Source organism: Melanostigma gelatinosum (assembly GCF_949748355.1).
Source record: "Melanostigma gelatinosum genome assembly, chromosome: 4".
NCBI classification, from domain to species: Eukaryota; Metazoa; Chordata; class Actinopteri; order Perciformes; family Zoarcidae; genus Melanostigma; species Melanostigma gelatinosum.
In genome coordinates this window covers 20,465,593-20,587,438 of record NC_136637.1, presented here as the reverse complement: position 1 = coordinate 20,587,438, position 121,846 = coordinate 20,465,593, and the positions used below count along the sequence as shown (strand labels likewise).

The 121,846-nt window shown below is 43.1% G+C and overlaps 6 protein-coding genes across 7 annotated transcripts; 4 read left to right on the top strand and 2 right to left on the bottom strand.

The window, feature by feature from the left end:
* Positions 1 to 8,636: 8,636 nt before the first annotated feature.
* On the bottom strand, positions 8,637 to 21,495 carry orc1 (origin recognition complex, subunit 1). The gene is made up of 18 exons (XM_079266805.1): positions 21,322 to 21,495; positions 20,778 to 20,905; positions 20,520 to 20,692; positions 19,479 to 19,905; positions 18,360 to 18,615; positions 17,609 to 17,719; positions 17,273 to 17,332; positions 16,542 to 16,649; positions 16,185 to 16,428; positions 15,986 to 16,092; positions 15,693 to 15,794; positions 14,817 to 14,988; positions 13,370 to 13,477; positions 11,930 to 12,079; positions 10,128 to 10,247; positions 9,874 to 10,043; positions 9,707 to 9,794; positions 8,637 to 9,050 (listed from the first exon to the last, which is right to left on the bottom strand). Exons 1-18 carry the CDS (start codon positions 21,414 to 21,416, stop codon positions 8,856 to 8,858), a joined length of 2,814 nt encoding a protein of 937 aa, XP_079122931.1. The 5' UTR covers positions 21,417 to 21,495; the 3' UTR covers positions 8,637 to 8,855.
* Positions 21,496 to 22,232: 737 nt separating this feature from the next.
* On the top strand, positions 22,233 to 27,816 carry prpf38a (pre-mRNA processing factor 38A). Of its 2 annotated transcripts, none has more exons than XM_079267019.1 (10): positions 22,233 to 22,419; positions 23,183 to 23,342; positions 23,489 to 23,610; positions 23,994 to 24,079; positions 24,161 to 24,268; positions 25,288 to 25,400; positions 25,521 to 25,547; positions 25,634 to 25,725; positions 26,441 to 26,489; positions 26,881 to 27,816. In XM_079267019.1, the coding sequence occupies exons 1-10, from the start codon at positions 22,290 to 22,292 to the stop codon at positions 26,924 to 26,926; spliced, it is 933 nt and encodes a 310-aa protein (XP_079123145.1). In that variant the 5' UTR covers positions 22,233 to 22,289; the 3' UTR covers positions 26,927 to 27,816. The 2 variants fall into 2 exon arrangements, with proteins under 2 accessions (XP_079123145.1, XP_079123144.1); XM_079267018.1 differs by having other exon boundaries at positions 25,634 to 25,749.
* A 957-nt stretch (positions 27,817 to 28,773) lies between these two features.
* trmt1l (tRNA methyltransferase 1-like) lies at positions 28,774 to 37,108 on the top strand. Its single transcript, XM_079267835.1, has 16 exons — positions 28,774 to 28,835; positions 29,860 to 29,970; positions 30,134 to 30,196; positions 30,439 to 30,552; positions 30,857 to 30,921; positions 31,341 to 31,497; positions 31,814 to 31,934; positions 32,056 to 32,135; positions 32,625 to 32,886; positions 33,336 to 33,548; positions 33,632 to 33,822; positions 34,402 to 34,468; positions 34,788 to 34,951; positions 35,045 to 35,110; positions 35,918 to 36,044; positions 36,512 to 37,108. The coding sequence occupies exons 1-16, from the start codon at positions 28,775 to 28,777 to the stop codon at positions 36,690 to 36,692; spliced, it is 2,043 nt and encodes a 680-aa protein (XP_079123961.1). The 5' UTR covers position 28,774; the 3' UTR covers positions 36,693 to 37,108.
* Positions 37,109 to 38,093: 985 nt separating this feature from the next.
* Positions 38,094 to 63,426, top strand: niban1a (niban apoptosis regulator 1a). Its single transcript, XM_079267104.1, has 14 exons — positions 38,094 to 38,222; positions 48,809 to 48,939; positions 49,596 to 49,724; positions 49,824 to 49,938; positions 52,473 to 52,637; positions 53,533 to 53,648; positions 56,931 to 57,035; positions 57,400 to 57,562; positions 57,671 to 57,858; positions 58,532 to 58,678; positions 59,533 to 59,643; positions 60,329 to 60,436; positions 60,643 to 60,754; positions 60,864 to 63,426. The coding sequence occupies exons 1-14, from the start codon at positions 38,168 to 38,170 to the stop codon at positions 62,144 to 62,146; spliced, it is 2,928 nt and encodes a 975-aa protein (XP_079123230.1). The 5' UTR covers positions 38,094 to 38,167; the 3' UTR covers positions 62,147 to 63,426.
* Positions 63,427 to 63,509: 83 nt separating this feature from the next.
* kifap3a (kinesin-associated protein 3a) lies at positions 63,510 to 94,502 on the bottom strand. Its single transcript, XM_079267036.1, has 20 exons — positions 94,368 to 94,502; positions 93,526 to 93,657; positions 93,114 to 93,259; positions 92,941 to 92,999; positions 92,663 to 92,804; positions 90,811 to 90,910; positions 89,693 to 89,817; positions 89,404 to 89,502; positions 88,352 to 88,530; positions 85,987 to 86,149; positions 81,736 to 81,836; positions 79,278 to 79,386; positions 79,058 to 79,170; positions 78,537 to 78,702; positions 77,033 to 77,158; positions 76,435 to 76,533; positions 75,649 to 75,734; positions 71,977 to 72,166; positions 71,826 to 71,883; positions 63,510 to 65,762 (listed from the first exon to the last, which is right to left on the bottom strand). Exons 1-20 carry the CDS (start codon positions 94,406 to 94,408, stop codon positions 65,663 to 65,665), a joined length of 2,334 nt encoding a protein of 777 aa, XP_079123162.1. The 5' UTR covers positions 94,409 to 94,502; the 3' UTR covers positions 63,510 to 65,662.
* Positions 94,503 to 98,076: 3,574 nt separating this feature from the next.
* On the top strand, positions 98,077 to 107,080 carry ntmt2 (N-terminal Xaa-Pro-Lys N-methyltransferase; the record flags this gene model as incomplete). The annotated part of the gene is made up of 4 exons (XM_079268019.1): positions 98,077 to 98,275; positions 101,640 to 101,812; positions 104,766 to 105,018; positions 105,829 to 107,080. The coding sequence occupies 4 exons, from the start codon at positions 98,077 to 98,079 to the stop codon at positions 106,083 to 106,085; spliced, it is 882 nt and encodes a 293-aa protein (XP_079124145.1). The 3' UTR covers positions 106,086 to 107,080.
* Between the last annotated feature and the right edge of the window lie 14,766 nt (positions 107,081 to 121,846).

Below are 121,846 nucleotides of genomic sequence, written 5' to 3'. Positions count from 1 at the left end.
ATTTTAGTTTTTATTATTTTTTATTTTCTCTTTTAATTTTTTTATTTTCTCTGTGTAGATAATGTATTGACCCTAGGGTCACATTGTGTTTTTTATGCTTTTAAATGTCTGCTCTGTTAAGCACTTTGTGATACTACTGTCTGTGAAAAGCGCTATAGAAATTCATTCTTTCATTCAATACATGGCATGTATTTCGCCGGTCTACGGCGGCCATTCGCACCTCCGCCGGCCCCGCCCCGACCGGCGCCCGGCACGAGCGCACGGCGCAGACCGCGGTTATGGAGAAAAGTTTTTAAAAGCACCGTAGTGTCCAGCCGTGCTATGGCGTCCTCGGATCGCGAGGAGCAGTATAATGTCAGTTTATACTGTTGAAACAGTTTTCACTGATTATTGACTTTCGGTATCAGAGTAAATTGAACGTGTTCTGTGAAGCATATAATATAGTCGGGGCCGGCGATGTCAGAGACCGGCCCAAACCCCGTCGGCCTACCGGGGATTCCCCCGGTATCCCCGATGGCCAGTCCGCCCCTGCACCAAGCTGACCTCAAAGAACTGATGCCGCCAAAGAACGACTCTTTTTAACTTTGCAGTCTCCTGAAAAGTTGCGAATTGCGTCCACACAGCTTTGCCAGGTCTAGTAGACATTTCTGTCCACAGAGAAGAACGGTTAAATCTCTTCTTCAAATTCACAATGTAGTTTTCCCAATTCACGTATTTTTCTGTGTCCGTTGTCAGACAACAGAATGAGTACAAAATAATTGATTTAATCATAATTTACAAGTTGCTGTGCTGCAAGTTATCATTTGATAATGAGAATTCAATTTGATAACACTTAGCCGTCACACAGTATCACTAGAATAAATGCTATCAAACGCCAACCCTACACACAACCACGGTTAGCCATAAATGCCAAACCGTGGCCCACTAACAGTCCCCAATAACCAACGGTTGGCTTGGTGTATTAGGGCTTTCAGCTCCAGCGACTGCAACAGTAAAAAACAGGCTTTGAATCCTAAATCCCAAATGTCAGCGGCCTCAGATTACCCCGGCGGTCAGAAGGTCAGAGGTCACTTAAATGGCTAGCACATAGCACATAATCGGTTGGATTAAAAATCCAGTGACCAAAACATGATCCATGGTTGACAGAAAAGGGAATGGAAATGAAAAAAGGAAGATAACTGTCCATCAGGTCATCTGACGGCACAAGCACATGATGTGGACTGTCAGAACTCTTACTGATCGATAGTGATATGGATCTTCCTCTGTGGAAGTTGGGAGATTTATTTATTATCATGAATAATGAATAAAAGAGTCATATATATATATATATCTATATTACCTGATCGACTGTCTGGATTTGACAGAGATGTTCATGGTGTTGTATTAAGACTCTAATGTACGAGCATGAAGTTTGTACACATGGCGGTTGACATGTTTGATCTCAGGGCTCCTGGACTCTCTGGTATGACCAGAAATCAGCCAGATGTTTTATTTTTGAGAAACCTGTCGGATCCAATGCTGTTTATCTGATTTTGTTTATTTCCTCTTTCTACGTCATTTTATATTATTTGAGTTATTGTGGTTTTGTCAGGTAGCTGTTATATATATATAGTCCTCCTTTCTTCCATATTTTTATGTGAGTTTCTGCTACTTACAGCTGCATTCATTTGTTTTTTTTTGTGAAAGCAAACCCTCTTTAAAAAAAATTTACATTTGGGCTACAACTTAAGTTGTTTTTTTTATCATCAATTCATAATTCTGTCTTTCAAAGGGCCAAACGTTGTGAACAATGCACATTATAATTTCCCATAGCCCAAAGTGACGTCTTCATATTTTTATGTGACTAACAGCCCAAAACGGAAGAGTATGCAATTTATTATCAAATATAATAAAGACAATGCATCAAATCCTCAAATTTAAGAAGCTGGAACCAGCAAATGTTTGGTGTATTTTGCTTGATAAATGAGGAATAATCAATTCGTTATTAAAACCAAAACTAGAAGCTAAAAGGGGCTAAACAGCTGCGTGGAGCTGCAACGTTCACTGTGATACAAAGTCTGTTGAATGCAGCTTTAATGACAATGAACTACTGGTCAGGTTATTATGAAATTGGCTGTTATTTTTGAGAATTAAAGAAAGTCTAAATGTGCTGTATCCGTCCTTTAGTTGTGTAAACTATGAATGAATATGTGTTAATTTAGATTACTAAAGTGTCATTTAACCCTAATGTTGGCTGTGTACAAATCAGGCTGTGTACAAATCAGAGTTATTGGCTATGAAATGATGTTGCTCAGAGATGAATTATGTGGCTTTATATGACTGTTTTCTGCTGAATAAATGATTTTAAATGGCCGTCTCAACTGTATTTTTTGACCGACAGCAACTCAGACTTCACTGATGTTAAAATTATACACAAAACACCTTTAGATATTTATGTTGAACTTACTTTAAGCATATAGATACATTTTAATGTCTTCAGAAGAAACAGGACTGGCTACAGACATTCTGTGTTTTTCCTGGGCCGTCAATCACCTCGTTTATTTAGGCTTTAAGACAATATTTTTGCCAATAATATATACCGACGCCTGGAGCGGTATGCCACTCTTCCAACGGGATTCCAACATCATTTCCTGAAGGCACGTGCCTTCATTTTGGAACGACAATAAAGTTATTTTGTATTTGCTGATGTGCCCTGAAACTAATGTTATGATAACATATATATATATACATATATATGTATATATTAGGGGTGTAACGGTTCACAAAATTCACGGTTCGGTACGATACAGTGGAGCCACGGTTCGGTACGTTTCGGTACAGTAGAAAACTATAAATGCCAGAGAAATGGACTTGATTTTAAAATATATTTATTCATTACAACATCATAAAGTTATTCTTTGACTTTGAACAATGATGGAACTATACCTGAGTGACCCATCTTCTGGGGTGTCTTCTTAGCAACACATAAGCATAAAAAACTAAAACTGCTCCTTAATGTTATGTAGTATTGTTACTTACATCTTGTATTGTTACTTACATCTTGCAAAAGAGATTTTTAATATCAATGGGACTACCTGGTTAGATAAAGGTTTTAAAAAAAACGGGCCACTGCTATTGAGGTACCTGCTAAGTACTCAGCCACTTTTCAGCGTCTGCTTTGCTCTCGCGCCAGCTGCTCTTTTCACGTTCAACGTTATTCAGATATATTTGGAGGCAGTTCACACTTTTCACTGAAACTAAAGGCTCAGACAGTACTTGGACAGCTTCCAGAAGCATCACACTGCGTACCCACATCTAGGCGTTATTTTGACAGTATAGTTTAATTTCAGATAACAAGCACATGCATGGCAATAATCACATTCATTTTTAGGAGCCTTCGTGGCCCACTGTTACCAGAAGTTGTATGTCCATTCCTAACAGTATGCAGCCTGGCCAACATGGTGAAATTAGTTATTGTGGTTTTCGTCACCACATTGCTATCGTTTCCCAGAAAAGCAAGTGCTGCATAAATCTGTGTGTCGCTAACAGCGACACACAGATTTAGACTTTCTTGATATGTGACTTTCTTGATATGTGACATTTAGACTTTCTTGATATGTGATACGAGGAAGCATAAACATGTGGTCATCAAAAAAAAGTTTTGTCATCTTCTGTTGGGGAGGTAACCAGGGGAGGAAACCAGGGGAGGTAACAGAAAGCAAGCGCGGACAAACCAGCTGCACGAGAAGCACAGTTCACACCCTAGTTAGTCCTAGCTAGTCAAGCACGTGAAGAAGTTGTGTCTTTTGCCAAAGCGCGTGAATATTTTACCGCTGCTCTTAAGGTAAGTTTTGCTTTTTTTGTTTTCTACCTTTCGTTGACTGTCAACCCTCCTGTCGTGTTCGTTTCTCCCCGCTTACTTCAGTGTTTTGACCGGTCTGTTTTATAATAATGATAATGTAATAAGCTCAAAATCTTCAAAATAATCACAACCACAGTTGACAAATTGATAGCAACATTGAAAGTATATTTACTGCACAAAAGAGAATCACAAGTGTGAGTAAATAAAGAAACAATAGCTATATTTTAACATTTTTACTTTAAATAAATTTGAATCAGATTTGTTGAAATTGAGTTCCACAATATGGGGTCATACTCACTCTAAGAGAGTCAAATCTTAAGAGCAGCAGTAGGGACAACCAATGGGATCGTGTTGGATGATCCAAGTGCTTTGTTTGGACAATAATTGTATTGTTTTTTTCATTATGATAGGGATGACGACCATGAAGACATTTAAAACTTAAAGATGAATCTTAAAATCAATCCACATGCTACAGCATGTACAAAATGCAGCTGCATGAGATTTTGGTCATGCTACACTTTTCAACAGTAAAGCTATTGATTATTATTTTTCATAAATATTCACAAAAATGGATAGAAATCATATTTTTTCAAAATAACACTTGTAGTACAACAGGAAGGAGCCCATTGATATGTGAAGTGATTTTGGTCATCCAGGTTGGGCACATGGCCACAACAGCTTCCTGATGCATCACCACAAACTACACCGTGCAAATACATGACTTTCAGTACAGGCAGACAGTACGCAAATGCGCCACTATAAGCGGACCTCGATTTCAATCAACTTCATTTGTTTTTCTTTATTTCTCTTGCAGATTACTTATTGCCCTTTGCATATCTAGCACTTGAATACAAAAATAATTAAATGGACAGGATCATTTTGTTTTCGACCTCTCTTTTCTCTCCAGATGTCTGTCCTTTGTTTTCGGTCCGTTAAGCCAAACATCAGTATTGTGGATCAGGTGGTGGATGCCAACGATGACGTCGGCTCCATATATTCAGGGATTGGTGTGCCTCCAATCTGCTCCTCCACCGACCTGCCGTCGCCCTCCCGCTGTGTGGTGTGTTTCCTACAGTTCATCTATGCCGTTTGCTCCGACCTGCTGAAGAACGTGACGCTAGTGATGGAGGGAGGTGGTCTAACAATAGACCTCATCAAGAGCGGTAAGAGCTGAAGTGTGAGGTTTAATTACTTTTTAATCAAATCACAACTTCATTGTCATACCCGTGTATCTCGTTCCACTAGTCTTACAAATAGACTTCTGGTAACCGCTACATGAAGAAGAAAAAAAAAAAAAATTCAAATTTTCAAATTTCAAATTCAATTTCAAATTTCAAATTAAAATTAATTGTGTCAGAGTTCAGTCACTCGACAGGTTGATTAATATGTAAACTGTTGTGTTTTATTGCAGAGTGCCCCAGCTTTTCTGGTGAGTGTCTTTTAAATCTCCGATTCATTTACATGATTTACATCCGAGTCGAGTATCTGGTGGGAAGATGACTCTATAACTGACTCTTCTCCTTTCAGCCACAAATGAAAAGGCGGACTTGTCCGGGGATGACACGGGTGAGTCGATCCGACTACCAATCGTGGGGTTAATCATTGTTTATACTACACACTGAGGGACACATTTACTGAGAACATGTTTCAAACGAGTATTACATTTAATCAGATTGCACTATTACAATTTAAGAAATGTCTCAGCCAATTAAGACTTTAGTCATGTGTAAATCGGTTGCGAGGAAACATCTGTAGTCCTGTTAAAATTAAGAGCAATCAACAACGTAAACTGGCACAAAAGAGAACAGCATTTATCAAGTGTCAGGTCAGAGATGTCGACCGTACTCCATATTACCCCGTGGTGGAAGTAGTACTCGGATCCTTTCCTTAAGTAAACTTACTAAAGCCAATCGAACCCCATTCAAAAGTGGCCCCTCCTCTCCGGCTCAACCAGCGAGAGAGAAAGAGCGAAGCAATGGTCGAGCGAGCTAGAGATAGAATGAAGAGAGACTGTGTTGTCTAAAACAGAGCCGGGAATCAGAAGAATAAAGCGTTATTTTATGACTAAATCACTTTTAGCACCAGTACGCTTTGTCAGGGGCCTGACAAAGGATGCTTGACCGCAATGTTTGAGCTGGGAATGAGAGCGGGCTGCACACCCTGCTTATTGGCCGGGGGTTACATCTCTTTGCTGTCGCCCATAAACGTCCCGAACACAGCAAAATAAGAAGAAAAGAGAATATGCAGGCAGAGGGATACAGACACCACCACACACTTCTAGTGAGTCATACGTGATGAGTGAGAGGGGTTACTGTTTCAGAAGTATGTACATTTTGTTGCATATTATACCTTTTAATATTAATAGTTCCCCTGTGACCATTATATCAGATTATTATCACTCACGCATTTACATAAAAGCAGGATGTTCTGTTGAGGTGGAGCTCAGTTTGATCTATTAACTAAGGATTATTTTCATCATTGATTAATCTGCTGATTATTTTCTGTTAATGGAGTGATTGTTTAGTTTCGTAAAAATAGTGAAACTTGCCGTCACAATCACCCAGAATTTTGTCCAAAACCAACAGTCCAAACCTCAATATTACATTTATTACAAGGAAAAGTAGCAAAACCTCACATTTGTGAAGCTGAAAATAAACATGAACATAAAAAAACACTTAAAACATCAAAATAGTAAAGAGATCAATATTTCCCTCGGAGATTTTGTCTAGAAGTAGAAAATAACTAAAGTAAAAGTACCTCAAATGTGTACCGGTACTTAATTACAGTATTGGAGTAGATGTACAGTGTTACATGTCTGCCTCTCTGTTTCTTCTGTGGCTGATAGGTGCATCGAAATGGTGGCTCCTCCTCCTCCTCCTCCTCCTCCTCATTGTACCCGTGATAATATTCCTCTTGGTGGCTGCTTGGAAATATGGGAGAAAAAAAATATATAGCAACTATCTAAGGTAAGAAGGAAAGTAGTGCATGCATAGTGTGAAACAAAGCAGTTGGTATTAAACAGTCCTCCTTACATGATCGTATCCCTGTTTTTGTCTTCATGACCACATGAAACTGAAGGAATTGTTGGTTGACCTCTAACCTCTCCTGTGTTCACAGAGCGCAGCGTGGAGCAGACTCCAGTGAGCCGAATCCTGATGCTGACTCTACAGCGTAGACATTTAACTCTCCACTTTTTCTGAACACTTCAACCAGAATTGTATCTCAATTGAAATTATCTAAAATTTTTAATGAACAAGTATTTATATGTAATTTTTACATTAAGTTAAAATGCGTGATCATTTTAATCTTTTCATCATTGCATTATTAGAACTTTGAAATGTCCATCCAATAATGAAAAATCAGGCAAGTCAATCAAATACACCATGTCTATTTAAATTTGTTACATGAAAATAAAAATCGCATCAGACATTAAAGTTTACATTTTTTTCATTTTCATATGATGTAATTGGTCATCACATTTGACTAACAAAGCAAGCAAAGCCTCACGGGAGCTGTTATGTTACCGTCTGAAACAGGAGTAGATACTCTTGCATCACAGAATTGTTTTGAGTAAACGCACAAGGGACTGAAGGTGGAAAGTTGCATATCATGGTCTCAGTTTCCTCACATTTACTACAACGAAGTTTCCAACCTGCTCTCCGGAACTCTCAAATCCCCCGTAAACACCCACGGACCTCTTTATCGTTAACATGGTCGTAGTCATCTTTTGCTGGTATCAGTTTTTGAGATAAGTTGACTTGGACCCTCGTTAGGAAAGCCATGAAAAGGTGACATTTGTTAATTATTCACAATGGAAACTGACTCACACATGAACCAGGGGCGGACTTTACCACGAAGCAGGGTCAAACGGCCTGCTACCAGCTATTTGTTGTCTAATAAAAAACATACTTTAAATTACCTGCTACAATATCCTTTGGTTTACAAAAACATACAGTCATGGATTATTTGGTGATGGTTAATATGCAATGATTTTACTCACCTCCGCCGTCTCTTCTCTTGCTTCATCTGATTGAGTGGATGCTCATGCGACTACGGCAGGAAACCAAAAGCTGCAGATAACTTCACCACAAATGAATCTGTGGTTGTTTATCGCTCTAGTCTGATAAAAGTCAGATCTATCATCACAGACTCTGATCACACAGTTCTATAAATGACCTCCATGTCTACTGATGTGGTGAGGTTTAGCCAGCTGTGAGGAAGTAGCAGCAGTCCATTTGATCAATGTCGTTTCTTTGCATGTTCAGATTAACAATGAAACAACTAATTATGATGTAATGGCATAGATAAATATTAACCTTAGATAAGGATTAAAGAAATAACTCCACCTTTACCAGGTTCGACATTTAAGGGATGAACACATGAATGCACCACTAATGATAATCAAATTCTGCAATATATAATATGAAAAGGGTCATTCTGCATGAGTACTTGTGCTTTTAGTACTATTAATTATATTTTGATGCAAATACTTTTGTACGTTTACTAAGTAAAGTTAGTGAGTGAATTTAGATCAAACTGAATGCAAAAACCACACTAAATGCCAGAGTCACTGGTTTCTAAATGAAAACTACGAACGCGATGCTTCTTGTTTTGTTCTTTTGATAGAATTACTCAGCATCTGTATTCATATCATCACAGCAAGAAAAATAACTAAAGGGTGGTTTATATTAAAGATCGAGTTTAATTGCATATTCAGGTGCTGAAACATAAAAATATACAATACAACATTAAAAATAATTCCAGTAAGAGCAACATCTCATTTTAAACTGGGGACACCACAAAAAAACAAAGACGATGTATAAAAAAAAAAACTGACTCCAAATACATCCCTCTGCTCAAAGTGTGTTATTGTCTTAATCCGAGTAGATTGAGGAGTTTACACACAAAGTAATTACAGGTTTAAAACCAGGATTATGTTGGATTTCAGTGCGTGTAACTCGGGTAAACATTTCTCACGTGGTTCAGATAAAAGGAGTCTGAAGAGGACCCTCATTCAGTCGGCCTTCAGGGCGTACAGCACGTCGTCCTGGCTGACGTTGAGGCGGACTCGCTGCAGGACTCCCAGGCGGCTCGGCTCCAGCAGCAGTAACCTGCAGGCACCCAGACGCTGACACACCGCCAGGCCCTCCGACACGCTGAGAGGCTGCAGACCCTCCACCCGACACAGAGCCTGGTGCTGCACGAACACCTGGGACACAGACAAACAGAGGGGGGCACATGTATTTAGGTTTCTGTGCTTCAGGAGCGAAATAACAGGGAGGTTGACTTTAGAAGAGTGTTTTATATACAAATTAACACACAAACAACCTCACACTCAACACTGCTCTTCCTTGTGTCCTCAGCAAAACACCTGCCATGACATAGTTGTGTCTCGCGTCACACACCCAAATTTACCGTTTGGCAAGGTAGACCATGTGGGGCCCCCAAACGGCTCTAGATGTATTACGTTAAATCATGAAAAGTATTGAATAATGCTAACTATTCTAACTCATTGTGCCCCAAAATAACGTACAAACTGCCCCCAAAGGCACGTAAAAAATAAGCAACTCAACTGTATACTACTCTGAAGTGTACTTCTACTTCAGAGGAGAGCATCGTCGTGCCACATTTACCCGACAGAGACTGGTTATATTGCAGATTCAGATTTTACTCACAAAATATATAACAATTAAAATTTGATGATGAACGGACCTTCAGTAAACTTAAGCACATCGTGCTGATAATGCTTCTCTTTCACTCGGCACTTGAAGTAAACATTTGAATTCAGGACTTTACTGCGCGGTACTGGGACGTGTACTGTTAGAACTGAAAGCTTGAGACTCTTCCCTGCGTGTTGGTTTCTACCTGTTGGAAGGTGGCCTCCTCCAATCCCAGCCGCCGGTACTCAGCGATGACCGCCCGGAGGAAGAGCTGCTCCTGCAGCGACGCACACCTGAAGACACATATCGGTCACCTCGTCTCATCACACCTTTACAACTCCACCGTGAATGAGACCAGAATGAGAGGCTCACTTGATGGCAGTGATGTAGGCGGAGGAGAACATCTCATTCAGCGCCTCCATCACGTGACTCATTCCGACCAAACCCGTGACGGACGGGTCGGCGGCAGAGTGCTCGCAGATCTCCGTCGCCCTGCGGCAGATGTCCAAACATCGGCGAGCGTCGCCCGACAGAGCGGCCACCTGGGAGAGCGGGAGAGGAAGACTTGTGAGAGAACGGACCCGTGAGGAAGCTCGGGTCCGGTGAGAGACGTCCCGGCCGCTTACCTTCCTGGACACCAGCTGGAGAGCGTCCTCCTCGAAGGCCTTCACCTTGTTCAGCCGGGACATGATGATCTGCTGCAGCTGCTTGAAGCTGTACGGCTGGAACGACATCCTGGTCAAACCCTGGAAACATTTAGGCAAACGTGGTTCGAGCTTTATTGTGCAGATAATTATCTCCACTCAGTCGTCATTTTCCATCACAAACAATGATACATGTTTTAAGGGCTGTGTAGGGGCTATTCGTTTTGTGTTATTTTATTCATAAGTAGTATCGCTTAATCATTCTAGATGTTTGCTTATTTAGGTTAGATCATTCGTTTGATATATTAAGATTGAAGATTATTCTTTTTAATAGTCATTTGTTTAGTTGAATTATTTTTTGTTGTTTAAGTTGTTTGTTTATGAATTGGGTAACACAACCTGTGGTTCTTTATAGGAGTAGGCAGGTATAGGACCAGCATGCACTGGGGTGGGCCTATGGTTTTTAACCAGAGCAGGAGAGGCAGCGAGGAGAGTTTTTGTTCTTTTTGGTTTGAGAAATAAATAATGAGAAAAAAACAGAATCCTGTGTAGACAATGAACTCCTTTGCCTGCGTAAACCACAAACCCACAATGCATCAGTGGCCCTTTGATTTATTGGACAAATCGCCACTACAGGCTGCTTGCTGCTCGAATCCAACTTTTTATTGATTCCACGACTGATTCACAGCGTGCATCGGACCGCCGAAAAGGTGTGGTGGAAAATGTTCTTGGGTCACTTTTAACAGCAACGGAATATGGAGAAGTCTTTGTCTTAACGTTACCTTGCAAGGCAGCAGGATTCTTGCGATGTTGCGGGATCTCACATGACACAAAAGAAATCCATCCCGTCAGGCTTCAAGTAATGTGCTTGTGACCGGTAAGCCAGGACACAAACCAGAGTCCTGTGAGGAGCGACTGGCAGCTACAGCGAGACACAGGGGTGTGTGTGTGTGGGAGACGACGCAGAGAGGGGACACCAACCCAATTTTTTATAGAAAGATTTATAAAAAAATTTGCTAAAATTAACTTTCCTTTGAAATGGTGCCCCCTTTGTTTCCTGTTTTGCAGTCTTATTTTTTGGATTCCTCTTACTCCATCTCGTGGCCAGTCCCATTAGCGCTCATTGTGACCTGAGTGTACCTTTGAACTTGATCTGGGTCAGTGGAGGCTGTGAGACAGATTCAATTTATTCTTCTTTTTTTATCCATTTTCAGCACTCAAACGCATTAAAACGTATTCAAGAAATATTTTTTTGTCAAAAGCTACTAGCGACAAATCTGGCGACTTGTTCTGGTGTTAATGGAGAATCTTCTGGTGTTTGACTCGTTAAAGCACGTACGTTCTGCACTGTCGTGAACGAGCAGCGGGAGCCGCCGTGAGCCCCTCCGCCGCCGCCCACAGAAGCCTCGCGCTGCAGTCAGAGCAGAGGGGAGACGCACTCTCGGCAGATAGTGTATCTATAGGTGTTGGCTTCATTTTTACACGAAACAAATAATAACCGTAGCTGTGTTTCAGCTGCAGGACAGCAGTGAAGGCCCAGGTATAAAATGCACGGCCCGCCACTGCATTACACCAGTTCTAGCTTCCCTTCATCGGCTCCAGATCAATGTCAGAGCAGACTTTAAGGGGCTCCGGACGACTCTCACATACATCACGCTCACTGCCAAATCCTCTTCTTCACTATCTCCTGACCACAATCTGCCTTTGACTTGTGAATTACGTGCACAAGCTACCGTATGAGTTAATCTGAATAAAGAGCTGTGACAAGGCTCAGCTCCCTTTACCAGTCTGCTGGCCACCCGGTTGATCATGATCCTCTCCGGCAGGTCCATGGTGTTCGCGATGGTCAGCACCACCAGGCGGGCGTGGCGCCGCGTCGGCCAGTCGAACAGGTTGTACATGACGTTCTGCTTCCGGGTCCATAACAGGTCCAACTACAGGCCGAAGCACAAAGGGTTAAAGTGGGTTCGTCTGCTGTCACGCGATCGTCTCCCAACTTTACAGCTCCGGAAATATATTGATGTCTAGAATAAAAAGGTATAATATGGAGTCGCATTGTTGTAAACACAGCATTCAAAATTCGCCCGTGCTCTCCGGCTCAGAGAGTGAGAGTGAATGAAGAGAGGGAAAGTCGTAAGTGAGAACGAAGCCTTATTTTCTGATTGTGTCACAGCGGTTACTTCCTTTTCCCTACTTTGACAAATAGAACACATCGTATGATTGACACTTTCAGCTTTAGTCCGTGAGCAGTACAAGTAGACATTACATCAAGCCCTTCAGAGGTTCATGCCATAGGTAGACACATCCTCTGAGGAAGTTGCAACAATGTGCAAGATTCATGCGTGCGTTTGCATGAATGAGCTCAAACTTATATCAAACAAGCTGTGGTTAACCACCGTGTGACGTTAGTTCTTAAAACTGTAAATCACAACTGTAAACTTCTCATACTCTTTTGCAGAACTCCAATTACTCACAACTCGTTAGTTTCAGTGATATTTTACTTTTTCATCCGTACCATGAATGTGAAGCTGGCAGCAGTACTTCTTTATGAAGCAGCAAGAAAGTGGCTTAAAAGTGTCTCTTGCAGAGCATCTCTGGAGCTCCGGTACCTGAGCTAACGGGTGGAGCCGGCACCCCGTGTACAGGGGCCCAATGCCCTTTACTGTGTGTCCTGCACTCTCTCCACCTGTCCTGTCTATCTCTGGTTGTATAATGGAAGCAAATAAAGTCCAAACAATTAATGTTAAAAAAAAAAAAAAAAAAAAAAAAAAAAAAAAGGAGACCAATACGGTCTGACTTCCTTCCTGTCTGTCCGTCTGTGGGTGTGTTCCCACACACGGTCTGACTTCCTTCCTGTCTGTGGGTGTGTTCCCACACAAGACTTAAATCAGCTTTCAGCAGCATATTAATCCACATTTAGTGCTCTAGTGCAGTCACTCCCAAAGACCCACAGGTGAGCAGGAGATTGTATTAGGGTCGCAGCAGGACAGTGTGAGGAATTCTGCCTCGCTGGGGTGCTATTCCGCTCACGGATACAGTTACTGTGCGCTCTTATCACGTGCATGCGCCATAAAGAATGCCTGATGTTAGGAGATGCATTCACTGATGGTTCGAGTCTGATCATGAATAAAGATATAGAACTTCCCCAGATTTATCCTCCACTTGAATTCACATAGTTAAACAATCTTTATATTATTCCCGTCAATAAGCAATCGAGTTCTTACTTCATCCACCAGCAGCACGGTAGTCTCCTTCCTGGGTGCAGGGTTGCTGAATCTCTTCTCCAGCAGAGCTGCTGCGTGGTCGGCCGTGGCCTTCTGACCCGTCAGCTTCTGCAGACACAAGACGGATCATTTAGTGAACGTTGTAATTCAGCTGGAGCACTAAATTGAATTAAGAAACAGATCAACATTTTCCTTTTTAGATTGTGAGGAATGACATTTCTAGTTTAGCCTAGCTTAGCACAAAGACTGAAAGCAGGTGGAAACTGCTAGCAGGAGTTCATGTTGGTGGACTCACAAGAGACAGATAAAACAAATTTAAAAAAAGAAATCTGTGCAACAGGTTTCCAGATAACTTGACTTTTCGTCCCTAGAATCGGTCATTCTCGTCCTACAGCGCCACCAGGTGAGAGCCACTCTGATGAAGATTGACATCTCCAAAGCAGCAGGACCAGACAGGGTATCAGGCCCGACACTGAAGTCATGTGCCGATCAACTAGCAGGGGTGTTTACCAACATCTTTAACCTCTCACTGCAACAGTCTGTGGTCCCCACATGCCTCAAATCCACTACCGTCACCCCCGTGCCCAAAAAACAAGAGGTCTCAATGACTGTACAGCCACCAGTTTGCCTATTGGGGAAACAGCTCTACGGAGGATGCTGTCTCAATGGCACTTCACACATCCCTGTCCCATCTGGAGCATTCAAACACTCGCCACAGGATGCTATTTGTTGATTTCAGCTCTGCTTTCAACACAATAGTCCCCCATACACTGGTACACAAACTCAACAACCTTGGATTATCCACTACACTCTGCTCATGGATTATGGACTTCCTCACAAACAGACCACAAACCGTCAGAATGGGCAACCGCACATCCTCCACCCTCATCCTAAACACAGGAGCTCATCGGGGCTGTGTGCTCAGTCCAGCCCTTTTCACCCATGACTGCACACCCATCCACTCCTCTAACACTCTGGTCGGACTGATATCAAACAACGAGGAGGCGCACTACAGAGAGGAGGTACAACACCTGGTTACTGACAGTAACCTGGTCCTTCACACGACAAAAAACAAAGAGATCATCGTGGATTTCAGGAGAACCAGGAAGACCACACATCGCCCTCTCCACATAAACGGTGAGGAGGTGGAGTGTAAGTGACATCACAAAGGATCTGACATGGGCCCTGAACACCTCCCACCTGGTGAAGAAAGCCCAACAGAGGCTGTTCTTCTTGAGGAAACTGAAAAAAGCCAAACTCCCCTCTCAGCTCCGAGTCAACTTCTACAGGAGCACCGTAGAGACAATTCTCTGCCACTGCGCCGCCGTGTACAGAACTATACAAACACGTACGAACAGACTGAGGAACAGTGCCTTCCCCAGAGCTGTAGCCTCCATTACCCCCCCCCCCCCCTCTCTCTCTCTCGTGTGAAGTTCACCGCTCTCACCTGCAGGATCTGGACGTAGGCCTGATGAGGATCCGTCATCTTCATCCCGTTGATCTCGATGAAGTGGAAAGGGGAGATCTCGTCCACGTCGGCCGCGTGCTGCAGACAGCGCATCACCTCCTGGACTGTGGCTGTCTTCCCTGTGCCCGGCACACCTGAGATGTACATACACCTGAGACACAAACAACAACAACATCACAACAAACACGAGAAAGACGGTCTGAGTTTATGTCATTCAATCAATCTGTGAATTAGTTTAAAACTAGCATCCTGAATGGGATTCCACTGTGACAGAGGGGGGTTATTATGATGAGACATCTGAATGGAGAAGATGTTGACATTACTGAGTTTATAACATTTCTTTTAGGTTTTGGAAATCAGTAAAATATTAGCTTCTAGTTCAAATGGTGAACCTGGAGGTCAGCAATTAATTGATTTGTTTATTGGCAGAAAAAACCTAAAGAAGAAGAGCTGTGACTACCGACTGACTCTTAAAGTGCTTACAGGCAACCATGGCATTAATATAACAATAACTAATAATATAATAACTGCTGCTATTGGAAGAAAAAGCGTTACACACATTACTGTGTGTAATTAGGGGCAGAAATTAAATGATGACAACACCAACAATAATTGAACTTTAACTGGAGGATAAAGTACAAGCCTGTGACACATGGCTAAATACTCGATAGTTTTACCTCTTGAGTACTTTAATAACAGAAAACAATTAGAGAAGGGAACAAACTGTTCACAGATCAGGGTCTCACAAACCGTCTCCCGGGGTCAGACTCTGTATTGTTTGTAGGTTTTCCATGTTGGTGCCAATACGATTCTACTAACACCAAAAGAAAAACAGAATGAGGATCTGGGTCTTACCCCCCCGTGCCGTCTACGATCTTGCTCTCCACGAAGCTGTAGATGTCCTGAAACTCCTGCTCTCTGCAGGGCAGCGACTCTGGCACCGAGGACACGTGCAGCCTACAGCCCAGACGTGCAGAGTTAATACCTACACTACTGTTGAAGGCTTGGAATCAGCCGATGTGTTTATTTTTCTCCTTTCCATCAATGACGGCTGGTTAACAGAGAGAACTTTTGCGGCAGGAGATTACAAATTTTGAACAAGAGTGTTTATAGATGAGGGTCAGAGGTCACCGATTGTTGCGTCTCACCTCGTCCTGGCCTCCTCCAGAACATTAGCAGGCTGTCGGGCCGGCAGCGACCTGCTGGGGATGCTGGGAATGGCGCGATGAGGAGTCCGTGGCGTGCCGGGTGTGCTCTGTCGAAACATGAAACAGTTAAAAGGAGACACGGTGAGAAAAGAACCGAAGACCCGATTCTGTCAGTTTAGAATGTTTTCAGGACTTTTACCTTCTTGTTTGGAGTTTTTCGCGGCGTTGTGGTCGAGGAGCGAGTTCTCTGCTTTGACCGAGGAGTACCAGACCCTGCCGCAGCATATCTGCCCTTTTTAAACACTACCTCTTCATCACTGTCGAGCCCTGACTCCTCCTCCTCCTCATCCTCACTGCTGCTCTGAAGCTCCTTCTTGGATGGAACAAACTCCTCCTCGTCCTCTCCGTCTGAGTTCAGGTCCTGCAGGTCGTCCAGAAGGTTCCTGATCACACAGAAAGTGAAGCGTCAGTACTCTGAAGCCTCCCACAAGAACTTATGAATGCATCGGCCGGTGGACTGAAAGACCGACGACTCCCTCCCTCTCGCTGCACTCACAGCTGTTTTCTGATGCGAGACGACACCAGCTGGGCCGACTTCCTCTTCGAGCTCCTCGGTGTGACGGTGACCGGCAGCACCGGAGAGTTTTCATTATCCACCTCAGCCCTGTCCACATCAACAGCAGAAGAGCCGTCACATTTCGATGGCAGAGGGAGATATAATATTCAAACTGATGCTAAATAAACTACGCTTGCAGAGGGTTTTAGGCAATCAAGACATTCAGATCATGTTGTGGCTTGTTAGTATCTGGTACAGCCTCAATGCTCGGTGGTAACAGGACTCTTCTGATTATGTGGGTCCCCCTCAGACAAAATTGTCAGTATGTCTGCTAGTTTGCTACACCAGACAAATATCTGTGTATGAATCATAAGAGTGTGTCTGTTTTCTAGAGACACAAGAAACATCGTTACAATAACGTGTGTACACTGCACATATTATATGTTAGCTGCTCCTGTTTGCAGTGTAACATGGATGAACAGAAAACCATCACTGGGTTACTTTGTTACTGAAGAAAACTTAAAAACATGAAGACTCTCAGGCAAGTTCTGCAGTTATAAGGAGTGGATTTATGGACATGAAGAAGTAATGAAAGAATGAACAGAACATAAATAATGATCTCCTCAGAAAGTGGAAATATGTTTATCATGTCTCTGTGTTGAGGTCTGACTGACTTATGACTCTGAGAAGAAGTTGTTTTGTTTAGAAACACAAGACACGCGTCTACTCACAGGACTCCCAGGAATGGTTCCTTCAGGGTTTCCGGTTCTTTTTGTCGAGGAGTGGTAGCTCTGTTTGAAGACACATTGGATTTTTGGGGTTACAGCACTGGATTGAATTTGAGAAAAGCAAACCCATTAATGATGAAGTGATGTGTGGATGATCACACTGAAACCACTTCACCCGGCTGTGCAGACTCAAACCTCAAAGAATATAAAGATTAGAAATAAATAAATAAAATCACCACATGCATGTGTGAGCTACAGGTGCGAGGACCCCTTTGTTGTACTCTGGGACTCATGAACATTGTATTATTAGTTATTACAATCCTGCAGCACCTGACTCACTTCTGTTCCCTGGTGGCATACTGTCTCCTCATCGTGCAATTTCTTCTTCTGGGTGTCTTAACCGAGCCAGTCCTTAACCCTGCCTCCATCACATCATCACCCTGCTGAGGACTTTCATCCAACAGAAGAGGCACCAGTGAGTCTGCACATTTAAACAGGTCATCTCTGGTTGAAACCAGTTTAAAACCTGCGGTGAGGTTGCAGATTGCAGCGAACTGAATACCCCTCTGCTCACCCAGCATGATGAACAACTACAGTGACAGCAAGGTAACGAATGTAACAATGAAGGTAACAATGTTCCTGTAAGTTATTAATAATACCAATAATTTGAATGTCAACGTTACGAATGAAGTTCTGAAGCTTCTAACTATTCGGTACAGACCTGATGCGTTTACAGTACATGCATTTACGTAGAACAATGACAGCCTTACAGGCGGTGCAGGTCTTTCATTTATTCTCGCTGAATTGTTTGGATATAAAGTCGCCAGCCATGCTCGCTGCTGTGCTGCTATACTTGAGCTTCACTTAAAAAGACTGCCGTTGTCCTCACTGGAGGCTACAAATATGACCTTTGAATCATGCTGAAATCTTGAAGGAGAAAAAGATAGAGATGTAGTTTTTTGGTGAAACCACCCAGCTGTAGCAAAAACACATAACCACGATATTCCCTGATGGGAGCTTGGCTGTGTGTCTTCCTGCTGACTGTGAAAGGATGCGGACACCGTGGCTGTGTGGGAGAGTGGACTCTCACCTGGCAGACGATGGAGGAGTGTTCCTCTCGGAGAGAGACACCCTGTGGAGGACGAGGGTGGAGGGCTTCAGGGGGAAAGTGCCCAGAGTGTGGGGGGCTGTGTGGGGCTTCTTGAGGGGGGTGAGGCTGTGGGTGAGGGGCGGGTCCTGAGGGGGCGAGGCCGACAGTCTTCCAACAGCCCACATCACCTCCTCGTCCAGCTCCTCGTCCAGCAGCTGGCTCAGGATGTCATTGTTGATCGACTTCTTCTCAGGATCTGACGGGACGAGCAGGGAAAACATGGCCGGAAGTAAAGTATGCAAAAAATATATTTTATTTTTAGTGCTGGGCAACGATTCAAATATTTAATCGCGATAAATTTTTTGCGATTAATTGCATTGTTATGGCAAAGTTCAATAATGAATTCAAAAGTAGTGTATTGCGCACTTTTATTTTAAAAGTAGTGCTATATGAACAAAAGGGCAATAACATTTGGTTCACGAGATGCAGGCAGCATGCTTCATACTTAATGTGAATATAATTCATACTTTGTTGGAATCTTATTCTGAAAACCGTTGGAATCTTATTCTGAAAACCTATTCTGAAAAAGTTCGTCTGAAGAAACCGGATGTTGTCTCATGTTAACCTTTCCGCTAACTTTCAAAGTCCTTCGCTCGCTCCCGATCTGTGCCGTTTAAATGCGTTTACCGTGAATTTCAGCATACCGGTGCACGAACATGCAAGTGTCTGCTGAGTGGACCACGGAGATCTGACTTTACCGCAACTGACTACAGGATGTTTGCTGGCTTTTATCCCACTGTTCTTGTCATCCTCTTGTTATGTATATGTATGTCCCTTGTCTTTCAATTTAAAAAAGAAATAAAGAAAATTGAATAAATTTTAAAAAATGCGTGAAATAATTGTCTGCGTTAATTAATGAATGCGTTAACGCGAAATTAACGCGTTAACTTGCCCAGCACTAATTATTTTGCTTTACAAAGATTGGATAAATATAATATTTTTGTATTGCAATTTCTTGTTGCCAGTTGGCAGATATATCTGCCAGTACAGTATCTGGAATTAACTCAAATCTACCACTGCTACAACCAGAAAAGACTGTACTGCTTTAAAAACACTCACTGCTGAGTTCTAGTTTCTTGCGGACGCCGGGCGTCCTGACCGAGGCGTTCCTCCTCTTGGCGCTCAGACATTTTGAGGCGGACATTTTGGTGGTGGAGTGCAGCGACTCTACTTCCGCGCTCATGGTGTCCCGGTTGTATCTCACTTCCCCCTGTGCGGCCCGGCGCATGACAGTGAGGTCCGGAGTCGGTAAGGCGCGTCGAGCGGGGCCTCGAGACGCTGGAGCCGCTGCAAGCGGGGAGCAGAGGGGTGATGGGGGGAGAGAGGCTTTGGGACAGGGAGGAGTGGAGGAAGCTGGAGCGACTTCAGACTCCACCAGAGCAGAGTCCAGCATTTTGAAGGTCTTGGAGTCCCAGGACAGCTTCACGTACAGGGTGTCCCTATCGCCAGAGTCTGGGAACGGAGCTTCTCCAATCAGGTGCTTCACCTTTGAGTGAAAGGACAAAGACTTAAAGTAATCCCACACAACATCTTCCCTCTCACCTCTAGTTTTACGTCCATGCAGACAGTTTATGCTATCAGATATCTGCATCTGTACTGGTGAATAAAATTTGGAAAAAATGTAATTAAATAGAGCAAATAGTATACGGCTAAACATTTGGCCACATGCAAAGAGCAACGCGTACCCACAGTTCTCCACTGATTCAGCATTGCAACAATGTCAAACTCATGATGGGCAGTTAGAAAAGACGATATTGCCGATTCTACTGCATTCATTTTGACTTTATTGTTATTACCTTTTGCCACAGCTGACGTACACCAGACAAAAACAACTGCATCTTATTGAGAACGCTAAGAATCACTTATCAAAACCCCAAAACAAATCATCCTAAAGACACTATTATATGCAGGACCTCTTCAAGAACCCTTTTCCTTACTTATAAGCAGACTGTAAGAGGTCTCTTATACATTCATATAAGGGGCGAGAGAAAGAAATAGGATAACTGCATTTTTAAGGATAAGTTTGCCCAATGACAAAAACATGACTTAATAAGAGTGACTGGAGTATTTGCATGTTATTCAGGGGTCACTGAATGTCACCTGCACAGGCTCGAGGATGGACCCGGCGTCGACCTCGTCGTCACAGCTGCGGCCCTGGTAGTAGAAGATCTCCTGCGGGTGAGGCTCTCTGCCCAGCAGCTTCAGTTTGCTCACAGGCACTTCAGACACACGAACAAACCACTGAACCACCGCCTTCTTCTGCTTCCCGCTCTCTGAAACACGACGAGAAACAGAAGACATTCGGCAACATGTCCTCGAGGACAAAGTCAAGTGCAGCGTCAAGTGACTGTGACTCACCGTCGCCAAACAGCCGGACGACTTTGGCCACATACGGGCTGTCTTCATCCTCTCCTTCTATGAGGATGTGTTGGCCGGTCTTAATGACAGTTCCCCTCGGGACACCTTCCACGCTGATGGCCAAAGAGCTGAGATTGACAGATTCAGATTATTAATGCAAAGCTAATCAACAAAAAAAAAAAAAACATGATTCATTATTACAGATTAAGCTGCCCAGACATATAGAAAGTAGTTAAAATTAGCTCCACCTTTACCAGCTCCACCAACATTACATCGATGAACACATTAAGCATCAAAAAATATGAACCAATAAGATAATATGCATTCTTCGAAAATGGGCCATTCTGCAATATGAGTACTTATGGTACATAAAGTATCTTTTGATGATAATACTTTGGTGCTTTTATTGAAACTTAATTATGAATGCAGGACTTTTACTTGTAGTGGTGTATTTCAAAACTTTAGGACTACTATTTTGATTTAAGTAGAAGTGCAACTTTATATTTCTACTCTTAATTCCAAAAGACCGAAACTTAGTACTCACCCATATTCATAAGTCTTTAACTTCCTGTTGAAACTTAAAGGCTTTCCACGCCACTCGTAGACTCGGCGGACTCTCAGTCTGGTGAAGTACTTCATCCTGTGTCCTCGCGGTCTGCTGCACGAGCTCAGCTACAACAACACAAACACTAATCAGGACAACACGAGGACTTGTCTTCGTCCGTTTATCTGCTTTAATTCGAACCCTGCATCGAAAGAAAGGAAACGTTTATAGGTCAAGTCTTCAGACGACCCACAGCATCATTCAGAGGTTTCGCGCGAAAATTGCGTAATTTCCGTTTCTTCTTCTTCTTCGTCGTCTCCGTTTCTTCTTCTCTAGTTTTAATGACGAGCTACAAAGAACCGTTAATGGTACATGCTGCCCTCTAGTGGACGGGAGTGTATTACATCATGAGTTTATATTCTATAAAATATATAATAAATAATACGTACAGGTGGAAAGATAAAGTAAGAAATAAATAACTACAAATATATATGAAACTAGAATAAGTCTCACATTGTTATAATGCCATCGTTTTAATTCTATATTGTGGTAGCAGTTCGTTCTACTCGTAGAAATAGCATGTGTTCTAGCTTTAAATTGTGGAGCTCTTTTTCTATTTGGTACAAATGAAATGTTCCCATCGGGCCTATTTAAAAATACTTTATCAAAGTTATTTTTTTATAATCATATATTTTGTGTTATAGCAAGTACATTTGTAACAGTGTTATTTTATTTACCTTTTCCCTGCACATCCGTTTTTATTGTTGTTGGTTCGGTTTTAATGAATAGACCAGTCCGCTCAGCATTCTTTATGCAGAGAAACAGCGACACCTGCAGGTCAATTCTGAGAATGACGCTCCCAGTCTGAAAAAAACAATACAGGAAGTGTCTGTTAAACTGTTTCCGGTGTTGGATCGCAGGCTGTCGTTGTCTGCCTATGCTAGCCGAGCAATTCATTCTTCATTTCGATGGCAAACAGAACTGTGAAAGATGCGAATAGCATACACGGGACCAACCCGCAGTATCTGGTGGAGAAAATCATCCGGACTCGAATCTACGAGTCTAAATACTGGAAGGAGGAGTGCTTCGGTCTGACCGGTGAGTAGCATGTTAGCATGTTAGCCACGAGCTAACGTTAGCTTCCTCTCGGCTAATGACGTTAACCTGGCGGATTTTACCCCTCTGTTCTCCAATGAAAGCAATTTAATATATACGAGAAGTGTAGTGGTGTTTCTCTCTGACGTTTACGAAACCATATGTGTCACGTTCTGTTAAAATAGCAATATGTGTCACGTTCTGTTAAAATAGCATAAAATATAAGTAACCGAAGCTAAGTTTAATGACCACAACCCGAAGTTTACTCTTGTAACTGTTTATTTTGTCGGACCAGAAGCTAAAACCCTAAAGACGTTCACTTTGAACACTGTGAGACAAACTAGAGCTGCTACTAACTATAATGTCATTAATGATTAAGCTGCTGATTTTATACCCTTAATGTATTTATTATTTAAGCAAATAAAAAAAGTAATTGTATTTTAAAAGCTGTAACTAATATATCTTTGGTATTTTTATTTGTTTAGCGAAAAACTATTTTAATTGTCATATCGGTCCATCAGCTGATTTTTTAAAACAGTTTTTGCTACGTACAGCTGGGAGTTATTCTTTTTTTACTAGATAATGTACTTTGATACTGTTTTGTACTATATTTCCTTGTTCCGTGGAAGGGAAATCTTAATGTAACAACATACAAATATATTAACACAAAAGTAGGCCCACATGTTTTTGTGTCCACGGTTAGTTTTGTCCTCTTGTGTCTCACAATGACCGTTAATAAAGTGTGTGCATGTTGTGTGATTCACAGCTGAGCTGGTTGTTGACAAAGCTATGGAGTTGAAGTACGTAGGTGGAGTGTTTGGAGGAAACATAAAGCCCACTCCTTTCCTCTGCCTCACGCTGAAGATGCTGCAGATTCAACCGGAAAAAGACATCATTGTAGAGTTCATCAAAAATGAGGATTTCAAGTGAGTTTCAATCTATTTAGAGAATCAAGTTAATACTGGCTCTGTAGACCCTTCACCAAAAAAAAAAACATAGGAAAGAATGTCGGCAGTTGAAAAAGGGATTTAATCAATCTCTCTCTCTTTGTTTTTTTATTTTTGTTTTTTAGATATGTTCGTTTACTTGGCGCGATGTACATGAGGTTAACTGGCACTGCAGTGGATTGCTACAAATATCTGGAGCCGCTGTACAACGACTACAGAAGAGTCAAGAGTCAGAACCGAAATGGGGGTGAGTTTTTGATTCATTTTGGACTGTGCCACAATGCACACCCTGGAATCAAGTCAGTGCTCTTTGTATTGCAGGTATAAATAAAACAACAAACAAGACAGTGTGGTTTCCACAGTGGAGCTCTAACCTTTATCTAACTACACAAGAGCCAAACTAATATATCCCACCAGACTTATGGAATAAAATCCTTGATTGGCCCCCAAAACTGAAAAGTTTGCTCAAGATTTAATGACGATGAAACATTCTCTTCAGTACAGTGAGAGTTTCAATCTTTTAGGTTCACCAATTGGGCCAAAATAAAATTCTAGGTAGTGTTTAGAGTATGAGACCGAACCCTGATTGTGTTGTGGATGTTTGATAAAATGTTTTCTCTTTTGTTTTAGAGTTTGAGTTGATGCACGTGGACGAGTTCATTGATGAGCTTCTTCATGCAGAGAGGATGTGTGACATCATTCTGCCCCGACTTCAGGTACGTTTACGCCTCGTCTGTTCACACACACACAGAGCTTGATTCAAGTGCCCACACCACTAATGTGTGTGTGTCTTACAGAAAAGACACGTCCTCGAGGAGGCTGAGATGTTGGATCCACGTATCAGCGCTCTGGAGGAAGATCTGGATGAGGTGGAGAGCAGTGAAGAAGATGAGGAGGAAGAGAAGGTAATAATGTTTGTTTAAAAACTGGTTTGCTGTGAAGTGAATAATAGTGATTAGCAATGTAAGATATGGTCATATACAGGTGACATTTTTTATTCTCAATATGGTTTAAAAACACATCTATTTGTTCTCGTAGAAACCCTTAAACACATGTTGTCCCTTTTTAGTAACAATATTACGTTTCAGTCCAGAAACCTCTTCAGGTGAAAGACGTGTTGGTCTTTAATGCTCTCTGAAACACAAGACCTTTGTGGTGTTTGTCACGCTGTGACTTGTAGACCTTTGTGGTGTTTGTTACGCTGTGACTTTAACAGGGCAAAACACCACGACACAACAGTTTGTGACAGATAAACAATTTGTAGCACTAATAATTGTACATTTATAAAATTCCTCCGCCGAACTGCATGCTGGGTAAACACAGCAAATCGGAGGTGAAGGAAACAGGAAGTGACGGAAGACACGCCACACAAACAGCTGTTCACCGCCGGTTGACCGGCTGTTCTTGTGTTAGTTTACGCCGTTAATTAATTTATGCATTAAGCCAGTGGCGGGCCATCCTATAATGACGTCAGCATTACATGCCGCTCAGTGTCCATGTACAGGCTCTGACTATCGTGAAATGAAACGTAACAGCCAGCCAGCAGAGGCTGATGGGTAGTGAATCACGTAAAATCAAGTAAAAACCCGTCTTAATCTCTTTGGGTCGCGGCTTGTCATTAAGGAATGACAGTGGATTCCACAGCCAGACCAGCTGAGAACATTATATTTTCCTGAATTTAGGCTTTTTCATTTCTAAATGCTCGAGCGTTATTCAAACGACTCGTACATAGTTACAGCCTTAAAACGAATAGAAGCTGTGGTGCCATAATGTGGTTATACGGTGGTATTTCAGCTGCAGGACCACTGCATTGAGGCGGACAAAAATACCGTGATATACCGTGAAACCGGTAGAGTCTTAAAAAATACCGTGATATGGATTTTTGGTCATACCGCCCAGCCCTAGTGACTTGTATTGTTTGCAGCCGGAGAGACTCCAGACCCCTGAGCCCCACAGACGGCGGGACGGCTACCGTGACAACGACCGGCCTCGACGCTCTCCGTCGCCTCGTTACAGACGCAGTCGCTCACCCAGACGGTTTGTGTTTTAATTATCCAAAACCTGTTCCACGGCTACACGTGTCCCCTTTGTAAAGTGGTTATAAATCGTGGTTCCGGCTCTAAATCAAACCCTTTGGTGGTTTCTTTATGTTTCCAGGAGGAGCAGATCTCCAAAGAGGCGAAGGTATGTTGGCGCTTACATGAAATCCTTTAAATGCAACACATGTAGCTCACGCTCATTGATGTTTTTGGTTCCGTGTACTTGCGTAGCCCGTCGCCCCGGAGAGACCGCCATCGCAGCAAGAGCCCCCGCCGACACCGCAGCCGGTCCAGGGACAGACGCCACCGCTCCAAATCTCCAGGTGAACACGACAAACATCTCAGAGGTCTGTATAAAGAAAATAAGAATATTTTGAGCTCTACCAGAATGTCTTTGAACGCAAGCCACAGCAAGATGAGTCATGGTTGCACTATAATAAAAGTAAGATTGCAAATAACCTCGTGCAGCTCTTTGACGGTGTACTGCAGAGATCGGCTCTGGGCCTCATCTCTTCCCCCGTGGCCACATAATAAGTAGAATTGATATTTCTATGCAAATATATCTTTCCGTCAACCCGAGTGATACAAGTAGTCTGACTTCCCTAAAGACGTATATTTTTCCAATGTTGATTTGCACCTACATGTAGAAATCTCTGGTTAATGCACTGATCCCCTGTCGTGCATCACATGACACATCTGAAACCTCGCAGGTCGTCTTAGCTTTTGATGCGTCACTGTAACTTAAATAGTGGATGTTTTATTAGCTTGACTTGAGATCCAAACAATGGCTTCAGTTAAATTGATTTTGTTGATTTTTTGTTTTTTCATAGGTTCCTTAATTGTATGTGCACTAACCTGCAGCCTGCTGTGAACACAAACATTTGTTTTCTTTTTATTTCAATTCAATGTAACACAGATGTACTGATCGAGTCTGAGAAAAGCTTTTTTTAAATTATATGTAGAAGAGAAATGAACTTCTTACTGTATGTGATGGTTGAAGATGGTTGTGTTACTTATGCTGTCATTATTGTGAACCAGGTCACCACAGAAGCCACAGACATCGCAGCCACTCAAAGTCCCCAGAGAGGTGAGTGATGCTACTGTTGTGACTAAAATATGCAAATCTATTTGCATACGTTTGGCTGGGTCTCATTTGTTTGTAGGTTTATAAGGTAATAGCAAAGATTCAAGACCAGAGTTTCCAAAAAATTTGCAAAATCCTTATTTTCATTGAACAAAATACCCCAAAGTTACTGAATGTTGTCTGGAAACAAGAAGCCCAACAATGACAGTTTTTTTATATCAGTACTTCTTGGTTCTTGATATGTGGAGCTACTGATACATAGTAGTTTCTGGAGCTTTCTTTTAAATCTCACGTCACATGATCCTCGTCTTTTATGTTCCTGTATATCTCCAGTCTTATTGTGAACAACAACTGTTTGATTAATTCCATTCAACATCGTTTTGTTTCTTCACAGGAGTTCAAAAAAGAGTCACAAGAAGAGTCGAAGAGGAAACGAGTGATCTCCCGTTCCTCTGTTTTTACTTTCCCTCAGAACTGTCAGAGAGCTTTGCCTCTGACTATTGTACGAAATGCGATGACCGTTTTTTATTTTGTTTTACAAGTAATTTCCACTCTAGATGTTGGACCACTGACCTGTCTGTAAGATATGACGATGCAAAGCCCTCAGGTTCCAGCAGTGTGTATGTACAGTATCTAATCGACCCATCTGCAGCCCTTCGGTCTCATTGTGTGGTTCCAACCCTTTGAGAGAGAAACAAATCCAATAGTATTCCCTGTTTTCAGAAAGGTCTGGCCATTATCGATCACGTTTGGATCTGTGTAAATGTAGAAAATGTGATTTTGTCTGTTAAGACTGAGCTCCACACATTTGTCAGAAAATAAAGAATCTGATTCATTAGTTTTGTGTTTTTTGGAAGTTGATTCCTGATGAAGGACCCACAACTTCCCAATTGATGGGATTTTATTTACAAGGAACTTTCAGGTAAAATAACATGGCAAAAACATTACAGCTGTTTCGGTTTACATGCTGCACTGTAGTGTAAGAATGCTAAATTGGTCTTAATGATACCATTAAACATCTCCAATAAGGGTGTCAATAATAAATGACTAAATAATTAATCTTAACGGATTTAATGAATAATTCAGCCTTTCATACAAATTTATCATTTTTTAGATTGTCTTCCATTGACTGTACTATAGTGTAAAATATTGAAGACACAATATAGTGTATATTTCTTTGTCATGAAAAGATCAAAAACCAACAATGAGATGATCATATATTACACGTTCTGGGTCGGGTGTTACTACCTTCTGGACCAACCGACCATCACAAAACATTTTAGAACCAGTGTCGTTAAAACCACTATGGCTCTTGCAAGGAAACATGAGAACACCAGGACACACATGGAGAACTCTGTCAAGCTACATATTCGGCAAAGTGAACATCTTTTCTTCTACATAGCTGTCCTCAGTCTCATCTGCTTAACTTGGTCATGGAGGCATCAACATGTAACAGAGATGTTAAATTAACAGTGAAAACTCATAGCTTAATTTAACACCAGTATTCATAATTACACTTCATGTTTACTTCTCCTGATCTTTACCTCCTATAACGAGGTCCATAGGGGCATCTCAATAAATAAACATGTTATATTATATTATATAAGTGTTATTTACTGATTGTTTTCGTGTTGGAATACATGTTAAATATTTAACTGCAAAGTAATAATGCGTGTTTGATACTTACATTTTTTTGCATCAAATCATACTTGGATGTTTGCTGAAATTGATAGGATGGCCCAACCTATAAAATGTTCCACCAGCCGCCACTGTCTTAAACACATTCACACGTGAACTATGTGTGTGTACTCTCTGAGCAGCGGCCGTGTGCAGAGTGCCCGCACAGAGAGCTGGTACGATGGTTGACTGGAGACGCCTTCATTACGACGCTCTGCTGCCACCTACGGGTGCAACCTCGTTACTGTTTGGTGAACGTCCAACTAAAAAACACTTTTCGGCAGAAAATCTCAAATTACATTTTCACACATTCACCAATTTGTTGAATCCTTTCATTTGAACGTTTATTTTAACTGTAAACTATGTTGTCTTTATATTTATTTAATTGTATTCTAATCTAAGTGTTGTATTTTCTATGTGTGTGTAATGTGCGATACAATTTACATTTCATTGTGGGAACCTGTGGTGTTAAATGACAAATAAATGAACCGTGTAACTTTGTAAATTAGTCACTTTTGTTCAATTCAACAGCAATCTACGTTTACAAACTGCGCAGTTTACGTAAACCACGTACGACGGAACATATCCTGCGTATGTTGCTGTAGTTAGCAATGGCGGAGCTCAAAGAGACAGACGCTGCTCAGCTTCACCAGGAGGACGTCGATATCAAACGTAAGTGAACTGCGCCCGTTTGTTGATTGAACGTTATATTTTGGACCGTAAAGTGGAGAATGAATTATAGCTTAGTCAATGTCGGCGCTGTGCAGTGAATTCACAGAGAATTTGAGTTTGTAACTGCTTAACTAAACGAGGGCCTCACCACGGAGCTCCGCCATGGGACCTAAATAGTCAACAATAACAGCGTCAAAGGCGCTGGAGCCAACGTTAGCTAACCCGTTGTCGTTAACAGTGACTTACAACAGTGCATCTCTTCACAGAGCTTTAATAAGAGTGTGGGTTTGGGTTGCACTCCAGTTTAGGGTGACACGGTCTCATCACGGAGCTGCACTACAGGACCGCTCAGTTTGGACGTCAGCTGTCCCTTTATTATCGGCTTATTGACGGTTCGATGTCTCAAGACGTTGGTTTTAGTTTCAGAACAAAGAAAACAACAGTCCACTAGCGATAGCTCAAACTTCAGACGAGAATATGCTGTTTGTGCGCAATTTATGTTGTGTCAACAAACAGTGGGAGCAGATGTGTAGCATATTAGACTTCTAATATAGCGAGACCTATTATACGTGTATTATAAATACTGAGGCCATGAGACCAATCCTCCTAAGAAGTTGACAGGCATAAATAGCTGTAGTTTTGGCCTCATACTGGTCTTAGATGTCAGGTTGGTCAGGTTGCATACATATAAGACTGACTGATCGCTAATGTTAGCCAGGTAATGATTAGCCACCTCAAGGTGAGCGCTCTGTTACTGAGGTGTACCTGGATTGTTCCAACTTCAACTTAAAAACGTAGGACATAACCTGGTTTTTACATGTTTTCCACTAAGACGAAGCAGGAAACCCTCAGACAAGTCAAGCTGAACTAATTAGTTTGTCTGTTTTTTTTGTAAAAAGCTTTTAATGAACCTTGTACCTGCCAATTCCAGCTGGTCCACTCAAATAAATAATCAAAATTGCTTAAATAAACTTTTTTTTTGTAACTTTCCCGTCTGTCTGTCTGTCTCTGTCTGTCTGTGAAGGTGGAGCTGGTGGTGGAGATGCACCGTCAGTTGGTGACCAAGCTGCAGAACAGGCAGTGAAGACTGAAGCTGCTGCAGACAGCGATGCCAAACCCTCAACCACAACCCCTGGTGAATCAATAAAAGCTGTTTCTGTGCATTGATTGGTTGACATCAGTGATGGCTTCATACCATCTATATTCACTGACATTAAGGATGACACTTTAATGTCACGGACTAAAACGTTATAGAAGTGTTCTGACTTTACATAAGTATTGTGCTTTTCTACAAACAGAGAGACACGTCTCCATCCAAACTATATTGGAGGGACTCGAGGTGCTGGTTGACCTCAATGGTGGTAAGTTCAGTTCTGCAGTAACGCAGCCCTCTCTTTTCCACTGTTTATCTTATTTTTTTATTAAAGAAATCAGACATGGAAGAAGAATGAGAGGAGAATGTCGTATTTGATAGTAAACTAAATATGTAGTTGTTAGAAATGTCATGTTTGCCATTTACTGCCATTTAAATCCAGTTTTCTGACATTTGTAGAGCAAACAGTCCAGCAGCCCTGCTTATTGATTTTGTGTCTCCATTCATCAGCGGGACGTAAATCGTGTCCTCTGTGTCCCGAGGAGAAGTTTAAAGCCTGCTACAGCCACAAGCTCCGCCGACACCTGCAGAACCTCCACTGGAAAGTCTACGTGGAGTTTGAAGGTAGGAATGCAATCAGGTCCGGCTCACAGTCGGCGTTCCAGTTCATCCCAGAGGTGTTGGATGGGGTTGAGGTCAGTGCTCTGTACCAAGAACACTGTTGTCCAAAGGCTTTGTACATTGTCTGGCAACAATTAATGACACCTGTATCCAGCAAACTCTGTCATTGGCAGTTGAAATATCAAGTAAAAATAGATCTATTGTCCAGAAACGTACGTAAAATGTGTGTGAAAGTGACGTCTGGTATCTTGGTCTCAGGAAATCATCAAATCCTACTTCCTTATTGTTGACATCTGACCTTTAACAGGTCAGAGAATGTGCATCTGCCACCTGCCCTGCAGAAACCTGAAGCCCAGCCTCAGTGGAGATCAGGTGAGAAAAAAGACACGCAAACTGTCCGCAGCTCAAGCTCCCTTCAGTTTGGAACAATAGAAGCACCGTGGCTTCAAATTGCATCACCACAGATGGACTCATTCACGACGATCACTTTAAACTTTTCACAAACTTGGTGTAAGCAGGAATCTTGTTTTGCTGCAGTGGTGCTGTATTTTAAGGGTCCTGTAAGTTCAGCTTTTCTTTTTTTTTTTTTTAAATGTCAGTCGGCAGACTGAGCAGACAGCTTTGGTAAGTTTAGTTTAGTTTTTGGAAAAATTGTATGACACGACTTATACGACTACTTCGAGCAAATCTCCTGCATACATCGCTCACACAATGCAGCAGCGGTCGGTGCAGACACCCCTGGCGGAGATCTGCACTCTGCGAATTTCGAGTCTTTGATATTTTGTGTCCAGGCGTCGGGGAGACACGTGGCTCACTACCACTGTGTGGTGTGTTCTGTGACCATCGCCCGCAAGACGGACATGGTCAGCCACCTGAAGCGACACGTCAACAAAGGAGAGACTGAAGCCAGCTACTCCGGGAGCGCAGACGTCCCGTTTGAGGAGCCGGGTAATGAGCACTGACACCATCTCGCCACAACATGCTCCATTGGACAGCTGTGGGGACTCACAAGAGAGAGATAAAAGAAAGAATGGTCAAATTTGAAGCAGACGTTTAGTCCCCTGTACCTTCCATCCTAAAAGAGACAGCCATTAGCTTTGTGCAGGTGTTGTAACATCCACACTGCCACTGTCTAAAAAGCTCTTAGTACAATCACATGCTTCAGATCTCCTTATTCCAGGTCCTGCCTATTCCAGAGATTCCTTTATCCTTACTGTATGCGATCTTTCTGCATGATTTGAATGTGTTAAAACGTGCTCGGCAGCGCCGTCCGGTCAGGCGTATGAAATCATGAAAGAACTCGGAACCAACGTCCAGCTCCTCCCGAACCACACCACCCCGCAGAAGAGCGACACTTACTTCAACCGCAAGATGAAGACCAACAGGTCGGCACGCGCACAAGACACGAGTCCCTACGGAAATACATGTGCAGAGTTTTGCTTCACGGCTTCATGTGAACTCTGATTATGAACATTCATTGACGCAGAGTTTGTTCGTGTGTTTCAGGCAGCTGGTGTTTTGTTCGCTGGCTGTTCTGGTGGAGGAGAGAAACCCGCTGGAGTGTCTGGATGCTTTTGGAGCCACAGGTGGGACTGTAAAGGCCTCCAGAAATATGAAAACAGCGTTAAATACCACAGGAACGCTTTAACAACACGCGGGCTGCTTTTTCAATGAAGAATCTCACGCCTAAGTATTTGCAGTTTATCTGACGTTCCCCCACAACCTGTTTTCATGAAATAGAAAACGGTTAAACTTGTCATTTACTCAATTCTCCTGGAGCGATCTACTGTTTCAAATGCCTGTGAATAAGAGGAATTATTTTAACCTGTTGGCTGAGTTTGGAGCTGAAACGATTTACATAATAAGATAAAAGGCAAAGAAACCAGCACTGCAAGGCAAGAATCGATATAAATTAGGATTATACGATGAGAAATATGTCAAAAAATCTCTTTTCATTGTGAAAAGATGTGCGAGAAGCAAAAATCCCTAATTGACATGATGCCTTGTAAGTATCTGTTGATAAAGTGTTCCCAGGCCGCCGCTCTAACCCTCCACCTACGTGTCCTCTCTCTCAGGGATTATGGGCCTCCAGTGGGCGAAGCACCTTCGTCACGCTGTCAAAGTCACCATAACCGATATCAGCGACACGTGCATCAAAATGATCAAAGAGAACTGCGAGCTCAACCACATTCGGGTGGACGGAGGCTCACGTGGCTCACGAGGCCCCCGGGGGCCCGACGGGGCCGGCAGCGAAGTCGAGGGAGCGCCCATCGCCACGGTGGAGGTCGTCAAGATGGACGCCAACGTCACTATGCACCTGTGGCCCTTTGACTACATGTAAGTAGGAAGGGTTTGATCAAGTGTGTGATCCATTTAGCTTGTTGGTCATGTGACTACATACAGTCCTGTGGCAATAGTTTCTGAGGAATAGAGTGAAGACACAGTAATGGTGATATTTCAGCCTTTAGTCTGTAAAGACTTGTGACATGTTCCTTCATTACAATGAACACACACACTGTAGTGAAAGGAGTCCCCAATAAATGCACTATTTCCTTTGTTTGTGTGATTAAAAACTACAGTGACCAGCCGTTTAAGGAAATTACTGAACTTTAAAATAAGCTTTATATTTCTTCGGTGTTTTTAAAGATTTACGTCTCCAGTAGAAACCAATGGGCTTGGAGCTGAGGGCCACAGACAGGAAGTCAGTCAGTACTGAGAGACGGACTAATGCTAGTTGGTTTGTTGACAATAAGACAATCCGTCACTTTATCGCCTGGATCTTTCAGCCACTTGGATCCGTTCGGGACGGCAGTGAACTACCTGGACGCCGCCTTCAGAAACGTCCGGAACCTGGGCATCATCTCTGTGACGTCCACAGACACGGGCTCTCTGTACTCCAAGGCTCCCAACGTCACCCTGCGTCACTACGGCTGCCACATCGTACGCACGGAGTACTACAGGGAGCTGGCCGCACGCATGGTGGTGGCCACTATGGCCAGGTAGGACTTTAACTTGTGGCGTGTGTCAGTCCCTCATGTGATACTTGGGCGGAAGAAAACGTAATCCTCGCTGTCTGTTGTAGGGCGGCGGCTCGCTGTAACAAAGGCATCGAGGTGCTGCTGGCGGTGGCGTTGGAGCACTTCGTCCTGGTGGTGGTGAGAGTCCTCAGAGGTCCCACACAGGCTGATGAGTCAGCGAAGAAGTTACGGAAACTGGTCCACTGTCAGTGGTGTGAGGAGAGAGTCTTCCTCAAACAGGGAAACATGGTGGACGGTGAGTTCAACAACAGAGCGGTCCGTCATAGAATGCTGGTGAGCTGACGGTCAGCGGTGGAACATAACAAAGAACATTAAAATGCACAAATTAGATGTATTTTTACTTTACTTGAGTATTTCCGTGTTCAGCAACTTCACGATATTGTACTTTTTACTGCACTACATTTGGCAAAAGTTACTTTTCCAATGACACTTTTTCATAACCTTCCTGTCCAGTGAAAACCATGTACCGGTATCTCCAGGTGTGGTGATTTTGAACGTTTGTGATAAACTTGAGGAAATGTCCCTTTATGTGTTGAGACAATCCCAACGAATGGTGCGCTCACGTCCAGTTTCACAATAAAGGCTTACAATTGCTTTCACATTAAAATACATTTATTGTGAAGCACAAAGCAGGAAGTGGACAGCAACAGCAATCGTTCAATACTTTTTCAATTGTCGGCCAAAATACAGAATGCAACTATTGGCTGTTGTTTGGTCAATATGCTTTTTGTCCTGCTGTTGTTGTGAGTACAGGACGCTGCAGTGTTTGTGTATATATAGAAATAAATCATGTCCTTTCTTGTATTTCCTCCAGACACGCTGCCCTGTAACTGTCATGGAAGTCTGCCCGGAAAGACAGCAGTGCAGCTTGGACCGCTATGGTAAATGAAGATTATCAAGACGCCCTACCGTTGAAAGATGTAATCTCCTGCCACAGCAGCTTGATTGGTCCAGTCCGATGACTGCGAGGACCACTCTGTGTGTTTTGAATGGTCTTTCATGCTTTTAGTTTGTAGAAAGTCCTCTTTACAAGTACCGGTATATGCTATTTTGTGTTCTGTTATGAAGGGTGTGTTTTGTACATGGAGAACAAAACTGTCTACAGTCTAAAATAAATCTCTGTAGAAATATTATCATATTATTGAAGGAAAGAAGAAGAACTCATTCCAAACTTTTCAATGGTTCAATGTGTGCGTCCAGGTCTGGTCCTCTGTTTAACACGGGCTTCCTGAGGAGGATGCTGTCGGCGGCAGTGCAGCACAGCATGGACGACATCCAGGCGCTCGTCAAAAATCTCATCTGCGAGTCCGACTGCACCACCCTCAAGTCTTTAGTCCACGGGCCGTCCGCTCTCACCAACCAGGGTGAAGCGATCCCACCTCTCCTCAGTAACGCGCGTCTGATGTTTGCATGACGAAACTACCTCGCTTACAGAACATTGTGTCTCCTCTCTGCAGTGGAGTGCGGCGTCGTCATCAAGACCTTACAGAGCGGAGAGGAGTCGGGTCCCGCTGAGCAGTCTGGTGAGTCACTCACAGGTTTATTAACCCGCGTGATCATCTCAAGTTCTTTTCAAAGTTGAATTCAGCATTCGATTTTTTTTATTTCTGTTGTACATATGATCACATAAGTTCTGGAAAACCAGATTTGAGTTTTTTGCTCAAACTAGCTTGTATGTGTCTCATTTGGAGTGGAAAGATAAGACGCAAGTTGTAACGAGGGAGAGTGTTGAGCTGCAGTTGCATAACAACGATATAAAATGAAAATTCTAGCCAAATGTACACAATGCCAGGTATATAAACAAGCTAAACGGTAAGGACCACACGTGTGAAGGAGCAGTGGCATGTACGTAGCCATATCTCAGTACAGGTGAGTGTATCTGGTTCATTCCAAATGTCCAGTGATTATGTCCATGAGTTATTTAAAAAGTCAGTGAAGGCAAATTCCTTGTTCCTTCCTCAGCCGTGATGTAATAGCCAAGTGGAAGCAGCGTCCACCGGCTGACCTGCTTTCTTTCCTCATAGGATGCGATGCCTAAACTGTTTCTGTTGTCGCAGCAGCATCTCGACAAAGGGAAATGTTCTAGATGTGTTGTGCGTTATGTTACAATCGTTCCCCAAAATTACAGATTGGGTATCTTTGGAAACTCTTAACATCTCCACTAGATTTTCAAAAATAGAGCAATGAGAGTTTGAACAAAGTCTGACCAAGCAACATGAGTTTGTGAAGACGGAGTCACCGCTGGGTTGAGCACGACCTCACGTGGATGCCTCTCAGTTTAGTTTTCGGTTCAGATCTCATTTTCTTTCTTTCTTTCTTTCTTTCTGCAGGTAAGAGGAAGACGGGAGAAGAGTCGGGGAATGTAGTGAAGAGGATGAAGTCCGATGGGTCTCTGGATCACCCGCCCTTCTACTACAGCATCCACCGCCACAGCATCAGAGGCATGAACATGCCCAAGTAAGTGACCTATGACCTCAGATGTTTTATGGTGCCATGTATCGTGTCCACAATCAAACCAAGAGTGAATGTATCAGCTAGCAAGTATTGTGTGTGTGTGTGTGTGTGTGTATCAATGCCTGATACATCTTCTTCCTCTGTGCCATTGTTGTCCAAAAACAATTAAAAACACATCAGTGAGCCACACTGTTGCACTGGGTGGCATGCTCCGTCATCCCCATGAACACACACTGTAGTCAATTCTGACTCAATCCCACATGCACCGTCCTCCTGGCAACAATACTCACTCGAGCAAGAAATGTGGATTCATTTGCCGCTGAAAATAGTCCTCAACAAATGCACAATTTACTTATGTTTGATAAAAACTACAGTGACCAGCTGTTTTAGAAAGAATATTTGTGAACCAATGGGCTGAGAGCCTCAGACAGGAACATTTTATGTTCATTAAGTCTTTTTATCTTTTACAGGTTGAACAAGTTTCTTCAGTACCTGACGGAGGCCGGCTTCAGGGTGAGTCGGACTCACTTCGACCCGACGGGGGTTCGAACCGACGCCACGCTGGAGCAGTTCAAGTCTGTCCTCGCCAATTACAGCGTCCCCACGAACACCACCACGCAGACCAGCGTGAGCACGGAGAACACTTTGTGAGAGAGACGAGCAGGAAGGCGCTTGATACACACACTTTGTTCATCAAAGCAGATCTGCTCGTCCCGTTTCTACTCCACTTGGACTGTTTCTATTCACCTCAACAAAGTTCTGACTGCACTGATGTCTACAAACCCACCAACTGCTCTCTATGTGGACGTGCATATACGAGAACAAAGCAGTAATCTGATGTAATCAAACCAAAACAAACTGACCCTGCTGCACAAATGATCCCAACTGATCCACTGTTCCTATTTATTTCTGACTTCTCTTGAAAATTCATTGGTTACAAGATTGTTTTCTTCTCTTCTAGATGGTTTTTCTCCTCTTTTTTTTTTGTTTCTCCTGTCTTATAAAGGCAAAATAAAGTTGATCTGCCACGTGATGTCCTGCAATTGTTTACCGAGTCTGAGAAAGACAAACACACACAAATGTATTTATAAGACACAATTCAATAAAATTACAAAACAGACATCATAATGCAAAACGAGTTTATTTGTGTGGCACCTTTCAACAAGGCAATTCAAAGTGCCTCAAGATATAAAATGTGTTGGGAAAAGATACAGAAGAAACAAACCAATACAGAAAGACATACATATATTCAGATAAATCTGGCAGAATACAAGTTACAGTGCAGTGCAAGATGTGAACAAATAGTCCCAAGTTAAAGTTCTGCAAACAGCCCTGATTTCAAAGAACAGAGTGTCTGCGAGTTTGTTTCTGATATGGGCATCATACAAAGTGAAGTGCTGCTTCTGTGTGTTTCGACTGCAGAGGGGCGGAATGCAGACCTGAACCCAGATCACCTGAGACCTGAACCCGAGAGGTCTGGATGGTTCATAACGAGCAGCAGATCAGCCGGAAGGACACTCAAAAGATATAAAAAGAAATAAATGAACAAATACGAAAAAAAAGTAAGAACAAACTGAATTAATTCATAATTTGTATTAATAATCGGAATAAGTAAAGTAACTAATACCATACATGTAGTTTAGTAAAAAGTACAACATTTACCTCTGAGATGAAGTAGAAGTATAAAGTACAGACAAGTAAAACACAGTACTTTCGAAATTGTACTAGTTACTTTCCACCTCTCCAGAAGATGAATTATTATTATTAGAAGTAGCCTAATTTAGAGCACAAATTAGTATTCTGATGTCAGAACTCATCCCCCTCAACCGGTGTATGATACATGATTTTAATTAAATTGAATGGTGTCAAATCCATATGTCGTCGGATCGCTCACTGTTGAATTACGTCATTAGAGCATCATGGGTGACATCAGGGGAGAAAAAGTGAGCTGGCTTTTCTGGCTGGGCGTCACTGCATGGCACAGTGTTTGAAAGAGGAGGAGGAGGAGGAAGAGGGCGTTTTTCCTCCTCCCTCTCTCCCTCACTGCTGCACATCGATGTGTCGGTGTCTGTCGGCTACCTGAGGACTGAACCCTAACCTGTGTATCCTCTCCCAGCAGCAGCGCCATGGGGATCTCCGCGTCCAGTCTGCTCGATGAGACCAAATCCAACTACATCAAAGGTAAACACATCAATATTCATATTTAAACAAGCGTAATAGATACCAATACAAACATTCACGGGTCGGAGCGCGTTTGGGGCGACGCGGCGAGGACGCACCGCGTTTCCTTCAACACACAATCTCCGTTTATTTCTACGGGGAACTTCCACTTCTTTATCGTTGTGTTCTCGTGGAGCTTCGCGTCTTGCGTGTTAGTGACGAGTGCATCTGTGAATGTCATCTTCTCTCCCGATTGATCGGAATCTCGGAGTCTCATTCAAATCTGGTTTTAACGTGTTGACGTCACTCGGCTGAGAGTTTCTGTGGAAACAAACAGCTGTTCAATTTCACCTGAACTTATTTCCAGACATCTGAATCTGTCAGTCGGGCTGCTGGAACCCGTCTGTCTGGTCTTCTTGTATGTTTCCACAGAAATCTTCTCCTAGACTTAAATCCGACCTTCCTCCGTGTCTGTCTGGACAAACCCAGGACGGGATTTGATGCTGCTGTCAGTGTTTGCAGCTCAGCTGTCTGAAGAGGCTGATCAGGTCACTCCTGCCTTTCCAGTCCTGCAGGGGGGGGGGGGATAAAAGTGCCAAGCCCTGTTTCCCCCTTTGTCTTCTGTGTCCTCTGCTGCTGGGTGTGTCCCATGGGTGGATGCGTGGAGTGGACAAAAGGTGCCTCTGTTGTTGTCATTGTGTGTGACTGACAAACAGAGAGGCAGGGATGCCAACAGGTGTTTCATGAAGGGATGCTGCATGTGCCAACATGATGATATTTAACACTGCTGCTTGACCAACTGGTGGCTGATGATCCCCTGTGCTTTCAGGTCAGGTCCGGCACCATGTTTGTGCAGTATTGAAAGTATTTGAGCTTTTTTTTAAATCCATGACCATTTCCTATACTATAACAAATGAAAAAAGACTGTAGCCTTGTTGATTTTGTTCCAAACAAGAACAATATCAATGGGTTTTTGGGGCATGAAAATATAAGATAACGGAAAGGGACGTCAATTACTGATTAGGGCTGTAGCTAAGGATTCATTGAAAACACCTTCAAATGTCAAACTTGTCTCGGTTTCAAAAGACAGCTGCATTGTTTGTTGATGCAGCCCAGTGTTGTGTGCCGGTTCTGGTGCTGTGTCAGTGTTGACTGAACGTGTTGGCATAACAGAGAGAGGACCAGCTGACTGGAGACATTTATGTACTTGTATGTTTTTACAGGTGTGTGTATATAGATCAGGGCTGCAACTATCGATTTAACTGTCACTTTCTCAATGAATCTTTGCCAACAGTTGGCAATGAATTTTGTTTGAATAGACGAGTTGTTCATCAGCTCAAATGCACGGGCGTCGTCTGCAAGAAACTCATGACACATCGAGGTGTGTGGATCGACCGTGTGCGTTGAGATGCATCAGAATGTGCGCTCACTTTAGGGAATTCTTTGTTTGCAACGATGATCAGAGTGTTCCAGCGCTTCGTTCACGAGTCTGGAAACCCGGTGTGCCGGATCGAAGCCATTTCTTGGCTTCTTGGGTCACATGAACAACAGGCAGGGTCAACGCTCAGTGAAACGGCGTCGTTGTAAGCGAACAAAATAAAGGTGAAAAGTCAGAGGAAGCTGAGGAGAACGGCTGAAGCAATACACAAAAGAGAAGAAAGACTAAAACGGCAACAATGATTGTAAAATGCAGAATAATCTGGTCCCCCTTTTAGATATTATTGTACCTCAGAAAAGATAAATAATCGTCTGTGAAAACGCCTCCGTGTCTGTTGTTGACGTTGACACCGGGTGCCTCGGCTGTTGCCGTGGTTGCAGAGTATCATATGTGGAAAACGGGAACGGAAAAGTAAAAATATTGTCCCTGTTGAGAGCCCTCTCTCTGCATGTTGGGTCTCGCACATAAGACGACAATGTGCCGTGTGTATGTGGTCGAGGTTGGTGGAAGGCAGCTCTCAGACTCTTGTTTAATGGGGTCCTTTGGGAGCCGTTTACCTCCTGCAGCCCCCAGATAGCTCTCAGTGTAGACGCAGCTCGGTCTGCTCGCACTCCGGGACGAGCCGTTTGTTCCCGCGGCTGCCTCGTCAGTTTTTCCTGGCTGGGCGGTTTTTAGTGGAGGGCAAACTCAGAGCGGTGCATCACCGTGCATCCATTACTCGTGGTGAAAACAATGCTCTCTCAGTCTGCAGCTGTGTGTGTGTGTGTGTGTGTGTGTGTGTGTGTGTGTGTGTGTGCGTGTGTGGAGGGTGGGGTGGGTGTGTTGTTGAATATTTGGTGGTAGTGTACTGAGTTGGGTTGGATGTCTGTTTTTTAGTTTTTGAGCAGGCTACATTTGATTCATGAGACCGATTACTCCAAACACTTGTCCTCTTTGAGTTTTGGCTGTATGACGTATGGATCTTTTTATCTCATTTCTAACTGGATCTGACAGTATGTCTTCATCATTCCTACAAGACACGATGGCTTGAACAACGTGTTTGGCTGCAATTGAGACCGGATGTGAAGCTATGAGGGGAGAAAGAGGGCCACCTGCCACCTGTAGTGTGAAACTATTGGCAGGTAGTGTCCTGCTCTTAAACGCCATACATTCTTTAGTCTCCCACATGGCTTCAAAGAAAGTCGGCCCAGCTCAGTGTGCATTACATCATCTGTCCAGTATAAATGTCACCCAGAAAAAAAGATCATCATGTGTACTGGTGCAATTCCAATGTAAGGCGGTTTAGCTCCAGTTAGAAAACATGATTGTAATTTCAGAGTTGGCTGAAGTAGTTGTAGAGATTCTTTGTTTTTTTGCTGTCAGGCTGCAGTTCTTCATGCTGTGTCACTCCAGCTGCCATTACACAATCCTTCAGATATTCAGAGGAGCTGTGAGACTGTGAGAGCCGTTTTTTTCGATCTGAATTCACGGCTCTCCACAAAGAGAGGAAGCTGCTGCTGCTGAGGCGCTCTGCTTTAAAAACACCTGTTGTTTACTCAATCTGACCGTCCACTGAACACAATACAAAACCTGCAAATCTGCTGCAGTTTCCCACTGCTTCCAGTCTTTATGCTAAGCTAAGATAACCACATCCTCCAGCTCTGTCCTTAACAAACAGACTGATTTTCATCTCACTCTCGTTTTCAATAAACGTCGCTCTTCCTCTTTATGTGAAGTGTCATGGTTTATAGGGTGTAAAGATGCAGTCAGTTCTCCGGTGTTGAATGCAGTTTCATATCAGGCTCACATTGTGGTTCGAGCTCGGTGCAGATGGAGCTTTTTCTTCTGTCATTTAGTTCACGTCCGTAGGCCTATGCGGTTTATTTTGAGTGTAAACACGAGGCATGGAGGCAGAGCTGGGCACCAAGACCTTGACGCTCGTACTCCTCATCCTCCAGGTATGATGGTATGGGAGCGTCAAACCGGCTCTGCAGCTCGTAAAAGTCATAAAAACCCTCACATGGTGACGCCCATCCTCTGTTCTAATAATCAGGGCAGTGAAACCTGTCGGCTATGTGAGCGATTGAAGTTTTCCAAGTGCAGTTCTCTATCATTGACTATTCCCCCTCTGTCTTGTGTCTCTTATGTAGTTTCACTGCAAACAAGGCACAGAGCTAAGCATCCATTTGTGTGAGAGATGAATCCCTGACCATCTGCAAAAAACCACAAGGTCCTTTTAACAACACTGAATCAATTTCGAGAGTCCTCAAAGACTCTATAAACTCTCATAAAATATTCTGCTGCACGACAAAAACAATTTCAAACGATTTCTCCCAACAAACGTGGAAGCCGGATTATTTTAGTTTTTTTATGAACAAAAACATATTTATGTTTCTTTTGTTGTATGACGTCAGCACATATGAGTCGTGCCCAGCCACCATCTTTGTTTTGATCAGGAAATGGAGTTGCAACCTGGGAGACGGGTTGAAGGAGACATAGAGAGAGGACATCATCTGGTCAACGTTGAAATGGGTCCAACACTTTGGTTTATGACCAAATCCCTGCAGAACTAATGATATTCCCACCAGCCTCAGCTGCACGTTGTGTTTACTGCTAACTAGCTAATGTTAGCATGCTAACACAGTGAACGTCTAACCTGCTGAACATCAACCTGCTACCATCATCATCGGGAGCATGTTGGCACAAAAGCACCTCTGTGGACTCTTGTTGCTGACTAAATTGCAATGAATTCATCATTGTCTATTGGAATCTATTGTTGATCGACTAATTGATTAATTGACTTATCTTTTAAAATATGTGGTTAAAAGAGGTTAGTTTGTAGACCCGGTATTTCTAGTTATATACAAAAACAGCAGTAGTCATATGAGTAACAGATGGGCCATGAGCTAAACTGGAGAGCAGCATGTTTTAATTTTCATGGACACAAATGCACACACACTTACATGTCTGTCACCGGCTTCTAGCCTCTCCTCTTCTCGCACATACCTATATATATATACACACACACACACACACACACACACACACACACACACACACACACACACACACACACACACACACACACACACTCTCTTTGTGTCTCTATCCAACATTTTTCTGCTTTGCAGTGACTTGCTCTGTGTCTCGGGTATTTCCTGACCGACAACACAAAGAGTCTCTTCTCTGAACATAGGGCCCTTGCGAGTACAAAATAACATGAATCATTTATTTTTTTGCCATTTGATTGTACTTTGAACTTGCACTATAAAGCACTTTGGGCATTTTTTAAATATGCTTTATTAATGAGATCTGACATGTCGTGTGGACTCTAACTTTAAACTGTTGAAAGGATGTCAGCAGGGGTTGTGCATACTTGTTCACTTAGTCATCATGTGTGTTTGCATGTTAGTGTGTGCGAAAACAAATTAGTGTCTCACACACACACACACACACACACACACACCCCCCCTAGACAACCACAGGAACTTTCTCATATGTGAACCAAAGGACACTTCTACCGTTGGACCTCATGTGGTTTAGCTGTTGGAGATTTCAATTTGTCTTTTTGAATGCTTTTTTCCCCATATTAATCATTCTTTTTCATTATATTTAAATCTTACAATCCTCAAAGACTGACGTTTCTCATTTGTGCACTCGAGCCGAAAACCCCACAGATATTTTACACAATCATAATATAGAAATAATAATTAATAATCAAGATGTGAGTCGAGCTGCTGCTGAATCACTTCACACAACTCTCGCTCATAGTTCACATACCAAACCCTCGCATTCCAGCACGCATTTCTGTTGGAGGACAGGCTGGCACGTTTTCAAGACTCGCATGTCAGTTTGTTTGTTGAAAGAGTTGCTGGTCAAATTTTGCAGCAACCAAATGCGGCTTTGCAAAATGGAAAGTTCATCATCCGCCAAATTTCAAAACTGTATTCTGACACGGATTCAACAGCATTTCCTCTCTGACACAAGTTGTCCAAATTTAGCTAAAAAGTGAATCTTTTACGCACCGCAGGATTATTCTGTGTGCTCTCAGTTAAGACCCGCCTCAAGCATTTGTCCGCAGGTGTGGCTCTTCATGTTCTTGTTAAAGTGCCAACAGGTGTAACATACTGTGCGGCACACAGTCAGACGCCAGGCCTGCAGTATTTTAAGTATTCAGGACTCAGTGTGTCAAGGTTCCCTCGCAGATACAAACCCATTCGATTTGTTTTGTTGTTTGCTCATTTATTCTTCGTAGAGACGCAGTATCTGACCAGCAGACGGTGGTGTATTTGCACCATCAAGCACTTAGATCGATGAGCAAATCCCAAAATGTGATAAACTCTATCAACAGAGTCATAGTTGGAAGTTTAATACCATGGATGAATTAAGAAAGCAGTTATGGTTTCGCTGAGAATACACCGACATGTTTCTGCAAGTCTACTCAGAGAGGGGTGTTCTGGGTAACCGCAGGCTGCTGTTTTTCCCTCACTAAGATCATGTTGAACACGTTTTTGATATTTACAACTAAAACCTGGACCGTTGTGGAAGTAGCGCCGTGTGCAGTGAGTCAAGAGTGCGTTCTTGTCTCATCTGAACTCTTGAACTGGTTTCTTTCTCTGCGCAGATGGCAGCATAAATTAACAAGGCAAACCGTTTCTGATGGATGCCCACTTACAGCTTGGCGCTCCAAACATGCGAGAAGTTGTGTTCATGTGCTAGTGACTCTCAGTCGACACTAAATTACATCAGTCTATTTTGATCAGTCACGTACAGTTTTAAATGGTGAATGACATGACCGTTTGAGGCTTCGCTCTGGTTAAAGAGCACCAAGTATCTGAAAGAAAGTCACTCGGCATCCATCTGAGCTTTCAAACGATGCAGATGTATTGATAATTAAACTTCCCACTCCCGTGTCTGACTCCAACTGTGAGCATCATATCACAAATATATAATCACAGTCTGTGGTTAAAATGGCTCCAGCACTTCATCACTAATGTGTCGGTTGCTGTTGTGTCTGTACACAACACAGTATGCTTAGAGGCGATGTCTGTCTGCTGTTGTTCATTTGCTCTGAATGGCCCAATTACGTAGCTTTTATGACACTTTTATCTGTGTCTGTTTCGCTTTATATTAATGCCTTTTACAATGTGCGTTTGCACAATGTTCAGTTTTGATCTGTGTTGAAGCTGAACATTTGAAAACAAGGTTTTCTACTCGTGCCAGGACTCAAATGAGAAGCAGGCGGCTTACACGCTGGCTCATTTACAGTCATGCTGATCAATAAGAAGTGTCCCTGGGAAAACGGCAACCAAAGCAGAGTGATTGTGAAGCTGTGATTCTTTTAATGGATTGTTTTGTTTATGGAATATCAAGTGGTCCGAGCCCAAACTGATTTCTGAGGGACTGTAGGAAACTGATTTGGGTTTCAATACGTTCCTCAGCGAGTGACTAAAGACGAAGTTCTTTACTTTACTACATAAAACCTCGTACAGCTATATGAAGCCAGACTCTTTTCCAGCTCTTTTCTCATTTTAACTTAAAAGGCCGTCTGAAGGTTGGTCTGAATATTTCATTGCTCCTCCGGCCACCTCTTTCACAACAACTCAACCTGATAACAAGGAAAATATTAAACAAATGGCGGCCGGAGCTATTTTGCATGCACGGCAGCCGAGCAATCGGATGAGGGCCGTCTGCCCAGCCATTCAAATCAACTCTGGGAGCAGCGTGAACCAAGACGAACTCGGAGGAGGACGAGTCACTGGAGCAGAGGTTCCTCCTCCACTCTGAATTTGTGCTGCAGCGTTCTCAAAATGCAGAGAATTAGTCAATTATACCAGAAAACGTGTGTGTGTGTGTGTGTCTCACAGCTGGCAGCCAGAGCAGATCAAACCCCTGAAGGAACGGACCAGCTCTCACATGAAATCCATTTTCTGTGCAGAGAGTCTTTCAGGGTTCGGAGAATAAAACTTCACTTGTGTCTGCAAGAGTCTCTGATGCTCCCTGGGTGACCCACAGCTTCTCTTTATTGGAAAACAGGTTAACCTCCAACCTGACTGGGTGCTGTTGTGCAGAAGTAGAACGGCAAGTCGCACTGACGGCCACATAAGTAGAGTCTGTCCTTTCTTGCCAGTACAGTTTATGAGCTGCCAGTGTATTTACCTTTACAGGGCTGAACTAACATTTCCAGTCCAGTTCTTAGATCCAAACCACCAGCGGGTCTGAAAAATGCAGTTTGTGGTGCTAGAAAAGAGTCTTTTAGGGATTATTAATGTCAAATGGAAAAGTTAGCTGTGCACCAAAACCTTTTCTTGTTGATGATCTGAGTGCCCAACAGGTTTTGCATCACAAATATTCAGCCCATGAGACCATGCATCCTCCATCCGCATGTCAGCGAGTGTGCATTGGTGACATTCAGAAACATTCCTGTGGCTGTTTCATACCGATTTGGATTATATAACATCATCGTGTCTATTTGGAACCTGGATCAACCACCTTTTGAGTTAGATTTCGATATCTCCCGTGTAAAGTTGATATTTTTTCCTGACCGCAAGGGTTCAACCTCTGGGGATCTCTTTGTTTTGTACTGATGGTGCCACTAGAGAAGAGGCCAAGGGGGTCGGCAAGACATTTTAATTCTGCCCCCAACTGTCCACAAAAACTCAGATGTAAATCTGACCATCTATTGGACCTTCTGAAATCACCATCCACCAATGAAAAGGCCTCCCTGTGGAGTGCTACTGGCCAGGAAATGGAAACTGCCCAGTCTGGGAGCAGGATATCCACTCTGACTAGCGGATCAGTGGAGGGATAAGCGGAAGGCTCGTCGGGGTCAATGGGGAGACGAGACACAGAGCTAACCTTTTTACACGCTGCATTGTTTAGGGCTGAGGAAAAAAGAAGGAGGCTCCCTGAGGTCCTCCGTCCACAGCTCCAAACTGCCACTGCAAGAAACAGCCTCTGCTTTACTGTGAACAAACCTTTAAAATCCCCGTCATTAATCGTTCACCAAACGCTAATCTATCAGCATCTACACGTGTGACTAAATGTTTGGGCTGGTGGCCAGAAATATGTCTTAAAAACACCTTCATAACCCTAATTAACACAATTGGAAACATTTGACATCAATTCAAGATGTTATTAAAGTTGGGACTCTGGTTCGGAAATATAAATATAAGTTTCAATTAAGGATGCCTTTTGAGTGGCTTTTCTGCATCGTGTAGGAGTTTTAAAGAGTCTTACAGAAAACCCTCCTTCAATAACTCATTACCAACGATCACTGCAACTGTTCCTGAGTTTGCTTCTGAACACTGTTGAATGCTTTTTATATACTGTACATGTTATGATGTTGTTTTTGTATGCGATTGATGGAGATGTTTCATTCGTTTGTAACGACTTGCTTCCTGTTGCTGCCTTCTTGGCCAGGTCGTCATTGTAAATGAGAACTGCTTCTCAATTGACTTATCTGGTTAAATAAAGGTAAAAAAAAAACACACACACAAAAAACAGTATATGCGATGTAAAAAATGAACGCTACCCCAAAGTTAGACCTTAAAAAAATATGACTCTAAAAGGGAAAATCTGAGGGTTGGTCTGAAGTCTGATGTTCTTTTGTGGGCTACAACATATTAAGGGGTTTTTATGAATTTAGAAGGCCCTTAATGAGATAACTAATTAAACATAGCTACTAATTTATCCATTAATTATCCTCTGACATATCTGAATGTGTATTACTAGCCCCGAAAACTACCAATTAAGACTTTAATTACATTTTGTGGGTAAATTAGTGATGGAGGAATTGTCTCTCTGCCCTGTAACTGAGCCACAGAAAACCCCACTTGTGTTTTCGTTTCTCTAAATTCATCTCTAACCCAGACATACGGCGTGATGGAGCGCCACAGCCTCCGTTACCATAGTGACGCGGAGCCGGGTTGTCGCGGCGCCGTGCCGTCATGCCGGCTGTAAAACACCCCAGAGAGATAATGACGGAGCACATCGACCCCGATCATTAACACCGACTGTGCAGCGAGGGAGACAAAGCACAGCAGCCGCCTGTTCAGGCATGTTGATCCATTAAGTGGAGGATGTGTCACTGGGAATTACCTCTAATCGTTTGTGGACATTGAGCATTTAAAGCTGCGTAAATACTCATTGAATGTTGTATTTGTGATGTGGTTTTGCAGCCGTGCAGAGAGACACGACAGAAAATGGGGAACGCTCTGCAGCGACTTTCACAGAGCTTTATTCTTTGTTTTGTTTTTCCCTAAGAAACTGAATCCCTCCGCGCCATGAATCTGGCCTGGTTCAACCAGGACCGGAGTGAAATCGGAGAGGTTTCTCTTTTCTCTCGGTAATCCTGCGAGCGCACTGCCAGCTAGTCGTAGGTTGACAGACCACAGCAGGGACGGAGTGAAAGGCCTCTCTGGTTGATGTGGTTGCGAATCGCCTCGGAGACTTGGACAGAGACACGGAGAGTCTGATTGGACGCTTGTAATCTGGATAGAAGTTACTCACACGATCCAGAGAGACACCAACAGCAGCCTCGGCGTCCTGATTACAGCATTGTGCAGAGATCACCTCGGGTACAGCGTGATATCATCTGGTGTTTGTTATCCAGGCGAAGGGAAGACTTTGGCATGTCTCAGCGCCAAGGAAGAGATGGAAAATGAGCGTAAAGATGAGCTCAGGTTTTGTTTTTAAGAAAGCTCTGTTGTGTGCGTGTGGGTGGGTGTGTGTGTGTGTGTGAAGGTTTTTGGCAAACGCTCTGCTGCACAAACGTCCAAAAAGTTTTGAGCAGTTTTGACAAACTAAGTTCCAACTTCATGTGATTTGCTTTTCGGTTTCTTTAGTTGAGCATCGTTCTATTTGTCTAAAATAAATCTTAAAGATGTTCTTTTTTTTCCCGGAGAGTGAGATGTTTAGACGGATGTTAGTCTTTTATTACAGATCTTTGTGTTTGAGAAGTCCTCACACTGGACTCATGGTTCATATTTCATCCTCTACCTGAAACAACACGCCCACAGCAGAGCGTCCTCGTTCTTATTGTCAGGCTGAAACCTGACCAGGAGTCCAACTGGAATGCTCTGGCTCAGTATTTAACACCCATCTTCAAGTGTAATCGGTGCTTAATTTCCCAACTGAAACCAGTCCGTTACCGTTGTTTTTAATCCTTCTTCTCTCTGTGTTCCTGCAGACCAGGCCGAGGCCGTGCTAAAGGAGTTCAGTCCGTACTTCAGGAAGCAGTTCTCTCTGGCTCGCTTCTCCGAGGTAGAAGATGATCTGGAGCAGAACAAAGAGACGATCACGCAGCTGCTCATACAGAGGGTACGTGTCTGCACCGGTGCCAGACCCCCCCCGAGTCAGCATTCACTCCTTAAGAATGGGTCTAATGAATCAGAGGTTTGGTTTAGGGGTTGGCAGAGCAACCGCAGCAGTAAGCACATGTGCAGGTGTGACTAACATCTGCAATGTCATCCAGCTGCGTGAGACAGAGAGGAGTCTACTAAATTACAGAGACAGTTTTAGGGGGCGGTGTGTGAAAAGCTTACGGCTGGATTACATCCAGACTCGCGAGGGAAAGGACTTGAAAAATGAAAGTAAGCAAAGCCAACTTATTGTCCCAGGTATTCAACTCAGGCTCACCTGTGAATGAATTTATAAAAAGGCTAAGCTGAGGTTTTTTCTCTTGCTTTGTATCCTGATGAATATTTATCAACGCCAATCTGTTGATTAGATTCATGAACTAATAATGATTATTTGTGACCGTGAGCCAGTTGAAGTGAATCATGCATCCCCTGGGCACAACAATTCAACACACAGCCTTTCTCTACAGAAAGAGTCTCCAAAGTCTTTATAGCTGTTCTATACGGTCACACTCGAATATACATGAAGACGTTCACCGCAGAGAGAATTCAAAGGACAAAATCTAATTCTTGCCACGTTTATAGCCGAGTGTTCATGTGTGTGTGTGTGTTGACCAGGGGACCCCTGAAGGGGGCGAGGTGCTGTATGAGGAGGGTGTCCTTTTCTTCGACGACGCCAGGAAGTGGAAGGAGAGGTACGTGGTGGTGAGAGCCAACTACTGCCTGGAGTGTCACGACGGCCTGGAGGTGAGCGTGACAGTCAAATGCCAACATGTCACATTGATCTATAAGCACACTCCATACAAAAAGGACACATTTAATCTCCGGGTTTTTTTCTTCCACCAGACGTTTATGAAAGGGATTCCTCCCCGCCAGAAGCTGCTGCCTACAGGGGGCAGTGCGCCGACCACAGAGGAGAAGTACATGGCCATGGTGGACAGGTGCTTCCCCGATGACACCAGTGAGTAAAAGATCTGATAACTCTTAGTAACCGCTTCAATTACGTGTGCACATAATAATTAGACAATAATTCATATGTTGTCTATTCACTGTTCCTGTCAGCATCAACTGCACTCTAATTATTGATACCTTACATGCAACGTAATGCTACACAACCGGCCCACATGCTAAAGATAGCCAGTGGTGAGTACTTTACTGAAGTACAATTTGGACATACTTGTACTTTACTTGAGTATTTCTATGCTGTGCTACTTTATTTACTTCATGAGTATATTTTTTTTACACTGTGGTATTTCTACTTTTACTCAATTAAAGGATCTGAGTTCTTCCTCCGCCACTGATATAGAGCATATTAGATCCTTAATATTAATATTAATATTACAATCGTGCTGTATTGGCTTTTTCGGGACAAAGAATGTCCCTTCAGGTATTTTGATCACGGTCATTTCAGCCTCAGGTGTTTTGAAAAGAGACTGAGTAAACAGTAACCTCTGCAGAGGACGAGCTTCTTAACGCAATGGTGTCATTTGGCTGTTTGCACATAAACACGCTCTCATAAAGGGATGCTGGGTATTATTCCCGCCGGTTTGGTACGGATAAGAAAAAAAAGAAACATTGCAGGATTCATGATTTTATCCTTCAGTCATTCTCTACTTTCAAAATCCATAAAATAGGCAGGTTAAGGTTTTTAAAAAGACAGTTGTTCCACATATAGATTTCAAATTTCACAGACTCTGAGTTTACTGTCTTAAACATCCCCATCTCTGAGAAAAAATGGAAATACGTCATACATGTCACTGGCCATTCAGGAAGGTGCTTTTTATTTGCTCGCATTGAAGACAAAGCAGCTCTGAAACTGGAGCTCACTCTTATCCCTTCAGATATTTGATCTGATTGTATTTTGTTACGCCTTGTATCTTAACGGAAGAGAAGAGAAACCTGTTTCCCACTGTGATCTTGAACAACAACCTCCCACCCACGGGTGCTCAACAAAGCTAAAAGCAGCTCAGGTGGGAGTTTGGGGAACCAAGAGAGACTGAAGGAATTGAGGAGGAACGTTGTTTAAGACACGCGGGCACAACGCTGCACTTTGATCACGATCATTGATTTCGTTCACGCTAGTTCATACATGAATTAAAAAAACACACGTCGCAGTTTGACTGTGTATTTATTGAACTCTGGCAGCGGCAAACAGTTTTTAGATGTCACAAAATCAAGTTTTCAGTGGAATACTCCTTTAATGGGATCCATCAGTGTGCTGAGTGTGCAGCAGAATAACTGGTGTTCTGTGTAAAAGCAGGCAGGTTTGTTCAGGCTCTGATCCAGACTGTTTATATTTACTGTATGGCTTTCCCTCCAAAACAAACAGCCAGCGAGTGAAGAACCGACAGACGGTTCAGACTGTGAATACTGCTGCCTTCAGACCGCAGGGCTCACCTGGACTAACCTGCGTGCGATCCGAGCCGGTTTCACTCGCCTGTTGCTAAGCTGTGTGTAGCACTCAGCTAAAGGCAGCAGCTCAGAGGCACGAGCGGACTCAGTAGATTATGAATTCATTTGAAATAAAATGAATAATTGTTTTAGAACACCTTAATTCATGAGCAAACACTGGAAAGAAAGAACTAATTATCATCCAGTAAAATGTTTTATCTATTAGAGAACTTCATATTCATCCATAACTATAATATACTGGACTAAATTGTCAATAGAAAAATGGGAACAATTTATGTATTTTATTGCTCATGCTAAACGCACCAAGCAAATATATTATAAGACAATTAGAGGCTAATGATGAACAAAATGTTTCCCAATATAACTTGCCTTTTTATATTTGAAATATAATCAAATTAAACTCAAAAAATAGATAAACCGAGCATTGTGAACACTGTTTTTTTCCTCCTTATGTGTTTGCGGTTGTTGACCTCACTGAGATTTAATGGGCATGTGTTTATTAAGAGAATCTGAACTGCAAATCTGACGGTATAAACGCAGTCTAAATGGGGACGTCTTTGATTTAAGTGTCCCTGGCTTGAATAGAGCAGAGAGAGAGATATTTAGTTGTTTGGGAAGCTCGTACTGTTGTGCTGCCACCTGACCTGAGGGCCTTTTATTCAACTTGAAGGAGGTCAGAGTCTCTTCTGGTTTAGTGTTTTAAAACGTAGAGCAGTCACTGAACCGGTAAGAGCCGAAACACATTATATCTGAAAGCTGAGGAGTCATTCATGCATCTCTTTCTTCTCGGATCAGTCTGTTACAGGCCGCTGAGCAACAATGATGCGTGATGAAGTGTTAATGCTTACATGAGCTGAAGACGCAGAAGGGAAACAACACATTTCATTTCCACACTACTCCCTTATAAGCCACTGTATGTGTAACCCACACAGTAACCAATAAAGTATAAGTAATAAGTAACGCACCACTATCGTGTAAACATACCAACCGCCCGAACGTTGAGCCGCTAGTGTGGCTAAAACAACAGCTCTCCATTCAGTTCGGTGGTCGCCATCAATGGATCTCCGTGTTTTCTTTTTTCAGACGTGAAGGAGGACTTTGCTCCTCCTCTGTCGGGGATGCCTGGACAGTTCCCCGTCTACCTGCGTCTGCCCTACAGGAGAGACTCCTACTTCTGCTTCAGACAGGAGGCCAAAAGAGCTGCCTTCCTCTCCATCGTGTCGGACTGCATCAGACACCAGAACCAAGGTGAGACGCTGCGAGAAGATACAGTCGATCCAAATAGTCCACAGTAGGTTTACCGTCCGCTGCTGCAACGCAGCCATGGGGGCTCTCTCGTTCTCTTTTAGGGCTGGGTGTCGTTTGGCACTTTGGGATTTGAGTTTCAATGTTTGTTTGTTTTTCTTTTCGATGTCTTACTTTTAGGAATTATTAACTTGTTTTTCGACTAAATCCTTTTTTCATTTTTCTTAACTTACTTCCTTTAACTTTTACGAAATGAAATACAGTCTGAAGTTTGCTGATGTTTCAAAAACACACTGAAGATCCTAGTTGCTTTGTATAACGTATTACTGTTGAGTGATACGGAATAACGCTGAAACAGGAATGCCAGACCTTCGCTGGCTCCAGATTGCTGGTTTTCTGACACTTATAAAATATCTTTGTTTTGGACTTTTGGACATTATGATAGACAGTTTCAATATTATGAGACATTTTACAACCTGTGGAATGATGGAATAAAATACCTACAGTATCATATTGATTAAAAAACATTCATTTTTCAACACATGGTCACTAGCGACCCATTTCACTCTCTGCAGAAATGACTTGAGAAGCAACGGCACTCTTATCACCATCAGCAGTATCTGAGTGTGCGAGAGATGGTTTTAGGTTACATGGCATCACTTGAACCACTTTCGGCAGTTGCCATGGCAACAGACTCGCCCCGCACCAGCTCCGAGGAGCAGAGACGGGCATTTTTTTTTTATTATAATCAAGTTGAAGCAGAACATCTCTGCCCGAGCGAGTTGACAAAGCATTTAATTCACATCTCGGCTTAGAATAAAGCGAACACACTGAGAGACTGACGACGCGTTATTTGTAGTCGTTTTGTTAATCTCTCCATCGCTCTCCTTTCTGTCAGACTTCCTGAAGAAGAAGACGTGTGAAGTGCAGGCCTTCCTCAAAGCAGTCCAGCTCTACAGACAGGACAAAGGCCAATACGAGGCCTGGGACATGCTGATAGGGAGCGATGTCAGGGTACGTTCTGGTGCATTCACATTCTCAGTAGAAGTTACTTTGGCAACAACTGCTCCTCCTGCGGTCAACACATGCTTACAGGGTTAAGCTCCACTGAAGGATGAATGAGTTATTTCGTGAGCTTTAGAGGTGTTCCCTGTATCCAGCCTTTATGCTAAGCTAGGCTAACCACACCCTCACCCTGTACTTAACACACAGACGTGAGATTGATATTGCATCTTCATTGCAAGGACACCAAACAAATAATAATTCAGAAACTATAACTGCACAAAATTGCGTCGAAACTCAACATATGATAACTTCTAATCGACAGAACAGCTTTCTGTTGAATAAAAGACAAAGAAAAGACAGAAATGCTTTTACTATTTTCTCTCTCTTGTTTCGTCTACACCTCCACCTGCAGTTGGAGTCTGGTTTACTCTCAGATGAACCATTATATCTGTCAAACAGATCCTGCAGACGACTAAAACATTCATGAAACAGATGTTCTGCTGTGAGACCAGAACATCTGTCTGTGGAGCAGCACACTGTGTCAGTGGTGAAGTGATGATGATGCCTTTGTACAGAAAGAACCAGACGTTTGTTCCTACAGCAGGGATCAGATGTGCTAAACAACACAACAACACAACATGACACTTATGAAAATAGAATGCGTGCTCACGCATACTTCAAAGACCAGCAGTCCACGTTTTTCTAACGCAATCTGGAGGTGATACGATATGTGACAGATAGAAACTAAAACATGAATCCATGAATGTAGCTTTTATTTGCATCTGAGGCATCATTTCGTTGGCCTCTGTTTTTGATGTTTTCATTTGATCTTGAGACATTTTGTAAAGATATGAGAGCTAAAGACTAAATCAATTCACACTAGTTCTCAATATGCAGATGTCATATATGTGAGTTTCAAACATTAAATTAAACAAATAGATATAATCGATGGTGCTATTATGATAAATCAAACTCCAACACATTGCAGAGCAGTCATAAGTAAGTAGCTTTATACACATAGCACCTATAAAGAACAGAACATTACAATGTGCTTCATTAAAGAAATAAGGTAACCGACATAAATACAGAATTAGGAAGAATAAAACGCCAACAACAAATGGAAATGAATTTCAATAATATGTAAGCGAAATATAAAAATTGCACAAAGGCTTTGTGACGGTGTAGTGTAGCGCCCACCCTCCGGTTCCCCCTCAGGTAAACACTGTTGGCTCTGTCTGCACTGTTGCTTGCCCTGTTAGCTCAACCTCATCGTCACAGTTTCACTTGTGACTGGAGCGAAGAGACACAGCGATTTAAAAAGCTCTTGTACTAATCAGAGTCACGGCTTTGTATCCTCTCGCTCAGTTTGTTGTAATCTTTCCGGTAGCCGAGAAAACCCTGAGAACACAGAGAGGAGGAGAGGAGCTTTGGTTCACTTAGACCATCGTCCTTACTCTCTTTTCCTCTTCCTTCCGCCTCCTTCCCCGAGCTCTCTGCTCTGCCGTTGTGCTTCCTGCTGTTTTCCTCTCTGTTCTGTTTTAAAGCAGTGCAGGAATCCTCCCTCACAGTGTCAGTGTAAATGCTCCATTGTGTTGCTGTTCGCTCACATTGTGTTTAGTCACAATTAGTTGGAGGTGAGAGGAAGTTTGACTTGCTGCAGGAAACACACACGCGCACACACACACACCATTTAAAGTGTATTGTTTTCTCTGCACCTAGCATGCAGTTCATACACATATAAAGTAAAAATACACACCAAAGTACACAGGTTTGCACTCGCTCACCGGTATTTGTTTTCCTTCTTGTACATAGCTCTTGTCTGACACACACACACACACACACACACACACACACACCAGTGAGAGCTAAGACATGAGAGGAATGAATGAAATGTTGGCAGCAGCACTGAGTTTTATAACCACTGCATCAAAATCATAAATCAGTCAAGGTCTCAGACTTCAAAAGCAGTTATTTGGATAGTGGTTGTGTGTGTGTGTGTGTGTGTGTGTGTGTGTGTGTGTGTGTGTGTGTGTGTGTGTGTGTGTGTGCGTGTGCGTACGCAGACTCACTGTCTACTAACGTTTAGTGATCATGTAAGTCATTTATAACAAGACTTGAAACTTCAGTCAGTCAACAGTGAGGTATATCATTTGACTTTATTTATCAAATATGGTGTATGTTGCCTCATCAGGTCACAAACGCAACATATGCCAGACTGGCGGCGGCATGTTGCAAAAAAAAGACATAAGACATGTCCACATTGAGGACTACAGTCCTGCCTCTGCCTGTTCTCCGTCTGTTAGTGAGCACGTAACCTCAGAAACGTGAGACGAGATTTCAACGACACTTTGTTGAAATTGAGGACTGGATTTGGTGTGGGGGATTTCTTCACACGAATGTTTTCCCATGAACTGCTGCACTGTTGAATGAAGAAAATCTGGCACATTTATCACATCGCTGTCCGTCTCGATGTGTATTTTGATGTCGATCCAGCTCTGAGTTCTCTCTAGTTTGGGTTATTTGACCCGAGGCTGAATTACCAACTGGGCAAAACTATTTCAAATATGTTAATGGGAAATTAGAGCAGCGAGCACCCGTGACATTTCTTCAGAAAATGTATCCTTTTCTCGTTCCAAATGTATTTGGTAATGTGCACCACTAAAGAATGACATCAATGGAAATGGTAACAGTGTCTTGAGGCCCTGTCTTGTGTCAAAGTCCAGTTTTAAGTCAATGCTATGCTTACATAGTGCATATTCAGAGTGTGTTTATCTGGATGTGTGAGGCCGATACTGATATGTTTGGGATCTTTGGGATTTGGAAGGTTTAAAAAAATGTATAATTCAAATTATGACACATCTGTGGATAGTATCGAAACAAAAACTTTAGATACAGATACCCTTAGATTTTTCTTTTTAAGATTTGTGACCAAGATACATTTTTTGTGGGACATTTTACAAAGTAAAAAGAACTTGTCAGTGCTCTGTGGTGAGCGCACTGTTTTTTAAATGTCTTCAAACCCAGTTTGGTGTATCTGCAATAATGTTACGGGTCTGTCTCTATTTGATTGTGTATTTTCTCAAACAAATGTGTTTTATAACCAAACTAACGAGAGGAACCCCTCGTGGCTGCGGTTAATGGAGAATCTTTTAACAGTCATCCAACATCACTTTGGTAGCCTGAGATATTTTTGAAAAGGCTTAAATGTGTTTGAAGACGGGACTGAAATTATAATTATTCTTTTTTTTGCAACACATCATTAAGCATTTAAACTGTCTTGTGTGTTTGCAGGTGATGGCCAACGTGGTGATGGAGCAGCTGCTGCCGTCTCTTCAGAAAGACATGCTGCCTCGCCTCAAAGCCAAGAAGACGGAGAGGAAGAGAGTCTGGTTTGCGGTGAGTCACACTGTTAACTTGATACCTTTTTATATCCTTAGTGACTGCTGTTGCTGCTGGCGCACTGTCAATGCAGATGAAAAATAATCAGTTTTAATATGAAAATTGGCACACGGGGAGCATTTTTATCCATCGTCGTCTTTGATGGCGTTTTATCACAAATTGAACCCAGTTAGATCTAGAATGGTAAATCATGCATTCATGCTGTGGGCTATTCCTGCATTATACTGTGTCTCCACTGTAGATCTTCATATGGAGCGATTTCATTTGGTCAAGCAGTAAGAAATGAAGTGAGCTGAAAACTTGGAAAGAATCGACTTTATTTATGTAACCCGTGTTTGATCAATGGACTGTTTGTGCCCAGACGGTGGAGGCGGCGTACATCCTGGTCCAGGAGCATCTGTTGGAGGGACTCTCGGCACTGAAGGAGGAATGTCGAATGTCAGTCCGGCAGCAGGAGGTGCTCATCCACTCCGACATGGACCAGATCCTCAACTCCAGACGGCAGCTGGAGGAAACAGTCCGAGGTAACGTTCAGCGGCGGACTGATAGTCTGTATATTCCTCTGTGATGAACGTGAATGAAACTGGCTCTGGTTGTTTTCTGAGGGTAAATATTTGAATTTCTTCCTCCAGACAAAGTGTCGGAGCGAGCAGAGAAGCTGTGCGCCGCGTCCGTCCAGCCGTACCTGGCCTCAGTCCTGGAGGAGCTGATGGAGCCGGTCAGCTCTGGCTTCCTGGAGGGACGGCAGCTGAGCGAACGCGCCATGGACCAGGTGTGTCAGGACGTCCTGCGGCTGGCGGACACAGAGGAACTGAAGAAGGTTCGTCAATCATCTACAGTATATCCTCTTTTGTGTTTTTTCCTCTGTTATTGAAGACCCAACACAGACTCCATCACAAATAAATGAGTAAATAAACCGAGGAATAATCATCTTTTACCGTCTCCTCTAGATTTAGTTTTCTTCTTGCTGAATACATAGCAGAGTTTTCCTCATGAGAAAGGCCTGGATTCATTTTTCCATAAGTATTGAAATGAAGGCCTCATCTACTCAACATATCCAAGCAGCTCTCTTAGATCAGATTGTCCACAGTCTGACAACTTCCACAGTTTATCTTACACTGCATTAGGCTCCACAGTGCTGTATGTGAACTATGTGACAGCCACCAAAGCTGACCAGTAAAACAATACTCCAACATTGCATCATAGAGAGAAACATAATAACTTTCAATTCAATTCAGTATTTGTAGGACCTCAATTCTAAAACACAGCCGCTAACTCTCTGGTTGGTCCGCCTTAACTAACTGGAAGTACACACAGAAACATGTAACTTTAGGTCCAACTGTTACATTTGCTCAAATCTGTCATTTTTAGGCCCAAATTAGTTTAGTTTCCCTGGCGGGCTCCTTTCTGCTCAGCCCTTCAAAATAAGAGTTACTTGTAGCTGCATGAGCTGAACAGGCTGTTATTTTAAACCCCCCCTCTCCGTCTCTCAGGCTCTGGCAGACATGGCCAAACCGAACCTGCTGATCGGCTACCAGAAGATCGGCTCGCTGCAGGAGAAACTGCAGCACCTGCAGGAGAGATTTGGTTTCTCCAACACTTCAGGAGTGGTCCACAGCGCTCAGATCGACCTGCAGCAGGTGTATATACACACACAGACACACACCACACACACACACACACACACACACACACACACACACACACACACACACACACACACACACACACACACACACACACACACCAGTATTTATTCCAGCACTGTACAAAAGTACAGTTTTACGGTAGTTGTTCTTTCTTGAGCATTTCCAGTTTATAATACTTCTTACTTTTATACTTCCCTTCACTACATTTATTTGTCAGCCTTAGTTACTCGTTTCTTTTCATGTAAAGTTTAACATAAAGGTTATGAAAGGTACGAAAAAGGTTATACAATATACATTGAAAACACATTATTAAAGATTAAATTCTGTTGTGATTCCCAACCCTTTTTTTTTTGCATGTGACCTTTTACAAAAGTAGTCTGGGCCTCTAGTCATGTCTCAGATGTCCGAGTTGTCAGTTCCACCACACAAAAGCAAATTTTTGCTTTAACTTTAGCAAGATTATGAATCCGTTACTTGTGAGTATTATTTCATTGTATTGGTAGTTTTACTTAAAGGGACTGAATACTTTGTTCCATTCACTCGCTCCTCCTCCAGATTTATTTTTACGAGCAGCTGTCATGCTTCTGCTCGGACAGAGTGGGCTGAGGAATCGTTTTATCAGCCAACATTTCTGACACAATTGTGATTGTAATCTATGTTCCTTCGGTACATTGACTCGGCACTTCAGTGTGTGAACACATGTTGAGTCTGCTGATGATGTTTCACACTGATGGGATTTCCAGCTGCTTTTTTTTTTCCTGCTCTGCGTTTGGGGCATTTAACTGCTGTCTGATCTCATCCTGTGTGTGTGTGTGTGTGTGTGTGTGTGTGTGTGTGTGCTTCAGCTGACTGAGAATGCAGCCTCCACGTTCGAGCAGATGTTCCACAAAGCCGTCCAGGACAACCCCGACAACCCCGGCTCTGCCATCGAGAAGGCCAAACACAGAGTGCTCAAGGTCGGATTGTAATTTACAACACGTGGCCTCCATGTTTCTGAACGATTGTTTGTCACAGACTTTTACATTACTGTCATTGCAAATCCAATCCGACAGAGAAAGGTAAACAAGAGGGGAGAGAGAGAGAGACACGTAGGAGAGAGACAGAGGGGAGAGGGACAAAGGGGGAGGGAGGGGGGGAGAAAGGGTAGAGAGACATAAACATCCAGGGGAGACGAGACAGAGGCCAGAGAAGGTAAGAGACGGAGACGAGATAGGGAGGGGGAGACGTGAGAGGGGAGCGAGACATGAGGGGTAAAGGAGGGGGGTGACTGAGGGGGAAGGGAGAGAGGGGCAGATGAGAGAAAGACATGAGAAGGGGGGAGAGACAGACTATAGACGGGAGTGAGAGACGAAAGTGAGTGGGAGAGGGGACAAGAGAGGAACTAGGGAGACAAGAACGAAAAAAGGGAGGGGGCGAGAGGGAGCAGGAGACAGGGATGAGATAGGGAGGGGGAGATGTGAGAGAAAGATGAAATTGGGAGCGAGACATGAGGGGGACAAGAGCGGATGGGAGAGAGAGAGACGAGGGGGAGGGGATGGAGACAGGAAGAGACGAGAGAAGGGGGGAGAGAGGGAGAAAGACAAAACAAGAGCTCCCTGACATGAAGTGACGAGTGTCGTCTGTCCCCTTTGTGTCCTGCAGCAATACGACTATGACAGCAGCACAGTGAGGAAGAGGATCTCCAGGGAGGCTCTCGTCTCCATCACTCTGCCCTTCATCAAGAAGAGTCTGGCCGCTACCTGCAAAACTGTGAGTCTCACACAAACGCATATATATATATATATATATATATATATATATATATATATATATATATATATATATATATATATATATATATATATATATATATATATGACTTACTATGATCAATGATCCTTAACTCCACCATGACTCAGAAAGCTTCGATGGTTTCAGAGCATGACCCATGTCTCTCTCTCTCTCTCTCTGTACAGGAGCTTCAGGGTCTCGAGCAGTCAGTCTACGCCGACCACTCCAACTACATCCACGTGGAGAACGTCTATGAGAGCATCCTCCTGCAATCTCTGGACAAGGAGGTCACCAAAGGTATGATACAAGTTACACAGATGGTGACAAATCAGCAACACACACACACACACACACACACGTCCTCCCTCACAGAGACGCCTCTAATCCTTCCCATTTTCTCCCGCAGTGGTGAAGGAGGCGGCCAGCCTGAAGAAGTACAACCTGTTCACAGACAGCAGAGACCTGCTCAGTCAGTCCAGCGGCTCCAGCCTCTCCTCCCCGCCCGTCTCCACTCCGGGCACCCCCGCCATGGTGCTCGCCTCCCCCTCCAAAACCGCCGTTGAGCCCCAGCCCCCGTCTCCTCTTGCGGTCAACGGTCTGTCGTCCAGCCCCCGGAAGGAAGGGCAGTCGGAGGAGAGCGAAGCCCCGACGGACGCGCCCCTTATTGAGACGCCCCTTATTGAGACGCCCCTGGGGACGGTTGAACAAAAAGACGCAGCTCAGACCGTCGCAGTCGGCGAGGAGGCAGGGGCAACGCCACTCGCAGCAGAGGAAGTCTTCCTAACTGTGAAGGCAGAAGCAGGCCCCCCTGCTTCAGCAGACGCATCCAACCCGAGTGAGACGCAGGAGGCTAACGTGGAAGCGCCTCCAGAGACTGTGATCCAAAAGGAAGAGATTTCTGTCGAGACAGAACCAGTGGAGACGGCCGCTGAGGCTCAGGTGCAGAGGACAGATGCTCCAAAAGAGGCAGATGTCACTTTGTCAGAAACGCCCATTGTTGTAGAAAGCATAAAGACAGCTGTAGAAGAAGCAGCAGCACGGATAGAAGCTCCTGTACCAAGCTGTGACCCCAATTATGAACCAGCCAACACTTCAGCAGAGAGCACCGATTCCCAAACTGCAGCCAGCTGTGTAGAAGAGACAAACTGTGGATGCTCAGAAATCAAGTTAGAGGCTCCCTCTGGTGGTCAAACAGCTGAACTCACATCTGCAGACATCAGCCTGGACATGAAGCGACAGGAGGCAGAACCAGTGACCGTCTCAGACCCCAATTCCATGGACGTGTCGGTGGGGAGTGAGTCGGCCCCGTCGGCCGTGGAGTCCATGGAGGAGGGGAAAGTAACGCAGAGCAGCGAGGACGAAGTCTCAACGACCTCCGATGTCTTGGAGGACAAGGCCAACGTCAGCAAATCACCTGTGAGCTTGGACGATCCCGCCGGGGACAAAACCGCGGGCGACAAGGCGTCTCCTCAGGCCCAGACGGAAGCTGTGACGAGCGGCGTCGAGGCGGGTGCAAGCGCGGAGCCCTCTGCGGCAGATGCGGCAAACTCTGAGCCCGCAGAGGAAGAAGGCCTTGAAGCACAGCCCATTGGCTGCATCAAGGAGATCCGTGACCTCGTGATGGAGGTGATGGAGGTGGAGGAGCCGGTGCAGCGGTACCCCAGCGGAGTGCCAAAAGAGGAGGAATGAGACATCAGGATCCATCGCAACTGCATTACAAAAGTGATTCAGGATGTTCTGCTGAAGGGAACCAACTCATGACCAGAATAGAACATTAAGCCTCAAACTGTCCGGGAGTCAAAACATTTGTTCTCGGAGCCGACGCAGGAAAAGACTCCTGAGAAACATTCACAACAGCTTCCATGAACTTCTTCTTTTTTTTTTTTAAAACACATATGCATGAAATGATGGTAAATTATTCATACAAATCAATATATCAGCTGTGTTGGGTGTATAAAACAAACATGTCGGTTTCATTCAGTGAATTTTAACACTATAATTATTTTTGTGGCAAAAGGTTTTAGAAAACCCAGATTTAGAACATTTTTTTTTGGAAAATTGCATTATGCTGTGGTAGATTACGAATCTATTTCAAAGGAATAGTTGGGACATTTTGTAGAATGTATTTATGCGCTTTCTCTCTGAGAATAGGATGTGAAGATGGATATCTATCTCCGTATATGATGCCTGTGTATAAGCCGCTTAGCTTAGTCGGGGAAATGGCCAGTTTGGTTCGGTCTAATTTGAAATTACACCTACAAATGTTTTATCTGTCAGCTCTGTACTACAGGCAGACATGAGATTTGTAACCATCTGAATATCTCTCTCTCTGGGGAAAAAAGCGAATGAATGACTTCCCTAAAATGCCAGACTATGAGCTTTAAATTGTTTAGAAATTACTATTAACAGATATTTAATTATATTAGACCACATGCGGCGTAAACTGCGGCTTTGACAGCAGTGCAGAGCGGTGGCTGTGAGCTAGCCAGTGGGGGGTGCTCACGTGCACTAAAAGCCACGTGGCAGGAAACACACACACAGAGGAAGAGCGACTGCATTCTCTGCTCCAGTAGACATTCATCCTCTATCTTTACACAGCAAATCGCTGTTTCCTGTTGTATTAATGCGCTGAATGTGTAATGCAGCTTCTTCAATGTGATTATTTAACCAACTGAAGGACTTTCTTTCAGCTACAAAGGAAACTAAATGCCTTCACAGAACCTCCACGTTGCCTCCTCGTGCCTTATCGTCACAAAATGAAGGAAACCAGCTTCTGTCCTGTGGAAGCGGTTGCCGTAGAGACTGGTCCGAGTCTCAATACCTGTGCCTTTTACCTGTGTAGAGCGTCTTACACAGACGTGGTTATCGGGACAGTTTACAGAGAGAGTACAGGCAGAAACACTTGACCATTTACTGTCAACGGGATGACTGTTTGTTAAAGGAAACATTGTGTGGAAATATTAATAAAATAAGAGTCTAAAAAACAAACTCTGTGTGAACTCTCTGGTTTCGATGTTGGGAAAATGACACGAGCAATAAAACAAATATAGCATGAGGCTTGGATTATTTATTTTTGGTCCACAATCACACACTGTGCTGAGAAATATCAAAAAGATGCAAGTAATCCAACATCTGTGACAGATTAAATACTAAATACAGTTTGACTACAATAACACGCCTTACATTTATTTGATATATTGCACCACATATGTCAAGCGGGCCAGCAGGGCTCCAGGCACATCAAGGACAGGATAAAGAACACATCAATTATTTAACATTTGTTCATATTTAAGACCCATTTTTCAAGATAAAACAATAAAGGCTGTTCTCATTTCTTCTTAAATTACATTCATAGAAATACAGATCAATGACATGTTAATCCAGTGCTTGGATTTCGTTTTCTTACAATCCACTGCAGAGATAGTGAGACGCAGTGTGTACTCTTTATTTTATGGTCCATTGTTTCCTGGAAATAACTGTGTAATTTGGTACTAATTATAGAGCCAATGCTCTGAGACAGTTATTCGAGTTTAGGGACTTTATAAAAGCTTGTTGATTAAACAACAGTAAGCAAATCCAGCTGACCTGCTGGGCACAGACTCTCCAGGTTCCACACCAATTGTGTCTGTCTGCAGTAGTTTCCCTCTAATATGTACCAAATTACACAGTGATTTTCAACAAGCTTCTTGGAAATCAAGAAAATACAGAACCGGAAATATAAGGTTACCCAAATATGATGTATTGTTATTTAACACAACTATTGTTGGTGCGTAACTCAGTGGTTTTAAATGCGTGGGACAGACTATACTACGTCCCAGTCGACCCAAGAGGAATCTGAGAGGTCACCTATGATTAAAGGGATGAGATAGAAAGTACATTTTCTCAGTTTTGCTTTATTCACTTCCACCTCTTTGGGCCTCACAAGCAAAAAATAAATAAATACGCCAGCCAGTGAGCTGGACTGGTTTTAAGTCCATAAAATATTATCTCTGTTAAAGAATGTTTTCCTCTTGTTAATAAATCCAACCGACAGTGAATCTACGAGCATCTACTAACAAGTATTGTGTGTGTGTGTCAGAGCCCAGTGTGTCTTCTTCCTCTGAGCCATAGAGCTCCTTTAAAAACACATCAATGAGCCACACTGTTGCACTGGATGACATGTTCCTTCACCACCATGAATACACACTAGTTTATTTTGACTCAATCCCACATGCACCATCCTGCTGCCACAAGTACTCACTACAGCACCAAATGTGGATTAATCCGCCGCTGAAAATAGTCCCCAACAAATGCACTATTTCCTCCTGTTTGATAACAGTACTATGACTAGCTGTTTAAGATTACGGAGCCTTTTTTTTTGTAAGGGAACTACATACTTAAAGGTTGATGTCAATATGAACCAATGGGCTTGGAGCTGAGAGACACAGACAGGAAGTCAGAAAGCATTGAAATGCACCAACACATTGTTGGTTTGAGTCTGCGCATGGCATTTGTTGACATGAGAACATTTTTTAGAATAACACCAGATTCAAAACGCACTCATCTCTTTCTATGTATTTTTTTGTGCCTAAAGTACAGTGTTTATGAACGATCACATTAGGCAGGCTGTGGTTACAAAAGAAACATTCGTTTGTGTCAAACGTGACGGTAAAAGTCTGAAAAACGCAGTTCAACAGCTGCCTAGTTTATCACGAAACAGACGTATTAAGCTTTGATTCACAGCACGTGTTCTTGAATCACATATAAGCAATATTAAAACATTTACAAATTCATCTGTATAAAAGTCAAATGAAATTTAAGATCGACCTTAATATGTGAGTTTATTAGTTGTTTTAAGTGTGAAATATTTATATAACATGAATAAATCACATACTTTTATCTGGAGTCTTGAGGATTTTGTGGGTGCAATTCAACTTAATCTCGGTGCAGTTGCTTGTTCCAGCAGTTTCCCCTGAATCAGTGCCGGTATATTCAAATAAGACAAATTACTTTTGGTACTCCAACATCAAGAAAAGGACACTTCCTGTTTGCCTCATGAACAGACTGACTGACCCTTATGGTGATAATTATTTTTGCTGTGACGACATGTAAAGCGCTGAGCGATGCTCAAAGAAAAGACAATGAAGATGCAGCTTCAGTGGCCCACAGTGGGTGTATCAGGAGCACGACGCCTGTACAGTGTGATATGTGTCAGGGCTTCCAGGTTTACCGGGAGGCGGTGTTGTAGTTGAAGAAAAACTGCTCGTCGGGGCGGAAGCCGTAGGCGCTGACCGGTCGATCTGCTGGTACAAACTGCTCCGACAAACTGAAAGGACAAACGAAAGAAGGCGGAGATGGGAGAAATTAAGACAATCTGATTCACAATTACCAATTACGGAACCTTAAAAAATACGAAACAGTCTTTCACATGGTTGTGACAGAAATACACACAATTCTTAAACCTTTGACTCAACTATGAAAAGTACGAGCAAAGTTGGCCACAAGCATGAAATTGTCCGTTTACAGCACGGCCTGCTTACGCCTCTCAATTAGTGAGGCAGTTCAGAGGAGGTCAGAGCCTGTGTGATGATCAGAGAGCAGAGAGGGGAGAGATGGAAACATGCTGTGAGCACCAATGGCCAAGATATGAACTGAAATAAGCCCCCGGTAGTCTTGTGGGCAGAGATAAGAGCGGCGGATTTACCCTTTTGACAGAAACTAAGTAGGAAAGCAACTGGGAATTTCTTAACACAATCAAGTACTTTTACAAGACCAAAACAAAATCCCCCAAAAGTTAAAAAACATCGTCAGATGTCTAAAATGCACCATCGTAATGGAGCTGATGCAAAGCTTTTCTTTCTTTGCAGAGATCCTGGTGCTTTCTTATTCACAGCCACATGTTATAAGCTCGTGTGAAATCCAAGTTTGTCACAAGTAACTTCAAGTGTCAGATGAATGTAGTGGAGTAAAACGTACTGCGACACAGTTTGACATGGTGCCTCGAAAACTGTCCACATTTCCTACAATAGTGAGCATCCAACGTTGTGTCAACAGTTTGTGTTTGTCTCTTTCCTGTTTCAACATGACAACGTGCACAAAGCCAGCTCTATAAAGAAATAGTTTCCCCAGTTTGATGTGAAAGAACTTGACTGGTCTGCACCAGAGTCCTGAACTCAACCCCATCCAACACCTTTGGGATGAACTGGAGCATCAACTGAGAGTCAGACCTGAATCACCCACTGTTAGCGTTGGACCTCACTACTGCTCTCGTGTCTGAATGGGAGCAAAGCGTCCAAACATCTGGAGGAAAGACTGAAACCAGAAAGCACCGGCACCACCACCAGGTGGAGCTCTGACACCAGGCATCTCTATGGAACCCCCCCCCCCCAACTCCCCAACTCCCCAACTCCTAACCCCGGGGCCGGACCAATCACTCGGTGAAGAAAAAGGGAAAAAAGAAAACTCGTAAAAAGTTAATGCAATATTCATCTGGCCTGATGCAGGTGTTGGACATCCATAATGAGTGTGTGAGTTACAGACTGCTAATGGCTGGAGGGGTAAACAGAAGAGCGGCCAAGCCGTAAAAAAAAAAAAGAAACGTAGAGATGTCAAAACACAGCGCCGTGACGAGGGCGGAGGCTGACGGCCAAACCTGGAGGACCTGGCTGCTCTCCGCTTGGCAACAGAGGCCTGTTGAGGGGGGATGATAAAAGGCCTGTATCTGCAGCGTATAAATCAGTTACTACGGGGATGTGGATACGGAGGGTGGGGGCCGATTTCACGGCTCCATCTTCTGACCAGCTGCTGGGAGCTTGTGTCTGGTTGTGGTGGTGGTGGGTCACCTCGAACAGGCCGGTCGATGGATAAACTGGGCCCTGATGGATGACACCACATCTCACACGTATCGCAGTCTTTCTCCTCGCTGGCCGGCCCGCCGTCCTCTCTCGGCCTTCTAAAATACGAGCTGTTTGCTTTGCCCCTGCAAGCGCCTATAATGACGTGTTGTTTTTAGCCAAATCACTTCCAGCGATCAGTTACACAGCTTGCAGCATATCCCCACTCTCCCTCTCCCTCCTCCTCTCCATTTTGCCCCCCCCCCCCCCCCCCCCACAACCACCATCTCCTCTCCCTCCTCTCTGGGCAGAAATATGTCTTTTTCCTCTCCGCACGCTACGGCTGTCAGGGGGGATTTGAGAGCCCGGCTAAAGGAGGCTGGAGGAACACTGGAGCTCTGAGTCACACCATCCGCCTGCCTGCCTGCATGTCTGCCTGTTTCGATGGCTGACTGACTTGGTCACGCCCCGGCCTGGACTTCCGGGATCTGCTCACGACCTGTAGAGTCATGAAGTTCAGACGGGACCAAAAACACTGAGCATATCGTCGAATCCTGAGTTATTAACCTCCACTGCGATTGCTAATTCAATTCAATTTGAAGATGTGACCTCAGGCCCTGGGGACTTATGGACAAGCTGACTACTTCTGATCTCTTGTCCCAGGTTGCGTAAGTCTACAGGTTCTGACCAGTTGAAACACATTGTGACTCCTCAGATTGTCTCAGTTGAATATTTTGTGACTCATACAATTATTCTGATGAAAAAAAGGAGAGATTAAAGAATATCCTAAAAAACACAATCTGTCAGATTTATCTTGCGACCCTTAACGGACAGATGACCAATCCTGAGCCAATCATTAACTGTCTGATTGAGTAATAATTAATTTAACTTAAACTGCAAACATTGACTCAAGACCGGAGCATACACTGAGTTTGTTTTCATGTAGAACTTTAGTTACAGTAAAACAAGATATATGGACTTAAACATCACGTGACTGCCAATAAATTGAAGGAATGTGATGTTTCTGATTACAGTACAAATATGATGTTAACAGAGGCACACAGTCAGACGGAGACGACTAATTGGTTTTCCTTTGATGGAAAAATGGATTTCAACGTTTCTACTCGTCTATATATTTTGGATGTTTGTCAGTTGAAGCTAGCAGTTCCAAAGCGCTCACAATTCATTATTAAAAGACAAAATACATCACGAAATATGTAACCCTGTAATGTATTTTTTTTAAAGAAAGGCTGAAGAACTGAACTGATTATGGAAACTGAATCAATACAAATGATTTAAATTGTTCTCGAAACACTGGCTCTCATCTCGAGCTGTATATCAAATCTTAACTCTGGTGTCAACCGAAAAGCTCCCGTCACAGGAAGAAGTTAAAAACACTGCAGCTGATGAAAGACCTCCGGGTGAGTGATGCTTTTTATCACGCTTTGAATATTTCGTTTTAAGCCCAGCAGGTCTGGACATCAGAAACGACACCTGACAAAGCTGCTGATATTTCTCATTATGAAACATGCAAATCAACCTGTCTGCCCCCCCCCCCCCTTATTCACTTCACGTGTGTTGTGACACGCCGGCAAAATGAGGTGAGTGTGGTTGGGGGTCGCTGAGACAAGGGGCCCGGTGTTCCCACCAAATGCCAGTTTGGCCCCAGAGGAGCGGCTGCAGGAGGCGGCGGGGACACGTCCCATCCCGCAGAGAGCATTCCTTGGTAGTGAACAGGAAAGGGAATCAGGCCTTTCTCCTCCTTTGGCGTGACCCTTCGCCTCCCCCTACGTCTGTGTCTTCCAGGGCCCCCGCTTTGATCTCGCCCTTCTGTCACTGCTCAGGTTACAGCTAACCAACACGCCGGTAAAGAACCAGGTCTCGCCCCCCCCGCCACCTCCATCCTCCCCGCGTATCTGCACGTCTCACCTGATCGCGACGGCGTTCTGCTTCTCCTTCATTTATTTTGTACCTCGCTTCTCTGCCCGGCGCCCCGCCACATCCTGACAGCCTCTCAAAGCGCTCAATGATCCTCCTGTTGGTGCGTTCACAGGCGCACACTGTCTGTGTTCCCAACCAAAACGTCCCTGGGTTCATGTCATCCCCTGTCTCTGTCTCCCTTCATTTCCTGTTTTGTCTTTATATTATCAACTGTCCAATAAAATGCAAAAAAAATGTCAGAAAATATATTTGAAAATGAAACAAAAAAATGTGCAACTACAGCAAACTATTTAAAGTAAACTGCACTGAAACTTCGCTAAATTAGCATCAATAAAAACAGCACAAATATATGACTGAATTTATATATAAAGACACAGTGCTAAAGTTTTATAAACATGAAATTAAGAAGTGTGCGGAGCATTATGAACATTAAATTCATTTTTGATAGTTAGAATAGCCTGTCACCAATACACCAATACCAGACTGATATTTGAGAGTTCAAAAAATCTGATTACGATGTTTTGAAAAATTACTTTAAAATAAAACATTTAGTGTCTTGGACAGGAAGAGCAGAGCGACCTGCTCTGACGACTGAGCGGCAGCTTCCCTCTTTCTATACACGGACAACGTATTGGTCAGAGTGATGGATCCCTCTGGTCAGGAATGAATAATTAGTCTTGAGGTATTCATTTAAAACCCATTTTACGATTTGCGTATAGGAAAAAATCCTGTCCTACAATTACTTCACATTTCAGCACACATACATCGACGTGAATTCAACTGATAATCCTCATTGTACAAAGTTGGTATAAAAGCTCATTCTGAGTGACTGTACAGTATTATGTCCATTTGAAAAAAGGCCCCATTCACACCATGTTTCACACATAGTTTAAAATAAGCAGCGGAGCTGGCTTTGATTATTATGTTAACCTGGATCACTCAAGAGTACAGCGGCCAAATTAAAACAGTCTCACAGACGCGACTCCCCCGGCGCTTTCAGTATATTTAAAAGGTATCGGTTACAAAGCTGAGAGAGAGAGAGAGAGAGACAGAAGGAGAACAGAAACAGACAATAAAGAAATGAGTGAAGGGAAGTCAGATTGGGATTTCTCTCTCGCTGGACTGGCTGACTGTGTCGTGGATTCAGCCGCTCACAGTCAGCCTCTCAACAACAGCCAAATTAAACATTCCTGCCGGCGAGGGGGGAGAAAAAAATAAACATCGACACAAGCTTTATCGCACGCAAGGAGAAGTTTGATAATAAATAAGACAAATTACTCACAATAAACTCTCGATTTCCTCAACTATTCATCATCTCAGCGGCGTATCGAATTAGCTGCCGCTCGATATTGGGACCAAAAAAACGGACACGCAGTCCATCTTAGTGATAACAGGACTGATTTCTAATTCCCAGGCTTCAGTTTCATGTTTCGCTGTGGAATGTCGGCGGCGTATTGGGACTAAAGTAGCTGATATATTGGAGCCACAGAGGAATGAGGGAGAGAGAGAGAGCGAGGGAGAGAGAAACATGGAGACAGACGGACAGCCGGAGAGTGTTTGTTCTCAAAGCTGGAGTACTGCTGTTCAGGGTGAAGCGATGCCTTCTGGGATTGGTGAGGCCTGTTGACTCAGGCCTGGCCTGGTTCAATAACACAGATCAGCGAAAAGTGATTCAGAAAAACAATACGAGGGGGCAGAGGCTGGCTGGCGGACGAGCCGACTGAAGGTAAACACTCACAGTTTAGCGTTTCCTCTCTGACACAGCCAGTGTTTCTGGACAAAGACAACCTGCCCAGCTGACAGACGTTTATGAGTGCAGGGTTACCAGATACTGTACCCCAGAACACTAGGTTCGCTAAATATCCAAACTGGCTAAGCTCTGAGGATAACAAATGTCTTCTTTTTCATTAGCAAGGCGCAACGTAAAAAAAATTCATCTGTTTTCTGGTTAATGTGCTCTATATAAGGTGGTGTGCTCACTGGATGGGCCACAGATTTATTCGAGAAAGAAGAAGAAAGCATCCCTCTCCAACATCCTTTTTGGCATCGCATATATTTTGAATTGGCCCATTATTGTCATTTAGATTTTTATCACCTCCGTTTGAACTCCTTTTCTCTTTCTGTTTGTTGAGCGAAAAAGCCTGCACTGACATGCTGCCGTGTCTACATGTTAAAATGGTTACTAGACTGTGTGATCTTGCCTCGTCATTCTGGATATGGCTTTCTTGACAGGCTCCAGGACCAGCAGATGGATTTAATAATAGTTTGAGGGATATAATTCATGCTAAAACCACATTTCTACTACGGTAGTTACACAGTACTGGTGCTTTTCTTAACCGACAAACGAGGTACACAACAGACAAAGACTGCTCGACAAGGAGGGTGGTGTTTGGTCCAAAGTTTGACTGACTGACTGACTAAACAAACTGGCACACGCACCATGTGAAAACAAACTAAATGGGTGTAAAAGCAGAATCATTTATATTTAAATGGATTCACTTAAAAATGTTGAAGCTAGATCATTTTAAAATGATTACGATTCTCAAACTGGATTTGAAACCAGATTCAGTTCTGGTGAAGTGCTGTTATTGTGAGGTGAAGGGAGAGCTCCAAACCTGCTCAAGTCGGTGTAGAACTCGGGACTGATGGCACCGTCTGCTGAGATGATCCCCTCTGGATGAAACAATACAAACGCTCGTTATGAATCCTCTCATCCCGCTCTCGAAATAACAAAAAGGCAGAGCCGTTTTTCAAAGCCCTCCGTACCGGCGCTGTAGAACAGACCGGGTCTCTCCAGGAGGTCTCTGTCCCCGATGAAGGATTCTCCGTCCTCCCCGTACAGGAAGGGCTCTTCCGCCTCATCCATTGGACGGTTCTCCACCATCTCCAGCCACTGGCAATTGTACCAGCGGAACTTCTCATTCTGGATCTTCTCTCCCCACTCCTCGTCATATTCCTGAAGCGATGTTGGAGGGCAGAGAGGTTTGGGTGGAGAGAGACACACATTGTTGTGATAATACTGCATTTCCATTTTTTTCTTTTTCTTTAAATTTTTTTATTGAAAGACACAAGACAATATTAAGACAATACATAGACATAACAACAAGAGGGTGACAAGAACAGTGGGATAAAAGCCAGCAAATATCATATAGTCAGTGTATGTGTGCGTGTGTGTGTGTGTGTGAGAATGTCCTTGAGCCTTTTGAGATGGAGGGAAAAAAATATAAAAATAATAATAATAATTAAAAAAACAACAAACCAAAAAAAATGAAATAATGAAAAACAGGTAAGTATGTGTGCATATGGCTGTTCATTGGGGTGTAACGATCCGCGTATTCGTATTGAACCGTTCGGTACGAGGCTCACAGTTCGGTACGCATGATGAACCGAATACGTTTGAATAAAAAATAAATTTAATTTTTAATTTCTTTTTTTAAACCTTTATTTAACCAGGTAGTCCCATTGAGATTAAAAATGTCTTTTGCAAGATGTAAGTAACGATACAAGATGTAAGCAAGATGTAAGTAACAATACTACATGACATTAAGGAGCAGTTTTAGTTTTTTATGCTTATGTGTTGCTAAGAAGACACCCCAGAAGATGGGTCACTCAGGTATAGTTCCATCATTGTTCAAAGTCAAAGAATAACTTCATGATGTTAGTTGTAATGAATAAATATATTTTAAAATCAAGTACATTTCTCTGGCATTTATAGTTTTCTACTGTACCGAAACGTACCGAACCGTGGCTCCACTGTATCGTACCGAACCGTGAGTTTTGTGAACCGTTACACCCCTAATGTTCATGTATGCATGTACGTGGGTTTCAATTGGTTGTCCGGCAAGAAAAACAAAACAGAAATCAACAATAGTAAAAAATACACAAAGAAAATATATATATACCGGTATATATACTATACATATTTCAACATTAATAGAATGGGTGGTGTCGCGTTTGTAGAAACATAGTGAGGGATGACCAGGTGGAATGGTGTTCTGTTGTATTGTATATGATGGATGAGGTTAGATTTTCCATTGAAATATATTCTATCATTAAGTTTCTCCAGTGTGCGATGTGTGTGTTATTCCTTGATTTCCAGTTCATGAGGATCGTTTTCTTGGCGATAGTTCAGGCCACAAGGAGTCATTTGCGGTTTGTTTTACTCAGATGTATTGTTGAGATGTCTCCTAGTAAGCACAGTGAAGGGGATAAAGGGACGAGGCAGCCCAGGAAGACAGACAGTGACTCAGTTATTTCTTCCCAAAAGTGATGAACTGGTGTGCAGTGCCAGGTGGCGTGAACAAAGCTATCCGGGCTGTTTTGAGTGCAATGTGGACAGATATCTGACGTGAATCCCATTTGAAACATTTTTTGCCCGGTGTAATGAATTCTGTGAAGTATTTTATACTGTATTAGTTGTAAATTGGCATTTTTAGTCATGAAGTAGATGTTATTGCAGATTTGGTTCCAGAAATCAGCATCAGGAGTGATGGATAGGGCTGATTCCCATTTTCTTGATGGTATGGATGATGTTTTGTCAGACTGTGATATTTTTGAGATTAACTTTTTTGAAGAGGGGATATTAATTAATTCCATTTTTGAAAGCACAATTTAGAAAATGATTGGAATGTACCTGGTAAGAGCAGTGAGACAGACGTCTTATCAGAGTCAGCGTTATTAGAGAGGAAAGGATTCAGTTTATTGGCAAACATTTTAAACGCTATACTGACTGATACTCGCCACATGACACTTACTTACAACAGACCATGCAAGTAAGGTCAACAGCTCCATATCAGGCACACGGCTGTATGTATGACTGGGTGTCTTCTCCGCCCTCCGTCCTCACTACAGCTTATAAAAACCTCTGTTTGCGTGCGTAGCTCGGGCGACCACAGAGCTCTGTTTTCTTTTCCCTGCGGGGGCTGAAGGGGCAGCGATGAAGGCGGCCTTTGAGACTGCGACGCCCCGGCCTGAAGGATTAATCACTCAGATGCAAAGCAGAGCGCCTTGGGATCTGACAGCCGGCCGAGACCCCGGACTCAAACGGGCCTATTGACCGTCGCACAGAGGGCCCCGCCCAAAACCCTTGGAAGTGACTGACACATTTTTTGGTGTAAGCGGATTCATCACAGGCTGAAATAGCAAATGTGCTCTTTTATAAGCTTAATATGACTTTATAATCAGCTATTAGCCGCTGAGCGCATGGCGGCATGAGCTCATCACAGCAGGGGTGAGGAAGTGCATCAAAGTTTTGCCAGTTTTCCAACTTATTCCTCTGGAAATGTGGCATCACTGTGAATTAGGCCTGTGTCCCACTTGGAGCATGTACAAAGTTCCTTGTGCGTGTGTGCTTGTACATGAGCAGGGCCACAATGATCAAAGAGCGAAAATCTCAGGACTGCATAGTTATGGTGTGTGCTGCCAAAAGGATCCCGCACAGCCGAGCAGTAATGATTGTGTGTGTGTGTGTGTGTGTGTGTGTGTGTGTTTGTGTCCACAGCTCTGCTTTCTCTCTCACCTCTGCTGTCCAGCCGCTGACACACTCCAGAGCCCACCGGCAGCCTTTCATGTGGTTCACAGCTTAATAGGTCTCACTGATAATTTCAATGAAACACTTCCTTCGCCCCGCTACACTGCCTGGCTGTAATCTACAGCTAATTACGCTGATCTGAGGTCTGGCAGCGATCACGCACTGTCTGGGAGCTGACCACACCTGTCAGTCACAAGGTGATTCCGGAGTTCATCGGTTCGGTAATCGCTGATGTCAAATGTGACGCATCAGGAGAAGGTGAGAGTGTTTGACTGGAAGACTGGAAAAGGTCAAAACGTTTCATGTTTGTATGGAAAACGAGCTGTAGAACACAGTATTCTGGAAGACCTGTTTTAATCTGTATAGAATTGGAAATCTTAATTTGAATCTAATATTTCATTCCATGACTTACAGCAGTGTCAGTTTAAGGGTGAGAGCAAATCTTCCAAACGTCTTTGAACACCTCCTATCCAAGGCTGTATTACCAATCAGGCAAAGTGAGGAACTGCCCTGGAGCCCCAGCACCCCAAAAAACATCTGATTCCCTGCGTTACAATTGGTTTGTTGCTCTTCAACCTGTGAGACTCCAAATCAGTGCACCGCTTTAGAAAAACACCATCAAATCAAGTTTACTTTGGCTTTCTCTTCTTTTATTTTATAATATTTGCGTCTATTCACCTCGTATCGACCGTCTTGTCTTTTAAAAAATCTATAATTTCCTCTGTATCTATTCTTCTCTCTTTAAAGAACTTTGTGAAAAATTTGAATGTATTAAAAAAAAAAAAAAAAAAAGTTTTTACAATCAGTTAAAAAAAACAACACTGACTTTTCATTTCAGCATCAAAGCACCACAGGTCCTACAGCTGAAGTGTTAACATGTTATTTATGAGACATGGTCAGTTACTCACAGCGATGATATCCAGCGTGTTGTTGCAGACTTTGCGGACCTCGGCGTTGCTATCGTGCATCATGTCGATGAGGTACGCAGGCACTTCTGAGATCAGGACTCAAGGAAAGAAAACATTTCATCCTCTCTGGGACGTTTCGACGCTGAATCAATTATTTTGTCTGTCCCTAATCAATCGCAGGGGGAACGATGGGGATGCGGTGGTACTGTGGGAAGGAACAACCGCTCCCCCACTCTGTCATTTGAAGACAAAAGAGACCGGAGACAGGTGCCCTGCGGCTGAAGGAACCGCTGTCTGCATTTCCGGTGATGAAGTGAACACTTTCCTCCCAGAGCGCTGCCTAAATCAGACATTCCTGTTATATTCTTTACCCAGAAAGAAAAACATCAATCAGAACATGCTGACAGAGAGCATATTTGTAATTTGACACAAGCCGCCACCGACCACAACTGTGTACAATTACAGGCAGCTTAAAATACCCAGAGGGTTAAAAGAAGAAAAAAAAAACGAGGGGTTAAAAGGGGTTGCTATTGAGATGCAGATGGGACCAAACAGTGAAGATACATACAGGGCAGTACAAGGACTTACCACAGGGACAAACACAAAAGACTGAAAGTAAAGTATTTCTGGAGAGCACCAGAGAATAACTGTGGAGGAAGCATACAGGCAGTGTACATGACTGTGGTGGCAGCTACTCATAACAGTCTTCCCATATCTCACGTACCTCTAAACATGTATTTCATCCAACGGGACAGAAACGTCTGCGAAGCTTTGCAAAAAGGATACGAGTGTCTTTGACGATGACGTTCCTTGTAGCTTTGTGAAAGACCATCTGGTAGAAGACGTAGAAAATCTGACACACAAACTCATCATCCTCTTGACGGGCTAAGATGGAAACAAGTAGGGAGGGGAAAGAAATTAAGAATGATTTATTTTAGAAGTAGATAACGTCATGTGTCAAAAATGTCTCCTGGAAATGTTTCTCCTGAAAAAGGGATAAAAGTACTGTTGTGATGAACATGATTTAATCAACATACATATCATTTTCAAACTAAAAAAAAACGAAAAGGAAGCAGCAATATGGTCATCTGATTGTTCACATTTCTTCTTAAGATTAAGAAGTTTTATCGCAGTTTAGTTAAGATCAGTTAAGGTGGTTTACTTAAATAAAGTAAGGTGGATAGAAGAACACAGATTTGAAAGGCGTACTCCAGCAATTTAGTATTGTACTTCATTAAAATTGGGGGGACACAGATTAAATAAAAAAGGTGAATCTCTGTAGAAGGCGGCGAGATATCCTGACTTTTAGTTGAAAAAAAAAAGAAAATACTACATGGTACATTTCATAATGCTTTGGAAAGCTGTAGTAGGATTTGATTCTTACCGTTGAGCAGCTCAATAAGAGCAGGAATGATCCCGGACTTGGCCAACATGGCTGCACACGAGTCATCCATGGACACGGTGCCGATCATGATCACCACCTCCAGAATGAGGTCATCCTCAGCAGAACCTGACATCGGAGAAAAGTGCAAGTTGATCGGATGACCGGCAAAAGTACCTCATTGATCGTCTGACACATCTGGCCCCTGATGTGCAGAACAGAGTGCTGAGCCAGGGGAAACACACGGTGCTGCTGGACCTCAGTCTTTTGACTGCTGTGTCTTAATACCAATGCAGGCTAGAAAACTATGCCTGGGAAACATAAGGTTATAAATAAAAGGGCTGTTTTACATTTGTGTCTGAGGACATCTATTGACTTTTAAAGGATCCCAAGAGGCTCATTTTAAGATCAATGAATGGCTCATGGACGGTTCAGTGGAGGCTGTTAGTGGGCTGGAACTTACTGAGGATCGCTCAGATCTCTTTGTGAAATCATTCAATGCTCAGACTGTTGGAAATATGATCAGTTTTACACCCTCACTATGGGCATCAAAACGTAATGCAACTGACATGTGGCCATAGCACCCGATATCAAAATCAATTCTTGATTCGATTAAAACTCATTATATGACGGAACAATGAATAACAAATTAATACGATTGTCAATTTTCCCAATGTTTTTGAATGGCTGCTAAAAAAATGTGAACTTTGAATTCTTCTCAAAGGTATCAACAAACTTGTTCTGGTATCGGAGGTGAAACTCTGGTACTCCGGTATCAACACTAGTATCGAAACATCAAATGACACCCAAAGAAGCGGCACTGGGCCCGGTTGGAAAATAAATACGGGCAAACATCAAACTTTGAAATAAGCCAGGGTTCTTGTTATAGACTTCAGTTAGATAGGTCTTCACTGGTCCAACATTTGGACTTCATGTGAAAGGAAAACCATAGAAAACCCAAATCGAATGTGCATCACCTTAAATAAACAAGTCCCAGTTCAAAAAGGGCCCAACAATAATTCATTTAAAATAATGAAGCAGCATATAACCTGTTGTTGAATGACTGGTAACTAATGTAATGTTTTACATTCATGTTACGTGCCAACTTTCCTGTCATTCTTTATTATTTACTGTCCTACAATGCAAAAACAATAAAGTTCAAGATATAGCACTGGACTTTTAATTCTGCCTCAATGAAGACAAAAACTGAGGGTTAGGAGGTCAGCGGTCCTCAAAGGTAAAGATAAGGCCCAGACCCTAATGAGGGTCCTCTATCCTCATATCATCCATGACCAGTGACACATCACTGATAGTGGGATGCAGGTGGAGTAGTTAGAGGTTAAGACGGGGGATGGGGGAGACCTGGCCTCTGCTTTTAAAGGGAGATAGATGAGAGAACCGTGGCAGGGTTATCCCGTGTTAAACCGTTTTTAACACGTAACAAAAAACACTCTCAGATGGTGCAGCTGATGAAGACCACAGATGTCCATGTAGTCTTCACACACACCTGGTTTAATTCTGTCCTTCAGGTAAGGCACCAGGTTGTACTCCTTGAGGACCAGTGCCCAGTCCAGGTCGGCGATGGTCAGATTGGCCAGCGTGCCCAGACACTCGATCACAAACTCCTCCGCCTCCTCCTGACTGATCTCAGCTGCCAGGTCACCGACGTGGTCCTACCAGCAGACAGACAAAGCAAGACCAATGAGAGTATGGAGTATGTGCTCCCTTTACCTTCACCTAGAGGCTCTGTCACTGCACGTTCTCTTCATATGAATGGACAGAGGAGAGTGTTAGTGAGATGTAAGAACCAGGCTGATTGGACTGATCAAGTAAAAAAATATATAGTTCGGCAAAAGTATGGCACATTAATAATCGGTTAATAAAAGAGGAAGTGTAATGTTGCAATGGAGACACTGAGTTAGCCATGGGCACCTGTATTTCTTCATACTTTGGTGAATCTCAAAAATGTGTTACTTTTGATCAAACCGCTCATTGCTTTGATGTCATGTCTTCAGTATCAAGACTGACCAGGAAGAGGCTCTTGGTGGGTCCGCTGTGCTGAGAAAGGTTTCTGATCATCTTCATCACCAGAACATCCTTCAGCTTCACAGCACGCTTCATCAGCATCTTCAGACCGTTGCCTACAGGCAACAAGGAGGTAAAGATCATCTTAGAACTCAACGGCATCAGAGTGGGATAAAATGCCCTTTTCCATATGTTGCGTTTACGGTTTCTTTGGAGCTCCTACCTTCACAGATGACCTTTGCGTTACTCTTGTTAGCAGCCAGGTTGATGCAGAGCGAGATGAGCGCAACATCCATCGTCTCCTCCCCACAGTCAAACACCATCTTCATCAGCTGTCAATCACAGGTGCTCCACATGTCAGTTAACCTCTTGATTGATTCATCACTGAGAATCAAGACAAACTAATCCATAACACACCAAAGCAGTCGTGTTAGAATAACAAGCTGTATATCAGCGGTTCAGGGTGTTTATGTCATATGCTTTGGAGTATTTCTTCTCTGATGTGAGCTAAAAAGGAGCAGCGGTTCGTTCCCGAAGACAACGAGCGACATGTCTTCATGTTGTGTGTTTTTGGTCATTTTGATGATTTTCGTGTCGGGGTTTGAGCCCTGGAGTGTAAAGGAGGGTGAGGAAAAGAAATGAGTTGAGAAAAGGGAGTTTTTGAGAGAAAGACAGTGTTTCGAGATAAAGGCAAGCGTCATTCCTAACTTCTCAAACACCCACCACCTCCTTCCCTCCCTCTGTCCATCTGTCAGTCTCTCCTGCACTGATTTAACATTAAACAGGAAAAGCTTTGAGCAGAGGTGCACTGCTTCCCTGTGAGGAGTCAGGAGTCAAAGAAAGGCTGGGCCGGGCCTGGGTTAGGTATCACATACCAGGGGCCCCGGACCCCAAATCAGCCCCGTCTAGACTCTCTGGCACCTGCCTCTGCTTATTTACCACAGACAGCCACCGGAGGCCCAGTCAGGGCCCAACGCCACGCTGCAGTCCAACCAACACAGCCACCTCTGCTGCCCCCCCCCCCCCCCCTCACCTCCATTCCTCTCCTTCCTCACCCCTGGCATCCCTGCTCTGGAAACCCCACATTGAACACCAAACGGTGACCCCCATTAAAAGCTAGAGGGGAAATGGGCAGGTCAGCTACTAGCCTGGGAAAGCGATAAAAGAGAGGGGTCTTAGAAGTACAAACTAGATAGAGAGGATAAAAAGGTGGGAAATGGGGCGAGGCAGTTTGTTGAGGATGGAGGGACATGTAAATATCATATGGCACTAAAAAGGTTTTGGTGTGGGGAGTTGGACTTTGGGGAAAATAAAAAATAAAATGTAAATGAACCGCCGAAACTGAGACAATGTCCACACAAAGCTGGCTAAATTGGAAAAATAATGTTTTTAAAGTGTGAATATGACACTCATTGATTGTTTTTGCAAATATCCGCATCTGCACACTAACACCTGATCAAAAGGAAAACGATTAAATCTTGTCTTCTTAGTCAAAAACAACCAACTGTTGATCACAGCAAACATCTGGTGAGCAGGGGGACAGACACTTCAGTGCAGACAACAATGTCATTATCTCACCTCTGCTTGATAATGAAATGCTACCTGTTCACCTCCTGAACAGTAGCTCCTGTTGAGCTGCACTGAGACGTCAATCAGAATCACTCGGTTGATGTGTGATCAGCTACATTGGCAATTGAAATGAGTGATGGCAGGCAGGGCTGCTACAAGGATTTTAGAAACACCAAGTTATTAAGAAATGAAAACAAAAACCATAAAAAATGACACTTTTCAATGATATCTTTCTTTCACACTCTACATTATTATGGTGGCAGGTACTTTATGCAATCCTGGTGGAAACAAATGACTCATTTTAACCCTTTTTATGTTCAAGTATGCTAAAACTGTCCAATGTAGTACAAAAAAGATCAGAATCAGCCTTAACGCGTTTAACTCCTCATGATTGAGTGATCGATTTTGATATTTATCCACTCCCGATTAGTGGGACCGAAGGTAGAAGAGGGTTGTGAGCGGGCCTCGGGGCGGGGTCGGAGGTCACATCCTGGTCATGCTGCTAGCCAGCCTCCTTTCTACCACGCAGGGGAGCCTGGGGTTCAGATCTGCTGCTGACGTGACCCTCTGAACAAACAGCCGACTCCCCCCGGCCACATCTGGCCGGCATTTACACCCAATCTCAACAAACAAACACAACGCACATTTAGCTAATCGCCGATGATGAGAGGAGCGACTGACCGGGTCAACTCAATCAGGAGGGAGTGTAACTCAACAAAAATGTTCTGATCGAAAGTTGAAAGAAGCAAGCCTGAGGGGGGTTTTGAAATTAGGCGGTGAACTTAATTTTCATGATCACAAAATCCTGTCTCTGCGCTGGCGTCCCAGTTTAGAAATGCTAATTAGGAGTCGAATATGCGGAGAAGATACAGAAATGGATGAAATGGCGAGAGGATGTTTTCAGGAAAGAGGAGAAAAGAAGGAAAAACAGAGACGTCATCACAGCGAGAGCGAAGACTGAGCAGCAGTCCTCTGGTGGTTTATGGTTCCAGATGTGGCGCGCGTCCCCCCCCCTCGCTCCGTTTCTCATGCATTAACTCCCGGGTGCCGTTAGCTGCTGATGCCAATGTGTCTGTCTTGGTCTGCTGGCGTTGTACATTAGCCAGTCTTACCTGCGGTATGCAGTCTGTGTCGGCAAACATGGACTTGAATCTGTCGTCCATGCTGATGTGGTACAGAATGCACATGCTGAGCTGTCTCTGGGCCTCGTCAGCTGCAACATAAACAGGAGGAGGAGGAGGGAAGTCAATGGATGAATGACTGGTTGTGCCGTAACGCTTCGCCGGGATGCCAATGACCACATCTAGGAGAGTGGTGTGTTTTTAGAAAGTATTAATGAGCTCAATGGCCTTTTTAACAGCGATTCCTGTTCAGGTCAAATGGCATTCGGTGCAGAATCAGAATCGGTCGACTGCAGTTTCTCAGCTTGTTGCGTCTCACGGGAAACTCTTTTGAAGAAAAACAACATCGAAACGTTGAGTGTGGAACTGCAGCAGGCGACTGACTGAAAAAGGCCAGCTTTCCATGCTGCATCAATGGAAAAAAAGAAATCTAGATATTTTCTCACTTTGTTTGTGCAGCTTTTGATACATCCAGACTTCTGTCCCAAAACAATGGAAGTGAATGGAATTGTTGTGCTATTCACAGAATTTGGGGATACGTCTGACAATATCATATCTTTTTCTTATTGTCAACAAATTCCATGTGCAGACCAACAATGAATGTATCTACTAAGAAGTGATGTATCTTCTTCCTCTGTGCCATAGAGCTCAATTGTTGTCCAAAACTATTGAAAACACATCAATGGCTCACACTGGATCACATATTCTTGCTTTACCACCAACACACACACTGTAGTTCATTTTGACTTAATCCCACATACACTGTCCTGCTGCACCAAATGTGGATTAATCCACCACTGAAAATAGTCCCAAAATGTACCCTTTCCTCTTGTTTGAGTAAGTAAACCAATGGGGTTTGAGCTGAGAGCCACAGACAGTATTGAGAGACAGACTAACATGCTGTTTGTTCGGCTCTGCACATAGGATTTGTTGACAATAACAAACAAAAACAATGATGCCAGCCTTGAAATCATGAATAAAAAGAATCTCTCCTCTCCCTCCAGAAACAGTGACCCAGTTACTAGTAGGGATACTCCACAGACCTCACTGGGAACAGTTTACATAGGGACCATTTCTGCAGTAGAAAGCAGTTCCAATGAAAACAGATCGGTCTGTGGATTATCAAGGTAACCGGGACACTGTCTGTGGAAAGACACGTTCATGCTGAATTATTTTTAAAGCTGCATTAATGATTTTTCTGCTACTTAGTGGAACAAGTTGAAAACCTCAAAAAGCTAAATAAATAATAATGTTCACCTCCATTGCATTGTGGTGTATCCAGAGATCCAAGAGACAGATCTCTAAAAAACCTGGATTTATAAAACCAACACTATCTGCATAGATAGATACTGCTAGAGGTTAAGAAAGGAAATGTGACTTTTTTTTGTAATTTGAGTGAACTGACCCTATAATAAAATGAGTACATTCCCTGTCACTACACCTTTGTGAGCTTATCAAGCCTTGGAAGCAGCATGGAGGAGATAAAGACAGAATGGATTGAGTGTTAGACTGTCAGTGAGCCCAGGACCTTTATGAGTTTGACCTCTGACCAGAGCAGGGGGGCAGGAGGCCTGGAGGAGGAGCCAGCCAAAGGGGGATTAGACCAGAGTTTGACCCGGGAACTTTTCATTAAGAGAAGTGTTAAGAGAGAGGCTCCTCACTGGACCAGAACCGCCAACAGACCTGCAGTAATGCCCACCAGCCTCCAAATCCCCAACCAGGTCCAGTTAAAACTGGTCCCAGCCGTGTTCGGTCACTGGCCGTACGGGGAGCCTTATCGCTGAGTATTGGATCCAGATGTGCTCAGTGAAGCCTTAGAATCACAGGAGGGAGAGACGGCTTCTAACTTTAATTGGGAAAACAGGAGGAAGCATCAATTTTACTGCCTAAAATACATTAAAGCTACGCCGCTCGCTGCTCTGGACCTTCCAGCGCAGCCAGCGATTGGCCAGAACATGTGCGTCTCATTAGCGATCCTTTACCTCAACCAATACCTTGAAATGTGAAATGCACATGAAAACAAGCAAGCAAGCAAGCAAGCAAGCACACACACACACACACACACACACACACACACACACACACACACACACACACACACACACACACACACACACACACACACACACACACACACACACACACACACACACACACACACACACACACACACACACAGACCACGCAGACTTTCTCACTTTACTGGTAGGAACATGGAGGATCCTTTATGGGGGACGAGAGAGATCCCATTAAATGTTCAAACCACTGGTCGGGTTGGGGCAAGACAGAGGAGAAAAAAAAGGTGAGGGGGAGCTGTTAAGAATTAACTAGACTGTTCAGGGGCAGTTAGTGGGCGAGCTAAACTCCAATTACACCCCAGCCTGATTTAAAACCGCCTAACCTTCGTAAAATTACACCCGCACACATTAAGAGGCGTCTGGGTTTGCTTTGCCGACATCACTGCGCCGTTGTTATTGTATTTTCTGGACAAATAAGCAAGCTGGGTTTGGTCTTCGGAGACATCACGCACCACTTAAACTGGGTAAAAAGTTCTTAAAGAGATCCCCACCCCCACTCAAGTCTCCTGGTTTGTCTTTTCTGTTGTAATGACAGTCAACGTGCTGTTGGGCATTGCTGGAAATGAGGCTGCAACAAATGATTGTGTTTTATTGTCAATATATCTGAAGATTATTATTTTTGGATGAACAGATTATTTATATTTGTATCTATAAAATGTCCAAGGTGATATTTTCCAATTATTTGTATAATGCAACAAAACACGCGAAACCAGAGAATGTTTGGTATCTCTGATAAATAAACCTAACTTTTATTCTGATATGTGATTTTAGGGATAAGAGAGAAAATAAATATTTCTGTTTTGTTAAAGTATTTTGGACATACAGGTTCAGACAGTGCTTCTGTTCCATGCACACAGTCCACGGTGTCATGACTTTAAGGCCCTCATATACTCCAAGAGTGAAATTTGTTCATACACTTTACTTGGTGTCATCATAGGCGGGTGTGTGCAAAAGTCTAAATCGACTTGGGCATGGGCTAAAGAGGTTATCATCATAGTTTATAGAGTCCCAGTGACTCCAAATCTCTTGTTTTGCCCGACCAACCGGATACCAAAAGATTTTCAATTTACTGTGATGTAAAAGAGAGAGAAGCAGCAAATGCTCACATTGAAAGCAGACAATGTTTTGCTCGATACATGACTTGAACAATTAACAGATTTTCTAAATTATCGATTAACTTCTGATCGACAACGTCAAAATTGTCTCTGCGCTAACGAAAAACATAATAATGTGCAGCTGACAAAGAGGAATCTTCTACTTCCTGTTGAGTTCAGGTGGTGGTGGGATGGATCAAGTGGGAGGTGATGATGAAAGTGGAGGCTCCCCCCTCCACTTTCATCTTATCATCAGGGGTCATGACCTCGGGTCAGGTCTGGATGGAGACAGTGGAGGCTGACAGACTCGCCCCCTCGCTGTCTTCTCTCTTTCGAGATAAGACCTCAGGAGTCCTCGCGCAGAGTGCGTCAAGCGAAAGGAGGACAGTCGGCAGTGAAAGCAGATGATTGATGACACATCGGCTGACATGCAGAGTGCATTAAACACATGCGCAAACACACAAATACAGGCAAACTCAACAGTGTCAAGACTGTGAGCACGCGTAATATTTCAGTGTTCACTTATATTATGTGTGCGCCTCGCTTCCTGTATGAGCAACCCCCCAACCCGCCACTTCCCCAAAAAAACAGCCCTCTCTAAATCTCTGAAGACCTCTCCACCTCTCCGGCCTGCTCCTGCAAAAACAACATTTGTGCAGAGGCTCTGGCATGTTATTCTAACAAATATATTATATTAATTATGCGCCGTTACCCGAGCCTCCCCCTGAGAGGCTTCAAAAGGCCCGTCAGAGATGCTTCTGACCGTGTCACATGACCTCGCGGATGAGACGACGCACCGATCGCACGCTCTGGAGCTTTCAGGAAGTCACCGCTCTAATGGTCACCAGAGACTCTCTCGAGGCCTGGGTGTTGTGTAAAAGCTGCACCTGCACATACGCCTCAGTTATAACAGATTAAAGGCCCCACCGGCGGCTCAGGATGGATGAGCAATTCTTATGATCTGAATACAACCTCAGTCGTAAACACACAATGAGCCGGTACAAACACATCCACAGGAACAAACACAGACAGTCGTGAACAAACAACTAGTACGCAGTCAGATCGATTACCGAGCAGTGAGGACACCTTGGGAAGGAGTCCTGTCTGGACCATCTGGCTGCGCAGCGACGTGTCGAAGGAGAGGTTGAGCAGGAGGCGTAAGTTGGTGCTCAGGAGGTACTCGTGATCGCAGGGAACCAGCCGAGCCAGCTTCTCCACGGCAAATGTTTCAGCCTGCAGACAACAGACAAAAAAAACCTAACTTCCAGGTTCTGCTCCAGAAGCACACGGACATCTGTAACATTACAAAACAATCCAGCTCTACAACATAACCTTACTGTACACAGTGCCATGTGGTACAAGGTGGTAGTATTCTGCAAAATTCATACTTTTCCTTTTGAGAACTCAGAATGTTTAGCTGATTATACTTTTGTACTTTCAGTAGAATGTAGTTTGAGTATTTTTGAATTCTTCTTTCGGTGAAGGAGTGAAGTACTTCTTCCAACACTCGCAGGTGTCATGTGATTCACGGTATATTTGATTATAATTCATGGCAACTAATTTCATTTTTCCATTTTTAGATTAAATGATTATCAACACAATGTAAAGTAATAGGGTACTTTTGTCAGAAGTTAATATATAATAATGTATACTTTATTTTCTACTGGAACGTGCAGCCTTAAAAGAGACATCAGCAGAATGAAATTCATGAAATGATTACTTTCTTTACTGCCTTACCTTATCTGTCAGTTTACACTCTACCATGCGACCACTTTGAAAAACACTCCTGAATGGAAATACAGGGATTTTTCAAAATGATAATAAATGATAACTCTGAATCATCTCTGATATGATAGTTAGTAAACAGCTTCATAAAACACTGACATCTTGCCTTGTCCCTTTGTTAAGCCTGGTGTCCAGCTTGGAGAAGGTTCATATGACCTACAGGCAGGTGGAAGTGTTGAGCTGATGACTCTCAACACAAACTCATGCCTGCCGACTCTCTAGGGGATCGCTGACGTGTGAAAATGTGACCAGCATGGTAGCGTTTGGACTACATGCCGCCACTGTGAGTGTCGGTGTGACAGAGCGCCGCTCGTCAGTCCGGTGCTGCCTGTTAACATGTCTGTCCCCCCCCCCCCCCCTCTCCTGTGGTCTCCCCGCAGCCAGATATCACGGTGACGCAACCTGCTCCCAGTTAAAAAACGCACCCACTGCTACTGTGTGCGAAACCAGCTCCAGTCGCACCATCACAAACCAGACCACGAGCAGCATAATCAAGTGCAGCCCGTGTCAATTACCACTGACATTCCCCTTTCATTGGTGACGGGGACAAAATATCAGACCGCATTGAAGTCTTATCTGATTTGGAGAAAAATATGTTTGCTGAGTAAATAAAACCTGAAGACACACAGCATCATTAAGTGATTAAGTCTTTCTTTTTTTTTTAATCAATTAAACATCCATGTCCTTAAATGGAATCCCTTTTCCCTTGTGTAAACTGATATACTCAACCGAGTCAAAGTGTTGAAACCACTATTTTCCTGCTGGACACATGCTTGAGTGGGTCTAAACCCCCTGAAGGCTTCTTTAATCTGAATCAAAGATACACTGAAGGGGAAACGAGGAGATAAAACCAGTTCCTAACTGGGTCTGGCTTTGATAAAGAACCACAAACTGAGTGAGATTGGAACCAGGTGGGGCTGGATTAGGGGAAAGTCGGCGCCTGTACGAGCGCTGTGGGACACGTGGCCAAAAGCGGACCTTCTAAGCATTTATTAAATTGAAATTTGATAAGCGTGGTTTCAACTGGCATTTCTTCAGCGGAACAGCCATTTGTCAACATGATTTTGGGAGTGTTTTACAGAACAAATGAAGAGTGATTTTCATGAGGTTCAGTTTCCTTTTAAGTTCCACTAATGGAGTTTAAATATCTCAAAACAACCTTGTTAAAGAGCACATTCATTAGAGATGTGAAGGTCTAATTTAGGAGATTGACTGTACTAGTCAGAAAAAAACTCAAAACAACACAGACGCCATGGTTTTTAAACAATGAATAGTTTGGCGGATGTGCTTTAATAAACACTTAATTAAATCCAAATGTTGTTGATGCAAGAGTGGTTTTATGTAACACTTAATTGCGGGAATATGTTTTCATTTTCCTTAACAAATCCATGATTAATGTCCTACTTGCCGTTTCTCAAATTCAGAGAAAAAGCGCAAGCGGCTGCAAGCTCGAATAGTTTCTTTGTAAAACTTTCCACCTTAACTGTCTGCACCATTCATGAGCTTATGAAGTGTTAATTTGTGATATTGGGCTATTTTAAATGGTTCTAAACTTTTTGCAAGGCACTGTGTATATCAGCGCTTCAGTTAAGATGCAAGGAAAAAGGAGGAGAGTGTTGTAACTTTCACTCCACCCCTCCTCTGTCTCACCATGTCATTCTTGTTCTCCAGGAAGATGGAGAGCTTCTTGAGGAAGGACACCACCACCAGCAGCAGCTCCTCGTCTTCCCGGTCCAGGATCTTCACCAGCGTGTGGACGATGTTTTTGTTCCTCATCTTCAGCTCTGTGCGGGTGTCTTCAGCCAGGTTCAGCAGCAGACACAGAGCAACTACGGGGTCAAACGCGTCAGAGACATAAAGATCAGCCTGGCAAACACAAGTTGTTTCTAGAACAGACGTCATTTCGCTGTAACGCGCTCCCTTACTGTTGTTTTGGCTTTTGGACGTCATTTCTTATTTAATGTAGCTTTCCTTGTGCCTCTTGGGGCAAACAAATCTGTCAATTAACTTAATGAATAATCAATTAATTGTTTAGTGTATACAAACCGACAGAGCAGAGTCCAAATTCAGTCTGAACAATGATCCAAACCTCAAAGACATTCAGATTCAAATGATTAAGACAGCGAAAAGCAGCAAACCCTCTCATTGGAGACACAGAACTTCCCCAATAGCTGCTTAGCAAGTGACAAAAAAATCTATTTGTTGTTCATTATATCAACAGTATTTCTGATACAATCCTGCTGGTTTCATATGTTGCGCTTAACTGTTTTAATTTGGAAGTACTTACATTTTGTTCGAAAAGTGCTGTATAACTGAATCACATATAATGTATTCATTGCAGCTATAAGATGCTAACTTACGCTTTCTTACCAGCGACACCGACACTTAAATATCTGTCTAATTACATTCAACACACAGTATTCTAGATGTCATACGCATGACTTCATTCAAACATTCCCAAAATTCAGCCAAAACACATTTGATGACTCTGGAACCTTTTGTCGATAGCCCAACCCGCAGCTCTGAGTGGCTGCAGAGGTTAAAGGCTAAGTGAGCAGACTGGTGTTTGGCCAATTCAATTAGCCGGGCTTAGAAGAGGACTACACTGACCCCTCACCACTCCAGTATCTACAACAGCCTGCTGGTGGACACTGCAGGTCAGATAGGTTTGACATCAGTGGGTACAGAGTTCCCACAGTTACCTCTGAGAAGCTGCTCCTGCTTGGTCAGAAGGCTCTGGTACTTTCTGAAAGACTTCTCGTGTTCCTTCTTCAGATTTTGGTTCTCAGAGAATTCTTCATGTGAGATCAGTCAAGCAAATCTAATTTACACAGAAAACATTAAAACTATACCATAATAACCCAGCTACTGGAAGTATTAGGTTACACACAAGAAAACATTCTTTCCATACAGACATCATCTATTCTATTCAGTAAAAACTGGCTTTTAGAGGAAAGATCTTTCAGTTGCACAACTCTTAGAAAAGGATATAGGCCTTCTTCTTCTTCTGTAGTTCATCTTGCCAGAGGTCGAACCTCTTCAGCTCGTGCTCAATGATATTCATACAAAGGGCCCCGATCTTGAAATGTGTGACCAGGCCATGGAACTGGGAGAAACTAGACGAGGAAATGAAGAGGCAACGAGAGAGAGAGAAAAAGAAAGAAAAATACTTCCATTTATCCAAAAGTGTATTTTAAAAACGGAATTGGGGATTCCAGCTGGGAGCTGTCATTAAAATGACCCAATCCGTCACCCCTGAAGTAGTTTACAAAGTAAACTGTCAAAGTCAAAACACATTCAGTCAAATAGTATGTCCTGGGTCCGACTTATAATCAGTCCAACTTGAACCGTTTCAGAATCCAAACAGCATAACATGGAGATGGACACGAGCCAAGAGCGATGATCAGTTTTCAGACGGACACGTCCTCTCGCTGCCTAAATCAGCTCTGACAGACGTTTATGTATTATTCTAGCGAGGGCTAATTTTAGGGTTTCCTAACCCCCAGTTGGAGAGTGAAACTTCAGTACTAGCTACGCTGCCAAAGGTGGAGGACTACTGTAAGTAAGGGGGAGAGCAGTGAGAAAAGAAGAGAGCGCTGTTACAACTGAAATGTAGAAATACTGCACAGAAGGAAGGCAACCATACGGCTGGTAAAATGTTATGACTGCCGTAATCTGGTAAACTGGGTTTGTGCCCCAAATGCAAAAGGCCGTATTACCTTAATGCAATATCGATATCAAGGCATGTGGTCAAAAATATTGAGATATTTGATTCTTCCATCCTAGTCCAGTCCTAGTTTAGTTAATCACAACAAATTAAAAAGGCACGGATGTAGTCCAAAACCAGTATGTGGACTGCATTGAATGTCTGCATTCCCGGAAGGATACACATGCTTGTCAGTACGGACGCTCCATGCGACTCTACATTTTTGGGCAGCATGTAGACGGTCCTTGCAGGCATGGGCACATGAGGAGATTTACACCATGCAACAGACCCTTGCAGCCACAAAGAAGTGGAGACTATAAATAAAGTTTAAAAATACAAATTTGGAATGAAGGGATAGTCAGATACTTGTGGCCCTCTGCATGTGTTTGACATGCCGGTTTACCTGGAGAAGCAGAAGAAGACAGAGACGATGGTTGTTGCCAGGTCCACACTCTGCTTCCAGTCCTCCCTCAAAACTCTGGCCAGGGCTCCAAGGGCCGCGTCTAACCACAGACACACAAACACACAAAGGCCCTTATACAAAAAGAAAGTCATAGAAAGAGAAGGCGAGACAAGAATGAAGGACCACAGATGTCAAAAGAAACACGAATGTAAAGCGCCTGCGTGTGGAATTCAATCAGAGTCAGACGGAACACTGCAGCCGGAGGTTGATTTATAGAAGCGTGGGGGAATGCGATGAGGTCGGGCTCCCGAGGATTGTGTGCTACGGGGGCTTCTCAGCGCAAAGACGTGCGTCCCAGGGTCCGTCTCCTCTTTCCACGTCGACCCCAGGCCTCTCGGTTCACACGAACACTCGGCTCTTATCAACATCGGACCGGTTGATGCGGCGCGGCAGACGGAGTGAGCCGACGACGCATTATGACAGATACAAATGAAGCCGTGCCATCTCGCCGCGGCTGCGGAGGATGACGGCTCCGTGCTGTTGCGGAAGAAACAGCGCGGTTGTCACGGAAGGGAGCAGAGCTGAAGCCGAGCTTTGTTTTCTTTGAAAAGGGGAGCCGAGAGGACGAGCCGATGAAAGTCAACGGTTCAACACTCAAGTGATATTCTCTTTATCAAAACTCCCTTTTCATCCAAATCTGGCTTTTTGCTTGACAATCTGGAATATGAGTGAGGTTTGCACTTTTCAACTTTGGCAACTGGCTTCACTTTGCCAGGAAAAAGATTATTTACAGAAAATGAATACACTCTGAATAATTGAGAATGAAAAGGACCTTGATCCTGGTCTTCCTCTGCAGATGGAGTTTGCTGGGTTATCACAGAGATGTTATTATTATATCGCCATATCATGACAGGGGTTACCATCTTCCCTCCGTATACGACCACCTGAGCAAACTCCATCTGCCGAGGAAGACCGTGAGATGCTGTTGAAGGCTCAAAAAAATAAAAAAGGCACGGTAGGGTAGAGGCAAAAGATATCTACAGCTACAGTTAGTGAAGGGACGAACATGGACAGCAGACATGGTTCTGTTTGTTTTACAGTGTGTGTCTGCAGAGGCTAACATGACACAGGCAGATGATGAAATATATACTGTATCACATGGACCCCTGTGAACGTGGATGTGCAAACTATAAACTGTGCTTAGCTAATCCTTCACTCATTAGTAACTGAAACGTGAATGAATCTATTGATTTAGTCTTTGGTCACGTGATCACGTGGCATTTTGTATTTATTTAGCGCTCTCTTGATAACTTTCGATAACTTTGGTACCGACACTGAAATATACTTATTTGCTGCCTAATGTTTAGCCAATTTGGCAACATTTTGATTTCAGTCTTGAATTATGTGATCCAAGAAAGAAAACAGAACTATGAAGCTGACCAGACATGTGATGCCAAATTTTGTTACTTAACAGTATTGAGGTTTGATTGATACCCAGCCCTTGGAGCCAGTGGAGAGAAGGCATCTTGTAATGTGATTTTGAGTGACTACATACTTTTGTATCGTTTTTTAATACATTGAAAAACTCAAATGTTTTTTTGCTTCATTATTTGAGGAAGGAGATACCTTGAAACATCTTTTGTACCATGATTTGAGAAAAGGCATATATACTGTCTATCAATAGCAGTTTGGATAATCAACACATTGGTGCTGGCTGTAAGCATGTTGTTGGATTTCTACTGTGGTTCTGTATTTCTGCGTGAATAGACAAAAGAATAGAGATAAACGAAGAATTATGTTTTCTTCCTCTTAAGATGAACAAAGCAATTCTCCATTTAACAGAGCAGGGTACCGTTCTCTATAAGGTCCTCCAGGTTGTCCGGGTTGCGAGCCAGTTGGAAGATGAGCGTGGCTCCTCTGATCTTCTCCTGGACGTCCTCATACATCAGATCCACATACTCATCGATGCTGTTGATGCTCGCCACCTCGTCCAGCTGAAGGGGAATAAAAGAGTTCAGCCTCAGGACTGCAAAATGTCCTCAGAACTGCATGCACACGCGCACACACACACGCACACGCACACACACACACACACACACAGTCCTGTATACTGTACAGTTCAGTTCCTACCTCCACTCCTGCGTAAGGTGTGGAGTCTTGAGGTGAGATGCGGTTCTTCTCTTGGATGTCTGTGAAATGAAATATTTAGCATCACAAAAAGGCCTCTTGTGACTTTTACTGTGAGGAATACTAACCCTAACTATGTTAGTTAGTTCGTTAGTCATGATGAAACGCCTCAATACCATTTGATTGTTTGCGGTTTTGCAAATAGAAGAGCAGCTGCTCCACCTCGTGGAGCTTGGACGAGGGAATCAGACGACATTCCTCCACAACTTTCTGGGCCAAAGAGGACGTATCTGTGTGGGCGTTCAGGCTTTTCAGGCGAATACTGAAGGACAAACACATAGACATGTGAAATTACAGCTTTTGAGAGAAACATTGAGCACCTTGTTCTCAGATGCAAGGTACAAAATAAAATCAGGATACAGAATCAGATTGATATTATTGGACACAACAACATAATTTATCTGAAGAAAGGTATGTCTCTTACGGTGTAACTGTCATCTTACAAATCACCGTAACTAAGTTGTACGCAGTTAAAAAGAAACTCAGTAAGATTTAATCCTGAATTAGCTGACAGTGTTTATTTCTCACATTTTCTGACACTCTTTGCGTTCTTCAACCATAGGGTTCCCCAGCTCTCCCAAGACAGTGGCCTCCACCTCATACTGAACCACGAGGGCTCTCTCAGTGGGGTGGACCTCAAGAGTACATCCCTTCACTCTCCTGTGGGTCACACAGAGACAAAGTAAGCATTGGCTGAAGATAAAACATTTAATCCAACAGTGAATAGCACAGTAGTAGTACAGTAAGATGGACTAAATGTTCATTCTGGGTTGGATTCACTTCAATTTGCCTCGTTGAGATACAGTGCTTTCAAATCAGGCACAACTCGTATGTATACAACTCTGTATGGATTATAAAATGTATCCAAGCTGATTCAGTAAACAACAACTTCAAATATTATAATAACCAACTGCTTTAATATTGCCACCAGGATTTGTATAGCAGCAGGGCATGTGTATGAAGGATTATATGGCAGGGGATGGAGAAATGGTGTAATACAAAAAAACAACGAAATTGAATGTGTGAAAGCATTTCATATGTTGATGTATGTACTGTTTGTGTGAGGTGTAAAACCTATGAACCAATGTTATTGTTTTCATTGATTAAAGTACATCACGGTCCATGACGTCACATTACACACGGAAGACATATGGTGAGCTAATACTATGCTAACAGTAGTACTGTTGGATACTTTAAGCTGGTCGTACCAACACAACAATACATATTCATGAATATTTGAAACGGAGTAGTCGCTCATTTAAACAGCTTGTTGTTCTGTCAATGAACAGCGGAGCATCCCGCTGCTTCATCGACCTGCTCGCTAAAGGTTTCACTGCACACGGAAACAAGCCGGCGTTAGCAGCGGTTACCTTTTCAGATACCGCGGATCTCCCGCCGGCAAACTGTCCATTTTAGATTCAAATGAAAGTCCACATTAAAACTGTCTGCGTCTCAAACGGGGCCAGCTGATGCTGATGAAGACAGGGCGGATGTTTTGTTTTTTTCTGCAGCTTGTTGCCAGGGCGGCGACTCATCCAGCTCCCAGCATGCAATGTTGTTATCTGCAGCAATCTGCCACTGCTGCCCCCTGTCGTCACGGAGGACGAGTTTAATGGAAACCAGCAGTGCAGGGAGGCCAAGCTCTGCATCACGTGTATTAACGTTAAGTACATTCAAGTGCAAGTACTGAAAAAACAGAACTTGTCTTCATCTGAGTATTTTCTTTTCATACCACTTCTACTGTAAAAGTTAGGTATCTCACCTAGGTATATATTGTACATTTATCGTTACTCTACTGCATTTGTCTTACAGCTTTTTTACCGTGAGTCAATTCACAAATACATTTTGGTAACGTTATACAAAACATATAAGAGCTTTTAAAATATGTTTTGCTATTAATTAAATTAAGAGAGCGTTACCCAACAGTTTTAGTCACGATACAGCTAAAAAGATTCGCCTAACGTTAGTTCATTTATCAGTAGGCCCTTTTTCCCCAGCAGCCATGCCATTGCAGGGTTAACACAGGTGTAAATTGTAACATTAATTTAGTCCCTGTGCCATGTAGATGGGGCATGGCCCTGCATTGTGTATGCTGCCTCACTGAAATGGCTGTGACACTTTAAATAGAATGGGGCCCTAATTAACTTCATCAATTAGCTACACCTGTGTTAAACTTTACCCTGCTGTGACATGTCAAAATCCCTGCTGTGAAAAGGGCCCATTGGTCAATTGACGGAAACATAATTAAAACACATTTCATGGCTCCAGCTTATTAAATCTGAAGATGTGCTGCTTTCCTTTGTAATATTTCTTATATTTGTAATAATGTTGAGGTTTGGACTGTTGGTTGTACAAAACAAATATTGTAAAGGTGTCACTTTCTTTGGGCTCTGGGTAATTGTCACAGCATTTCTCACTATTTTCACAAACCAAACAATTGATTAATGGAAAGAACAATCAGCAGATGAATCCATAATACAAATAATCCTTAGTTAATAGTTCAAACTGAGCTCCACCTCAACCAACTACAGCAAAATCCTGCTTTTACAATAATTCATGAGTAGCCAAATAATTAGGAACAGTCACAGGGGACATTGTTCTACTTTTTCTACTTTCAGTAAAGTTTCCTGATTCTACTTTAGTCAAGTAACATATTTAATGCAGGACTTTTACTTGTAACAGTGTATTTTTACTGTATTATTAGTTTGACTTCAGTAAAGGATCTGAATGCTTCCTCCATCTCTGCCTGCTCTGAAGCTGAACTGTTGCAGCAGGGTTGTAACTTGGACTTAAGAGGCCATTTCATGAAAATCCATCCAATAGTCATTGTTTTATTTCACTCAAAACCACACATGTGATCCTCATGGTGGCGTTAGAAGAAAAGTCGGAGGATTACTTAAGTCATTAGGACACATCATCTGGGAACCATAAATGTACGTACAAAACTTTGAGCCAATCCATCTCGTAGATGTGCAAAGATGGCAATATGCAACTCTAACAGAGATAGAGGGATAATGAAATGTTCAAAACCAGATGGTCAAATTATCTTTAATTATTACAATTTCTAAAATAAATTTAAATAGTTAATATGCAACTAATAAGTATAAAAAAAAACATTTTCTGTTAAAGGACTGTATCTGTGGAGGAGATGGATGGTCTGCCTGCAGGCTGTGGTAACAGAAGCCTCCAAGGTGAGTCGGCTGACATAACTTCAAACATGACCTTAAAAAGGATCCGTGAACTTCGAATGTGTTTCACTGCTTATTACCAATCCTTCAGTCCAACAAGTGGATTCGCTTCAAATTTCAGTTTTCTCTGACTGCTTTTTCATGACATAAGGTTTCACATTAACCACAGTGTTTTCTAATATACTCTGTTGTTAAATGAACTCTTGAATGAAGACGAAGGCAGATCACTACACCACATTCAAGAGAAATATGACTTGATTATAGAAAATCCATTAAACAAGTTTATTTGTTATGCACTTGCAGATTTGTTAAATTGTTTTAATGAAATTATACTTTTGAGTTCTCTTAATGAGCCATGTATGTAGCCATGTATCTAGTTACAAGTGAGGATATAAACAAATGGTAAGTAGGTGTAATCAATACTGTAACATAATAAATCTGCTCTCCTTAATGTATTCGCTTGTCTCAGCACCAGTGACAGCTGATGTCACTGCACTAAATTTAGTCCGTGGCTCGTAATGGATATATTAGAATATCATTTGTGTTAGGGGTCAAAAATATACGGTATTTGTATTTCCTGGTGACTGACTGATTTATCGGGGTACAGGGACAGATAGAGGTTGTTTATTGGTGTTTGACAGTGTGAGATCGGCATGCAGTTCTTGAGATGCCTTATCCCACACAACAAAACAGACAACTGCAGCCATTGTGGTTTAAACATGCTGTCTGCAAAGCTCTCTATTTATATGATCAGTCAAGAATGGGAACTACAAACAGCTAACCCCTGAACTACTGTAACTCATCCTGAGGTCAGATTTCAAGGTGTCAACCCCAAAAGAGGTCAATAAGAGTGGCACATATAGCGAGTGAGACTCAGAAGTGTAGAGACCGTATCACTGAGGCATTCAGGCGAAGCTTCAACCCTACACAGGCGGAAACTATGTTGAAAATAAGTGTCTGCAGTGAATAGACTCTTCATTTACCTGACATTCTGCATCGGTCCAACAGAAGCCAATCACATTGTACAAGCAATTGGGAAAGGTGTGTTGGATTTACGTCAGGGAATCACCTTCAGATGTAAAGATTTTGTAACTGCACAACTGATTATTACGCTTTTAAATCCCACATTTTCTCAATTTACTTTTTACTATACCAACTGTTAACCCTGTTTAAAAACATGTAATCAATGTTAAATTTAGCTAAATGCGCTTCAGGAATCCAAACACAAAGTGAAGGACTTGGACTTGTCCTGGGATTTGTTGGATTTGAGTTAAGACTTGACTTTGGACTTGCAAAACAAAGGTTATGTCCCGCCTCACTATCATTTTGAAGTAAGGTGGTTTTGATACTTCTCGCTGTCCGTTTTTGCTTGGATCAAAGACAGGTGTATAACTTGACAAGTAAATCAATTATTTGTGTGTGTCTGCAGTACAAGATATTAAGCCTAACCTTTGTTCAGTGTGGAGTGTTTATTTCTCTTTGTTTTTTAGAACCCAGATGACTTCATTCTACATTAATATACAAGAGGGTTAAATCACATGTTCAGTTTGGTCTATGTACTAAGAGAATAAGATGACTTGGTGTCTGGAGTTGTGTATACAAACATGAGAAGACATTGCTAATTTTAGGACATTATCGCCTCTGTGTCTTCCAGAGACAGCAGGTGATCTGTAAATCTGGCAGGGGTCCTGAGCACTGCCCCCTGAAAAAGATCTCTGCCGATCACTTGAACGCTGGTTGAGACATGTTGAACACTCAGCTAGACAGATATATAGCAGCAGCTGGAGTAACAGCAGCGTAAAAACCCAACAGTGTTACTCTCCTCTACCATCGCTCGGTCAAACACCTTCTGGATAATACCACCGCTCTGTGAGGTGCACATACAGCCAAAATGGAGATTTCACTTGAAGATACGACTGGCAGCTCATTACCCAACTTAGAGTACAAGGGCGCTCACCAGGCGTTCACGGATCGCTGGAAAGAGACGGATGCCACCATGTGTCGCCACAGCATGTCCTTCCACCTGCACCACGCGATGAGGAGTGAGTTCTTTGCCAGCTACCTGTACCTGCTGGAGAAAACCCCTGTTGGTAAGCAGAAGGACCACACAAAGATCCAACCACACATAGTTAGGAGGTCAAGATTTACAACCTTTACTTGACCCATGACTCCATTAAGTATTGGGCAAAGCTGAAGAAGCATGCAGGAGCTTTTGCATGTTTTGGTTGAGTACAAATCACTTCATATTTTTTTTCCCAAAGTATACCAGATGCAGTAAAAATAATTAGTTTCCAATGGGTCTTCATTAGTTATGAAAAATAACTTGGCAAAATTAGCTGAGTTTTAAAGTCACATATTCATCACAAGGTAATGCATTTGAAATTGCCCATCGATTGGAAGACTGTGTACTGCATTACCAATAATATGTCTGTCTCCACTTCTTGTCGGGTTTATCTGCTTTTTTAATAGAAAAATGTCAAAAAGGAGTGTGCTTGCAGCGATACATATCTTTAAAATGCAAATATGTAAGTGAATGCACTTGTTATTAGTCTCAAGGAGAAACAGCTAGTCTGACTTCAAGTGCCTACTTTTTTAAATTTGTAAACGGAAATATAAAAACCTCAGTTTGTAGTTTTGGGGGAAGTTAACATTCTGGAACTATTTCTTGATAAACAACAATGTATACATCCACCCAGCCCTTCTGTGTTCATTCTACAGCGCTGTCTATCAGATACGTTCAGTGAACACAGATTTTGGTTTCCGCACAGACACAATGCTACTAAACCTGGCAACCTCACTGCGACGACGAGTCCTCAAGAAGCTGCACGTAACCACAGCGCCAACTGTTATTTGTCAAAGTTCCATCACTTGACTCACTGTTTCAGTGTCAAAGGCAAAATAATGCAGCCAATAACAAGCTGGAATTAAAAGACGTGTTGCTATTAAAATAGCTAATATTGATGGAAAAAAGAAAAGCATCAATACAAAAGGGAATCCCAAACTGTAAGGTGTATAATATAACAACCATGAGAGCTGCCCCCTCTTGGTCAATTAGTCGTCTTATCGTCGCTTTGGTCCTAGTCTCCAAAGATCTCTTCAGTCGATTAGTTATTCTGTGTGCTTTTATTCATACTGAATGACTTATTTCCAAGAAATGTACTTCTCTGGTTAACACGAGATTTAAAGTGGTGATTTTGTGTGATTCTTTGTGAAGAAACTCATTTATACAGATCTGTCGATTTAAATCAATGAATTGATTAGTGAAGTGTTAGTTGACTTAGAATTTCTTTATTCGAGGACAGCCCCTCAAAGCAACAGCAGGCTGCTCTTGGTTGTAGAAGGTCGAATCTAATCCTCTGCAGAGTGTGCACTTGTTCATTCGACCACAATCTGCAGAAAGAGGAGATCCAGACCTGCTGGCCATTCTGGCTGAAAGACCCCTTATTTTCTTACCACTGACTTAACACAAAGACCATTCATGGCATGGTATGTCAGGCATGAAGGCATTAACTCATGTCAGTCACCGCTATACATGACAGTCAGAGGGCTGCAGTCAGATTATTTACCAACAGCCGTGACCGTTTAATTGGTAAATGGACTGAAATATATATTTATATAATCCGTTATTTACGTCTTAATATAAGTCAAGCAAGAGGAGTAAACCTAAAATAAGTATACTGTACACTGAATGGAAGGGTATCACTAGTGTTAAATCTAGGCCTAAAATATTGGAAATTAACATTAATCTTCAGACCAGGTATCATTTAATCAGATGTTTCATTCTGCTTCACTTAAGGTTAACTTCTAATGAGCAGGTCCACTTTGAAGTTGCGAGATAGAATAACATGGTAGCAGCGGATTGACACTTCCCTGGCAGAAGTGCATGTCATCAAGCTGTCCTCCCCCTTCTTGTGTCTTGCTCGATGTTTCTATAATTACCGTTCTTCTGAATGCCTCCCAAAGGGGGGTCACGTGACATGTAAGTGATAGCTTTAGATGCTCAGATCAGGACAAATTATTCAAACATCTCAAAACTAAACGGGCACTTGACTGAAAAGTCCCGGCATTGTCTGTTTCTACACTTTGGTTTTAGCATGACCCGAGCGATTCGGCCCCTTTAATGGCTTCTTGTTTCTGGCATGGAGGCGGTATTCCAGCTGGAAATAAATCCCCCCTCTTAATGTTTCACTTTGGTGTCATGAATTCTGCCACTGGAGGTCCCTGACAAGCGGACGGACATTCTCCCATCACCTCCCACCCCCTCTACGCCAGGAACGTGTCATCTAAGCCTTCGGAAATGTTGCGTTCATTCTGCAGGATTTATTTCAGCTCAGCAAAACCGAGGCAGTGAGAGGTTGGGATTGTCAGTTAAGTTTCTTAATGTCACAGTATGCCATTTGAATTCTATTATAAGTGTTGTTGTACAACACATAATTGAACACACAAACAATATTTACCGTGCTCTGTTGTGGTACTGGATACAGAAGGGTCACAGTTTTGCTCATTGATAACCCACAAAGCATGCCCAACATTGTAAATAAATCAACCAGCTTGTTATTTTATATCATGTAACAGCTGAGCAGAGTGTAAGCATCATGTCCTTATTTATAGTCTTCTGGTAATCAAATCATTCTACATTTCCTTTGAGATTGTGAACAGAGTTCCTCTCCATACACAGCAGTCTAATGTCATGACATGTGTTGGAAGTAACTCCTTACTTGCCTTAAACTCCGGTCAAATCTAAGCTTTAATACACTTTTTAAATTTGCTAATCATCCACCATTCCATGCAGTTGATGTTATACAAAACTTATACAGCAACCACGTTACTTTATCTTTTTTTTTCTTCCAGACTAACCTTCACCCTTTTCTTCTTAATTTCCCACATTCAAAAGATTGAGTCATCAATCCTGAGGATAAGTTGATGCAGACTTGGATCCAATTTCAACTCAGTTTTTTCAGTCCAGGGTGAATTCATGTCTGTTAGCGTGACAGCCACTTACTGTGCAATTACACCACCTGTCGCCATCTTGGTTTTTGACTGTCACCATCTTGGCTTTTTGCAACCAGAAGTGACATGAGAGGGGGGAGCTTAGCTCACCTGACTTCTGTAGCCCACTGCTCATCTCTGCTACCGGATCGGGGCTACATTAGCATCAGACTACATCAGAATTAATGACTAAACTGTAGGCAGCGTTTGTATTGTTGGTAATGTAGGTGCCAGAAATCTTGTTTTTGCTGACCTCCAGTGGTTTGGCTTCTCATATTACTCCAGTGATGTACAGGTGTAGTCTAGGACACCGTGACATCACTGCTGGGTGTGGTCAGCGGTACAAGCTTGAAACTTAAACCCTCTTAACTTAACTTAACACCACATCATCCAACAAGAAATAAACCGTATTAAGAATCTGTCTGTAAAGCTGTTCTCTTTATGTGTGTCCATGTGCCCGAATAGTGAAGCTGTTTCCAGTCACCTGTGAGTTCATTAAAGGAGAGAAACAGTTTTACTACAGAGCTCAGCAGTTCTACGAGGACGTCCCAGCCTCGGAGGAAGGCATGCTGGGAGATTTTCTGGAGATATGCAACGTTGATCTGGAGGGTTCCCGGCAGTTTCTGAAGAGGTTTGTGGTGAGTCACGCGATACCAACTCACATTCAGGCTCAGATCAAACGCTCAATCAGGTCTGGAAACTTGTTTGAGAAGCAGTTTGTCTGTTATGTACACACTTTACTGTGGCTCTTGAGTATAGTCCACCAGTATATCGATTTACACTGGTATAGCTATCCCTGGATAGACGGTACATGTCAGAATCTACTTTGGGTGAGGAATTCGTCTTTCTGACTGCATACAAATAATTCCACCTTGTTTCATGTTGAAGGAGGCTACAGTGCAGTTTCTAATAGTAGCTCAGACTTGATGTCACCTGTAAACACCTGTACTGATCAAGCTGAGCCAACAGTTTGTACTATGGTCAGTTTTTACTAGCGCTAATTTGTTCACAGTAGAGAAGGAGGAGATATTTATTCGTCTTTTTCTGTTTAGAAATATCTAGAATTTTATAAACTGCAATGGTTGCACTTCTTATATACAGTCTATGGTCCAAACCAGTACCTACCTGAGGTGTCTGCTGGTTACCTGACATATGGTCTCGGAAGAAATACTCTGACATAACCCCCCGGAAAACAATGGATTTGTTGTTTTGGGTTTTTCTTTGGATTAAGCAAATAAGACCCAATGTGTTAATTACTGTGCTATAGAGGTGCTGGTATAGGTTGATGCTGTTACTTTTGGACAGAGCTAGGCTAGCTGAGAATATGCTTATATATCCCAAAATGTCCTTTTAAAATATGTCATAATGTTCTACATTTTACCAGTCTTATTCTCATATGTCTCAACATCTTTGTATGCGTGCACACATGCATCTTTGCATGTTCATGTGAATGGATGTCAGAGTGGACTAGAGGTTTTTTTTAGATGTTGGAAGAGCCCAAGTGTAAATTCAGGGGATTTGGCCCAGAGACGGGGTTATTTAGAGGATCAGTTTTAAGGGCGCTCTAATTATAAAGTGCTAAGATTGGATGTGTTGAAAGGAACTACAAATAGCTAAATGGATACTTTTGCACTCGTGCTGATGTCAACACAACAAGCTCTCTACTACTGGTTCATACAATACAATATAATAATGAATATATTTAATGTCAGTTTTCCATTCTCAGTTCTGTCTGTCATGACATGATCGATTGCAAGGTCTGCTTTATTACTGCACATTGTATATCAGTTCCCTGAGCTATTAGTTTTTCTCAATTGCTAAAACACTAAAACCCATTGGCTGAACAAAGTTCTCAGTTGCCTGAACTCATTCAGCTCATTGTACAGTCTGGTGTCAATACCTTAAACTGTGTCACATGGTAAAACACAATTTGCAGATCTCACTTAGACTTTTCAGCAAAACTCTAAACACATTCTCAGTCTCAAAACACATTCTGCACTCTAATGCACATGTCATCCACACTGGTAAACACAAGTGGCAACAATCAAATACAAATAGAGAACACGTCATTGATTACAGTTTTTCTCGATTGCTAAGACACATTTCTTGAAACGGTCACCCATTCGCTCAAAACTGTAAACAAAAAACCTCATCTTCAAGCACTATTTACAAAACCTCTGAATCCTCTTGCAAAATGAAACTTTCGCCTCAAAACAGTTTTACCTGTGCTCAAAATCAAACACTGCTCTCAAATCACAAAGTGATCAAAATAATATACACTATCAAGCAGTCAGTAAACAATACACCAATGAATAGAAAACACATTGTTCAAAACATATAGTTCTCAGGGAGAAGTAGATTTTTAATCTCAAAACAAATTTCATATGAATGAAAACATGTTCTATGACAGTAGCTCAAAATTGATCAGAAATGACTACTGTGCTTTGCTCTTTGCAATTTATTTTGTTCTTCCTCCTCCTTGTACCCCTATTTTTACAGTACTGTACCCTGCAGCTCACAAACGTGTCCTTTGTCTCTGTGATACTGGAATTCTTGTTCTTTGTTGATATGAACCTGCAACCAGTCAACATCTATTGAGCAGTCAGTACTGTTACTGTAACAAATAGAAAGCACCATGTCCTCTCACATTGTTCTCACATTGATGGCTGCTGTAACAGCATATCATCCCGGTGATCCTTTCAAATGTTGCTCAGCGTTACATAATCGAGTTCAAAAGGTGTTCAAAACATCTTGTACTTGTGCGCTGCATGTCTCTTTAGAGATGAACTGCATTTAGTGCTCTGGAAATTGTTTCTTTCTGAGTTAGAGTCGGCGATATTTGCTTCAATTTGTTTGTGTCCAGAAATTCACATTCAATTCACTTGAATGCAAAGAGCCTGAATGTTAGGATTCTCTCTCTTCTGCAAACGTGTGCTCAGTTACGCATCCTGCTCCCCTGGCTGTGAACAGCTCCGTTTGAAACCGGACATTTCCATTAAAAACAAGTCGGGGAAGGAAAAGATTTAGAACACATCTAGATTAACCTGAGCTATACGCACGGAGCAATATGGCAGTAATTCACCAAAACCAGGAAGCCTCCTGTAACAAGCACTGAGCTCCTCGGGGCCCCATCTTTCATTCAATCACACACTGGGGCCCCTGATGCGGAGGGGTTGGAGTGAGGTCAGAATACCAAATGAAAAGGAAGAAAAACCAGCATGATTCAAGTGAGGTACCTTTCTGTTCCCTCGTGGTAAAGTTCATAGTTCCGTTGCCCTGAGGAACTGAGGTCGACTTGTTTAGGCTGTCGGTGCTTTTGAGCTACGGAGGCCTGACATCTGGCAACACAGCAAATTAAGTATAGATCCCTGACTTATAGATATTGTAAAAACATGCTGCAGGGAAACTGACATTTAAATGTACATTTTGTTTTCTCTGAAACATAAATCCAGCTCCATTGTTTTTATGGTTGCCTTACAAACGATCTTCAGTTGAAGATTTTTACTGACTTCATCCTCTCGATACACCGCTAAATAAGGTTGACTTTTGCTACAACTTTGAACGTTTTATCCACTTTTTCTCCACCCACAGGGTCCCGGTAAGGCTGGCACGCACTGTGCCCTGGACTGTGGCTCCGGGATCGGCCGTGTGTCCAAAGGCGTCCTCCTTCCTGTGTTTGAGAAAATGGAGTTGGTAGACATGATGGAGCACTTCCTGCTCCACGCGCACGAGGAGTACCTCGCAGACGAAGCCGACCGCATCGAGACCTACTACTGCTTCAACCTGCAAGAGTTCACACCTCCAAAAAAGAAGTACGACGTCATCTGGATGCAGTGGGTGGCATGTAAGTATGAGAGGGATCTTAGTCTATAGTCTCTTCATTACTTGCTACTTAACGAGCACACTTCCCATTGGCATTGGACGTGAATTGCTGCAAAACCTCAAATGTGAACATAATTCCAAAGGATACTGAGCTTCTTTCTTCTTTGGGTGAGACGAGCATTGTTTTCTAATTTCCTCTCATGAGATTTAAGTTGCTACCCCAAATGAAATGTATTGTCAAGTCCATCAGGATCTTGCCAGTGAGGGTAAGATGGAGTTTAAGATCAACAGGGAGACTGGTGCAGCGTCAGCAGTGATGCGGGCGTCATACTATACCTGTGATGAAGAAGGAGCTGAGTCTGAAGGCAAAGCTCAAAATGTACCAGTTGATCTACGTTTCAACCCTCACATCTGTTCTAGAGCTTCAGATAGTGTCAGACAAACTAAGGTACAATACAACAATGTGTAAAAACAGGCAAGATAAGTTTCATGAGTAAGGTGTCTGAACTCAAGATGAGGATGAACAACCCCTGTAACTGCAGCAGGGAACCACCTGGACGCCTCCCTGTGGCAGCACTGAATCAGGCCTGTAAACTCGTCAGGATCCTCAAGGAGGAGCTGGAGACAGTGCCTGTGTTGACCACCAGACTGCAGTGGGTCAATTGATGCATGAAGCAGTGTAACTTCTCATTGACTCAAGCGCAGGTTTTGGCATAGACCTGTAGAAAAACTTTTTCCAACTTTTTATGGAAACAAAGATCCCAGCAGGTACCTCTGTTGTGATCTGTTGTTGTTGTTTTTCGCTTCACTCCCTATCCATCTTTCTCTACAGGCCATCTAACAGACAAGGACCTGATGAACTTCCTAATGCGCTGTAAGAAGAGCCTGCGTCCAAATGGCGTCATCATAATGAAGGACAATATGGCGCGGCAGGGCTGCAAGCTGGATCCCATCGACAGCAGCATCAGCCGCCACTTGGACATCATGAAGTGCATCATCGCCAAGGCCGGCCTGGAGGTCCTGGCTGTGGAGAGGCAGGAAGGCTTCCCTGAGATCATCATGCCCGTCTGGATGATTGCCATGAAATAGAAGTGACATTATTACTTTTGAAAGATTGTCGTTGCTCCATTTGACAAAAACTAAGAGCAAATTCCAACCTAAAGCTGAATTCACGTGTTATTCCTCTTTTGTCAAAGTCTAAATTAATGATCAAGTCTCTTAAAAAAAACGATAACAACACAGCAAGTAATCTTCACGATGTCATCAGGAGATAAATAGTGACACAGCAGTGTGGACGGCCTGATGGCACCCGGGGTGATTTTATGGAGACATGAGTTATTTTTTCCGCTCTGCCCCAGAAATGAATGAATGCTTTTACGTGGACATTAACCTTCTTCAGAAGCACTCTATACGTCCACAAAGCCGGTCTGTAATTTATTGTCAGCCGACCACCTCCAGGGTTTGTGTCTCGATGACATCAAAGATCGACCCTCATCTCTCTGGAGTGTAATCGAGGGAGAAGCTTGTTCATTGGAATAACATGTGGATTCAGATGGTTTCTCCCTTGAGTGAATGATTTGTTTCCGTTTTAGACTAAATGTCACAGCACAAGTACAACCTACTTTATCATCAGCAACAAAATATCATGTCAAATTTATGTTAAATATTTAAATATCGATATTGATTTATATTTTAGAACATGCGATCTGTATCTGGAGACTTTATGTGGATAATGGCGTGTGATCACAGGCTTTTGAATGAACTCTTGGTATTTTATAAGCGTTCTTGATTCTGCTCACATTGTGACCCGGATCTCAATCTGATAGTTAAGCAGGAGCAGCTGGACCCGTCACCAAATATGCAACATGCATCCCAGGTCAAAGGTGCAAGACGGAAGACCCTCAAGAGAGAGAGAGCCACGACCTGCAAAGCAAGGATCGCATGACAGACGGAGACAAGACATCCGTAGGCTACAGTACATATCAGTAGCCTTGATAACTTGGCTGATCTTACTGAATCGTCTCAGACCGCAGAATGCTGAGCAGCACATAATCTGACAAAAGCAGCTCACTACGGATGCTGCATCAGAATGTTAATAATCACAATATTAAAGGGAAACCACAGATTTTAAAAACAAAAGTCTGTTTCCAGGAATTTCTACTTCAAATGGAAAAAAAGTCAGTGTTCAAAGTTGAGTCAAGGTAAACGTCGTCTGCTAAATCTGATGCGTTTTGAGGTAATTCAATTAAATTGAGGTAGCGAGCAATGCTATGGTTTGTGCGGCTGCCTGAGAGGCCGCAAAGTTGAACTTGCACTTTTGGTGTGAAAGCCATTAACCTGAAATAATCAGGGCCAGCGGCGAAGCTTACTAGCATTCGTGTTGGCTCAGCTACCCCCCTCCGTCATGTGACCCTTGTCTTGCAGGTCATTGCAGACCCTTGAGAGTCTCCTGAAGTAATACTGCTTTATGGATGGTTTGTTTCCACATTGTGCAGCTCCCGCTGTTCTCGTAGGTAGACTCTGTGACGTTTTTATAAAGATAAAACCTTCATGGATTATAAATTCATTATCCAAAGAGTAATCATTTACCTTGCTTGCAGTTTGAGTCAGTCTCCTGTCAACAGTTATGAAATGGTGGTCTATGGGATGAATGCTTTCTGGACCGCAAGCAGGGCCGTATCCATCTCTCCGAATACATCCATGGTGTACGGGCTCATGAAGAGCTTGTCTGTAGTTGCTTGAGTCACAGCTGGAGTAGGAGTAGGGGTGACCTTACAACATGTTGGGCAGATTTTGTTTCTTAAGAATGTTCCCATAGTTTGCGTTTACACTAGACCACCTCCCGATAGGGTCCAATCCAATATTTCAATTGGGATGCATGCATCTGTATTAACCTCGTCTTTTCCTGATGCAGGTAAAATATCCAGACACAGATCACTCGTTGGTACCAGGCGGAGACAAGGTCTAAATTATTAGGTCATCTTTCAGTACAGAATGTAGTTCCTCGTCACTTTATATTGCAGGATAAATAATGCCTGGTGCACTGAGTACAGATTGGTCAGGTGTAAATATTACATTTGTTTTTTTGTAAGTATGTCTTTTATACTTTTGCTTGTAATATTGCAGATTCATAGTACTTTCTTTTTTATTGATTTCTTTTGTGCAATTCTTTCTGTATAGTGCAGACATTTGGACTAAGTTGCCTTTATTTTAGTGCATCTTACTGTATGTTTGCTTGAATTCAGCCGAAGACATTTAGCTGCATTGTTTTTCAAAAAATAAATGTGCCAAACTCAGAAAGCATACGGATGTAGTTTTATGATTTTTGAATGCTCTTTTCACATATAATGTTTTTCATCCCATGTTCCAAACACAAGCTAATAGGATGAGTGATGGGTAGTCACTGCTATTATAATCAAGGCTGGAACATAAAGGCTGACCGATTTTCCCGAAATATGACAATGGGCTGAAAACACACCAGATAATTGAGATCCTCTCAGATTGTTACGGTAATTCTTCTAAGTATTGTTACTATTATTTTTTTCAGAGTAACAGTAGAATCAGCACATTGTTTTGGGCTAATGACTTTCAGCTGGGCCCCTTGAGGCAGAATTGCTGGGGGGGGGGGGGGACTTGATTATTTCCTGGTTTTGACAGACACTGCCAGCTTTCATATCTGCCCTGGCTTCATTTCAACTCTGTCACATGCTGTTTGCATGAAACACATCCAGGAGTCGCCTCAAACATTCAGCGTTTGCGTGCCTAAGGGCTCGACGGGAGTGTTGTGGAGGTGTTCCTCTCTGAGCTTTTTTTATGAAAGGATCGTTTGTCAATGAGTCGACTGGCACTGAGAAAGTACAACATCATCAAAGTGTCGAGGGCGCGATGGCGTGAGATTGTCTCCACGGCATGTTCCTCTCGTCAGAATGACTCTTTTGAGATGTGAATGGACCAAACACGTTTTCCACATCCCGTATGAATTAAAGATCAAAATGCCCCAAAGTTAAACTTTTAAGGTATTTCTCTTTCTCCCCCGCAGCAAATAGCAGCCAAATGTGCTGTCACCTTTTCAGGAGTGGTTAGCGTCGCTGACAGTCAAGGCTATCATTTCTAATACTTCTCAATGTCCTCTGCAGCCGCTCGGCAGCAGTTTGAATATATTAGCTGGAGTAACACTAATTTGTCCAGTCATGTCAGCAGAGCAGAGCTTTTGGGCCTGATTCCAGACAGAGTATAAGTCAGACAGATCTCAGAGACAGCAGGAAGACAGAGACCACAGAGGGATGTAGTGACCAACACTAAGTGTGATTGCCTCAACTTGCAAAACGCTGCTTGGAACAGTTTGACTCAAAGCCACAGCTCTAACTATAAGAAAATGATCACGATAAATACTTTAACACTGTGCCCCGGACCCATTTTGCATGTGCTGTGTACACCAACATCCTCGTGGACTCATCACTTTTAACGTTTTTTGAAAGGAACAAAAATGATTGATAACAAACCATAACTCTTCAAATGAGAGCTTAAGTGTCAGTGCATTGAGCTCTTAGTGCTGTCATCTTGTCACTGTGGACATTTCAGCATTCAGCGCCACAAGAAATCTGCTGTTGAGTTTTTTTCTTCTGTATCCTTTTATTCAGGAACTTCCCTGAAAGAAGGGATGATTATGTCTCAGTTTATTTAGAGTTATATTTGTATGCTATTTCTGACTCGGTAGAGAGGGCCTTATTTGAATGTTGGGATCACAAATAGAAAGAGCGACATCATGAACATTTCTGAACCAAAAAACATCATACTTTGGAACAGGCAAGTGAACCCACAAAGACACTGCTTCATGTGTGAGGTGTGTGGGTGTCAGAAGGCAAGGCAAGTTTATTTGTGTAGCACATTTCAACAACAAGGCAATTCAAAGTGCTTCACATAAAACCATTAAAAACATCAAAACATAAGGCAAAAGAAAAGGAGAAGAACATTAATTGAAAGTAGACCGGTCCCAGACGACCTAAGGGGTCGGGATGGTTCATAAGGTAGCAGCAGATCAGAGATGTATTTTGGCCCTAAACCATTCAGTGCTTTGTAAACCAACAGCAGGATTTTAAGGTCAATTCTTTGTTGGACAGGAAGCCAGTGCAAAGACATCAGAACTGGAGTGATGTGATCCACTTTCTTGGTCTTGAGGACTCGAGCTGCAGCGTTCTGATTGACTTTTTACAGAGACCTGTAAACACACCGTTACAGTCGTCCAGTCTACTGAAGATAAATGCATCGACAAGTTTTTCCAAATCCTGTTGAGACATACGTCCTCTAATCCTTGATATATTCTTCAGGTGGTAGTTGGCTGACTTTGTAGGACACTTTTGCTCATTAAATGGGGAATGGTGTCCTGCAGATCATTATATATGTAGCCTTAATCAGTCCATTTGCAGATTCTGGCTTCTCAAAAGAAGATTAAATAATAAAATCCCCAATTTACCTGCCACCCTCTGGACCGACTTTATCAAGCCTCATTCCTAGTATAACAACACAATGATAACAAAAATCATATTTTTTTCAGTACTTTCTAGTTGTGGCGTGTAATGCACAGTGCAGCCTGTAGGAGGTGCTAACACCGCTTTAGCTGTTCAGTCTTGTGAAGATGGGATGCACAGAGGGACGGTCACACTACAGCTTCCACCTTCATGTAAGGATAGTAAACACCCCCAGGAAGCAGCACAGGGGTCATTTTCCAGAGCAGAACACATCGGCCCAGACAGCCTGAAGCTTTCATCCTGAACACACTGAGTCTTTGTGGACTGTGCAGGAGAGAGAAACCTCAGTCGGTCTCTGGAGCCGGGACGGTTTCATGGAGACAGGGAGAGGAGTAAGCCTGTAGCCTCCGGGAGAATCCCCACCAGAGGAATGTGCTTTCTCTTCATCTCCAGTTCTCATCGTAAATCATGTCACTGGAAAAAAAGAAATAGACCTGATGATTTTTGGGCTGCTTTTTCTTTGGCTGCCCGCACACTCTCCCAGCATGTCGTCTGAGAGTGTTTCTTTTTTTTCTCACTCAGCTCCTCTCAGCTCAGAGGGCAGGGATTAGTTACACTGACTTTGTACAGGCCCGGCCCCCCCGAAACATGTAATATTTCATGTGGCAATGAGGGTTTGCAGCCTGAATCTGGTGCTGCTGACTGACTGTAAGGGTTTAATCTGTGAGCCAAGCAAAGGCTGCCCAATGACGACAGCCGTATACAGTAGGTCGCTCCCTTCCGCTTGATATACCCATAGATTTTTAAAACTGTTGTCAGTGGAGGAATCACTTCTCTTCCCAAAAATGACCTTCCTGCTCAGCAGCGTGTGATGGAAAGCATTGCTCACAACAAGAAAAAAAAGAGGAGGAATTTATCCGCATCTGGAGTGTGCGTGCGTATGTGTGTGCTTCACCAGGACTATGATGGAGCGATGTAGGGCCAGTATGTTCTTGGCTTTACGTGTCGTCAGACCCTGAGGTTACACAGCAAACAAAAAACGAATTTTGTACAACAACTCTTTCGTGTGAATGTGTTTTTTTGTTTCAAATGTAATATTGAAAAGGGAATTTTCTTCTTTCCTTTTTCATCTCATACTAAATCCAAACTGGAGATTTTTGGAGAACTTTTCACTGAACTGGGAAAGTAAACTTCACACTTACACACAAAGGCCAAAAGGATGCAGATACGTCTGTCCCTTTGCTCTTGGAGCTTCTTCTTTTTTTTGGCTCTGTTCCAATGAGATATTGGGAGGTGGATGCTGGGGCGAACCTATGGGGCAAACATTAGGAAATATCAGAAACACTGCATTTCAGCTGGCTGGAGGGGCGTGTCCCTGTCTGTCTTTGTGGCTAAACGTTGCAGCTGCGGCTGGCTAGTTAGCTAGCTAGCTCGCTAATTATTCTCCTAAGTTTTAATGTCTTTATAGGTTGAAAATGGGATTTACACTGCACATATGTGTGCTTTAGACAAAAATAAAAAATAATATTGCAATTTAACTTCAGTTGGACTTTAAGGGTAGGGAAAGATGGAAGGAGAACTTGACTGTCCTGCACAGAGCCCTGACCTCAACCCCATTCAACAAACTCAACCTGTGCAGGCAGCATAAGCCACGTGGTTATTACTGTAACCATGATGACTTCACTTTGCACAATACTTATTTGAACCCATTGATCTTTTCCTCAACTTAACCAAACATTAACCATTGAGTTGTCAAATCACAAAACAGATACATTTTTTGGCAGTGATTCGTAACGGCATACGACATACTTCATCTTGCAGTGGTTGCTCCTCAGGATGTGGACAAACAACGTAGTCGTTTCATTTTGCGGATTTGTTGTTCCAAAATCTGGTGGAAAGCCTGAAACCAGAAGGGTGGCTGCTGTTAGAGCAGCAAATGAATGGCCATGATGTCACAATCACATGTTCAACTGTCACGTGAGTTGAATGTCTCGGGTGTCCACATACTTTTGGCCACCTTTTGTCCTGTAAACAAACACACAACATATCACAGCTGCACACAAACACCACAGATGATGGCATCCGTGTGTGTGCGTGTGGTAAGTGAAAGTGTATACATTAATTCAGTGTAATTTGGAACAACAAACACCTCATTTCATTCCTCTGACTGAGGTTTCGAGAGCAGAGCGACCCAATTAGATTTACAATTCATGCCCCCCCCCCCCCCCCCCCCCCCCCCCTCAGTGTTGCCGTGGTAGCATGTTGTCTGACAACATGTGGAGCCGCTCTCGGGGCCCGGCGCTCTCTGTGCCCTTGGAAGCCTCGTCCCTCATGCTGGTTTCAATTCCATAACCTTTCAGATCACGGCGTAATGAGTCGAAATGGCCTCCACATGCACATTATGCCCAGACGAATCATTTTTCCGACCGAGCCAATTTACTCCCATGATTAAATCTTTTTTTCCGACTTGAGTCAGTGCAGAGAGCCAGGCGAGGCAGAGGTTTGGAGCGTGTTGTGTGTCTGCAGGGAGTCAAATGTGTGTGGGGAGTCAAGTGTGTGTGTGTGTGTGTTGAATGAGCATCAGAGGTGGAAAGTATCTCAGTACATTTAAGTTCTGTAGCTCGTTGCAGTTCTGCAAGTTCTGGTACTTCACTTGACATTCTACTTAGATATTGCACTTTTGTTTACGGCATTATATTTATGTTTCTTTTTTGTCTTTCTTTTCATCGTTTCTTCTCTTTCCTTTTGTTTTTCTTCATTTGTTTCTTTTCTATTTTCCTTCCTCAACTGACTTGAGAGCACAGAAATCCCCCAAACTGGAAATATGGCTCTAATATGACAGCAAACTAAACAATACTTTTTTTCTCTGATATTTAAAACATGTCACAACAAAACGCACCAAAAGCCAAGTTGCAAAATAACAAATGCTGGCAGTCAAATCCGTGCACATTTCTGGCAGATTACTCTGTAACGTGATCGGCTAATTTCTACCCGTCACATTTGCCGCGATAATAGATCAAATAATTGCCACCATAACTCTCATAAACCGCCTTGCAGTGTTTCGGCATAAACCTTTAAAACTCACAGATCACAGTTACTCAAACTGGACTTCCTGTATTGAATTTCATTGTTTTATTGGTACCTGTTACAACCCTCCCCCACCCATGCAGCCCCTTGTGTATTTCTCACGCAGTGCTTTTTGGTCTAAACGCCTGTTAACACTTTGTTTACTTTTATGTACAAGTCAAATTTGCAGAATGTTTCTTGACAATTAATGAAGCCTAAAATACCTGTGTGTACTCTATGTGTGTATATATGCCTGTGTGTGTGTGTGTGAGTGTAATGTGATGTATTCACGAGGAGCAGGCCAGAGAAACAGGCCCCGCTGCTGGAGCCATTAGCTGCTCCAGTAAATCTGCTGGGACCTGAGAGAGTCGGCCCTTCAGCGGCAGGTATTTCCTGTCTCTTGATCTTGGGAGGCAGAGCTCATTTTTGCCGGTGGGGGTTCGGCCTTCATAATAAGTTGCGTTTTGATGCCAAACAGTTTATTATTCAATTTCATTCTGTAAAACCTTGTGTGCGTGTGTGTGTGTGTGTGTGTGTGTGTGTGTGTGTGTGTGTGTGTGTGTGTGTGTGTGTGCGTGTGAATACCATTTACAGTGAGAGCATGCAGCACGATCGCCAACTGTTGTAATTGGACAATTTTGTAAAACTCCACATTGGCAACAGCTTCTTGAATGTTTACTGCCAATTCTTTCAAAAATAATGATTCCCACAATATTCCTGCAAGGTGTGGTTATTATGAAGCAAAACACTTTTTTAAACCTCCACTCATCAAATATTTTATATTGGCGATGAACAAAATGACTGCGTGTACTGTGAAAGGGGTCGCTCGCAGTGACGAACCCACAGAGAGAAAAGCTCTTTTGGTTTTCATCAAAGAAGCCCTGGTAAACTCACTGTACACTATTTTTAGATCGCTTGTTGCGTTGGCTTGAAAGTAAAAAGTCAATGTTTGTTCTTGAAGCTGATTTGACAAAATGAGGAGTTGGCCTCCATTCGTGGACATCTGAGGAAAACAATCGGACACGGTTGTGAAAGCTCCAGTTTCATGACCTGGCTCAAGAGAATTCATGTTCAACAACAAAAGAGGAAGTGATACATGTTACAGTCTTCTGAACACCTTCATGGTTGGGATTTGGTTGGCTGTAGAAACACTACTCTGTTAAGTTTAGGGATCCTTCATGTTCATGGTTATAATAACTACTTGGTTAAAGATGGGGAAAGACTGTGGTCATAAAAAGCAGACAAAAGCAGACAATCTCCGTCTCACCCAGCGTCTGTTAAATATACTGTACATAAAACAGGGATTATTACAATTATTGTGAATTATAATTATATTTACAGTTCATAGACGTACCGAACATACAATTGATATATGCTCTCCTCAAAGCCACCAGACTCCATTGGAAAAACAGCAAATTGAACTTGCCAATTGTAAAACACACTTCATTAAAACTTGACAGAAACTCATCGAAATCATTTTTGGTTGGAATAGTCTTTCCACCTCCAGGTGAAGATATGGTGGCTCCGCCCCGCTGTCTCTCTCTGCCGTTGCCGGCCTCAGTGCTACTAAGAGCTCGCTGAACAGTCTGCCACTGTGTGTCGAAGGTCGGAACAAACTTTTAAATAAGGTCGTGTAGATAAGTGAAATTCTGCAACTGGATTGGCAATTTCTGGCTTCAAATTAGTTCAGAAACAGATGTTGGCGGACTCCTTATAGGTGAAATAACAGAACGTTTATTAGCATGTGTCCCCTGTTTCCAAAGCTGGGAGAACAGGAAATGCATTGTGCACATAGGAGTAAATCCTCTGAACAAAGGTCTCAATCCTGAGTAAAATTCAAAGGATCCTCCACATTGTAACAGTCCTTCGGCGGGATTCGATGACGTGGCATCCTTGAAATTCAGCCGTTGAAGGATCCTTTCTTGACTCTTAGAAACACACTTATCCTATCAAAGCAATCATCAACGTTATTAATAAGGTGTCAAAGACACGTGAAGGGTCTTGCCGCCCCATAACAGCGTCAAGCTACTTTCTCCTTTCATTGTGTGTCACAAAAAAAGGTCGCCTGTCAGACAAAAAAAGACATACTGTAGGTCGTTTTAGGAATTTGGAAAAAAATAACCGATGCTGGCGTTTCCTTTGGTGAGGGCTGTCTCAATGGTCCTGATGCATCAATTACACAAGCAGTGAGACAGAGGAAGACAGTGAACGCCTCTTTCAGTCTGAAATTACTATTTTTTTCTCTTGCTACACAGGAAAGAGCAGCAGCATCTTTTAGTTTAAGTAATTGTCCCCCCCCCCTTTCTTCCTTTTAAGCTACTCGAAGATACTCAACCTCAAGCAGGGTGTTTGCATTTGGAGGAAAACAGGATGTGAAGCTTTAAGACCACACTAAAGGACTTTATGACGGAGGGAGACATTGTTCAGTCGTGTTCCTGGGCTTGTATACAAGGGGAACATTGAAACACGCTGGTGGTTAAGATGTGAGGGGGGGAAATTTATTGGACTCACATGGGCGACAGTTTTAGTCAAACTTAATAGTAATTTGCCCCAGAGGATAGTTAGAAGTAATTTGGGTCGAACTGCGATGATAAGTGACGCTAAGTTAATGAAAAAGCAAATATTTAGGTTGATGTGGAAACTAAATACTTTTCTTTTTGCTTTTTAATCGCTGTTTACTTCTTGAAACAGTCACTGGAGGTTTATTTGTTTGTTTGCTTTTGAGAGGATTAAAGGGAAAAGCCAGTGCTGCTAAATAGGGGAATGTGTGGGAGAATCGTAAAAACCCAGTGGGTTTAGAAAGGAAGTGAAAGTTAACTTATGCAGCACCTCTGAAGAGCAGCAGCAGCAATCGGTCATGTGCGTAAAATGTAGGAGAACAATAAGACTTATGAAGAAATGTACAGACATGATACACGGAAGTACTGCTCAGGAAAGTCATCACAGGACCCAGACAGCATCGACTTGTTACTCTCTTTCTGCAGATGTGCATAATTAATGATGACTGAGGTTTGTTACCTTACAGCCGAATTCATTGATTTTTTTCTTCTTTTTGAACCACTTTGGGGCATCGCAAGAAGCTGCCGATACAACATGGACGTAAAGTTGACGTGGTGAACTTGTTACTTGGTGTTTATGTCCCCCTGCTGAGTGTAAGACCAATATTCACTCTCTCGTAGCTCTGTCTTGGTCTCTACCAACTCCCGAGGGGAATACCTGGCTCTTTATAGATGTTCTACTTTCTTCATCATCTGGTCTCCAACTGTGTCCGTCTGCTGTTTGGTACTGAGCAGGCAGTGTACAGTGGGTTTATCAGCACATGTTGCTGCAGCTGGAAAAATTGTAAATCTTGTGGATTAGCTGACAGATGCCAAAAAGCTAAATGCTAAAATTGTGAAATGTACCAACAGATTGATCCCATGTTGAAAATGACTTCATGTTCGGGGGTCATGATGCAGCTAACTGAACAAGCTGCACTTCTGAACAGACTAACCTGTAGATGATGACTGCAGAAATATAAAACTCTGTTGTACTTTACGCTAATTTAATGAAGATTTGAAAAAGTGTATGACTTTGGACAAAAGTGTTCTGCAGGGAAAAAAACTAAAAATGATAAGAAGTGCAGGATATATGTAGAGACATTCTCCAGCGTGCAGCAGGTCAGTGAAAGCCTCAACAGTGGAGCTGCATCTGTGCAGAGACTCTTACAGTCTCGGTCATCGCAGGATTTATGGTGAGAGGAAACTTGCTGTCCTGTGTTCAGCAGCCAAGACTCAAACCTGAACCTGATGTGAATCGAGATCTCTCGACCCGAGATGGCGGCTCCAAGCTCGATGGCAGAAAGTGTGTGAAATCCAACCCTAACCCATCGGTCTCTCTCTTGAGCTTTGCATTTGGGGAGCCAAGAGGGAACGGAGGAGGAGCAGGAGAGAGAGGGCGGAGGGTGAGCAATCCTCTTAATTTGAAGCAAGTCGAGTGATTTTAATGAACTAAGCTGTGAAATATGACTTTAGTAATGGTTACAAATGGCAGCTCCGGCGTCTGGGAGCATGAGGGGGAGAGGAATATGGCGGAATGAAAGTGTGGAAAATAAAGAAGTCAGAATTACAACGTTGGGATCAACACCAGCTCACCGCCGCCACCCTGGCAAAGCCCGCCAGCTCATGAAATGTGAAAATACTTGTGGGCGCGGCGACGATGGGCTCAGCGAAATCCAGCTCCATAAACTGATGATTAAACCGATGTCCCTGCGGCGGGGGCTTAACTCTGTGTAGACGCTCTACTTTTGCTTTGGCGGCTTGCAGGGTGAACTTTGGGCCCTGATGAAGAGGAGCAGACTGAGACAACCGACGTCTGACGAGGGGGTTTTAACGGGTACCGCGGTACGGTTTAATGGGGCACCGCGGCACCACCCTGGCTTCACCCCTGCCCTGTGGTTGGACTTTTAAAACCATGATGGAGTCTCTTTTTATCGCTTTTTTCCCTCTACATTTAGAAAGTGTAAAACAAACTGAAAATAATGATTCGACAAAGTTGGACTAACAAGCATTTAAATCAGAGCCAGTGTGTTGTGAATGAAGTGAAGTGTGGTAATTTATCAACATTCTAGCAGAGACCTCCGTTCAACATAAAAAGCACATGTTGGGTAAGTCCCTCGTTCAGCGCCGCCTCGTGATCCTCCTCTTCCTGTGGATGGGATTCCTTTTTGTTCTGCGTGTGCACACAAACACTTGACGCCTGGCACATTTGGTTCTCGGTAGAGAAACATGCCCTCTGCACACATTTCCCCAATGATGAATGAGGATTTAGCGACAGTGGGGCTGCGGCGATCGGCCGGACGATCCTTGGAAAGAGTTAAGGGATGTTGTTCATTGTCACATGACATTAGGAGCACCGACTGAAACTCTCCACCTCCTCCTCCTCTGAAACGCCTCCTCACTCCACCCCCCCACCCCACCCCACCCCCAACCCGAACCCCCAGCCCTGTACGCACATCTTGCCTGCAGATGTGGCGAAACCGCAAACACTTCAAAGTGCCTCTCCTCAGACCAACAGCGTACCCTGACGCCAACTGTAAATGTCCTGGACACAGTGCACGGAAAATATGAACCCCCCCCCCCCAAACTGCCAATGAACAGCCGGGCTGGACCGGGCAGGCAGGCAGGAGAGGGGTGGGGGGGAGGCCAGACATCTGAATGGGCCTCCTAAAAACACTTAATGACTCATCATTCTGCCGCGCAACAACACAGGAGAGTCATCTTCTGCTGTCTGTCTGTCGGCCAGAAACAACCCTGCGGCTTCTGCTGCCGCTGATGGACGCATCTGCAGCTCACTCATGGCTGCGTCAGATGCTTACCTGGCATCACATGGAGGTGTGTCATCAAAACATCTGCGCTGTGAGTCGTGTGCAAAAAAAATTATAATTTCTTTTTTTTAAATGGGGGAAGGGAAAGAAAAAGACCTTTGTGATGAATGTTCGTCTGATTGTGTTTGGAGAAAGAAAAGGTCTCGAGGCCTCTCCTCACTCGGCTTGGTTAAGATAATGATGTAATTGGGCCCGGGCCCCTAAAGAGCTCCATCACATCCACCCAGAGACTTGCATAAAAAGCTGGGGCCTTTTTTTGTGGTTTTTAGACATTATTCTTATTGGTTATGATAACATTTTACACAGCAGCTTAATTGCAGTCACACAAACACAGCAACAGCTTTACGTCGACAGCACATCGCCACATGATCAAAAGCCCAATTTAACACATTTATATGAACCGCTGATATTAATAGTTCAAAGGAAGGTAGACTTTTAACTATGACTCAAACTGTCTGGTGTAAACGTCCATTGGATTTCACAGAAATGGTGCAACACTAAACTACCGTACTTACCATAGTTTTGCAGAACTATAATGGACAGTTACGTTCCCGATGAGCTTTGGGTAACAGGGTTAAAAATGTCAATCGTACTACATCTTGACTTTCTTGACTCTGAAACTGAGGATTAAAACGACACAAATATCACGAAGGATGTAAAGAAATAAATAGTGAGCATTGAGCAATATCTAAGTGTCTGGGTGTGTGTTTGTGAATGTGTGTGAAACCATCTGCAGCAGCACATGTGCTCGCTCGCATGCTTCCATACACACATCATACGTAGGATTGCGTGCCTGCACGGACCTCTGCACGCCGCACGATCCCGCCGCCTCCACCGTGCAGCTTGCTGCCGTTTCACATGGAAGATGAAATGCGCTGCTCGCCGTCCCAGAGGGACTGCTGGGAAGGGTTGAAAAGACGAGGGGAAACATGGCAACGTCTTCTCTGATTCCACATCCCAGGGAACTCTGACCTCCAGCAGAGAAACCAAAATAAAAAATCCCCTCCTAGCTGCCAAGCCAGCACAACAGGAAGATGGGGTCGTGGAGGAGAGGAGGGAGGGAGAACAATGAAGCCGCTCTCTTTTTGGCTCCAGATGTGTTGCTTTTTGACAGCAAAAAGCTTTTGTTCTGCTGGAATAAGGGGGCACTGCTGCGCTTTGCGAGGTTGCCAGACAATGTAGGGTTCTCATGATGATGCACCGCACCAGGGTCACTGAGTGGAGGATCTTCCACCACAGAGGAGATGCGGTGGGGAGTACACTCCCACCACTGTCATGTGATCGGGCGGCTGTGGAAGGATGGCGGTTCGATCCTCGGCTTCTCACGTTGAAGCGCCGTTGAGGGAGACTCTGAACCCCCGAGCCCTGGTGGGCAGGCCAGCGCCTTGCATGGCAGCTCCGCCAGCATCGGTGTTGGAATGTGTGTGTGTAAATGGTTGAATGAGAGCTAATTGTAAAGCACTACGGTAGATAAGCATCAATGCAGTCCATGTTTTACCATATGGGGTTTTTTTTACACACAATGCACACACTCGACTACTGTACATACAAACACACACACACACACACACACACACAAGTGTACAAGTTAGTGTGTATTCAAGATAAGCTTTACCAAATGTGGGGATTTTGGGGCCACTGTTCATTTTTGTTCCAACAAATATTCCACCTCTTCGTATATGGAGTTGCCAATCAAGTTTTGGATTATTACAAATAAGTTTGAGGTGCAATAACACATTGTAACAAATAACAAATTTGGCTTCACAAAATTTGGGATTTGGGAGCACTATTAAAACGTTTGGGTATTATAACTTGACAAATTATAGGTGTGCTCTACAACAATTTGGGTTTTGGGTGTGTTATAATAATTTAGGAATTTTAACTAATAATACATTTGGGGTCGCTGTAACAATTTTTCGGATTTGGGAGCTCAAATTTGGGTTAGCTATGCCACATTTTAGGAACTGGTGACACTTTTTTGCCACAACACGGACTATATATATATATATATATATATATATATATATATATATATAAATGACACCGTATCAGACAGATATATCAAGTTTTAACGAGGTTCGCTTCGGGCCCCAAAAAGACCAGTGTGTGTATGTGTTGGAGGGAGGAGGGTTTCCAAATTAGACTGTAATTGAAAACAAATCCGCATAGTAGTTTTATTTTTAGCTGTAATGAGGTTAAGTCACCATTTACCTCCTCCACTGCGTCAGTCAGAGTGAGGAATCATGTGAGACAGAGACATGGGAGTCGCTGCCCTGCCCCTTAGCTGCTCCTCTGTCATGGGAGAATAAAGCCAGCATCACACTTCATCCATCCAATTGCTGGACAACTGCCACACACACACACACACACACACACACACACACAAACACTAATCTACACTTTTCTCATTCTGGATACGAAACGTATGTATGTGCAATCATAAATATTTTATGGCACAAATGGGATTCAGATATGGGTTCGGAGAATGATTGTGTGTGTGTGTGTGTTGTGCATGTCACGACCTTGGACACTGTTAAACCAACAGTTCCTCCATTTAAAAAAAATCAAAGTGGATCCATGTGTTTCAGTTTTCTCTTGTCCTCATAAAGCGTATCACACATTTGACTCACGGAGGATGCTGTAATCTCCGTTGCAAGTCATTCTTCCTGTGACGGCTTAATGTGTGTGTGTCTGTTTTCATTACGCCGAATTGTTGTAATAATCTGCCTTCTGCAGGCCAGAGGTTAGTTAACTTCTTGTACAAAGCTCGGTGGCGGAGGCGGCGGTGGTGGGAAATTGTTTTTATTTTTTCACTATAATTCAGGCCATGCTCACGCACAGTAACAGACGTGAATGTTAACAGGTGTCGTAGTTTGGTGTATACATTACTTCATGGAGGAGCTCATGTGTGCCTTCTGTGTGTGTTTGTGTGTGTTAAGGGGGAGCAGTGA

What these genes read in the sequence shown, in the direction of transcription:
- orc1 (XM_079266805.1), bottom strand. Translation starts at nt 21,416, where the DNA reads ATGAAGTACTTCACCAGACTGAGAGTCCGCCGAGTCTACGAGTGGCGT. An exon ending in GAAAAACTCCAAACAAGAAG is followed by an intron (nt 16,093 to 16,184) that starts GTAAAAGTCCTG and finishes ATGTTTCGACAG; the next exon opens with AGCACACCCGGCACGCCACG. An exon ending in CCGTGCTGCTGGTGGATGAA is followed by an intron (nt 12,080 to 13,369) that starts GTAAGAACTCGA and finishes TTCGGCCTGTAG; the next exon opens with TTGGACCTGTTATGGACCCG.
- prpf38a (XM_079267018.1), top strand. Translation starts at nt 22,290, where the DNA reads ATGGCAAACAGAACTGTGAAAGATGCGAATAGCATACACGGGACCAAC. An exon ending in ACACGACAAACATCTCAGAG is followed by an intron (nt 25,750 to 26,440) that starts GTCTGTATAAAG and finishes ATTGTGAACCAG; the next exon opens with GTCACCACAGAAGCCACAGA. An exon ending in CACTCAAAGTCCCCAGAGAG is followed by an intron (nt 26,490 to 26,880) that starts GTGAGTGATGCT and finishes GTTTCTTCACAG; the next exon opens with GAGTTCAAAAAAGAGTCACA.
- trmt1l (XM_079267835.1), top strand. Translation starts at nt 28,775, where the DNA reads ATGGCGGAGCTCAAAGAGACAGACGCTGCTCAGCTTCACCAGGAGGAC. An exon ending in GGATGCTTTTGGAGCCACAG is followed by an intron (nt 32,136 to 32,624) that starts GTGGGACTGTAA and finishes CCTCTCTCTCAG; the next exon opens with GGATTATGGGCCTCCAGTGG. An exon ending in GTGGTGGCCACTATGGCCAG is followed by an intron (nt 33,549 to 33,631) that starts GTAGGACTTTAA and finishes TGTCTGTTGTAG; the next exon opens with GGCGGCGGCTCGCTGTAACA.
- niban1a (XM_079267104.1), top strand. Translation starts at nt 38,168, where the DNA reads ATGGGGATCTCCGCGTCCAGTCTGCTCGATGAGACCAAATCCAACTAC. An exon ending in CGCAGCTGCTCATACAGAGG is followed by an intron (nt 48,940 to 49,595) that starts GTACGTGTCTGC and finishes TGTGTTGACCAG; the next exon opens with GGGACCCCTGAAGGGGGCGA. An exon ending in TGATAGGGAGCGATGTCAGG is followed by an intron (nt 53,649 to 56,930) that starts GTACGTTCTGGT and finishes GTGTGTTTGCAG; the next exon opens with GTGATGGCCAACGTGGTGAT.
- kifap3a (XM_079267036.1), bottom strand. Translation starts at nt 94,408, where the DNA reads ATGGACAGTTTGCCGGCGGGAGATCCGCGGTATCTGAAAAG. An exon ending in GATCCGCGGTATCTGAAAAG is followed by an intron (nt 93,658 to 94,367) that starts GTAACCGCTGCT and finishes TGTGACCCACAG; the next exon opens with GAGAGTGAAGGGATGTACTC. An exon ending in GCAGGAGCAGCTTCTCAGAG is followed by an intron (nt 88,531 to 89,403) that starts GTAACTGTGGGA and finishes TTGACCCCGTAG; the next exon opens with TTGCTCTGTGTCTGCTGCTG.